Here is a 109,373-nt window from a genome sequence, read left to right as displayed (position 1 = left end):
GAAATCTTAGCCTTTGTGAAAGCATGGATGGATTTGGAGAGCATTATGCTAAGTGAAATAAGCCAGTCAGAGGAAGACAGGTATCATATGATTTCACTTATATGTGGAATCTAATGAACAAAATAAACTAACAAACAAAATAGAAACATTCATAGAGAACAGACTGACAGATGTCAGAGGAAAGGGGGTTGCAGGGCTGGGTGAAAAAGGTGAAGGGATTAAGTGAAACAGAAATAGAAACAAAAACAACTCATAGACACAGACAAGAGTATGGAGATTACCAGAAGGAAAGGGGGGACCAGGGGAGGGAAGAAAGGGTAAGGAGGGGAGATAAATGGTGATGAAAGGAGACTTGACTTGGGGTGGTGAACACATAATATAATATACAAATGATGCATTATAGAATCGTACACCTGAAACCTGTATAGTTGTATTAGCCAGTGTCACCCCAATAAATTCAATAAAAAAGAAAAATAATACTAACAAAAATCTTTTGAGCACTTAGCATGCGCCAGGAACTGTCCTGGGCTCTGGGGAATGTAATGAAGGGCCCAAAGCTATGGAATGGGAATGATGCAGAGTCACACCATAGCGTTAATGTAGGTGCAATTGCCAAGTGAAAGTAAGTGCTTTGGAGGAAAGAAACAAGGTTCTATGAGATTATGTAACAGAGGAACATTAAGAGTTTTTTGTAGTAACTAATTTATGTGGCATTCTTGTACAACTACAGCTTATACTTTTATAGCACTTTGCACTTTATAAATCATTTATCCATATTATTTCACTTCAAGTGCGAAACAGGGTATTTGTTATTATGATGTCCTCTTACAGACACAGAAGCTTGGAGACACTACAGACTCCCTGAATTCTTTTCCCAGTAAGTAGTAGAGACAGAATTTAAATGTAAGTCTGTAAAATTTCACCTCCCTCTCCCTTTTTGTTGGCAAAATTTTAAAAATATGAAATATTCAGAAAAGTATAGAATAATATAACTTGCCCCAGATTAAGAAGCAAACAACACAGCCCTGGCCCAGTAGCTCAGTTGGTTAGAGCATCGTCCTGATACACCATGGTTATGGGTTTGATCCCCAGTCAGGGCACATGAAAGAATCAACCAATGAATGCATAAATAAATGGAAGAACAAATCCGTGCATCTTTCTCTCCCTCCCTTCTTTTCTCTTTCCAAAAGTCAATGAATAAAAATTAAAAAACAACACATATATAGTTGAAGAGCCTGGTATATCCCTTCCCCATGGCATTTCCTCCTTTCCTTCTCAAAGGTCACCATTTTGCTGACTTTGTATTTATCAATCCTATGACCACTTTTATATTTTACATACTGTGTATATCCAGAAACAATATGTAGTTTTGCATGCTTTTAAACTTTATGTTAATGGTAATTGTAACTGTATTATTTTGCAACTTGTTTTTATGCTTAATATCTTTTTGAGATGCACTGTATTTATGTTTTTACATGTAGCTCTAACCCACTCATTTTAACTGTGGTATAACATTCCATTGTATGGTTATACCACAATTAATTTTTAATGATTATGTTGAGGAATACTTGAATCATTTTCTATTTATGTATTTATTTTATTACAAATAGTGCTTCAATGGATATTGTTATCTAAGCAACAGTCAGAGTTTCTCGAGCACTGTGACTCCAAACCTCTTTTTAAAAAAGTTAACTGGGATCTTCTCTGAGAAACACAGTGCTATCCAGTACACACACACACATTCATACACTAGAAAACAAATACATACGCTGCTCACACAGACATACACCATGCACTGCCATACTCTCTCTGTGTGTGTTCTTTGATATTTTCTATTCTATAGGATAGGAGTGTCTTTTGTTCTAATGAGGTGACTCTGGGCAGGTTCCCGGATGGCTCCTGGGTGGGGGGGCTGGTTGCCAGAAAGACCAAGCCATGATTAGAAGCTTGGAATTTTCAGCCTTATCCCCCACTTCTTCAGAAGAGAGAGGGCTGAAAATGGAGAGAATGATTGATCATGTCTATGTGAGGAAGTCTCCACAAAAATCCTAACAGTATGGCCTTTGGAGAGCGTCCAGGCTGGTGAGCCTGTGGAGGGGCTGGGAGAGCGACAAGCCTGGGAGGCCATGTAGGCTCCATTCTCCTTCCCGCATTCCTTGCCCTCCTCGTCCCTACTACGTGGGTGTTCAACTGTGTATCATATTTTTCAACAATAAACCAGTAAAGGTAAGTAAAATGTTTCTCAGTTCTGTGACCACTCTAGCAAACAAATTGAACCTGAGGAGGGGGTCATCAGAACCTTCAAACTCTACCTGGTTGGTCAGAAGCCCAGGTGGAAATCTGGGCTTTTGACTGGCACCTGAAGTGGGCTGAGAGCTGTCTTGTAAGACTGAACTCTTAACGCCCGTAATCTGACGCTATCGCACAGTAAATAGTGTCAGAATTAAGTTGAATTGTAAGACACTCAGCTGATGTTGCAAAAAAAATAAAAAATAAAAATTGTTTAGGGTCGGGGAAAGCCTCCACACATTCAGTGAAATGTTTTGTGTGAGTAGTAAAGGTGACTCACAGGAAGGAAAGATACAGGAGGGAAGAATTGAAGTTTTGCTTACATAGAAAGGAAAAAATGCTGAGTTTTTATTTAGGCAGAAGATGTGTTAATTTGCTCAAGCAATGAAAGCCCAACTGATATAACAGCTACAACTGGGGTCTCCACCTGGTTATGCTTACAGTAATGCACCATCGTTCTCCAAGATTCACCTGCCTTCTGCACAGGCCAAACAGGTGAGCTGAATGCAGATGTGGTGGAAATTACCACCACTGTATCTTTCAAGTCCTTGATGGTGAGTGGCACTGATCTCTGCAGACCCTCCAGGAATTGTGTATTGTTTTTGGTTTACCTAGGTAGAGGCAATTTGGGTGGCTCCCACCTGGCCTTTCCGACCACAGTAACACTGACTCCATAGGCTAGGGATCCAATGTGGGCATTCTGCCAGCTGCTTAGTATATTTATTTCAAGTATGCATTTGGAACTGGCCAAATAACCACAGAGTGGGTTTGGAGACTCTGCTGGGCCTACTGTGCAAAGGATCTGAGCTAAAACTCAATTGATTGCCTGGCCTCTGTAAGCCCCTAATCTGATTGGTGGACCACAGTGATGTGTTAGGTCTCTTCGAATTAGTGTCAGTTCAGAGCCAGTGTTAAGTTGTCCTGGCAAATCTGATTATTTATCTCCCCCCAATATACAGTTACCTTGGTAAAAAGCTGTAGGTCCCTTTGGAGAAGGCTGGGAGAAAGATTAATAGTATGGATTTTTTAGTGTACCTGGGTCCTTTCTTAAGGGGACCGGGCCTCTCTTTCATTCAAGGGTTCTGGTTCAAGTCTGGGAATTGATTGAGGGGCCGTGACTGTTTTTATGATTCAGGCCTGACATTTGTTCACTTGACCTAAAGTTTTTTGCTGGTACAAATTAAGCGAGAATTTAGTAACTTTTCAATTTCCTTTCTAAGAATACCCTGATCAACTAGCCAATGTCATTGGTCTGCGAGGGTCAGACTATTCTGATTGCTGCTTTGACTCTGCTCTCCATTTTGTCAACCGCACCCACCTTGCCTTTGATGTTTGAATCCTGCCACTTGGCGCTGCCACCCCAGGTTCTGATTATTGCCGTTGCATTTAAGTTTCCCAATTCAGCGGCTGCAGTTCCCACTGTAAGGTCTAGTTTACAAAGAAGAGCCATCAAGAGCTCTTCAAGGATGCTAGCCTCCCCCCCACAAAGATATTTCTCACAGTAGTGGTGAAAGATGTCTTCTGGACCCTCCCAGGGTGGGCGAATAGGTCTTAAATGACAAATCCACTCTAACATTTCAATTTCCCTAAGCCTTTGAATTCCTCCTTCTAGGTTGAACCAACAAAGATCAGGCAATATACCTGATAAGACCCCCTGCCTTCCCTTGAGGGAAGATGACTTTGCCTGAAATAATCCACTTGTTTAACTTTCTTGTTCTGCCGTTTCTGCCTGTAAAAGTCTTGAGTTTTGTGTAGCTCCTCAGAGCGCCTTTCTACTTGTTAGAAGGTATGCTGCCAATTCATGAATCATTCAATAAAGACAGACCTTTAAATTTATTTGGTTGAATTTTTGTTCTTTAACACACACTAATTGCAAGTCCAGATTGCTCTTCGTGCTTCTAAACAGCTGGCTATAAATCGGGTGCTCCCACGAACCCCATGTTGGATTTGATTAATTTGCTAGAGAGGCTCACAGAACTCAGAGAAACATTTACTTGCATTTATAGATTTATTTATGAAGTCTATCATAAAGGATACAGATGAACAGGCAGATGAAGAGATACATAGAGCAAGAGTCCTGAGCACAGAAGCTTCTGTCCTCATGGAACTCGAGGGAACCACCATCCTCAAATGTGGATATGTCCCAGAAACTCATCAACTCTCCTTGTTTAAGAGCTTTTTTTCTCCCTTACTAGATTACTGATTTATTATAAAAGATAACTTCCAAAGAGCTAGATGAAAGCCAGGTGTAGGGCAAGGTGAGTGAGAAGAGTTTGGAGCTTCCACGCCCCCTCTGAAGACACTCTAACATCACCTCCACATGTTCACCCACCTGGAAGCTCCTCTTCAAGAATTTTTTAGAGAGCTTTGGTTTAAAGGCCCATCCTCCTCCCCAAAAGTCAATGAGAGGGGCTGAAAATTTCAGTTCTCCAATCATTTAGTTTTTCAGGTGAACAACCCCATCCTGAGGCTATTTATCGGTCCTATCCTAAGTCACCTCATTAGCATAAAGATCAATAGGGTTCCCTTATGAATGACAAAAGACACTCTTTAAAAAATTATTTACTTATTTATCTTTTAGGGAGGGGGAGGGAGGAAGAAAGAGAGGGAGAGAAACATTGTTGTGAGAGAGAAACAGGGATTGGTTGTCTCTTGCATGCTGAGACTGAGGACCAAACCCACAACCCAGGCATGTGCCCCAACTGGGAATCAAACTGCCAACTGAGCTACACTTGGTCAGGGAAAGACAATCTTAATTCTAAGAGTTTTAGGGGGTTTTTTTAACCTGGAATTAAGGACAAAGACTATTTATATTTTCTTTTTTAAAAAGATTTTATTTATTTATTTTTAGAGAGAGGAGAAGGGAGGGAGAAAGAGAGGGAGAGAAACATTGATGTGCGAGAGACTCATACACCGCCAACTGGGGACCTGGCCTGCAACCCAGGCATGTGCCCTGACAGGGAATTGAACTGATGATCCTTCATTTTGTAAGCTGGTGCTCAATCCATTGAGCTGTACCAGCCAGGGCTACATTTCTTATACCACATCCCTCAACCCCCATTTATATCAGACCCCTGCTCTTCTTCAGGACCCACAGAGGACTGGCAGATAATGTAAAAAAGTGAAGTGGGTCCCGTTTTTCTTGTCATAATGATGTCTTCAACAGAAACATTTTTCATCATAATCTGGTAAGAATATTCTTTATTTCTATAAAGAAATAGGTTCTCTTCCAGTTTTCTAAATCCTGTGAACTTGTTTTACTTTTAGTTTCTCATTTTTGATAGATACAGGGCTATAAGCATAGTTCCCTCAACTTTTTCTCTAAGGAAAGTACCACACAGTCAGGGACGAATGACATCTGAGAGTTGTCCTCAGACTCAGGGACAGTACAGAGTGGCAGAGACTATAGAAAACTTTATAGAGTATGCCTCAACTGGAACTGCAGGTTAGGTATTCTGTTTTCTTCATAAGAAGCTAGAAATGTGGATTTATGTATGTGTGTATCCTGTTTTTTAATGTTGACAACTAATTAAAAATTAAAAAAATGCTGTATAGGCCAATACTATATAAGGCATACCAAACGTATTTGCTGGACAGGTTTGGTCATAGTCCATTAGTTTATAGCTTCTGCTTTGACACAGTTTTTCTCAGTGGCCTCATGCTTTCTGATGGCTTCACCTGTATAGCTGGAGGCTGAAGGTGGTTGTCCCAGCCTGACTCATACATGTCTGGCTCTCCCTGGGCAATGGCTGAGGTGAGTGTATCAGGAATCTATTTTCATGAGGAATCTCCTGGGAGAGAACTCCCACAATGGGAAGAAGAGACCTGGCATGACATGCTCAATTCAGGAACAGAATCTCAGGATCAGAGTTGATGTGAGATTCTCCCACACTAGTCTGTGACTTCAGTGAAGGAAGGACTGTGACTATTTTGTTTATACTGTAAATCCAGAGCTTAGCAGAACCTGGCAAATAGTAGCTACTCAATAAGCATTTATTGACTGACGGACTGAATTCTTATTACTTACTGCCCAGTGCATGCCACTCAAGTTTGTTTTTGCCTTGTCACAGTGGAAACTTGTAATCCACCGCCCCCCACCCCATTCTTTTGACATTGTTTCTGTAAGTGCTACCTCTGCCTAATAGGTAGCTTGTAGATAAACAACATGTTTATGTAAGACTCTTAGGAACTAACTGCTCAAAAGATCCAGACTCCAACCTTTAGGCATCCCAGCTCTGGGAGATTTGCTGACCTTCGACCATGGAGCCAGGTTGATGTGAGGCCAGGGTGACTAAACCCGGATGACATGCACTAGACCATCGCTTGCCTTATCGAAAAGGACTGTGCTCGTCTGCGCGTAGAGAACTTTGCAACCTCCTCCCTTGACCTCTTTGCCCTGTTCCCCCCCCTCCCTCCTTATAAACACCTCTGCCTGCACTGAGAGGTGGGGATGGGCTTTGTGACATGAGACCCCCATCTTCCAGTACCAGTTGCCAGCACCTGAAAATAAATCACTTTCCTTTACATCAGCTCCTGCCTCTCCACTATTGGCTTTCATAGTGGCAGGCAGATGGACCTGAGTTCTGTTACAGCCTCAGCCTGAATGAATCCATACCTAGATCCAGGAAGCTATATGTAAAAAAAAGGCAGAAATTACGTCACGGGAAACTCTGTAAGACACACTGCCTTGGTACTCCCTAAAAGGAATAACCAGAAAGACCGGAGGAAGTGTTTTATTCTCTTCATATTACTTTCCTCATTTTGAATTACTGTGCAACTTTAGCCTTTAGTGGACTTCCATGTAATGGCAGGAAGTTCCTTCCAAATGTTACTGTCCCCACAGTACAGTGAGGAAGTTGTCATGGAGCCAGAGATCCTGCGTAAGGAAGTAGAGGGCAAAAGCCAGAGAAATATTAATGGGACCCCATTTGTATCCACAGCTTGGGGAGCTATGGGTTATATTTGGGGTTGTGGCAGAGATTACTAGCTGCTCACCAAATCCTAATTTCCTCATTTTTCTGGGAGCATAGCCTGCAGTTAGGTGTGACTTTGTGGTTGAGTTCTAGCCAACAGAACATGAGTAGAAGTTATGTGGACCACACCCAGGCCTGGATCAAAACTATTAAAAAACAATTCCAGAAAGGTGATCCTTAAACACAGCATAACAACTATTTACATAGTGTTTACATTGTACTAGGTATTATAAGTAATTTAGAGATGATTTAAAGTATGTAGGAGGCAGTAAGTAGGTTATGTGCAATTACTATGGCATTTTATATAAGGGACTGGAGCACCTGTGGATTTTGTTATCTTCGAGAGGTCTGGGAACCAATGCTCTGTGGGTACTGAGGGACCACTGTACCTGCAACACGGGTGTTTGGGACTGGAATTGGAGGCTCAGAGATCGTTGGAGTTTTGAGGATACTAGTTCACTATGAAGAAACTGAAGTGGAAGATGTGCCCTGGGCTGATGTAGGGAGTTTGGCAGGATTTTCAAAAGGAAAGAAATTATGAATGCAGCTTATAGAGCTTTAGGAACAGGAGCAAGAAATGGGGCTTCCTATAAAGTGATCTTAAGCGGTTCTAACTCTGATGATAAATTTCAAAAAAAATCACAGCTCTTCCTAGAGAGCTACAAAGAGTGTGAAATGGTGCAAAGTGCGTATTTGAGATCAAGACCAGAATCTCAGCGCTGGTTGGTGTGGCTCAGTTGGTCGGAGTGTTGTCCAGTAAACCGAAAGGTCGCGGGTTCGATTCCTGGTGCAGACACCTATCTAGGTTGCGGATTTGGTCCCTGGTTGGAGTGCATATGAGAGACAATCCATTGATGTTTCTCTCCCTCTCCCTCTCTCCCTCCCTTCCCCTCTCTCTGAAATCAATAAGCATGTCCTCGGGTGAAGATTTAAAAACAAAACAAAACAAAATAGAGTTTCAAATCTGAGTGTTTCACTGGAGAGACAGGCTGAATGTTGGGTTGAGTAGTGGGGAAGCCTGCTCAGCTTCCTGTGGAAATCATGAAGCAATGGACATATTCTGAGGACGGGTGGACCTGGCTTAGAGATGCTGGCAGGACTCAGGAGTGTTTTTTTTAAGGTGGTCTCTCCTCCCACCCAAGTCTGGGTTAAGAATCCTTTTCGTGCACTCCTTTTATCATCGCACTTGTACTGCTGTTCGAGCTACCTGTTGCTGAATAATGAAATCATTCCAAAACTTACTGACTTAAAACAGCAATACTCACTTTTTAACTTTTTTATCTCTCGTGGTCTCGGGCATTCACTGGGCTCAGCTCTGCACTTCTCACTTGGGGAGGGTGTCACCCTGTTGCAGTCAGAGGGGGCTGGAGTCGTCTCGGAACCTTCCTCACTCACAGGCCTGCTGTTGAGGTTGCTGCTCATTGATAGCTGCAGCCTCAGCGAGCTCAGCCAGGACATTGACACGTAGCCTCTCCGGGTGGCCTGGGCTTCCCCACAGCATGGCAGCTGGGTTCTGAGAGTGACTGTGCCATGAGGACCGGGTGGGGTGCGGGATGGCCTTTTCTAACATAGCTTTGGAAGTCACGCAGTCGCTTTTGCTGCATTTTTGTTGTTGTTGTTGTTTTGTTGTTGCAGCCGTCACAAGCCCTCAGCCACATTCAGGGGGAGGGGACCTAAGAATGTCAAAGAATTTGAGGGCATGTTTAAAAACCACTACAACTACTGTCATAGGACTGTCACATAATTTTGTCTACCTCCCCTACGAGAAAGTAAGTTCCTTGTGGGTACTGGGGACTCTTATTTGTGTTTGGATCCCCAGCACATAGTAGGCATTCAACAGGTGTTTGTGAGATGAATGAATAAATTAGCATAGCAATATTGGAGGTTTCAATAAGCTCTCAGAGAAAAGATGTTTTCTTTGTGAGAAATAAAATATTTGGAGGAACTACCTTTCTAATCTAACTCTGAAGACAAAGGAGAGGCATTAAGTTTTAAAAAATGTAATTAGAGTCATCATTAAAGATTTGCTTTCATTTTATAGGACAGGTTAAGGATGATGAGAGAGGAGGGAGGGGAGAACTCTGAAGGCGGTCTGTCCGGATGAGATGTAATGAGGCGCTGACGTGGAGGAGTGGATTGGAAAGACACCCAAAGACAAGATCAGTCAGTCCCAGGGGACAAAGAAGAGGAAGAATGAAAGATAACTAAGCTTTTGTTTCTAAACTTCATTTTTAATGTTGGCACTATTACAGATGTCTCCACTTCCCCACCCTTTGTTCACCTCCACACGGCCCCCGCCCTCCTTCCCTTTGGCCATCACCACACTGTTGTCTATGTCCATGGGTTATGCATCTTGTGGCAGACCCTACCTGCGGAGTCCGCCGATTCACCTCGGATGAAATAACGAGTTGTTCCAGAGACCAAGTCCTGTCAAGGAAAGGGGAAGGCAATTCTCTCTAGTGGAGAATGCCTCGAGCCCTTCTCTGAAGTGGCTTTTCTTGAGAATGATATACAGCATATTTGTAAAGCTTATCAATCAATGCCTAAGGCTGTATTTACAGAAAACAGAGAGAGATCATAGGTAACAATTGAAGCAACACAGAGATTTGCCTCAGGTCAGGGTCTGTAAGACACGCTGCTGTCAGATGCTCATTAAAGTATGGCTCCTGGATTCAGGAATTCACTCCTTTTGTTTGGAGCTTAAACATCTGGTTTTTCCTTAACAGGGCAGCACAAAGCAGAACTAGCTTCAGTGTATATAATGTATTCTTTAGGCCAGATTTTCCATGGGAACTTCTGGTGTTAGCATTAGATCATGTCTGCCTCCCAGCATTCCCAGTTTTCTGCATGAGACTTAGAGGCCCTTTTTCAAGGCCTGGCTTGCGTGGGGCTACAATTCCCGAAACCAAACAAAGTGGTCCCCAACAGCATCTATGTTCTTTGGCTAATCTCTTCACCTTCTTTCATCTGGTGCACCTCAGCTCCCTTCCCTCTGACAGCTGCCAGTCTGTTCTATGTATCTATGCCTCTGGTTCTGTTTAGTTCATCAGTTTATTTTGTTCATTAGATCCCATATAAAAGTGAGATCGTATGGTATTGTCTTTCTCTCTCTGGCTTATTTCACTTAGCAGAATAATCTCCAGGTCCGTCCATGCTGTTGCGAAAGGTAAGAGTTCCTTCCCTTATATTGCTGTGTAGTATTCCATTATGTAAATATACCATAGCTCTTTTATCCATTCATCTACTGATGGGTATTTGGGCTGTTTCCAGATTGTGGCTATTGTAAATAATGCTGCTATGAACATTGGGGTGCTTATAGTCTTTCTGATGGATATTTTGGGATTCTTAGCTTTTGAACTTGGATGGTTGGGAAATGGTAGGGTAACTGACAGAAAAAGGGTAGGCAGAGTGAGACTACTGTTGAAATGCTAGCCATTCAAGTCCCATTTCAAATCTCAATTCGTCCATCTAGCCTTTCTGATTTCTCTTTAGCCAGATTGAGTATCTTTCTTGTTTTAACTCCCAAAACCTTTGTTATATTGTTATATTGCTTAACCTTCTCTGTTTCTTATGATGACTCTGACTGTGTCATTTTTGCATTTTGTGAAGCACCTAAAATAGTGCTTTATACTTTATAAGCCATAGTATATTTACATTTAATTGGGTAGTTTGGGGTGGGGAAAAGTAGTCCCCCGAATTGGCTTTACTTTGTTACTGTCTTTGTCCATTTGGGCTGCTATAACAAAATACCACAGACTAGGTAGCTGATAAACAACAGAAATATATTTCTCACAGTTCTAGACACTGGGAGTCTGAGATCAGGGTGTCAGCATGGTCATATGAAGGCTTTGTTTCTGGTCACAGAGTTCTAGTTGTATTCTCATGTGGCAGAAGGGTTCTGTGGGACTTAGAAGAGCAGTAATCCCATTCATGAGGACACCCCCCTCGTAACCTAATCACTTCCCAAGACCCTACCTTTTAACACATCACATTGGGTGTTAGGATTCTAACGTGAATTTGGGAAGGACACTAACATTTAGACTATAGTAGTTACTGCTCCTTTCTGACATTTACTTTTATTTTTCCCTACATTTCATGTTCTTCTGATATAGCCACACTCTTTTTCCTTATGATTTTTCTAAATCAAAAAAACTTGATCACTAAACTATCACTCTTTAGCTTTACTGAACAATAGATGAATTGGTGTTTTGGCAAGCTTTGTTTATATAGAGTCTTTGATTACAATCTAGGTATACAGTGTGTTGTAGGGGTGGGATTCCTCTCCTTCCTCCCAAATTTTTTTTTAGGATTACCTCCTGCAAGGAAATCTGAGTTCTGCATGTGCTACAGAGCACTAGCTTTCATTTGTGAGTGCATGGTTAAAGAAGGAGTGCTAAATTGGCAAATTCCATTCTATGTTTGGGGCCTAGGAGGAAATGGGAGAGTCTGAGCTTGAATTCATGTGGCTTGTTCACAGGTGTGAGAGTGCAAAATTCTCAAAAAATTACTGGCTGAGTTTCAAGGTAATTGGGACTCCTGGGGCCAGCAGTATTAGAAGACACAGAAGAGGAACAATGGCTGTTGTTGGGTGAAAAAACTGCCTTAGTTAGATTCCTGATCTCTTCCTCTAGCTACACGGCCACATTCCTGGCGGATTATATGCTTAATTGTCAAACCTAAAGGTAAAAGAAGAATATTAGAGGTACAACATTCCTACCATCTCTGAGAGATCTTTCCTGATGGAGAGAAAGCCATTATGTGACTCTCCTGGTCACTTTCCATTTTGTCATTCACTTTGCCCTAGGGAGGTGGGGTGGCTTATCTGACTGATAAATGAGAAAAATAACGAGACATGTCTCACTTGGTTTGGTCTTTCTTCTTTGTGGATGTGAGCTATCTACAGAAAGCATATATTCTCTTTTTGAGCAGGTCTCTCTTTGCCTAGTGTTGCCTGTACCTAGAAAGATAATTCTGTTTAATTCTGAGGTTCAGTTGACCACCACAAGCCTGTTTCCTCTTTATTGGCCTTTATTGCTATTAAAGGGAGTACTTTGATCTCTATTTGCTGCTTCTGTCTTATTTCTCAGTTTCTCTAGAGTTTGGAATGGGAAGAGAGATGCTGTTATTCAGTTGCCTCAGGGAACTAACATTGTGAATATGATGGTTATTTTCTAAAGTGTTCAACCATTCCATGTACATGTGTGTTAGTTACATTTAATAATAACACGTAAGGTTCTAACTTCTGCTTTCTGTATCAGCCTTGTCACATCAGCTGGGGTTCAGATGACCTTGAGGGTGACAATGAATACCATTATTTTTATGAATCCCCACAATACTGAGCTGATGATGCGACGTGATCCCTGCTCTTTCAAAGCTGTCACTTAAAATTGAACTTGAAGTCAGCAAATTCTCCTCCAACAAAAAGGGTTTATTTGGGGAAAAGAGAGAAAAAGGAGAGACTTGAAATTGAGAATATGCAGCCATGGCAAGTCATGTGCAAGTTCACCAGAACAAAGAAGAGGAGAATTTTTCATAGAGGGGGAAGGGAAGTTAGGACTGTTGTTACAAAGAGTTCTTCCTGCAGAATGTACGAGCTCCACCAAAGGCCCTCCAACTTCCAATCTTGGTTGAAGTCTCGGTTAATTCTTTTACACACTGTTAGAAGTTTTGGCTTGAATTCTTGCAGAACTGAGAAGGGAAGTAGGGCCCAGAGATGCCATTGCATGTGTGATTTGTTGTCTCCTTGAGCTTTAGAGAGACACATAAGATATTTCACTTGCATGGCAAAATTGAAGAAGAGAAGGCAAAACAGGCATGAGGGTAGAGAGTCATGAACTTTTCTTGCAACTATTGAATTCAGAAGTAAAAGGAGAAGGAATCCTGGATAATTTGGCAAGATGCTCTCTTTTTGTCGCCGTATACTGAATCATGCTCTGAAGCTCTTGAGTAGAATGATGCTGCTATTGCTACTGTTGGTATTTGGAGATGAGGCTATTGTTTATTCACTAAGGGCTTACAGAGCACCAGATATATGTTGAATGCTCAGTAGGCATCATCTCATTTAATCATGGTCACAACAGGCCCTGACAACGATAGCTGCGTCTGAGGTGGGTAATATTATTCCCATTTTACACATGATGAACCCGGAGCTCAGAGAGGTTAAGTAGCTTCTTAGGCCATGCTGCTAGAATTAGAAAATGACCTGGCTCATTGAGTCAATGAATCATTTCGCAGGTACTCAGCCATTGTTCCTACTTGTAAGCAACAGAAGCCAACCCCGGTGGATTTTAAAAGAAGGATTTATTAAAGGGATCCTGGATTGCTTTCGGAAATGCCAAGAGATGGAGAGCCAAGCATGGAAGCTTCACAGCAGGAACGACGGTCAGAATATGGCTGCTCTGCTGCTATTGCCTTTGCTGTGTCCTAGACACTTTGGCTTGAGATGTTTATTCAGTGGGGCTGGATGCTGGATGCTGCTTGCAAGCACCACCTCCTCCTCTATCTTGCTGCAGCCATCACTGTCCCCAGAGGGTCCATAGTCCCTGCTTCTTGGCATCACTCCCTCTGCATTCGAAGCCCAGCCAGATGTCTCTGATGAATGGAGAGTGAGTGCATGGGCTGCTCTGGAGCTGCTAGGGTGGCAAGGGACACATTTCCTGCACATACATCTTCTCTCCTGGGTGGCAGACTTTGTTCCCCAGACTCATGATGAGGAATCCCCAGATGTGGTAAAGATGTTCAAATGCTGGGCAGCCAAAGGAACGACAAATGATCATCTATCCGTCTGCTATATGAATGACACTGCTTGATGTGGTGGGAATGCAAAGGTGAATCAGACCCAGAACCTGTCCTTAGAGACCTGATCGGCTTATAATTCTTTTCCTTTTGATGTTTACATTTATGTGGCATCATAGTTTGTAAAGCCCTTTCACTCTCATTGTTTCATCAGATCCTTCCTGATAGCCACATAAGGTAGGCGGAACTGATACTATCTTTATAACTGAAGACATTAAGAAATTAGGTAATGCACCCAAGGTCTCCCCACTGGTGAGCGACAGAGATAGGACATGGACCTGTCCCCTGACTCCAGACCCAGTGCTTAGTCAACCGGAAGGAATGCACATACCCAAACACCATGCTTTGTGGATTCCAAGGCTCATGGTTTCCCCTCACATTTTAACTTTTGAAATTAGGATGCATCATACAAACAGTAGTATACCATAGTTTAATTGGCAGGTTTTTTATTCCTAGTGGCATGTAAAATAGTGGAGCATCTGCAAATGATGATGTTCTAGATTCACTGGAACTTCACCGGGATAGAAAGTGATAAGGGACATAAAGAAGAGCTGGGAGATCCCAGAAGGCTTTATGGAGATGCTGTACAGGCCCACCATCCCATAGTCCCTTATCTGCAATTCTAAATACCTGAAAACAAAGTTGGGTTTTTTTTCCCCCAAGTTTGGCACCAATACTCATTAGGCAGCAAAACCTGGCCTTGAACTGATGTGAAGTACTTTATTTATTTTTATTTTTTAAAAGTTTATTGACTTTGAGAGAGAAAGAGAGAGAAAGAGAGGGAGAGACATTGATTTGTTGTTCCACATATTTATGCGTTCATTGCTTGATTTTTGTATGTGTTCTGACTGGGGATCAAACCCACAACCTTGGTGCACTGGGATGGGGCTCTAATAAAATGAGCTACCTGGCCAGGGTTGATATGAAGTAATGTATTTACACATAGTTTATGAATATAATATAGAATTATAACTTTAATTATAATTTTATAATTATAATTATAATTTTAATTATTGTACTCACTGTGAAGATCAACCTGTGTAGCTGCAGAAATGTTAATGTTTGACAATGGTGTGTTATCACAGCTCCTCAAGGGAGGGAGAGGAAGAGAAGTTACCTAATATTAGATGCATGTACTGCACTGTCTTTCTAAAAATCTTAAGATTCTGAATTTTGAATATATTTGTACTCAGTGGTTATAGATAAGAAACTCTGGATTGTATCTGAACTGGGGCTTGATTGGTGAACAGAATTTAGATGTTTGGAGATATGGAGGGGATTTTAGGAAGAGGTAAAAGCATCATCCCTTACCAGCTTGGGTCTTTGTATGTCATTATGTCATTATCCAACCATTAAACATGCTTTAAAGGCGGAGAAGGCCTGCATTACTGATAACTACTTTCCCTTAATTCATGATGCATATACAACTGGAGGGCTGGACTTTCTGGGTTTGGCTCTCCCCCTACACCATTAATCCCCTCCTTTTCCCACAAATCAGCTGACTTTCCAGAAAACCCTAACACACCCCTTGGCTGAAAAAGAGCATTAGGCAATCGGTGAAATTCCCCATTCCCTGTTTCTCTCTCTGTAACCCTGGATAGAGGAATCTCAGGCCTGAGAGAAGTATGCAGTTCTTGTTTCAAAAGCAGAGGGAGCTCCAAGATCAAGGCTGAGTTACCTTTTCCCTATGCCATGGTCTCCCAGCCCCCTCTTGTTTAGATCAGGGAATTTCAGACATGCACACTGGAGTAGAGAATCATATGAACAGAACCAGACAGGGAGGCCGGCCGAGGTTCCTGCAGAGGGAGCGTCCAGGCCCCGTGCTTCTCTCCCTGGGAGCTGGCAGGGTCGCCCAGCATGCCCGCTGGCAAGAGAGGGGACTGACCCACTTGCTCCCATCAGCTTCTGAAGGTAAAACCTTAAAAACGAAGAGCAGAGCTTTGATGGAGGACAAAAGAAAGGCAGAAAACTTCACATATGAAGGTTTTGGGCAAAGATGGAGGGCTGGAGAGAGCAGAATAAAAGAAGGCAAACTATAGATAACCTGTTTCTCTTAGGATGACCTCATTTACCCTCACATCACCCCACTGCCTAGCACTGTTTTCAGGGTTTGCATTTGGCAAAACTTTTCTAGGAACTGTGGGAAGAGATCTTGTCTTTTTAGTAAAGGGGAAAAGAAAAAATCTGGAAAATTAATGTGTAAATTGAGAAAATACCTATTTTTTCCTTTTATGTTTCTTGTAATTCAGCTGCCCCTTTCCTCCCCTCCCATCTAACCCTGTCTCAGACCACTTCTCCCAAGGTCACTGCCTTACTCCAGTGAAAGAAGCTCTTGCTCCATCAGTGGTCATCGGGCGTATCAGTAGAAATGCACGCAATAATGAACGTAGTAAGGAGAGCTGGCTTGAAGTGATAGGGGGATAACTGTCAAAAGAGGAGGGAGAAAAATGTCCTAGGTGAATGGTCATGATAGAGAAAGGCTCCTGGAAATGTGAGTGTAAATGGGGATATTAGACTGTGGGGACAGGAGGGAGACTGACAGAGTGAGGGATCAGGGTGAGGGGGGGAACAGAGGAGGAAGAAAATTGGGAGAAAGTATTCATTCTTTTGGAGAAAAACTGGGATGAGGTTCAGAGAATCGATGGGAGAAGGATATGATTTTGTTTTAGTCTAGAAAATTAGTTGAAGTAGAACCAGGAAGGGTGTACGAAGATAGAAGATAATCATATGGTGGTGATTAGTGATATGGCTCTCTTTAACCTGTTTGTTATTCTTATGAATGTGACCCTGATCCCAGGTGACCCTCTACCATCAAAGCAGGTGCCTGTGTTTGTTAGACAAATACAGCTAGACCTGCTGCATCTTTAGCTCCAAAGTCCAGAGGTGCAGAGAGCCAGGTCCAAGAGCCGTGTGGCTCACCAGGGATGGACAGATTGCCAACGATGTGGTAAGTGATCACGAGTCTACAGGGATGTGCATGGATTCCATTTTCTTTATATTCTTAAGAAAACAGCTCAGATCTGAAGCATGGGTCTTGGTTTTATTTATGCCTTTTTGCTTTATTTCAACCTGAGTTTCTTCTCCACGTGCTGTTGGCCTCCCTGTGACAAAGCTGGAACTCTGCACTAATCTGCTGTATCTGTGTCACCCACCTCTTCATATGTCCTTTTTTTCCCCAGGTGCATTGTCCTGTTTTCCCTTTTGGCATGGGTTTATGCTGAGCCTACCATGTATGGGGAGATTCTGTCCCCTAACTATCCTCAGGCATACCCCAATGACATAGAGAAATCTTGGGATATAGAAGTTCCTGAAGGGTATGGGATCCATCTCTACTTCACCCATCTGGACATAGAGCTGTCAGAGAACTGCGCATATGACTCAGTGAAGGTATATTACAATAAGCACATACAGAATAGGGCTGGGTGGTCAAATGAGAAGGATGTAGGAGGGAGTGTCACAGGCATACAGTGAACTAGAGTCAAATAGTCCTAAGGTCGTATGGGTCCTTTCTCTCACTTCTGTATCAAAACATAACCCTTTCCTAGACTCTTTCTGATGCTTCTCTTAGGTAATGTCAGGAGGCCTTGAAGAAGGGAAAATCTGTGGACAGAGGACCAGTAAGAATCCCAGTTCCCCAGTCGTGGAAGAGTTCCAAGTCCCTAACAATAAACTCCAGGTGATCTTTAAGTCAGACTTCTCCAATGAAGAGCGTTTCACTGGGTTTGCTGCATATTATGTTGCTGTAGGTAAGGCCCATCCTTCTCTATTGACTCATTGATCCAGCTAAGAGATTAGACGCAGGATAGACATTGAGCAATACTGTGAATACAGATTGTGTTTGTAACTCTTATGAAGTATTGACTTGACTTGGTGCCGTTATGAAATTCTCTATGAGGTGCCGTTATGAAATTCAAAGACATGATCGTATCTTAGTGGTGATGATAGAATGTTAAGAATAGATAATAAACAGCAATTTATTGAGATCAATTATGAAGTGGGCACTGTATTAGGAATTTTATGTGTATTAATTTAATCTTCACCTCAACTCTTCAAGGCAGGTATTATTATCTTCATTTTAAGATAAGGAAAGTGAAGACTAAGAAAGTTAAATAACTTACCAAACTCACACATGGAATGTATGGTATTACAACCCATTTAATATATGGCAAACAAACCAAATTCTGTGTGCTTCTACACCTAAAATAAAGTTAGAACATCTCATAAAGCCAAGCTATAGATTTGACAGTAGTGCCGACATCATACAATGTAATTAATCTACTAATTGTTCATCCCTGCAGAAGACATATCAACATGTTTAGCTTTCAGAGTATTTTCTTTGGAGCTGAAATGCTCTGTTTGTGAGAAAGGTCAAAGGTTTCTGGCAGTGAGAGCTCCCTTATAGCTGTGCAATAGTAAGATAAAACTATGGAATCACATTTTAGGAGAGCAATATAGAATATACCATCTTGAAAGGAAGGTCTTCAAGCAACAGGCCTTCTTGCTTTTTCTTGCCCTTGTAGTTTTGGGTTTAACTTCACTCTTCCTTCAAGGTCTTTGTCCTTGACCTCAGTCTTTCTCTGCTTTTGTAGATATAAATGAGTGCACAGACTTTGCAGATGTCCCTTGTAGCCACTTCTGCAACAACTTCCTTGGTGGTTACTTCTGCTCCTGCCCTCCAGAGTACTTTCTCCATGATGATATGAAAAACTGTGGAGGTGAGTTTGGCACTGAGGAGGCTGCGTGGCCCCTGGGATTTGGAATGATTTGAGACTTCAATAAAGGCTTTATCTACCCTTTTGATTTTGATTAGCCTCAGCCTTGATTTGGCACCTATTCTTGATTAGATTATGTGAGGCGGAGCCCACAAGAGTGGAGGAATACAAGGTTACAGAGTCAAGTTAATTAATTGCAGAGGAGAGATAGCTGGTGTGAAGAGTCTGCCTGGAACTGTCCATAACTGTGAAATGCTCTGTCATAAGCAATGTGATAGAAACCCAATAGGCATTGGGTAGCTCTGCCCAAGTGGGTGTGTAATGCTGTACATGGGCTCCAGTCGGGTACTCTCAGTTCATAAGAAGTCATAGAATAGGACAGAAACTTCTTTGCTTGAGCCTATGTCTGATTCCCCCTTTCTCTTTTTCTCCCTTAGTCAATTGCAGTGGGGATGTATTCACTGAACTGATTGGGGAGATCACAAGTCCCAATTATCCCAGTCAATACCCAGAGAACTCAAGGTGTGAATATCAGATCCTGTTGGAGGAGGGTTTCCAAGTGGTGGTGACTGTGCGGAGAGAAGATTTTGATGTGGAACCAGCTGATTCAGAGGGCAACTGCGTTGACAGTTTAGTTGTGCGTGATGGGTGATTAATTTTCTTCCTAACTCACACCGGGGGATTTCTCCTTGAAGACAAATTATCTTTCTTTTTGCCCTTTCTTTTCTCCCCTCTTTTGTTTTATTTTATATTACTTCTCTATTTATTTACTTCTCTTTTATTCTTTTCATTTTACCTCTTTTACATCCTTCTTTCTTCTGATTTCATCATTTTGTGTCCTTTCAGTTTGCTACAAGAGACCAGCAATTTGGTCCTTACTGTGGAAATGGATTCCCTGGTCCACTAAATATTGAAACCCACAGTAATGCTCTTGATATCATCTTCCAAACAGACCAAACAGGGCAAAAAAAGGGCTGGAAACTTCGTTATCATGGAGATCGTAAGTAATCTAAAAGTTGTTCTTTGGTTGGTTGTAACAAAGTCCCTGGACAAGGTGAAATCAAAACAGGTAGGTAGTTGTGTGGAGGGTTATTCTGATTACTCCCCTTCCTCAACAAGATTCAAACCTGTTAGTGGTTACTTGAAATGCTCCGACATCTAGGAATACTTCAACTGGACCTATGAGTGCAGACAACTTGGGGGGTGGTTAGTTAGTAATGCCATATTATTTTAGACATTCCCATATTGGAATGTTAGGAATCAGGACTGAGAATGACTGAATGATTTTATGAAGTGTAAGAATGGTGTAAATAGAACAGAGATTATCTGAATATCTGGTTAATTTTTTTTTCCTGTCCTTCCCAAGCAATCCCTTGTCCTAAAGAAATCACTGCCAATTCTGTTTGGGAGCCTGAGAAGGAAAAATATGTATACAAAGATGTGGTGAAGATAACCTGTCAGGAAGGGTTCGAAGTTGTGCAGGTAGAGTACTGTGAGGGGCTTCTCCTTAATCCCTACCTGAGGATGAGCATACTGGAATTGTCCTATTGTTTATGAATGCTCTTGTTGGAGCAAGGTGTAACACCTTCTTCATCAAAAGAACAGCTCAGGATCCTTAGTCCTTCCTTGTGGGTTGGGGAACTCCTTGGCCAGCCTGGCATTCTCTCTGTGCCCATAGTCTTCTTGTGGAAGGGAAGCTGATATGCTGTGGCAAACTTTTCTTTTAGCCCCAACTCTTGGCACTTTGGGTCATTCTGCTAAGACATTTCCAAGGTTTGTGTGGTGAGGATTCTTCCTTGACCCATGGCCAGCGATTTTTTAAAAATTTTAATTCATTTTCTATTTTAATTCTCCATATACCTCCTTATAAATTAATGGTGACATCTATCATTCTCCAGGGAAGTACTGGCTCAACATACTTCTATTCTACTTGTCAAAACAATGGAAAGTGGAGTAATTCCAGACTGGTTTGTGAACGTATGTATCTCTTTAAACTGAGACTTTTTTTTTCCTCTCAAAGGGAATTGAAAGATCAAAGTTCAAATGTATGATTTGCTTTTAGGCTTGTGAGAGTGGGTTGGGCTTTTGAAGGGAAGCCAGTCATGGAGTCCCAGCCCTGATCTGGTCCCAGACCAGCTTGGCAGGTTTCTTTCTTTCTTTCTTTTTTTTTTAAAAAAGAGGCTATGGGATTGGTAGAGTTAATGGCACCTTATAGGTCTATTCCTGGTTTCTCTAGGGGCTTCCCTCAACCACTGAGAGCCAAGTTCCTCCCTGTAGCTTGAAAGGGGCTATCTTAATTGGCAGGAGCCAGTGGGTTGGGGGAACTGAGTGATGCCAATTGAAGAGCATGGCTACAGAGAGGCTGGTGGGGAGAATCATTCCAGGTGTGCTTATGGAGGTGGTGGTGAGGAAGGAGTGAGGGACATGGCTGGGAGGATGGGACTGGCCTAATGACCAATGACTTCTTGAAGAGAAGTGGCTACCCTGACCATCGCTCTCTTGCCTTCCTCTTGTAGCTGTGGACTGTGGCTCTCCTAACCCCATTCAAAATGGTAAAGTCAAAGAACCAGAAGATACTTCATTTGGTGCTGTCGTTCACTACACTTGTAATGAGCCATATTATTACCTGCAAGATGAAGAAAGTGGTAGGTTTTTTTGACAAGAGAAAAAGAGAAAGGGTGAGAACATTGGAGGGTAAATAGCACAGTCTTTCTGGGTTGGAGAGAGTATGGAGAGAAATGAAGGAGATAAGATGGATTCTGTTCATCCTCTTGGTTTATTCTAAAGATAGAGTTTTTGTATGAGGTAGGGTAGATTCCATAGAATCATTCATAGTGAATCATAGTGAATCAATAGTAAATCATAGTGAATCAATCAATCCCATTTCATTGCTTTTAATTTCATTTTAGTTAATTAATTTTCTTTCTCCTCTTGAAGCACTTTCCCAATGTCTACCATTACCCTTTTCCATCTGCTTTGGAGACTGTTCCTTTCCCTTCCTAGGCAGGCGAGAGGCCAGAGAAATTGTTTGGAAGATGTTCTCCAGATTCTTTTCTCATTATTTGATCTAATATCCTCCTAAATCTCAGAGGAGCTGAGGCTCTGAATGAAAGGGGGAGGGGTATAGAAGATAGAAGATGTGGTGGTGAATGTGTCCTGTGTTCCTTGTGCAATTTCAGGGGAGTATCACTGTGCTGCAAACGGGAGCTGGGTTAATGAGTTCCTGGGCACAGAGCTGCCAAAATGTGTTCCAGGTAATGAGGGCTCAGCCTTGGGTAGAAACCGTAGTCATGGGTGCAAGTAAGTGGGGGCACCTTCTGAAAGTAGCTGTAATCCTCTTGGGAAAAGACTTAACAATCTGGGCCTACCAGAGTCTAGCTTATTGAGGCGGAGACAATAAAGTAAATGAGGGGTTGTAGACAGATCTGAGTTGAGTAGAAGAAGGCTCTTGGGCAAACCCAAGATAATAATGATACTGATAGCAACAACAGTGTGATTGAGAGCTGCGGACTGCACTAATTAATTACATTTATTATTTCATTCAAGCCCTTGCAATAATCCTATGAGGTGGGTATTATTAGTCCCATTTTACAGATGAGTGAATTAAGTGCAAACTCATAAAGTTAGTAAGGAGCAGGGGTAGGCTTTGAATCCAGGTCTGGGTCCAAAGCCTGTTATGCTCAACTCAGAGTCCATTATGGCTGACTAGTGAGGGATTTAAGTAAGCCAACTTTATCTGAAATAAAATTTATTTTTAATTATACTGGGTGATGGCAAAGTGATCAAGCCTAGAACCAGTTAATGAGGAATGAAATGAAAGACGAGAACCCTCTCTCTACCCTGCTTCCATGGATCACTAAGAGAGACTCAGTTGTAGTTAGGACTTCAGTAAAGAAGGTGATAAACATTTGGTTTGGGCATCAGATGAAGGTAGAACGCTTGCCTCCCTCACTATCTGTATGAGGAAGGAGATTCCCAGCCAGATAGGCCCTAGCTTCTGAGCCTGGGGTGAAGTCTACACGGCCGTAAGTCAATCTGTCCACAGTATGAGCTGTAGTAGTTTGCATACTGCCTCAGTTTAACCAGCCTGTCCCGCAGCCTGCTTGTGAAACTGGCAACAATGGAATGTTTGGTCCTTTAGGTATGTTCAGAATGAGTCAGGCACTCAGATGGCTGACCAAAGACAGGGTTGATTATATGGTGCTAGAGAACTCTGAAGCCTGGCAGGTTTTTGAGTGGTTGGAGGACTTGCAGGAGACTAGCAATTTATTTCCTGCTCCCTGCCCACCTTGTTCTTGTTCCTTTCTAGTCTGTGGCATCCCCAGTAAGGAGTTCATGGGAAAACAGAGGATATTTGGAGGAATGGAAGCACATATTGAAAGTTTCCCCTGGCAAGTCTACTTTTTAAGCCCACGGGCTGGTGGGGCCCTCATTGATGAGAACTGGGTGCTGACAGCTGCCCATGTTGTGGAGAAAGAGAGGAACCCATCAATGTATGTTGGGGCCACCTCAGTGGTCCGTGAATACCTGAAAAATGCCCAGGCACTCACTGCTGAGCGTGTGATTCTTCATCCAGGTTGGGAATTCCTGGAGAACCCAGACACACGAAAGAATTTTGACAATGACATTGCATTGATACGGCTTACAGAACCAGTGAAAATGGGACCCAAGGTCTCCCTTATCTGCCTGCCAGGCAACTCTTCAAAATATGACCCCCCAGATGGAGAGATGGGACTGATCTCAGGCTGGGGTAGAACAGAGAGAAGAGATCATGTTCTAAAGCTCAGAGGGGCAAAGATACCCATTGCTCCTTTACAAAAGTGCCAGGAGGTGAAGCCAAAAAATCGGAATATGGATACAAAGAACTATGTTTTCACTGATAACATGATCTGTGCTGGAGGAGAGAGAGGTGTTGATAGCTGTGAAGGGGACAGCGGTGGAGCCCTTGCTATAAAGATCCCTGATGAAGAGAAAGACAAATACTATGTAGGTGGTTTGGTGTCCTGGGGCCCAGAATGTGGGACCTATGGGATCTACACACGAGTGAAGAACTACATTGACTGGATAATGAAGACTATGCAGGAAAACAGTACCCCAAGTATGGACTAATCCACACGTATTCCACCAGCCTCTCCAAGGGCTAGGACCAATCTATTCCTTTCTGTTCCTCACAATATTCTCATTATTTCACCATGACTGAGAGAAGACATAGAAGTATGATTTAAATACAACTTGGGTGTTGGGGTACATGGCTGGAGGCAGTGTTTGATGATGACGTTGTGTCGGCCATTCAGTGTGGTCTAAATCGGTGCATAACAATATGGGAAGGGCACTGCTGTCTTGCACTATTCCACGGGGAGTCTCCTCTCCTGATGATTGCCTGGTGTTACAGATCTGACTCTGCAATTTATTGGGGGGGGGCACACCCTTGATTTTTTTGTTTATCCTGTATCTGTTCAATGTTCCACTAACTTTATCATTCTTAATGTCTACTATTACTTGTAATAAAGCAGGTTTATAACCCAGTGCCGGCTGACTTATCTTATTCCACATCAAGAACTCAGCATGATAGGCAGAGAGTGTGATGACAGGGCCGCTGTATCACGGAAATTCAGGTGTTTAGCAGCCAATATATAGAAATGATTTCTAGCAGCTAATATTTAATTGTCATGCAAATGGGGAATTCAGCTTTTCTCTTCTCTTCCAATTAAAATTTAGTAGATACTGTGGATTAGCATGAACATCACCAACACAAAATACCGTATTTTTTTCAAAACTCATTAAACATACTTGAACCTCATTGAGCAGTCCATATAACAACAGTTAGAATTGGTTATTTAAGTATAAAAATTTGAGGTAAAAGTTGTTTCAATATGACCCTGAAAATTAATTTTCCTTTAGTATTCATTTGTATAATACAATATTATGGCTTAATAAAAAAGAAAAAGAAGCCCTGGCTGGGTAGCACAATTGTTTAGAACATTGTTCCCATTACACAGAGGTTTTGAGTTTGATCCTCGGTCAGGGCATGTACAAGAATCAACCAGTGAATGGGTGGAACAACAAACCTATGTTTCTTTCTCTCTCTAAATAAATTAATAAATAAAAATTAAAGAAAAAAGAAGAAGAAAAGAAATTAATCATGCTCTTATCTACTTTCCTGGCAGTTTTGGTCAATTGGTCTGTCAAGCAACAGTGTCATCTTTGGACTGAACTGTGCACCAAGGAATTATAGAAAAGTCCCCATTAGGTTAAACCCAAAGACTCTCCCTTCTATTTTTCTTAAGGGAATGGAAAAAAATCCAACAAAACTCCTCCTGCCCCCAAAATGACTAGTGATGAAAAATAACCACACAACAGAGACTTGTTTTGGTTTAAAAAAATATTCTCCCCTGAGGACATTTTTCATTGGCTATAGAGAGAGGAATGGAGGGAGGAAGGGAGAGAAACATCCATGTGAGAGAGAAACATCAATTGGTTGCCTCCCATATGTGCCTGGACTGGAGATCATAGGCTCCTGAACCAGGGATGGAAACTGCAACATAGGCATGTGCCCTGACCAGGAATCAAACATGCAACCTTTCAGGTACAGGACTATGGTCCATCCAACTGAGCCACACCAGCCAGGTGAGACTAGTATTTTTTTAAACTGAGGAGAAGAGAGCTGTCCTAGGGTGGCAGTTGTCCTAACAGGGTGTCTTATGAAAGCTATAGACTAAGAGTAAGAATTCTCAGGGACTCTGCTCTGTCTGATGTGGCATATGGCTTTCAGGAGAGCAGTTTTTACCAGAAGCCAAAAGGGGTGTATTTGGTGCCTATCAAAAAAGGACTTTGATTTTCGATAGACCAAAAGGACTAAATTCAACAGTTGACCTTAGACTGGAGGTTTGCACATGATGAAGTAATTAGGACTCAAACCAAATGGTCTGAAGAACCAGGGGGAATTACAATAGGGAAACTTTGGAAAGATTGTGTCAAGTCAACCAAGCGTCATAAAGCCATTTACATTGTTTCTTAACTGTATAACTTGAATGCCCTTCCCCCACATGCCTGTCGTTACATGTGCAATGGAATTGACATTGTACCCTGGACTACAGTGTTTTGGGTGGGTGGAGGGTGATTCCTGTAGAGAAAAAAAAGAATTGGAAAAATGTTAAGCTTAAGAAACATGCTCACAATGTAGAAATTTTCCTTTTTTTTATAACTTGATAATAGCATCTGAAGAGTAACAGAACAAAGAAGTCCACTCCAGCCAGAGAGAATCTTCAGTCTGTTTGGGTTCTGCTCTTGACAAATTCCCTCATTACAGCTGCATTGTACAGTGGGATGGTTGTGGTTTTTGCATGGTTAACTCCACCCCAAGATCAGTTGCCTGGGTGAGTGGCAGGGAGGGGTTCTAAATGAATCATCCTCAAAGACTTCAGAACTGGGAAGGACTCATCACCAAGGCCTAGAAAATCATTAGCTGTGGCTTAAAGCGTATCAATTACACTGCTTTGCAAGTCATTTGGGACTTAACTTTTTAAAGCAGGTGAATCGTCATATTTCTTCGGTCAGAAGAAAATGGACTGGTGGATCAGCTCCTCATGCCAGGGAGAAAAGAAGTTCCCAGGGGCAAAGGGAACTTGACAGGAAGGAGCCCAATTAAAAGTGGACTAGTCCAGAAGGGGCTAGAGGAATTGTGGGACTCTCTAAGGTTGCTTTTTAAGTTAAGTTAAATTAAATTAAATTAAATTAAAATAAAATTATTTTTAGAGCGAGGGGAAAAGAGAGAGAAAGAGAGGGAGAGATCAATGTGTGAGAGAAGCATCCCACAACCCAGGCATGTACCCTGCTTGGGAATTGAACAGGAGACCTTTCTGTTTGCCGGCTGGCACTCAATTCACTGAGTCACACCAGCCAGGGCTAAAGTTGCTTTTTGTTATTATTCCTAGAATCAGAAATATATTCTGTGGAAACGTGACTTTATACTTACTGCATATCTGTTCTCTTTTAAAATTAAAAATATGAGAAAACTATTTTTCAGCTTTTCAACTATTTTACACATTTCAAGAAGTATAATGCCTTCTTTGACCCTTTTAAAAGATTTTGTTTATTTTTAGAGAGGGGAAGAGAGGGAGATAGAAAGGAAGAGAAACATCAGTGTGTGGTTGCCTCTTGCACGCACCCCACTAGGGACCTGGCTTGCAACCCAGGCCTGTGCCCTGACTGGAAATCTAACCAGCAACCCTTTGGTTCATAGGCCAGTACTCAAACCACTGAACCACACCAGCCAGGGCTATTTTTCAGCTTTACTGAGCTGTAATTGGCAAATAAAGTTGTAAGATATTTACAGTATACACTGTGATGATTTGATATACATATGCATTATGAAAGAATTCTTTTCACCAGATTAATTAACATACCTATCACCCAACATATTAACCCATAAAAATTCTTTTCTGGGGGGAGAACATTCAAGTTCTACTCTCTTAGCAAATTTTAATTATACAATATAGTATTATCACCTATAGTCACTATGCTGTGTATTATATCTCCAGAACTTATTTATCATATAATGAAAAGTTGTTATCCTTTTACCAATCTCTCCCTGCTTCTCCTCCTCCCCACCCCTGCAACCACTTTCCTAGTTTCTGTTTTTATGAGTTTGGCTTTTTTTGAAAAAAAAAATTCCAAATGTATGTGATATTGTGCAGTATTTGCCTTTCTCTGACTAGCTTATTTCACTTAGCACAATGCCTTCCAGATTCATCCATGTTGTCACAAATGACAAGATTTCCTCCTTTTCTAAAGGCTGAACAATATTCCATATTGTGTGTGTGTGTATGATACTTTCTTTTTGAAAAAAAACTTTTAAAGATTTTATTTTTATTTTAATTAATTAATTAGTTAATTAATTAATTTTGTAAAGAAATGCTTTGTGAATAGTCAGAGGTCATTGTGGTTCTGGTGGCTTTATTGTTTTTCCAATCACTTCAGGTCTGTCAAAGTGTTTTGTTTTGTTTTGTTTTTAAAGATTTTATTTATTTATTTTTAGAGAGAGGGGAAAGGAGGGAGAAAGAGAGGGAGAGAAACATCAATGTGTGGTTGCGTCTTACATATTTCCTACTGGGGACCTGGCCTGCAACCCAGGCATGTGCCCTGACTGGGAATTGAACCAGCAATCCTTTGGTTCGCAGGCTGGCACTCAATCCACTGTGCCACACCAGCCAGGGCTATTTATTTATTTTTAAAGAGAGGGAAAGGGAAGGAGAAAGAGAGGGAGAGAAACATTAGTGTGCGAGAGGTACATTGGTTGGTTGCCTCTTGCATGCCAGCAAGTGGGACCTGGCCCACATCCCAGGCATATTTCCTGCCTGGGAATCGAACTGGTGGCCTTTTGACTTGCAGGTCAGCATTCAATCCACTGAGCCACACCAGCCAGGGTGATATGATACTTTCTTGATCCACTCGTCTGGAGATGGACACTTAGGTTGCATCCCTACCTTGGCTGTGGTGACTAATGCTGCAATGAACATGGGAGTTCACATAGCTCTTTGAGGTAGTGGTTTCCTTGCCTTTGGCTATATACCCAGAAGTGGGATATATAGTGGATCACAGAGTAAGTTCTAGTTTTAGTTTTCTGAGAAACCTCCATAATATTTTCCATAGTGGCTATACCAGTTCATGTTGCCAATAACAGTGTACAAGAGTTCCTTTTTCTCCACATCCTTGTCAGCATTTGTTATCATTTGTCTTTTTGATAATAGCCATTCTAACAGAGGTGAGGTAATATATCATTGGGTTTGAATTGTCATCTTCTTGATGATTAGTGATGCTGAGCACGTTTTTGTATACCTGTTGGCAATTTGTGTGTCTTCTTTTGAAAAAAAATGTCTGTTTAGGTTCTTTGTCCATTTTCAAATTGGGTTATTTCTTTTTTTCTATTGAGTTGTATGAGTTCCTCATATATTTTGGATATTAACTGCTTATCAGATATGTGGTTTGTAAACATTTTCTCTCATTTGGTATGCTGCCTTTTTATTTTGTTGATGGTTTCCTTTGCTGAGCAGAAGCTTTTTAGTTTGCTGTAGTCCCACATGTTTATTTTTGCTTTTGTTGCTTTTTGCTTTTGGCGTCAAATTAAAAGAAATACTGCCAAGACCAATGTAAGGAGCTTACGGCCTGTTTTCTTCTAGAAGTTTTATGGTTTCAGGTCTTATATTCAAGTCTTTAAGATTAAATACTTTTTTAAAGTTGATGTTTGTGTGTGGCCTAAGATAGGGTTTAGTTTAATTCTTTTGTATGCTGTAATCCAGTTTTTCCAACATCTTTCCCCATTGAAGAGGTTATCCTTTCCCCATTGTGTATTTTTGGCTCCTTTCCTGAAAATTAATTGACTGTAGAGGTGCAGGTTTATTTTTGGTCTCTCTGTTGTGTTTCATTGGTTTACATGTCTGTTTTTATGCAAATACCATATTGTTTTGATTACTATAGCTTTGTAATATAGTTTGAAATCAGGAAGTGTAATGCCTTCAGCTTTGTTCTTTTTCAAAATTGCTTGGTCTATTCAGGGTCTTCTTTGATTCTATACAAATTTTAGGATTTTTTTATATTTCTGTGAAACATCATTGTAAATTTGATTTGGGTATTATAGATATTTCAATAATATTAATTGTTTCAATCATGAGCATGGAATATTCTTCTATCAATGTGTCTTCTTCAGTTTCTCTCATGAATGCTTTATAGTTTTCAGTGTATTGATCTTTCACCTCCTTGGTTAAATTTATTCCTAAGTATTTTATTCTTTCTGATGCGTTTAAAATGAAATTTTTTCTTAACTTTTCTGATAGTTTGTTGTTATTGCATATAAACACAACTGATTTTTGTATATTGACTTTGTATCCTGAAACTTCACACAATTTTTAGATGGCATCTTTAGGGTTTTGTATGTATAATATCATGTAATCTGCATGATTTTACCAGCCAGGAGACAATTTTACTTCTTCTTTCCTGACATGGATGCTTTTTATTTCTTTTTTGTGTCTAATTTCTCTGGATTGGGACTTCTAGTACTACGTTGAATAAAATTGGTGAGAGTGGGCATCCTTGTCTTGCTCCTGATTTTAGTGGAAAAAGCTTCAGCTTTTCACTGTTTAGTATAACGTTAGATGTGGAGTTGTCATATATGACCTTTGCAATGTTGAGGTACGTTCCCTCTATACCCAGTTGGAGAGTTTTTATTATGAACAGATGTTGAATTTGTCATATGCTTTTCCTGCATCTATGAGATGATCATATGATTTTTATTCTTCATTGTGTTAATGTGGTGTATCGCATGAATTGATTTGTGGATACTGAACCATCCTTGCTTGCATCCCTGGAATAAATCCCACTAGATCAGGTGTATAATCCTTTTAATATACTGTTGCATATGGTTTGCTAATATTATACTGAGGACTTTTGCATCTATAGTCATCTGGCATATTGACCTGTAATTTTTTGTTGTTGTAGAGTTGTTGTCTGGCTTTGATACTAAGGTAATTCTGGCCTTTTAAAATGAGTTTGGAAGTGTTTCCTCTTCTATTTTTGGGAGAGTTTGAGAAGGATTGGCATTAATCTTCTTTAAATGTTTGATAGAATTCACCAGTGAAGACATCTGGTCCTGAACTTTGGTTTTCTGGGAGGTTTTTGATTACTGATTCAATGTCTTTGCAGTAATTGGTCTGTTTACATTTCCTATTTCTTCATGGTTCAGTTTTGGTAGGATGTATGTTTGTAGAAATTTATTTATTTTTAGGTTGTCCATTTTGTTGGCATATAATTATTCATGGCCTCTTATGATCCTTTGTATTTGTGTGGTATTAGTTGTAATGTTTCCTCATTCATTTATAATTTTATTTACTTGAGCCTTCTGTTTTTTTATTGTTAAGTGATTTATTGTTTCTTTTGTTAAGTTTTTTTCCCAAAAAACCAGGTCTTAGTTTCATTGATCTTTTCCATTGTGTTTTTAATCTTTATTTTATTTATTTCTGCTCTAATCTTTATTTCCTTCTTTTTACTAACTTTAGGCTTAGTTTATTCTTCCTTTGCTAGTTCCTTGAGGTGTAAAGTTAGGTTGTTTATTTGAGTTTTCTTGTCTCTTAATATGTGCATTCATCACTATAAGCTTCCCTCTTATTAGAACTTCTTTTGCTGAATCCCATAAATTTTGGTATGTTTCCATTTTCATTTGTCTCAAGACATTTTTTGATTTCTCTTATTTCTTCTTTGGTCTCATTGATTCTTCAAGAGGATGTTGTTTAACCTTCACATATTTGTGAATTTTCTAGTTATTTTTCTTATAATTGATTCTTAGTTTCATGCCATTTTGGTTGGAAAAGATACTTAATATGATTTCAATCTTCTTAAATTTATTAAGACTTGTTTTGTGACCTAACATGTGATCCATTGGAGAATGTTCCATGGGTGCTTGAGAAAAATGTGTATTCTTTTGCTTTTGGATGGACTGTTCTGTATGTGTCTGCTAAGGCTATCTGACTTAACATGTCACCAATGGCCAATGAATGTTTCTTTACTGATATTCTGTCTGGGTGATCTGTTGTTGAAAGTAGTGTAAAAAAATATTTAATCTTGATCAAATCCACAGACTTTGACAGTATTTTTTAAATAATGGTAAAAAATATCTTTTTCTTGGTCCTGGTCGGGTAGCTCAATTAGTTAGAGCGTTGTCCCAATATGCCAAGTTTGCAGGTTGCAGGTTCAATCACCAGTCAGGGCACTTATAAGAAGCAACCAGTGAGTGCATTAACGGATAGAACAACAAATTGATGTTTTTCTCTCTCGCCATTCCTCTCTCCCTCTCTAAAATAAATAAGTAAAAATTTAAAAAATCTTTTTATTTTGAAGTAAAGATTCACAGGAAGTTGCAAAGATAGTGCAGAGAAGGCCTGTGTACCCTTCACCAGTTTTCTATAGTGGTTACATCCTATGTAACTATAATATAATATGAAAACCAGAAAACTTATATTGGTACAATGTGCGTGTATAGTTTTGTGCCATTTTATCATATGTGGAGATTCACATAACTACTACTGCAACCAAGAGACAGAACTGTTTTTCACCAAAAAAATCTCTTCATTCTACCCCTTTACAGTAACACTTTTTTCTTTTTTCTTACAGTGTTAAAAAGACACTTTTCAAAGATCCAGACTTTCCTCACTTGTGCTAAGAGGTCACGGGAATTGGATTTTGGGTATACCACCTTCAGCCAGATAAAGGGGGCAACTAAAGAGATGAGGGACAGATGAAGTTGTGGCAACAGGAACCACAGCTGGAAGACCCAAAGTGGAGAGCAGAAATTTAAAGACAGTCCCTTAACGGGCCTTGTTTCCTTGGGGTGCAGATTCTGTTTTACAGATCTCTTGTTTCATTACAGGAGAACACAAAAAAACATAGAATGGCAGCAAACACTAGTAAGGCACTAGTTTTCATTTTAAGTACTGTGTTCTGTTTGATCTCCACATAGACTGGTTTCAATCTCTGTTTCCCTTTATGTTTAGTGTGGAAATGAATTATTTCTTTTTGTCTTTGATGTTTGGGACTGACTGAAATATTTTTGGCATAATATCCTCAGTTTTTTCTGGGTATCTATCTACTCATGGATAAATGGAAAATGTTTCTTGATCTCTCTTGGATAGGAAGCAAGAAGTGCCTAAGGTTTCCAACAGGGAAAAAAAGAAAGAAAATGAAAATTCACAGAAGCTGGGAACAAAAGCAAAAAGTCCTTGAGTACATAGTAGGGGATGGGGGCAGGGAACTCAGGACAAAGGAAAAACGAATCCTGAGATGATAGGTGGCCAGCGGTGCAAAGAATCCCGAAAGTAGAGAATTTGGTCTTAGGGAACCAAGCAGAGGTGGTAAGTGTGGAGAAGGGCTAAACTCAAGAGATGGACAGAGATACCCTGAGAGAGATTTTGGAAAACATGAATTGCCTAAGTTGGACCTAGGTTAACTCTACATTGCTCTGAGGGGTGACTGTGGGAAGTCACTACTTGTGACACAATTTTATGTAGAGTTTTTTTTTTCCTGGCAATTTATGAAGTTGTCTCAATTTGCCATAGGTGGCCCTGAGCCCCTCTTAACCTTCTTTCCTGGTTCTTGGCTGCTCATTTTCCTTTTGGCATCCTGAGCTGTCCTTTTGTCCTTTAGTGTAAATAGATATAAGTCAACTCATCAGGCTGACCTATATCTAAAGATTGAAGGGCTTTTGCTCCTTGTTAACATTTCAATCACCAGCCAGTTAAAAGGGAGGGGTTACTTGAGAATGAGGGACTTAAATTTATCCTGGGACCCAGGAAATAATACCATGTCTCTGTTCCTGTACTTTCAATGACAGTAGTAATTTTTGTTGCATTGTATCAGAGTGACTGAAGTTGTGTTGGGAGGAAAAGGGAGTAAAGAGTGTGTTTCCTCCCTGGCTGGGTGGCTCAGTTGGTTAAAATGTCGTCCTATGCACCAAAAGATTGCAGGTTCCATCCCTGGTCTGGGTACATACCTAGGTTGCAAGTTTGATCTCCAGTAGGAGTGCTTGTGGGAGGAAACCAATCATTGTTTTTCTCTCACATGGATGTTTCTCCCTCTCTCTCTCTCTGTCTTCCCCACTTCCCCTCTCTCTAAAATCAATAAACATCATTGGGTGAGGATAAAAAAAAGTGTGATTCTAAGATCACAGTCACAGGGAATGATCCCGCTCCCTGACTGCGGATGTTAAGGCGGTAAGGTACCAGAAGGACATCTCAGTATAGCTTACAATGTGCCTGGCACTGCATTAAGCCTGTTGCATGTATTATCTCATTTAACTCTTCAATATTTGTATGAGATTGTATGAGATTTGTATGAGATGCTATTATTACCCCCTTTTTACAGACAAAGAAACTGAGGCCCAGAGAGGTTGAGTAACTTGCCAAGGTAACGTGGGTAGAAAGTAGCCAGTTTGATTCCAGAACCAATTCCCTGAATTACTGCTCCCTACTGCAGCTCTCTCAGTTGGTGACTGTGTTTTTCCTCCATGGCTTCAGTTCCACTGGGACTGGCACTGTGTCACTGACTTCCTTGGTCCTCATTGGCATGTACAGACCATTCTCTCCTTTTTTTCTCAGCCCCTCAGTTTTGAAGCTCATGTCATCAGACTGTATCATCCACATCTACTCATTGCTGGGGTAATCGCCTGGAACCTGGGTCATTCCCTTCATTTCTCAATGATCTCGGTTCCTGATTCACTGTCATTTTAACATTCTTCCTGTCTTAATTTTGGGCAATTTCAATGTATAAATAGGTGATTTTTCTAAAAGTTTGGCCTTGTAGTTCTATAAATCTTCCATTTATCTCATCTTCCACTTTATCTCAGCCTCATACTCCCATGGTCATGCCTAGGTAGACCTTGTCATTACCAATAGCTACAACCCTTCCAATAACCTCAGTTGTACATACTTCATTCTTTTATTACTGCTTCCTGGTTTTCCAGGTTAAGTCCTTTAGGGCTGCACTTCCTATATTGCACAGTATCAGAATCCCTAATAAATCACCACTACGGCATATTTACTGTCAATCATTTCTTTCATATTTGATCTCCTCTTTATCCAGCTTAAATTCCATATAATAACTCTCTTGGATTCACCTTAGACTCTCTTACTCTTTTATGGTCTCAATATATTCACTTGACAAAATCAAACCTGCCTCCTCTATGCCTATGTTGGTGTAGACGATAGTGGGGGGAAAACACACACTGCAGGGTATTACACAGTTTTCATGCAAACTAACATGACTGTCTCACAAAAACGAGAAAAACCCTCTTACTTTTAATTCATGACCCCAAATCTCAAGTGGACAATTCATGTTCTCAGGAAGTCAAAATTTCCTCATTCATTCTTTCCCCCACTTTCCTTGATGACTATTTAATTCCTTCTTTTCTCTCCTTAAACCCTCAAAGCCTTCTCCACCCATGCTCTTAACTGATGACCTCATTTTCTATTTCACCAAAACAAATAGGAAGTTGAAGAGAACTTCTACATATTTCTACCACTACGCTTACTAAAATACCAGCATTTTATACTTAGCTTGCCTGCCTGGTACCAGGGATAATGTACCCAAATTTCCAACTGGATTCCATCTCTTTCACTTCAACCCACCACCATTATTTTTCTTCTCTGTCAGATAATTCCCATCAACAAATAACATGTTATTTTTCTAATCTTAAAAAATTTCTCTCTGACTCCAGTTTCTCCCACAGGTTTCCCTATTTCTTTTTTCTCTTTTGCAACAAATTTCTTCACATAACTGATACACTCTCTGTCTCCAGTTTCTCTTCTACTCTCTCCAACTCCGGCCTGGCCTTGCTCCCATCCTTCTACCAAACTGTGCTTTTCTTGATCACCAATGACTTTGACATCGCTTTGTCTAAGGAGAGATCCTCAGTCTTCATCTTGACTTACAAGCAACATTTGACACGATAATCAATTGACTCCTCCTTTACTTTGATTCAGTTTCTTTCTTTGGCTTCTGAAATTATAAACTCTCCAGGTTTCCCTCTTACGTAAGTGGCCGCTGCCTTAGTCCGCGCAGACTGCTATAATGAAACACCATAGACTGGGTGGCTTAAACAATAGACATGTGTTTCTCACAGTACAGGAAGATGAGAAGTCTAAGATCAAGGTGCTGGCAGATTTAACTCTATGTGGGATCCCTCTTCCTGACTTGTAGACAGCATCTCACTGTTGCTCACACAGTCTTTCCTTGGTGCATGTGTTTGGAGGGAGATCTTGCTCTTCCTATGAGGGCACTAATCTCATCATGAGGGCCCCGCCTTCTTGACCTCCTGTAAACCTAAATACTTCCTAAAGACCCCACCTCCTAATACTCTCCTGTTGGGAGTGTTAATTTGTGTATTGACATCCTACAAACATTCATTTCATAGGAGTCGCTATTTCTGAAACTCCTTTCTGATTTTTTTTCTATTTTTTTAGACTTAATACTGGCATGTGTCAGGGCATGGGCCTTGGTCCTTTTTTCTACTCAACTTCACTCCCTTGCAGCCTCATTTAAGTTTGTGGCTTTAAACATCCATTGATATACCTACTAACATCTCTGATATTTACATTTTTAGCTCAGATCCCTTCCCTCAACTCCAGGTTTATGCTTCAGACAACCTATTTAGCATTTCTCATTTGGTGTCTAACAGACATTTATTCAACTTTTTGAACACACAGAATATAGTTAAAACAATTGTTTTAGTGTCCCAGTCTGCTAATTCTTACATCTATGTCAGTTGGGTTTTGATGGATTTTCTACTCATTCTGGATTATATTTTCCTGTTTCTTTGTGTGCTTCATATTCTTTGATTGGCTACCAGAATTTGCAAATTGTATCTTCTTGGGTGCTGGATATTTTTGTAATTCTAGAAATATTCTTGAGTGTTGTTCTGGGACTCAGTTAAGTTACTTGGAAACAGTTTGGTCTTTTTGGGTCTTGTTTTGATTGTTTGACGGGACCGGAGCAGCATTTAATCTGGAGTGGATTATTCCCTCCCACGGAGGCAAGACTCTTCTGCATGCCCTTACCCAGTGTCCCATGAATTCTGAGGTTTTCTAGTCCGGCTGATAGGATCAGGCACTGCCCCAGCCCTGGTGATCGCTGGGGACTATTCACTCTAATCTCATGCAGCTTTTCCCCCTCACCCTTAAGGAATTTTCTCACACTTGGTGAATTCTTGTAGGACTCTTCTGCAGATCTCTGGAGTTCTTTAGGTGTGGCTTTCTCCTCTTTGATACTCAGTCTTGTGAGCCTTGGTGTCTCTGAACTTTTGGCTTTGTCTCCTCAACTCAGGGAGTCGACTGAGCCCTATTTGGGTTTCTCCTTTCACCACCTCAGTGTGGAAACCCTCTCAAGGCAGTAAGCTGGGGCCATGGTGGGTCTCAGTCTTTCAGGGACCATTGTCCTTTGTTACCTGAAGTCTCATGTCTTTGAAACTGTTGTGTCATGTATTTGCTGTATTTGTTTTTGCTGTTGTTTGTTTGTATCAGGAGGGAGGGTAAATCTGATCCTGATACTCCATGTTGGTCCTAATCTAATATGCATCTGAAACTCCTCATGACAAAATGGAACTTCTCATGTTTTTCATCAGATCTTCTCCTCTTGTAATCGTCTGTGTCTAGTTGACTTCTCTCTTTTTCTCGTCCCTCTCCCTGCAATATCTACTCCATCTGGAAATCTTTTGGCTCTTCCTTCAAATTTTATCTGTAATATGATCACTTTGCATCACCCACACTGCTATCACCTGGTCTGAGTTACCATTATTTCTTGCCTGGCTTTTCAAAATTGTCTCCTAATTGGTTCCCCTTATTTCCTTTTTCATGCATAGTTTTATTTTGATTCAGCAGCCAGAGTGAGCCTTTCATATTACTCTACACTGGCTGTCTTTGCAACTTCCTAATGGGTCAAGCATGTTCTTGCCTCAGGGCCTTTGCAATGGCTGTTCCTGCTTTCTGGAATGCTTTTTCCTTAGATCTCTGAATGCCTAAATCCCTCCAATTTTTGTTAAATGTCAACCTTCTCAATGAGGCTACTTCTTTAAAACATTTTTAAGTTAAAAATATTTTAATAGGTCTCCATCTATTTTTGAGTAAATAAAACATCTACGTGTCTCAAAAATCAAAAGATCAAAGAGTATATAGTGATAACTTTTCCCCTCACTCCTGCCCTCCCCCACAGACCACCCCCACTTCTTGTATATCCTTCCAGTGACATTTTACACAGAGAAGTGATGCATACCCACTCATCTTATACAAACGACAATATGTAATACACACTCTTCTATTTCTTATTTTTTTAATATTTATCTATCTTGGAGATAGACTGGCTACGTTGTATTCCATTATTTGGATATTCCATACTTCACTTGAAACTTTGGTATCAGACCTTTCAGAGTGCAGGATTCTAATACTTTGCTATTTTTTTTAAATTAAAAAAAGATTTTATTTATTTTCATGGAGAGGAGGAGGGAGGGAGAGAAACATCAATTAGTTGAGCCCTCCTTGGCCACAACGGGGGACCTGGCCTGCAACCCAGGCATGTGCCTTGACAGAGAATCAAACTGGTGACCTTTTGGTTCGCAGGCCGGTGCTTGTTCCACTGAGCCGCACCTGCCAGGGCTAATGTTTTGCTATTGTAGACAATGCTATGATGATGACTATCCTTGTACATACCTCATATGTGAGAATATCTGTGGGAAAAAATTCCTAGAAGTGGAATTGCTGGGACAAAAGCAAGTGCATTTGTAATTTTGATTACATGTTGTTAAATTGCCCTCTACTGAGTTTGTACTAATTTGCATTCCAAAAAGCATCTCATGAATGAGTGTTTTCTGTCTTCACCAACATAGTGTATTATCTTTGCCAATCTTATATATAGGTAAGGAGATGGTGCCTTAATTTCAATATTTTCCTTATGAGCCCCAAAGCAATTTGCATTTTCTTTTCTGTTAATTCATAGGGCATTGGTTTTCTGTCTATTCATAGGGCATTGGTTTTGTCTTTATTTTTCTACTCCAGGGGACTTGAAGGGTGAGAGGCACATGACGGGGGGGGGGGGGGGGGGGGTGGCGGGGGCGGGGGGGGCAGGGGAGCCGAGGAAGTGGGAGCAGGGAAGGCCAGAGCAGTCATTAGACTCTCCTGGTTCACCGGTGATGATCACAATAAAGACAAATGTCTTAGAATCTTTAATTTGCCAGGAACCTTAGACATAATAGAGTTAAGTTTTTAGTTTTAGCTTTTGTTTTTACCACCTCTATCTCCTCTACCCACTCCACTCCCACATCCATTGGGATCCTGGAGGCGCTTTAGTTCTGAAAACATTTCTAACCTTTAAAAAAACTGCAATCAACATATGCTCCTCAAACATATTGCATTCCACTTGTGCATGCTTTTGAGTAGAATATGTAAAAAGTTTTCCTGTCATTTCTACCAATGCAAATCCACAATCCTGAAACCTTAAGTGCTCTTAAAAACTGGAAGTGTTTCAATAAGGTTAGCACCAAAATTTATTCAGGGGCAAAACCTGACCTGAACCGATGGTTGCAGTTTAGAGTCTTTATCTCGTATACATGAATATTCCAATGTTTTTCAGAATAGTTATTTATCCCTTTTATTATAGGATACTGCCCTCAGCCCTGCTGGGGACATTCTATAATATAAACAGTATATTACATTTCTGAAATCTGTAAAATCTTGACTATTGAAACACATGTGGCCCTGAGGGATTGTGGACTTGCATTTGAACTTAAAAACTTGTCATTACTTGGGAAGGTTTTAATGCTGCACTGGCCTTCTTAAATTCAGGCCTGTGTGTGCTGATTCCTGTAAAGTTATTCAGGCAAGTCCAGAAGATTCAGTTGTGCAATACCATCGTGACAATGTTGTATTATAAACACTTATAATTCTTAGCCTGAATTTTGGGTCCTTCTCTGACCTTAAAATGTATCTTAAGGAACATAAATTTATTTAGAAATATTGTTAATGATTCAACTTGGAAACAAAAATTTCATACTACCCCTCTCTTAAGGGATATATAGAATTTGGAAGGCAAGCTGTTATAAAAGCTGTTATATTTGCAACTATGTATGTGGGAAAATTAGAATTTTCTTCATATTGTACCATCAAAACAAAACACAGAAATGAATAATCTACAACCTTAATTGTAAGTATGTGCATAAAGTTAATCATTCTCATTGCCTTCCTATGTAAATTTTAAATATGACCTTACTAGATATGTTTATATTGATTAAATACTGTGTTTATCTCATTTTACACACTGGAATTTCTCAAAATTTTATTTGGACAGTGCTTTATTCTATTACCCATTGGCATAAAAGTGGAAGAGGACAGCATGGGATGCGTCTTTTGCAATCCTTGGAGAAAAGAAAGGTGACCTTTGGGTTGTTTCAGATGGAGGATGTGGATGGGATTATAGAAAAGAGAATTTATTTCACGCAGTGTCTTTCTGCACCAATGATTTTAATATGGATTCTCAGTGGTTATCAATAACTAGTCAGATAATTTTTTTTTTACACACTGCTCTCTGGATTCTGCCTTAGTGAATTGGGGCTCAGCTCTCCTCCATCTCTTTCTTGATCCAGTCCACGTAGCTGAGTAATTTGGTGTAGAAGCCGTAACCTCGGCTACACCCAATGCCCCAGGACACTATGCCCGTGGCCACCCAGCGGTCATTCTTATCCCTCATTGCAAAGACCCCTCCACTATCCCCCTGACAGGCATCCTGCCTCATGGTTGGGTCCCCAGCACAGAACATGTTTTCAGAGAACACATCCTGACTCTTTTGACCCCGAAGCCAGTTCTTACATGCATTTCGGTCAGCTACAGGCAGGCGGACATATCTGAGATGGTCAGCAAGCTTGTCCTCTGTTATCCCAAAGCCACTGACATAGCCCATGCGGCCCTTCTCATAGAAGGTCTCGTTGTCAGGGAGGCAGATAGGGAGGAGGTTGGGGCCCAAGGTGACACTATTTTCCAGTTCCAGGAGGGCAATATCCCCCTCAAAATTGTGGGCTTTATCCTTCTGGTAGTCTGGGTGGACGCTGACCCTGCGGACAGGATGGTTTCCTAGTTTCTGGATATTCTCCACGTTTACATCGCCCAGGAACACGTCTATGGTGGCATTGGCTTGTGAGTTTTGATCCTTGGGGTAGAGGGTGTGGGCAGCTGTGAGGATCCAGCGGTCACCCAGCAGGGCTCCACCCCCTCGTCCATGGATGACGTTGAACGCCTGCCAGGGGAAGTTGCCCATTTCGGCATTTTTCCCTTTAATGATGCGTTGCTTCTCTACCACAGGGTTGGTGGGTTTCCCACACACTGGAGAGGAGAGACAGCGAAGGCAAGGACAAGTCAGTACCAGACCCACCCCTTTTCCCTTCTGTGGTCAGTCAGTCCCCCTTTCATCCCCTCTCATTGGCTCTGGGCCCTTTTCTCTTTCTCCTCCCATTCCAACAGCTCCATCTCTGGCCTATTGCCTGTTCTTGTTCAGTGTTGATTTCTTCCTGGTTTTTGTTGTTGTTGTCGTTGTTGCTGTTTCTATTCCTTGATTTCCTGTCTGCTCTGTGAAAATGCTGGAATGTCAGGACTGCATCCAGTTCTCTGCATCTCTCTCTCTCCCCCTTTCTCCTGGGACATCCTCTCTCTTTTTCCCTTACTACTCATGTCTATTTTCAACCTTAAGCTGGAGTGTCTCTCCCATTGCTTTGCTTCCATTCTTCATGCACGGTTTTTCTGGTGCCCTACAGGGTTGCAAAGGTCGCAAAGGATGGCTCTGGGCGTTTCCACTCACCTGGCAAACACCGAGGAATCTTCTCTCCTGTCTGTTCATTCTTCCAAATGCCCTGGGCTGTGCAGGTATACGTCCCTGAGGGGTGAAGGGGCTCTGATCAGGTGGGGAGGTGGTGGGCAGGGAAACCAGGTTGCAGAGGTCAGTGAGCACTGAGTGTGTTGGGCAGGGGAGAATCAAAACCAGCATGGACAAGGAGCAAGGGAAAGATTCAAATATATAAGGGTGGAGTATCAAAAGTGGAAAGATGGTTTATACATATATTTTTGTTTTAATGTTATGGGAAAATATTAGAATACTTAACTATAGGTTTGATGTGATCCCTATTTATGAAATACAAAGAAACTGGGGTGAGCATATCAAAATCTTACCAGTGACTTGGTATCTTGGTAGTGGGATTGTAGACAACTGTGGTAGCTACATTTCAGATTGCTGACAATGTGCCATGATTGTTGTTAAACACTTTATCTGCATGATCCCATTTAAGTGCCACAGTGACTCTTGCAGGTCTGCATTATTACTCTCATTTTAGAGATGAGGAAACTGAGCTTTAAAACTTTACACAAAGTCACATAACTTCTAAGTTCCAGAACCAAGATGCAAAGTAGGAGTTGCCTGACTTCAAAGCCCAGCCCTTGAATAATACCCATATATAAGATTTTTTGCTTTTTTGCCTATGTCAAACCAGACAGTATGTGATTTCTTTTATTTAAAGGAAACTTGAAAGATACCCAGAGATGAATTTGAGAGTCATTTAGTAAAATTAAATGCAGAATGTCGCACCATAGCAGCCTGAGGAGGTATGTGGGGAGAACGCTGGGGGAAGTCCCGCTGGTAGAGCGAGGTAATGGTGGTGAATGTGTGGCGCTGACAGTGTGATGGCGTTATGTTGTTGGTATTAGCGGTGTTGGTAGTGATGGTGGTACCGGTGGTAAGGCGCTGGTGGTAGTGGGGGTCGCGGCGGTGGGGTGGGGGTGCGGGCGGTGGCGGTGGCTGGGGCGACGTTGGTGAAGAGGGCGGTAAGGGCGGCGGCGGCGGCGAGAGCGATGGCGGTGCGAAGATGGCTCCTGTCTGTTCCTCCTTCCGAACGCCCTGGGCTGTGCAGCGGTGGTGATGGCGGTGGAGGGGGTGGTGTGTGTCGGGGTGATGGCGGGATGGTGTGAGGAGGGTGGTAAGGGCGGTGAGGGCTGAGATGATGGTGGTGGTGGTGAGAGGGAGCTGTTTATGAGATTCAAGTCTTTCTTCGTCACTCAGGTGCTTTCTCTTTCAAACCTTCTGGGCGCCTCTGGGCACTGGACTTTGGGTCCCCGAAGCCAGTGTTTTGGGCAGATACCTTAGTATATATTCCCTAGGGATTCTACTGAAAGAAATCTCAGAAGATGTCTCGAGAAGAGAGAAGGGGGGAAACTGCCACGCGCATGGGTCCCTACCTTGCTCAGACTCACTGCTACCATCTCTGGTCTTCATCTTGTAATACGGCTCATGGCAGTAGTACTGGATTCGGGCCTCGTAGGTGTTCTTTCCCTTTGTGGTGGTGTAATTGAAATTCCCATTACGCAGCTTTTGGGGCGGCCCACAGTCCTTGACTGGGAGAGAACACAGGGCCATATGAGAGCTGGCGATGATGGTTGGAACTTCAGTGGGAGGGATGTAAGTTGTCTACCCACAGACCAGGCTGAGAACCTTACAGAAATACGGTCAGTGTGGGGCACTTGTGATGGAGGGGAACTGGAGGGAGTAAAATTGAGTTCTGGGTAGAGACACTCAATCCTGCTGAGAGGAGGGCTGCCTGGCTCCTGGGATGAGCCATAGAATTCAAAGAACGAGTCAGGGGGAGGGTCTTTTGGGGAGAGGCTTACTTCCAGACCCCCGCCTTCCCTTCTCAGTGTAGGTCCCCAAGGCTGGGGAGGGGGGAGTGGGAGGTCCCGAGGGGCAGACACATCCTGAATTGTGACTTACTCTTGCACGTGGGCATGGCGCGATGCCATGTGCCATCATCCTGGCAGACAGCGGTGAAGGAGCGCAGCACCTCGGTCCCCTGTGTGAGCAGAGGTAGAGGTGCCCTCAGGACAAGGAGGCACTGCAGCTCCCTTCCTGCTGTTTCCCACACAGCGGGGAGTGCAAAGGCAGCTCCCGATCCTTCAGACCCCAGCACCCCTGTGGTTGCAGCTCTTTGTCCTTCTCCTAGCCAGTCCTCTCAGACCAGAGGTATATGTGGGTACTCTGAGTGGCACAGGGAAAAGACAGAGCCAGGGCTAATTGTCAGACCCAGGAAGCCTCTCTCTAGACTCTTGCCTGTTTCTGCTGAGGTCTAGTTAAACCCCACAATTTTACTTATTTATTCACTTTATTTTAATTTTTTTCTATTATACTTAATATTCAATATTATTTTATATTAGTTTCAGGTATATAGCATAGTGGTTAGACAATTATGTAATTTATAAAGTGATTCCCCTGATAATTCAAGAACCCATCTGGCACCATACATAGTTATTATAATATTATTGATCATATTCCCTATGTAGTATACACCACTGTGACTGTATTATGATTACCATGTTGTACTTCTTAATTCCTTTACCTTTTCCATCCAGCCCCCCAACACTTCTCCCCTCAATTTTAAAATAGTTTTGACCCCTGCGATTTTAAATTAAGAAAATAACAAGCCTCGTTGTGTGTTTTCTGCACTGAAACAGAAGACCCTTCCCTGTGGAGTTCCCTGCCAGGCTACACCTGCGTCGCTTCATCAGTCCTGGACTGCAGTTTTCTTAAGGGCTAGGGCCTTTCTGGAAGTACTAGTACAGCCCCGTCACTTTCCAGGGTGCCTGTAGTGCCGGTGTGTGCAAGTGGGCAGATAGCAGGGATGAGGCAGGAAAAGAGCGCCCTCGGAAATGAAAAGTGTTTGGATTATATAAGTGCATTCTATTAAGACCAACAAGCACCCTAGAGCATTAGCCCTGGGAAAGTTCACAAGAGAATGCGTGTGAGAACTAGGATGTCTGAGCGAAATATTAATAATGTGAGGTACTGTGTGACTTGCTTTAAATTCTGTGATGTGAATGATAAATGCCAAGGTAAGGGCGGGCATGGCATAGAAAAGGGAGGGTTGTAACCAGAGCAAAGATTATGTCCAGTTTTCTGGGCCCAGGAGACCCCGTCCTCACGATACAGCTGGAGGCACCCTGCAGTAAAGGGCAATTCATCTGGCTAACTTGGTGTGATGCAACAGTCAAATGGAAGCTCCACGAAGGCCGTGTGACGATGTGTGTTTCTTTTTACTGTCCTCCGGCATCTAGAACACTGCCTGATACTCAGTAAACAGTTGAAATATTTGTTGAATGAATTCATTACTACTTGAGGACATACCAAAAGTCTCCTGTCTGATTCAGATTAGGCATTCCACGTGGATCTATTGAACAAAGATCTATTGAACAAAGATGGGATGTCTAGTCCTGGGTCCTTGGCCAGGGGTAACTCCAATTGTACGGTTTTAAAGTAGTACTTTAATTTAACAGCTTATATGAGATGGGCCAGTGGATAACACCACATTTTTTCCTTGAGTCTGTAAAGGACAGGATGGTGGGACCAGGGTGAGACCACCAACATGCATAAAAGAGCCCTGGAGCAAGAGGGAGGAGATCTGGTCCAGGTCCCTGATGTACAAAATCATCGTGATGTCAAGTGCGTCACTCCTTGCACCCACTCCCGCTCCTGCCTTTTCAGTTCCTAATTCTACAATGAGTTTATTAGATTGGGTCAGTAGTTTGTGAACTTGGTTGTACATCAGAACCACCTGGGAAACCCTAAGTAACCGTGATGCTCAGTCTTATTTCCAGACCGATGGAATCAGTCTCTAGCAGGGGATGCAGACATTTGTATTTTTTAAACTCTGAGAGTTTCCAATGTGCAGTCAAGTTTGAGAACTGGTAGACCAGGTGACCCTTCTAGCTCTAATATCTAACATCTGATAGGTGATCCCACCTGGGGTTGAGCCTTAATCTGCTGTGGGCTTATCCAGCTGAATTGCTCCTGGAATGTTGGGCCAGTTCTCCCCCTTAGCCCTGGGCTCTTACCTCCACCAGCTGGTAGCCTTGTTTGCAGGTGGCAATGAAGTAGTCACGGAACTGGTACTGAGACTGCGGGTTCTGGATGATGGTGAACTCGTCTAGGGTTTTGGGCTGAGGACACTTGATGACTGTGCCGGAGACCAGAGGGCATGTTAATTTCAGAGCCACTTGCTTTCTTTCTCCCTACCTGATCCTGCCCCATTGATGGCCAGTGAGGGAGGTCCCCGGGCAACCTTACTTGAGGTGGTGTAGTGCAGCTTCCAGCCCCGGCTGTCCCCTGACTCATCTGTGAAGAACAGCAGATCTACAGAATTGCTGCTGGTGTCAAGGTTAGCGGGTCTTTGCTTCCCACAGAACTCTTTGAGGTGCTTTCCACTGGCATAGATCTGGTGGGGGAGGAGGAAGGGTCATCTCTCCAATGCAGATATTTTTCCACAGGGCGAGGGTAGGAGTGGTGGTAATCTTGCTTTGTGTATGTTTTCACTTGGAGGGGAAAAGGGATTCCCAGGACCCACTTCTAGTTGTGTAGGAGCTTGCCCAGCCCATGTGTGATATTGGGCACTCCTGTCCCAATTGGCCAGAGGATGAGAGGAACCAAGTGGGGATGGGTAAGAGCTGGAGGGGTCTCTCTGGGGGTGGGATGGCGATACCTGTAGCTGGTCATAGGGGCAGTGTACTTGCTGGTGGTCATCGATTTCAAAAGGCTCTAGGAACTTGAGGTGGATGGTGTAGCCCCGCTCTACCCGGATGCTGTAGTTGCAGCGCAGGTCAGGGGGGTAGGGCTGAGGGTACTCCAGGCTGGACACATAGCCTGATGGCTCTGTGTACAGCTCACTGCCGCACTCAACTGTGAAAGCAGAGTCGGGAGAGGGTCACCAGGAGATTCGCTGGCTGGCCCAGCAAGTCCTTGTTTAGCCTCTGCTTCCCTCCCACACCACCCAACCTCACCCTGGCAGGAATATCCATCCTTCTGAAGCTCATAGCCTGTACGGCAGGAACAGAAGTAGCCGCCGATGTAGTTGTGACAAAGATGTTGGCACCGGGGTTGGGGATTCTCCTCAACCGTGTTTCGCTGGGAAGCACATTCATCAAGGTCTGGAAGAGATTCCGGAAGGAAGGATTAAATTCCTGCCAGGGGACTTCTGTAGTGGTGCTGTCTCAGAGTGGCCCCGCCACCAGAGGCCACAAGACCAAGTCAGCTCCTGACCACCTGGACCTCCAGGCCTTTCTGATGCTTTCTGAGAGCTATCACTGGGGACAGTGTCCGGGTCAGCATGCCTCTTCTGGAAAAAATAAGGAAGGCCAGGCTTCCTGCTTTTATGGATTAAGATTTCCTTTTTCCAGTCCCCATTCAATATGACTGAGGCCACAAAAAGGGCACCTAGGGACCACTCACCCACAGCTTGGTAGTAGGCCAGAAAGCCCTTGTAGAACATGACGGTGCCATTCTCCTCATTGGAGAAGTCCGTGTGGAAGGTCAGCAGCATCTTGTTTCCTTCGGATATAAATTCCTGCTTTCCTGGGGGGTTGCCCAGTGGAGAACCCAGTTGCCCACAGAACCTCCCCAGGGTTTTCTTATCAGCAGAGATCTGGTGGAGGAAGGACAAGGAGCAGGAAGAAGGGCTGTTGAGACATGTGCCATGTGGAAAGTCAGTGGAGGCCCTCCCTCTCTTGTCCTGAAGAGTGAATCATGCCCCGCTTCTGCAATATCCTCCAGCTGGTCTCCACCTGCTGGGCTCTGGCTTTTGCAGACTTCCCCAGGTGGCTTTCATCTGTCTACCTGAGTCTCCCATTGGCTAACTCTTTTCATGTTCTCCTGTGCCCCTTCCCTGGTTATGTTCCTCCAGCATGTTTCAGCCTTCTCTTCTTTCTTACCGCCTTGTGTACCTGGAATCCTGAGCGTCTCTACACAGCCTTTATCTTCCCTTCATTCCTAGAGCCTGGACTGATCTGCCTTAAGTTCTATCTTGTTATTTCACCTCACCTTATTCAAACCATTCACACCAGCCATGTGTCTTGATACACATAGTTGAATGTGAGCCTCTGGGGCCCATCAGCATTGGCATTGGCAGGCATCGCCCAGCCTCCCTTATTTCTTTCTTTGTTAACCCATCCAAAGCAGATGTCCTTGCCCCAACCCCATTCCTCACCATCCTTGCCACCAAGACCCCTCCCTATAGCGCTGCAAACTTCTCAAATCCTCTGGATGAGAAAGATGTATCATTTTCATGTCATTCTCCTACAGCTTTCTGGGAATGGTGTTTATTGGATGTGTGTAAGTTCTACTTGGATCCTGGATCTAGAATCTCATTTGTATTGGATGTAGAAAGATGAGACTGGGAGGGTACCCTTGGTTATTAGAGAAGTGAGGGGACTGAGTCCAATGTCCTTGCTGAAGACTATGCCTGAGTTCCCACCACACACACTTCTCTTTCCCATGTCTCTGTGTTCCTGATGAACCAGGTAGTCATGGTGATATTCTCCATGGAAACAGGGAAACTGAGGCACAGCAATTTTTCAAAGACTCCCAGCGGGGAAACAGACAGGAAAGCCTTTTCTGATTCCTGTAGATGGTAAATTTCTTGAGAGTGGGGCCTGTACCTTCCCTCCTCTGTGTTTCTCCCCTCCAGTGCTCACTGAAGGCCTCCAGAACCTGCGGACACCATTCATGGCATCGCCCGCCTCCCAGAACTCCACTCGGCCATCGGCTCTTGCAGGGCTAGGGCTGTGTCCACGGATGGCAAGTGCTACCCATGGTGGTTAGAGCACAAGTCCTCAGGTTCCAGAGCCACCCAGCTCTCCCTCTGTCCTCCCAACCTGACCTCCTACCTTGACATAGTCATAGAAACAGCCTTCGGAAGGCTCCAGGTCAAACTGCCAGAAGATGAGCTTCACCCTGTATCCCGTGGGGACTGTGATCACGGTGGTTGTCTCGAAGTTGTTTGGATAAGGCTTGGGGTACAGAGGGGAAGTCACCTCCCCAAAGAGCTCTTGAGAGCTGAGGATGGAGCCTCCCACCTTGCAGAACAGGACTGACACTAGAAGGTATAAAAGCCACCTGCCGAAAAGAAAGAGTGTGTCTGGAAGGCTGTTTGGGCAGTGACTGGGATGGGGGATGGGTTGGCCATACTGCTGGGCATTTTCCTCTCTGCCCATTCTAGACCTCACAGATGTTCCAGGTGGGTGTGGGTGTGGGTGTGGGTGGGGCAGGGAGGCCGGTCTCTGTAGCTGCTGCCCTGAGTGCTCCTCCCCAGGGCACTGTCCTGTCCAGAGGTCATCGCACTGCCTTCACCTCTCTCCCCATCCTCTTCCTTTGCCCTGTCTTATCACTCCTCTCCCACTCCCGGAATAGGCTGGCTTGGGACCAATTAATTGAAGGTGAGGGTTTCCAGTCATGGTTCTCTGAAAGGGCTCCCAAAGGCTCAGCAAAGGCATCTGGGAGAAGCTGCCTATGGAAGATGGAGTGGCGCACAGAGGACACCCCTCCTGGACAGAGTGGGTCCCCCCATTTTGATGCTCCCCTGCTATAAGATGGAAGGAAAGGGGATGTGGCCATCACCTCATATGTCTAAGGTCTCCTGTGGTCCTCAGGAGGACAGACGGAGGGTATGTGTCTGAGTGTGTGTGCATGCGTGTGCACATTGGAATAGATAAGGGATATGGGGAGGGGAAGGCTGTTCTTGTCTCTCTGGATAAATTTGGGGGCATGGTTGCCTCCCATGCCCAGGGCTCCCTCCTCTGGTTTCTCCCTCCTTCCTTGGTCCCCATCAGCCTTACTCACATTTCTCAAGTCCTGTTTTGGGATCCTGGACTCTCCTGACAGCGTCTTCATCCACTCTGTGTAGAGGGAGAGAGCGGTCATGCAGAGGAGGGAAGGGGGAGGGAGTGACTGACTGTGGAGGGGGAGGGGGGCCTTTCCCGGAGGAATGTGGCAGGGAATGGACTATTTGCATAAACAAAACTGAAAAAAAAATCTGTTTCCAGTTTAATTTAGTTTTGCTTTTGAATTCCCCGATGGTGGTGCCACCTGCTGGCCTATATGGGGAAGGGTCAGTTTTTAGGGACAGGAAAGCCTTCTGCAGGAGGCGCAGACTTCTTTCCTAGATCTGATCTGCCTTCTCCCTTTCTTCAGGAACCTTCCTATGGGCTGCTCCCATGTTTGCAGGGTTCTCACCCAGAGGGCAATGGAAATCACAGCTGAGGGCACTCTCTTTTCTGGACTGTCCTTTTCCATTACTCCGGTTTGTCCGGCCCTTAGTCAACCAGCAGCCTTGGCCCAGGAGCAGCCAGGGTTTCAGTGCAGCAGGATGATGTGACAGGTAGAGGAGGGCAGTGCAGGTGTGGAAAGAGGAAAATGGAGTTCGGTTGCATTGGGACCCTGGCGTACTTCACTGAGGAACGCCACTTAGACATCAAACAGGGATTGCCATCTCAGGGTGACCCCACAGCTGCACTAGGGTTTGTTCTAAGACTCTTCCTCCCCCCTCAGTGAATTCATGCCTGCCAATGAACCTGGCTCTTAGAGAAGGAAGGGCAGCTGGGGAGGGTGTAGCGATATCCTCTTTTCCTAGGTATCTTGTCAAGAGTTTGAGCCCTAAGGTCACAATTGCCTAGGGCTAGGCAAAGGGTGTGGCTGTGGACCAAGAGTGACTCAAGAGAAAGCTAGATCCCTGGGGGGGGGGGGGGGGGGGGCGGGATGGGGCGGGGGAGAGCTCTTGTCTCTCCTGTCTGTCAGGACAGAGTGTCCTGTTTTAAGGGTTTGCTCCTTGTGGTAGCCTTTCTTCATCAACTCTCCAAGGCTCAAATGCCTTATGGCACTGTATTCCCCAGGGAGGCTCAGGCTGCAGAACAGGCCTCTGAGTTCTGAGGCTTTTGTAGTGTGTCCTGCTTGTTTCCCTCATCAGATTAATTCCTCCATCCCTGCACCCACCCACCCACCCACTCATTCATTATTAACGGGCGACCTATTTAATGTACCAGGCACTTTCCTAGGCAATGGCTTGCAAGAATTCATGAAGATGGGGCAGTTCCCCATTAGTCAGAGACCAAGTCATCACTGAATATAGGTAGAGAGAAGGCACGTGGAAGATGCAAGATTAACGCAGGTCTGGAGGTTTTCTGCGGCAGGCTTGTATGTTGGAGCTAAGGGATGACTCTTATTGGCAGGGCTGATCCATGACATGACCCATGGCCTTGTCAGGTTAAGAAAGACAAAAGATATGAAAGAAGCATAAGGACCAGAACAGGAGACAAGAAAGAGGGGGACTTTTGTGTAGCAAATTGCACGTGAACATCCTGGCCGCAGTGTGTGTATATGGGTTCATGATAGGGCAGGATGGCAGAGGTCACAGGGAAGGAGGAGGTGGTTCAAGAAAGTAAGTCTGCCCTGGCTGGTGTGGCTCAGTAGATTGAGCACCAGCCTGCGAACTGGAAGATCACCAGTTTGATTCCCAGTCATGGCACATAACTGGGTTGTGGGCTGGGTCCCCTGTTGAGGGCTTGAGAGGCAACCTAATGGATGTATCTCTCACATATGGATTTTTCTCTCCCTTTCTTTCTCCCTCCCTCCCTATCTCCCTAAAAATAAATAAAATCTTAAATAAAAAAGAAGGTAAGTCTTAGCCGAAGCTCTCCTATCCCATCTTACAGACTCTGAGTTCTGTCCTGGTGTTGTGCAACACGGCTGGGAAGTGACAAACATGGACCTTGTCAGTTCAGTCTCAGCCCAAACTCCACTCTGCCCAACCACTCAAAATAACATTTCCTTACACATTTGTCTTATACCCTTGACTTACACTAAGAATTGAAAGAAGGAACAGCTATATAAAGATTGTTCAGGCACTTGTTTTAAAACCAGTATTTGAAGATATTGTCTATTATATTGTTCATTCCTCTTAAGATTTGATTCTGGGGGAAAATTTTCTACCTAAAGGTAATGGTAGGTTTTCCTCTGTGGCTAAGCCTATAATTATATCTATACCAAGATATCTAAATATATGGTGTATATATATCTGGTATATATATTTATGGTATATATACACCATACATAAATATATATAAATATATAATATATAAATATGTTATATATATTTAGATATCTAGATATAGGTATATATTTTTTTGCCTTGGTAGGGAGAAACTCATATCATTTTTTTCAATAATAAAAATTAAAAAATAAAACTAATACATGCTCATTAAATAAAATTTAGCAAATAGAGAAGAACAAGGGAAAACAAAACAGCCAGAGTTATATCACTTAAAACAACCTCTGATGAATATTTTAAAGTATTTTTAATGGCCTTTTATACTATGTACAGTTTTATAAAATAGAAGTAACCACATATATGTACACCTTTGAATCCTATTTTTCAAAGATAAATTTATCCTTTAACCTTGATTTTCAGCACTAGCAAATTCATTCTCTTCTGTTTCATTCATTTTCTTGTCCTATTTGAACAAGTGTATTTTATTTGCACTTTTTACTCTAAATCACCTCATGTCCTCGTTAAAAATTAAAGAGCTGGTGTCTCAGGTGGAGCATGGCCTGGGGTGTCCCGTGGCACTGGGGGCGCCTGCAGGGACATCCAGCCCAGGACTGGGCTCAGGATGTGGTGCCTGCAGGTCATGGGGCCCCAGGAAAGTGTGAGCTAGGTGTCATCATCCTGACTACAGCTGGAACTCCCAGGGAGTGAGAGTCTGTAGGGATGTGGGGATTGGGAAGTGGACGTGGGCGATACAGCACGTCCAGAGGACCCCGAGAGGCGTCGAGGCGCACTGGAAAGCAAATGGCCTTTGCAGTCCTGGATCAGCTGTGGCGTCTGGGCAAGTCACTTTCTCTCTCTGAACTTCAGTTTCCTCATTTAAAATATGGGTTATAACACTTCCTTTGCAAACTTTGTGTGAGGAGTCAATGAAATAACATGTGTGGATTGCTCAGTATGTGGAAGATGTAACAAAAACCCAGTTATCACTGTAATTGCAGCTAGGAGTTGTGGTAGGTGGTGCAGCTGATAGTTTGAATCTTTGGAGGTCAACTATAGGGGCTTTAGAATGTTTCAGAGATGAAATGCAATTAAGACCACTTCTCCCATACGCCACTTGAACAGGGGGATGAGACGTTGGCTGTCTCTCAGGAGAGACAGATGAAGCTGTGTCAGCAGGTGATAAAGTTCAAAGTGAAGCTCAGCGAGATATACAGGGCTTTCCTGGGCATAGTGCACACTCACCGGAAGGTGGAGGGTGAGGAGGGGCTGGAGGAATGCCCTTCTTATCTAGGGTGGGGTCAGCCTCGAGCAGAGGAGTTCTCTCTCACACAGTGGTTCAAATACGGATTCCCTGGCTCCCTCCCTCCCCACCCGCAGGGCTCAGTCTTCACTTTCAACCCTCCTCTGCCTGGGTCTGGCAGTACTGGCGCCATTGCTCAGTGTGTGCAGGGTCAGCCCTCCCCACCCATCACTCCCTTGATCCAGCCCACATAGTTGAGCACTTTGGTATAGAAGCCATACCCTTTGCCACATCCAACGCCCCAGGATACAATGCCCGTGGCCACCCAGTGATGGGCACGATCATCCCATACTACATAGGCACCACCACTGTCCCCCTGGCAGACACTCTGCTGCCGTGTCTTATCCCCGGCACAGAACATGTTGTCAGAAAATACATCAGTCCTCTGTTTCTCTTGGAGCCAGGCCTCGCAGGCCTCCCTTGGGGCGACCAGCAGTCTTGAGTATTTCAACTCAGTAGTTAACCAGCCCTTCTCCACGCCAAACCCACTGACATAGCCCATCAGGCCATTGCGGTAGAGGGTCTCGCTCTCGGGCAGACAGACCGGGAGGAGGTGGGGGCCGAGGGGCACACTGTGCTGGAGTTCCAGGAGGGCAATGTCCCCGTTGAAGTTGTAGGACTCGTTCTGTCGGTAGTCCGGGTGCACAACCACGCGGCGCACAGGATGGTTTCCCAGTTTTATCATCTCATCTATGTTTGTGTGGCCCAGGAACACATCCACATGCCTCTTCTTCCCAAGAAAGACGCTGTCCTTGGGATAGATGGTGTGGGCGGCAGTGAGGATCCATCTGTCGCCTAGCAGAGCCCCACCTCCACGGCCATAGATACTGGTGAAGGCTTGCCATGGGAAGTTACCCAACTTAGCTTTGGAAGAACCTTGGGCCTCCTGGTTCTGGGTGATGGGAGTGATTGGCCTTCCACAGACTGAAAGAGAGGAGAGGTAAGAGTGCGAAATCAGCATGCATCAAGCCACATTTATTAGAGGTCTTCTCCTGTGAAATGTTCTTCCTCCTGCCCCCTTAGCCATTTTAAGCCACTTTTTTAGACTCTGGGTGGGACCACTGTGAGCAAACTCATGCAGCAAACAGAATTGGCCTTCAGTGTCTCTTGATTCTCCTTTCTGCCATTTCTTCATTTTTAACATCTCCCAATACTACTTGTCCTCCAACCCCCCACAAAGCACTACTTCAGGCTTCTCCTAGAGCTTTCTGTGGATCAGGAGTAAAATTTGAGAAATTTATTCAGATTGGGTTAGAAAGGCAATGCTTTGACTCAAAAAATGGGTTTCAAAAAATGGGACTTGAATCTTCACATACTGCTGATGGGAATTTAAAACGGTGCAACCATTATGGAAAACAGTTTGGCGACCCCTTAAAAAGTCACACATACTCGTAGAGTTACGATGGAACCCAACACTGGCAATTCCCTTCCTAGGTACCTACCCAAGGGAGCTGAAAACATGTTCAAATAAAAACTTGTATCTGAATGCTCATGGCAGCATTGTCCATAAAAGGCAAAAAGTGGAAACAACCCAAATGTCCATCGACTAATGAATGGATAAACAAAATGTGGTGTATCCACACAGTGGAATTTGCTTTGGTCATGAAAAGAATGAAGTACTGACACAGGGTAAAATGTGGATGAACCTTGAAGGCATTATGCTAAATGAAAGCAGTCAGACACAAAAGGCCACATATTGAATGATTCCATTGATATGAAATGTTCAGAATAGGGAAATCCATAGAGACAGAAAGCAGATTAGTGGTTGCTGGAGGATGAAGGAGGGGAGAGTTGGAGGTACTGGGTTTATTTTGGGGATGATGGGAATGTTTTAGAATTAGTGGTAATGGTTGCACAACATTGTAAATACCCTAAAAACTACTAAATTGTACACTATAAAATGGTGATTTTGATCTCAGTAAAAAAACTAAAAAAAAACCCCACACCCCAAAACAAAAAAGGGAGGGACTTTCTGGCCCTGGAGCATCGAGGTAGGGAGATATTTGGAGGACCGAGTGCCTGCCTGTGTATCCTTAAAGCATACTGTACCAGGAAAGGCTTTTCTCTTATTTCTACTCTGCCCCTCTGTCTCCTTCCCCATCTGATTAACTTCCTTCATGCTTTTACTTTCTCAGTTATATCTTGATCTTTGAAGAATAAGGGGCAAGCTCTTTGCCTTTCTGTGTCTGGGCCTTCTTGGTTCCCCTATTCTTCCTCCCCTTCGGCCTCTATCTCCTCTTTCTGCTCTAAGGCTTTCCCTTAATCCCTGTATCCTCTGGTTCCACAGGCCCCACGTACAGCTGAGTCCTGTCTGGAAAGTGGCCACAGTTACAGCACTGGCAGGTCACTACTCACCGGGCACACAGTGAGGAACCTCCTCCCTGTCCTGTGTCTCTTTCCTAGGGCCTTGGGCTGTGCAGGTGAGTGTCCCTGTGTGAAATGAGGTGAGGCAAAGAAACAGGCTCAGAATTGGGACGTGGGGCTAAAAAAGTAGGTGCCACAGTCCTCTTGGTGGGAGTAAGGCAGGTAGAAGCTGGCTCCCCAGCAAGTGGGGACTCACCTGCTGGCACCGCCTGATAATAGGGCTCCTGGCAGTGGTTCTGGGTCTTGGAGGAGTTGCCTCCAGGTGTGTGTGTGGCCTCGGAGTCCCCGCTAACCTGGCTGATGGGCTGACTGTAGTTCATACCTATAGGAAAAAAAGTGGTCATTAGCACCTAGAACAGAATTGCGAATGGGCAACCCAGGGACTGATTCTGGCCCATGGGCATATTTAGTTTGAACTGCAGTCTTTTTTTTTTTTTTTTTAACATTTGAACTATTTTTCACTGATCAGATTGTCAATGCTAAGTGTTTGAAAATAACTGTGATAAGTAGGATATGGGGAAACAGGCATTTTCAGACATGATGAGTGGGAGTGTAAATTAGCAAAGCCTCTCTGGAGGGAAATTTAGCAACATCAAAATTAAAATTGTAATTATTTTCACCCAGCATTTTCATTTCTAAGGATTCACCCTCATATACGTGCTCTAAGATGTATATGCAAGCTATCCATAGCAGTACTGTTTGTGGCAGCGAAGTATCTATCAGCGGAGGACTAATTAAATATATTATGACATCAGTCAAAGAAATACTATATAGTCACTAAAAAGAACTAGGATATGCTAGCCACATGTATATGGAATGATCGTTAAGATATATTGTTGAGTGAAAAATGTGAAATTTAAAACATTGTGAATATTATGCAAACTGTTTGAATGGCATAGACTGTCTTTGGAAGAAAACCTAGAAAATGGAGGACAGAGCTGTTTCTGGACAAGGTGGTCACGGACTAAGAGCCAGAGGCAAGAGGAAGACTTACTTTTTACCATATTTTTTTTTGAAATTTTTATCATGTGCATATATTATCTTTCAAAAGAAAAATTCTGGGTTACCATTTGAAAATCTGAAATTTCACTTAAAATCTGTATTTTTGGCTTCTCATGAAAAATGAAGTGATCTGCAAACCCTGGGCCAGTAACTCAGCATGGCAACAATCGCTGGAGCTGAGCATTGGCTGCTCCTTAACTGGGCAGCTCACCAGCAGGGGCCCGGAGGGGGCGGGGAAGGGCTGGGCCCTGGCGTCGTCCCTGAGCCCCCAGCCTCAACAATCACGCAAGCTTCCGCTTGTTGCTTCAAGATACCAGGGGCCATGGCTATGGGCAGAGAGTTCACCCCCAGGATGGACACTCACTCACGGCTTGGTAGAGGATCAGGAATCCCTTGTGGAGGCCAGCTGCCCTGTCCTCAAAGGAGGCAGGTACACGGAAAGTCAGCTGCACATGGTTCCCTGAGGACACAAACTCCCTCTGACCTTGGGGGCTCCCCAGTGGAGGGCACTGCTGGTCACAGAATAGGCTTGGATCCATCCCACTGGCTGTGATCTGAAAGGGGAGGAAAGTAGGGCAGGCAGGTGTGGGGTGAATCTGCACCACAGGTGGTCCCAGCAGCACTCGTGGGCATGGACTCCACTCCCATCTGACAGGTCTGTACACCTCTGGGGCCAGGAAGCTGTACCCTGTGGAACCTTGCTCAAGTAGCTTCTTGTTCATTATTGACTCCCAAGTTTTTTCCAGATATGACCAGACACCTTGCATATTTCTTTAGCCTGTTATAATTACCTCATGAAGCCCACCATATCTTCTTTCAAGAGGCTCCTTGGGAATAGAGTCAATAACCTCATAATAACTCTGTTTAGTGACAGGTGGCTGCTAGACTTATTGTGGTGATCACCTCGTAAGCTATATAAATATTGACTCAGTATGTTGTATACCTGAAACCAATATAAATACCAATTATAATTAAAAGTAAGTCAATAAAAAGAACTTCCTTGGGAACCCCAGGGCTCCCTGAATAGTCCACTGGATTGTAAGTTCTAAGGAAGCAGGAAATATATTTATTTTGCTGACCACTGAATCCTAGATGCTCAACATGGTGCCTATAGCACCACAGCTTTGAGTGGATGAAAAAACAGACCTAAGTCCCTCCCTTCTGGCTTCCTCCAACCCCATCCCCTTCTACTTCTCTGAGTAACTTCCTGTGGGCCAACATCTGTGATGCAATAAGACCCTCTGCAAAGACTGACCTGGTATTTCTGGTCTTTCCTGTTCTCGTTTTTGGAGTGTCCCTCCTCCAACTGAACTGTAAATAAAACCTCACAAAGTGTGGGAATCTAAGGACACAAATGTACACAGTACCGATACACTGCCTATTGTTGCTTAACTTACATGTTCTTTAAGCAGGTTGTCTCTGTTTCAAACCCCTTTTGACTGCCTCGCCCCTGCTCAGATTCCTTGCTGTGGGTTCTCCAACCCAGGAATGACACCTCTCGGAAGCAGTTCCCCTGGCTTATGCTTCATGCTTAATCTCTATTTGGGACACCGGCTCCCTGCTCAGCTCATGTCGTTTATTTATTTATTTATTTATTTATTCCATTTAATTTCTGATTTTCATATTGACCCACCTCCTAGGTTCTTGCTAGTTCTTCATCCCCTCATTCTCCCATAGTCTCAAATTCCTTTAATCGGCTGTTCAGCCTTTCTCACTGTGATCACATTAACTGGGTCAAAGTTGACATGAAGAAAATTTCTCCATCACCCCACATGCCTTGCTTGGACATGTCCTACTACTGTTCTTTTCGTCAGAACATCAACTAATTTAAGCCCCATATTTAAGGGGCCTTCCTCTTGGGGAAGAAACCTCTTTGTTCTGTGAAGCTGTCCTTTATTGATCTACTTGGTTGTCCCAGCTTTTTCTTTTTTTACCTTCCTCATGAGTTGTTGGCTAAACAGAATCACTTAGGAGTCTAACTACCAAAGTAGAATGAACACATGACCATGAGTCTTAAGACCCATGTTAAATTCCAGACTTTGCTTTTAACTCCCTGTGTGACGTGGGCAGTTAATTAACCAGCCCAGATCTTAGTTTCCCCTCCTGTAAAATGGCCTGTGATGCCTCGTGCAGTCAGGACAGCACATCCTAAGTCTAGTATGCGCATGAAGAGCAGTGGTAAAGATGACACTAAGCACCTGCTCACTCAAAGTTCATTCTGTTGTGTGTCCCACACATATGGCAAGCTTGGGTTTTGTTCATTCTTTCATTTATTTCTTCCACAAACAGTTATTATGTTCTATGTGTAAGACACTATGCGAGGTGCTGGGGATGCAGCCATGAATGACAGGGTTCTGCTCCTGAACACATAGTCAGTTGAGGTTACTGACAAGTAAACCATGAACTAGACTACAGTGTGTTGAATTCTGCATTTCAGGTGTGCGTGTGTAACTTGCTCTGGCAGCAGAGAGGAGGAAAGAATGCTATTCCTGAGCTTGAACTTCCTCAATGACAAGGGAAGAGTCAGGCTGGGCTTAAAACTTTCCATGACTAAGAAGAACAGGGCTCATGGTAGGTGCTCAACCAATACAGGCTGAATTGAATAAAGTATGGTGTTGGCTTCTGTTTAAATCTGCAGCAATAAACACATGCATTTATCTCCTCTCCCACCTCAAATCCCACTACTATGACAGCAAAGGGATAAAATGATATACACGATCAAGGACGAAACAGTGAGAGGAGATGACAGCAGTTGAGAGATGTCAATAACATCTTGGAATGTGGAATGGAGATGGAAAAGGGGCAACTAAGGATCTGACTCTGCAGAGGTGGAAGCCAACATAAAGCAAGCAGATTCTTATCACGGAAATCAGGATAACCAGGAACCCCTGAGGATGCGGATGAGTGGGGCCGGGGGTAGGGGCTAATAGAAGGCTATGTAGGGAGACCTCAGAATTCTAGACCCTTTTGCCCACCCTGTGCATCCAGGCAACTCCCTCTGGCAGGAGACCTGAGTGTGAGCCAGAGACCCTGGACTTGGGATTCCCTGGGACACTTGACAAGAGGGAGTGAGACCAGTACTGAAAACAGGGGGATTAGGTAAAAGTCTACATGTCAGACAGTGAGATGCCTCTGCTCGTTTACCAGAAAGCAGGCAACTCATTCTGGAGACCAGAGGATTCCCTTCTGAAGTGGCTGTCGCCCAAGAACACACTTCTGAGGACTGGCATTTGGGCAGGCCCCACAGCACATCTAATTCACCTTGCTGATAGCCCTATTTTCAAACTTGTCATTTCACAAATTTTAGCTGTCTTCACAGAGCATCCGATATCATTCTAGTACTTCCTTTTTAAATATAAAGGAAGGGCCAAGGATTATCAGACATTGTAGGAGAGTCTCTGACAGGAAAAGCAGGGACAAAACAAATGAAGAGTAAAAAAAGAACTCACCAAAGTAGAGATAATACGGGGAACAGAAACAACATTTAAAAATAATCCCATTACAGTGAAAAGAGTACAGTCTATGAAATAAGAACAATATTCTGTGAAAGGGCACATTTAGAAAATGAGTCTTTAGTCATAAAAAAAATGTCAACAGAAAAAAACCATTAAAGTGAGTATTTAAAATGAGGAAATCTGGCTGGTGTGGCTCAGTGGATTGAGCACCGTCTGTGAACTGAAGGATTGCTGGTTCAATTCCCAGACAGGGCACATACCTAGATTGCCAGCCAGGTCCTCAGCAGAGGGTGCGTGAGAGGCAACCGCACATTGATGTTTCTCTCCCTTTCTTTCTCCCTCCTTTCCCCTCTGTCTAAAAATAAATAAATAAAATCTTATAAAATAAAATGAGGAAATCTCTCAGAAAGTGGAACAAAAAGACAACAGAATGAATAATAAAACTAGAGAATCGGTCCAGAACATACAACAGCTAAATTATAGGAGTTCCATAAAGAAAAAATAAACAGAGTAGGTGCCTGGAAATAATTTTAAAAATAATATAAGAACATTTTTAGAATTGAAGGACTAGATTAAAAGAGTCTCTAGATTAAAAGAATGCTGTACAATGAGTAAAAAGCAAACCACATCAAGGCACATCATAATGAAAGTTCAGAATACTGGTAATAAAAAAAATATTCCAAGAACTCTAGAGAGAAAAAACTAAGGACTAGAAATCATACTGCTATCAGACTTAACAACATCAGAGCAAGAAGATAATGTCATCAAAATTCTGAGAGAAAATGACTTCCAACCTAGAACGCAAGCTGGATAAACAATCCTTCAGCTGTGAGGGTAGAATGAAGGCATTTAGGGTTATGTAAAATCCTCTAAAACTGACTCCCACATACCTTCCCTGGAGGAGAAAGTGCTCCTCTAACAGTGAGGGAGTAAACCAAGAAAGAGAATGACGTTGGGGTTCAGTTTTAACACAGGACAGGTAAAGGGAATCCCCAGCACGATGGAGAAGGGAACTCCCAGAGAGTGTGAAGGCTCAGACAGCAAAGAGTTCAGACTGAAGAATAAATCATCAAGGCATCTTTAGGTGAAATGCCACCCGTGAAAAGGAGGACTCAGATTGAGATTTGTCCTTGAATGTGTTGAGAGATTTACTCTGTTGGCTAAGAGTCTGAGGACATTAATTACACAGAACTAAGCAAACCAAAGAGTTGAACAAAACAAACAAAAAAACTCCAAAGAACTTCATGTAATTATTGACTCCTGGGAAACAAAAGGTTGGAGGAAAAAAAGAAACTATAATTACTGTCTATCACGTGCTCAGATGTGAATATTTTAAAGTCATAGTACTGTAAATAGTGACTACAAATTTAATTAAGAATGATAGTATAGGTAACCTGGGAGGCTGGGTGAGGGGAAGTGTAAGCAAGATGGTCTGAGATAAAGCTAGTCCTATCTTCTATAGTTGAAAGTTAAAGGATAATATGTAAAACAAAACAACAACAATAAAAACCAAACACATACACACACAAACAAAACCAGAACAAGCATGTCATTGGTACATATGAAACTAAATGCCAGATGAAACAGCTACATGAACTGTGACTAACTGCCCCAGAGAGTAGAATGGGGTGAGGAGTAAAGCTGGAGACAGCTGTTTTTCATCATAAGCCTTATAGTCCTCTGATTTGAAAACAAGCAAACAGTGCATCTATTATTTTGATATAAATAAGATTTAAACCAAATAATAACATCGAGTACTGTTTTTAAAGTGTCCTTATTCTGAATAATGCCCTTATAAGAACTTTAAGGTAAACGTAGTCACCAAATCTTTTGTTATTGTTCATGCCCAGTTTCCTGCCTTGACAGAGCAGGCACCCGGCAAATGCTTGATGATATGTTTTTAATAACTGATATGTGAGTCCTTGCTCTTTATTCCAGGGATTGGCAGCATTTGTGTGTCCTTTTGGGACCAAGATGGTGGCATGGCCAGGGACAGGGCTGCTGGTGGAGGCTGTGCACTTGGGCAGACCCTCGCCTCTCTGGGAGCCAGCCTGTGCCCCTGACCTGGCTGGGCTCTTCATCCACCCTCCGAGATTCAGGGCCCTGCCACCTCCCACTGCCCCTGGGCTCCAGGCCAGGAGGCTCCCTCCCCAGAGTCCCTCCAGGACCCCAGCTCACTGTGACAGAATCCTGCTCACAGTCTGGGGACAGCTCCAGGTCGAAGTCCTGGAGCACGAGCTTCACAGCAAAGCCCTCCGGAGCCTCGATGACAGTGGTCCTCTCTTGGCCTTTGAGGTATGGCTCTGGGAACCCAGGGAACCTCAGCTGCTGGGGTAGATGCTGGGCCAAGAGCACGGCGCCGTGTGTGGGGCAAGCCTGGAGGACTCCCCAGAGGAGCAGCCACCACCTGTGTGTGGGTGAGGGCAAGATGAGTCCACACAGCCATGGCCTGAGGCCTGTGGAGTCCTGAGGAGTCAGGGCAGGCAATGCTAAGGGACTGAGAGACCTGGCAAAGGTGTTAGCAGCTGTGGCCTCAGCCCTGGAGGCCGGATACCTCTGCCAGCTCCCTCGTTGTCCCTCCCTGGCCCAATTCCTTCAGCCTCCTAGTCAGCCTGAGCACCACGGTGAGTTTTCCACCATTGCTTATCTTCCTGGACAGTCTCATACAAAGTGGGGTCTACTTTCTGCTTCCGACCCCACCCTGGGATCTGAGGGAGACATGGCAGTGCAAGGGAGGGACAGCTAAGTATGTTAGTTTCCTGGTTCAGAGCATTGTGCCTGACCACCGCCCAGGAAGGCTGCTGGGAGCTAAGGGCAACTTCTAATTCCCCTCTGCTTTAAGTGGCTCTGAGTGTGTGTGTGTGTGTGTGTGTGTGTGTGTGTGTGTGAGAGAGAGAGAGAGAGAGAGAGAGAGAGAGAGAGAGAATGGGGTATACATGCTCCCCTGGGTCCCACCTTTCCCTCTCCCCACCCTTTTCCTCTCCTCCAGACCTCTCTAAGGGCACACTCACATCTTGCCTGGGCAGCTTGTGGAGTGGGGGCTTCCCCAGAAATAATTCTCTGGCTCTGAGGCCAGGCATCTGGAATGGGACGTCTGGGATCTCGCAGAGGACTTGGCCCAGGCCAGGGGAACAGGAGGTGGGGCTGGAGAGGGCCCTGAGGGGAAGGTGGAGCATTACTGGAAATGAGTTGAGTAATTCTCCCGTTCCTTTTTTCTAATTCTCTGGGTTGAGCGCCACCTACTGTCTGACTTGAGAAAAGCTCAGATACCACAAAGTAAGGAAAAACTCCAAAACCAGCTGGCCCTCAAGACCAGGGGTTGGGAGGGCATTGACTTTTGACATTTTTTTGTACTGTTTACAAAATAGTAAATAGTAGGGGTGGCTCCTCGTGAGTTATGGCTGTTGACTTTAATTGACTATACCTCTCCCTTTCTGACCTTTCCACTCATTTATGTTACCTGCCTGCCTCTTGTTGAAATAGAAGTCTGTGACCACTGAACTTGAGTTCTCCCCCCACGCTCCCTCCTGACCAAGCATGGCTGGGGCCCTCACTTGGGTAGTCTTCTGCATCCTGCTCACAACCCCTAGCATGTGCTTGTCCAGTAGGGTCAGGTTGGCACAGGGCTTGGGTCAGGCCCAGACTCCTGCATCTTCAGGCAGATACCAGGGCCATGGCTGGGCACAGAGGCCGCTCTTCCCAGGAGATACATTCACCCTGGCCTGTTCGGGGGCTAGGAAGTTCTTGTGGAGGCTGGTGGTTCTGACCTCAAAGGAGGCAGGCATGTGGAAGGTCAGCAGCAGCCTGTTCCCCAAGAACACAAACTCCCTCTGATCAGGAGGTGCCCACTGGGGAGCCCTGTTGCTTACAGAATCAGCTCAGAGCAGCGCCCTGCCCCTCCAAGGGCTGCGATCTGAAAGGGAGGGGAAGAGTGGGAAGGCAGGCAGGTAAGGAGTGACTGTGCACCACTGGTGGTCTGGGGGTCATGTCCTGGGAGTGGACTCTAGCCTCGTCTAGAAGTTTCACACACCTTCGCGGGTCAGAGCCGTAACTCAAGGTGGCTTTGCCAAATAGTTTTACTTACCCTTTCTCTCCCCATTCTTTTGGCTACAAAGGCTGCCACACGCTAAGAATGGCTCCTCACTCACTCTAGTGCTCTTGGTCCGCAATTCTTTCTGGAGGCTTCCTGGGAACCCTTAGCAGCACCTGCAAATGATCTTCTAGGCCCAGGCTCACTATCGCCGATGGTTAAGAAGGTGCCTAGCCCATGTACACAGTCATGAAATGTGTGTGGTGAGTCTTGAAAGTATGGGTCAAAAGTCTTTTAGCTGGCTTTTTCCCTTCTTCCCCCTAACGCTAACCCTCTAATCCTCCTTCATCCAGCTCCGCTGTCACTTTAAGTACTTTTCTGCTCCCACTCTTGGAACCTGACTTCTCCTTCTTCCCCCTTGTCTGCGGAATACGCCTCCTTGCCCCCAACAAACCCAGCAAAACATGTATGGTTGTAACACAACTCTCTAATAACAGAATGAGAAAAGTTTAAAGATATAAAATATACTAAAAAATGGTATACTTCTGTATATTTTGTGATCCTATAATAATAATCAGCAGCTCCTTTCCGGCTCTCTCTGGGTCATTCCCAATGACCAGGCTCCTTCCCAAATGCCATTGTTCTGGGGTCCTCTCTTTCCTAGAGCCTCGTTCTTCTGTCCTTAGTCCAAGGGACAGCTTGGGGGGCAAATCTCTGTCACCCCATCCCATGAAGTAATCTCTACTCAGGGTGTATGCATGCTGCTCAGGTCCCTGGTGGTATATATGTTCTCTTCCTTCTTGTTACTCTGCTTTTTAAAAAATCCTCATCCAAAGATATGTTTATTGTTTTTAGAGAGAGAAAAAGGGGTGAGAGGAGAGAGAGAGAGAGAGAGAGGGAGGAACATTGAGATAAGAGAGAAACATCAATTTGTTGTCTTCTGTATGCACCCTCACTGTGGATTGAACCCACAACCCAGGTATGTGCCCTGACTGGGAGTTAAACACACAACCCGCTGGCCCATGAGATGGTGTTCCAACCAACTGAACCACCTAGCCACGGCTTGTTACTCTGCTTTTATTTGTCCCTCAGTTGCTTTGCTTTCCTCCCTTTCTCTTTGCTTTTGTGCTCTCTTTTCATCCTCCTCCTAATCCAAATTTCAGCGCTGACAGCTTCCTCTCCTTTGAGCATTTTATTGCTCCATCTTCCTGGGGAGCCTCTGACTCAAGAAGGCAGTTTCCTATTGAGCTTAGGGGTTTTTATTGTCTTTCAAGTAACAGGGCCCAGTGGAGAGGAGGACCCCAAACATCATGAGCAGAGCCTATGCCTTCCTTATGATCACCCCAGGGAAGGGGTGCTACGAGCCATAGACAAATCCCAAATCCTGAATTACCCAAACTCAGGGTTTTACTGCTTCTATTTCCTTTCCTTTTTCTTTTTTTTTAAATTTATTTTTCAATTACAGTTGACCTACAACATTTTATTAGTTTCAGGTACACAACATAGTCATTAGATATTTATATATTTATATACCTTACAAAGTGATCTCCCCAATAAGTCTAGTATCCATTGGCACCATACACAGTGATTACAATATTGTTATAATCATTGTGATATACACTGTACATTCCCTATGCTATATTTTACACCCTCTTGACTGTTTTTGTAACTGGGAATTTGTACTTCTTAATCCCTCTTGCCTTTTTTGCCCGTTCCTTCACCCCCTGAACCCCCATCTGGCAATCATTAGGTTGTTCTGTTTCTCTCTTTTCTTTTCCAGCTCTTCCCGCAAGGCTGGTTCTTATCTTTCCTAGTAGATCACAGAGCAGGGATTCCTTCTGTTAGTTAAATAATTGCAGGCTTTTAAACTTTTTGAAAAAAAAAAATCAAACAGAATAATGGAATTTTATCTCGATGCTTGAAAGGGGAAAAAGAGAGCCCCCAAGGTATTCTTCTGGTCTAACAGACAGACAACAATCTCACAAGTGTTCATACTTTCTGGAAAGTAAACAGTTAATTAAAAAATTTTATGAGTAAAAAGTTATCAACGGCCAACCAGACTTGCAGACTTTTATGTTTTATAGACTACATTGCACTGGTCACACAGCAATTATCTCTGGAGTCTGAATGTCTTTAAAGATTCCTTTGTATAAATTACACTCCAAAGATGATAGAAATATAACATGGAACAGAATTATATATTTCCACACCAGTGAGATTGAATGTTTTTGATTCACCACTTTATTAGAATCAACTGTATGAGCAGAATCATGTCTGATTTTCTGCAATGCTAGGCTAGGCTAAGAGGGAGTGCATTCTGTTCTCATGTTGCTCAGATTTATTTTGCTAGCATTTGTGAGGCTTGCTTTTTAAAACCAAGTACCAGAATTTCATTATATGGGATTTAGCAGGCAGGTCTGAGATGCTTAAAGTGTACAAAAGAAAAGAGAAAGGTAACAAATGTAATATGGGACACATTCTGTGTTTCATATACAATTGGGAGTCAGGTCCCCTCACTCCAGGGCGAGCGAGAGGGCTTGGCCCAGGCAAAGCATCGGGGCTGTGGCTGGGGAAGTTTCCAGGAGCAGGAGGGGCTGAAAGTTACTGGAAATACAGTCATTATCAACATGACCTTAAAAAAGCCCCTCTAGAGTAGATACCACTTGTGGTCTGGCATAGAGATGACCAAAATGTTGTAGCTAGTTTTTACCCTAATTGAGGCTTGATATTTCTAAGACTGGGAAGACCTCTTGCCCACCACCAACCAGACTTGACTTGAAGGAGAAGCTGAAGAAAGTTCTCTGGGGACCATGCCAACTGCCTACTTAATGAAAAATTCTCTCTCTCAAAGCCTCCATTTCCATTTCATTTTGCTCCTGCTTCTCTCTATCTCTGCCCTTCCTTTCTAGGGTGGGTGCTCTGGGGAGAAGAGTGATGGCCATGTGGAGGCACAAGGATCCGAGGTGAGAGAAAGGAAGACTTTGGTGAAGGTAGTAGAATTCACCTCTGTGGACTCCTCCTCAGTTCCTGGTCTGCACTGTTCCACCTTGCCCTGAGTTGGAAACGTGGAGGTACAGCCAATGTCTGAGGTCTTGCCTTCTCATAGATGTCAGAGCATGTAAGGTGGCTGACTGTGGACTGCTTGGTCCATGGTCCTTAGAAGTCCAAGTTGGGCCACTTCTTGCCAATTGAGGGAGGAGGCAAATGAAACCCCAGGAAGGGAAGCCTTCTACTCATGCCTGCAAGTGAAAAGGCAGGACCTGCTGGAACAGCCCATGAACGAGAGGGCCTATAACATGAGCCACAGGGATCTGTCCTAGAAGGAAGGAAGCTGAAGCAGCCGCTAGATCATAAGGGTTTGGGTCCCCATGTTATATTCTTTATTTCTCTGATCATGTTTCACTATAGATACTCCTTCAACGTTCAGCCATCAAACCACCTAGCAGCCCTGGCAATACTGGTGACTTGCATTTATTGCCACCCACCCTGACTCACTTTATTTGAATCACTCATTACTGATTCACTTTATTGTTGTCATGTCCCTGAATGACTCCGATAGGTTTTATAAGATCATTAGTGCCTTACCCACTAGGGTAATACTGCTCCCTCTCTTTGCTGCTTTGGTGGACTAACTTTACCTAGTCTTCTAGAACACTCTTTAGAATCATCCATTGGGAGAGCATATATCTCAGTTTGGTTGAAATAGTCCCAGTCTACACTGGCTGTCCTAATTATTTATATGCCCCCTTTCCCTTTCAAAGGTATCCTGGTTTGGACAAGCTATACAGTCATCCTAGAGAATGGTGCTCTGCAGCCACTTCAGTAGGGTGACTGTGCTGTCAGAGACCTCCCGTGCCATTAGCTCCACTCACGATCACCAGCTGTTGTGACCACTACCCCAGCCTGAGCCCTGGTTACCTGGAACACTGTGCAGCAGCTCAGTGCCCAGTGCCTCGGCCGCCATGCTGCCACCAGCAATACAATGATACTCCCTGGGAATCACTTGTAGGAGATGCGCTTGCCACCATCTCTCTGTTTCTTCCCTCTCCACCCAACCCAGAGCCTCCTTCCTTCTTCATTACTTAAAAAAAGTCACCTCAATATATTTGAGTCTGAAAGGCAAGGGTGGGATAGGCTTGTCCCAAAGTTCTGAGGTCTGTCCTCCAGCCATAAGAACTCGGCAAGAGAAAGAGGCTGGGGGACATCCCCAAAGGAACTGTCTTAAGTCTCCCCACACTCCCATGCCCCAGCTTGGCTGGAAGAGGAGGCAGGGAACAGTCCTCAAAGTAGAAAACAAGAAGGCTTGTGGAGGAGATTTGCAGTGTGCTTGGAGTGGGGAAAACAGATGAAATGGAATGGTATTGTGCCTCATTCTGTCTGTTGGCGGCAGTATTGCTGGCTCCATTAAAAAATAAATCTGTCATCAGCATGAACTCCATTTCCCCCCTTTATTCTCCCAAGCCTAAGGAGCACTTACCATTCAGACCCTGAGACATGCACATGTATATATATATTCATTCAATTGACAAAAATTTCTTGAATGACTACTATGTGCCATGTGTTCTAGGTATAGAATGTATGGAAATCCTTACATTCCATTTGGGCTTATATTCTAGATATACACACACATGCACACACACACGCATGCATACACACACACAGACATACACTTCTCATAGAAGAATCTGTTGATTTCTCCATTTTGCATGTAGTAATATGGCTCCTCACAAATGCAGCAAGTTACAGACCCAAACAGGTTACCTTCTGGATCTCTGTTTTCTCCAGGCTAAGTTTCAGGAGAGCCACAGTCCCTGGCTGTGAGGGGATGACAAGAGAGTGACGGCCAGGAGAAACGCAGTTTCCTAGGTACGGTCTTGGGATGACATCTACCCTGTGTGCCCTACATCAACCCCAGCAGCGCCTGGGGAAAATCTTCCATATGCATCTTTCGAGCAGCAGGCCCATCTGGCTGGGCTTCTCCCCTCCTCTGAGAACATGGAAGCGTTCCCCCTCATCTAACTCTCAGGATCATCGGGAGCATCTGCAAAGGCAGAGACCCATGTGGAGACCAATGGTACCAATCCAAGACCCATGTGGTGGAAAGAAACCTGCTAAGACTCCCATCAGGGCTGGGGACCCATCCCTAGTCTCCCTTCAGAGCATCATTCCCTGTTCTCTGGCAGTCTGATGGGCAGGGTTGTGCTCTGCTCCTGAGCTTGTACTCCAGGACTCGTGGGGAGTACCTGGGCTAGCCCATCTTTCTTGGAAAAGAAAGCTCCTCTCTCTGGAGAAGAGGAAGAGAAAGGCCTTAAAAAAAAAAAAAAAACAACCCTCCAGGGCAAGAAGGGACAACTGTTCTGATTTGTATGGGACTGAGGGCTTTTGGGAGATGTGAGGAAGATCTGGGTGACCCAGAACGGTTGGTCACCATAAATGGACAAGGGTTAAAGTGCTGGGTAGAGGCCCAGTGTGAAAGAGGGCAGGGAGCCAAGAGGGTGAAGTGACAGTGACTGTACCTATAGCCGGTGTCTGGAGCAGCCCATGGCCTGGATGTCATCCCTGCTTTCAGGAATCTAACACTTTGAATATGAGGGCCTGTCCTGGTCCCATCCAGGCGGTGTAGCTGCAACGAATGCTAGGATCGGGGAGAAGGCCTCCAGGGACTTGGGGCTGGGAAGGAGCCTGTTGGTTTGTGTGCAGCTGATCACTGCAGGCCCGTGAGGGGCTGGGCTGGGGAGTCGTACCCCTACCTTGCTTTCAGAACCACTTCTCTTGCTCTGGGGCCTCTGCCTTAGCTGGCAGGAAGCCAGAAGTGGCTGTTGCTCTGCAGTGTGCAGCTTTGGGCAGGAGAAGAAGAAGTAGCTGCCCAAGTAATTATGGCTGAGATGCAGGCACCAGGGCTCTTCAGGGCTGACACTGCTTGGGATGGTACCCTGTCCACATCTGGGAGCGGGGAGAGGGGAGAACAAGGAGTTGGTGATTGGGCTCTGGAGCCTCAGGGAGGGGAGCCGGTCTGAGGGAGAGCTTGCATTCTTTTCTTAATTTTATCATCACGAAAGGCATTTGCTCAGCTTGATCTCTCTGGAGGCACAGGTTGGTCCTGGGACAGGTTGTGGGGGCTATAGGACTGAGCCTGCACCACCTCCCTGAGCTCCAAGCTCTACATGTGGCTGTTCTCTCGTTGTGGGATGCCTGGATCACAGTCAGGTTGTAAGCCACTTGACTGTCTCAGATATTTCTACCCTTGTTCCCTGAACAATGAGTACATGGGGCAGACTCTGGGCAGACTCCAGTCAGCCTAGCTAAAACTAAAAGAATGTAACTTTAATGTGTGCTATTGCTCATCTCAAGACAGTTTTGCAGTTTGAGGTAAGCCAAGTTGAAAAAAGGCAGTACTCTTTGGAAGAATATCACAGAATCCATGGTCTTTTAAAAATCCTCACCTGAGTATATGTTTATTGATTTTAGGGGAAGGGGGAGAGAGAGACAGAGAATACGCCCTGACTAGGGGTAGAACCTACAACCTAGGCATGTATCCTGACTGGGGATCGAAATCACAACCTTTCTTGGTGTATGCGATGATGCTCCAACCAACTGAGCAACCTGGCCAGGGCCAGAATCCATAGTCTTTATAACTTATCAATCATCACATCTAGGATACAATCCAAAATTACTCCAAAAATAAAGAAACAAAAACACAAACCATGTTCAAGAGAAAAGACAACAGTGCCCATCCCCTAAGATGACCCGGATGTTGGATTCAGTACCAAAGAAATTTAGCACACAAAGATACAAAGAAAACATGCTCATATTAAAGAAAAACAAACAGGAACATAAGCACAGAAATAGGAACTCTAAAAAAGAACCAAATGTAAATTCTAGGATGAAAAGATGCAATATATGGAATTAAAAATAACATCACTGGAGGGACTTAATAGAAGAATGGAGATTGCAGAAGAAAGAGTCAGTGACCTTGAAAGTAGATAAACAGAAATTATTCAATCTGAAAAAGAGAGGAAGAAAATGTTTTTAATGAGCAGAAACTGAGGGACCTATGGGACAATATAAAAGAAAAAACTCTAATAGGTGACTTCTTGGGTCCCAGAAGGAGAGAAGAGAAAGAGGCAAAAAAAAAAAAAAAAAAAAAAACCACATTTGAAGAAATAATGAATGGAAAATTCCCAGCTTTTGGAAATGGCATGTATAGGTTCAAGGAGCTCAGCAAACTCGAAACAGAATTGAAAATAAACAAAAAAAAGCACACGAGGCCCATAAGAGTCACATTGCTGGAAACCAAAGATAAAAAGCAAATCTTGAAGGCATCCAGAGAAAAGGAACACACCACAAACACAGAGCAACATTTTCAATGTCACTGCTTTCTCATCAAAAACGACACAGAGCAGAAGGCAGTAGAACAACATCTTTAAATGTTGGGGGAAAAAAAATCAACGCAGAGTTGTTTTTCCAGTGAAAATATTCTTCAAGAATGAAGATGAAATAAAATCATCTTCAGAAAAAAAGAAACCTTAGGGAATTTGTCATCAGTAGATCTGCATTATGAGAGCTGTTCAAGTTCTTCAGGCCAAAGGCAAAGGAATCCAGATGGAAGAACACAGCGGCTGGATGGGCAAAGAGACATGGTAAATTTGTAGGTAAATATAAAATATATATATTAATGTCTTAAAAATACACATGCCTGTTTAAAGAAAAAAATTATAGGATTGCAGGGTTTATAACATGTAGATGTGACATACATGGAAATCGTAGCATAAAGGATGAGGATACTCATACAGCTACCAAGTTTCTTCATCCAACTATAAGTCTAAAAGGATTCAGACGTAAAGGGTGCAGTTTTCTCCTGGGTGGTGGTTTTCTATCTGTGGTCTGGGGAGCTCTGGGTGTCTCTGAGATCCTTCCAGGGGGTTATGATGTCAAAATTATTTTCATAACTATACTAAGATATTATTTGCTGGTTTTTCCCTCTTTGTCACATGAGCATACCAGGGAGTGACCAGAGGCCACATGAGGTGTGACGACATTGTCCCTTCACAACTAATGGAATGTGTGCTTACGTATCCTTATGTTTTAAAATTTTTCTCAGTGAATATGAATAAATATTCACTGAGAAAATTTTTTATACAGTGAATATGAATAAATACAACCTACATAGACAAAACTTCTTCAGGGTTCTCAGTGATTTTTAAGGGTATAAAGTTTGAGAACAACTGCCCTAGAGTGACCGCTAAAAAAGAAACATTTTAATAAAGAAAGGCAAAGAGGCATGGCTAAAAGCAACAGATAAATTAAAATGGAATTCTGATCTCTAAACTGGTTTAATATGGTGAACTTGTTTGACCTATTAGGAATCGTCCTGGTTTGTCTGAGACTGAGGGGCTTCCTGCAACACGGGACTTCCAAACCCGCAACAGGTTGAGTCCCAGGCAAACTGGGAGAGCTGGTTATTTCTAATCCTTCACGTCTATTTTGCTCTCTTTCCCCTTAGCTAATATGAGCCAGTAAAGAGCCAAGTCCACATCTGCTCTATGTATGGGCCCCCAAATATAGGTTGAGAGGATTGAATAAAGGAAATAAAGGAAACGAGCTACAAGATTCTAAGTACACTATGTTCACAAAAATAGAAAACATGAGAAGAGTCTAAAATAATTGACTTATTAGAGGGCTGTGGGGTGATTTAAAAAAATGTTTCCCTGTTTAGTGAAATTTCTGTATAATGTTGTTAAATCACTTTAATAATTATAAAATATATGTATTTGAAATTATAATTGTGACCAGATGGCTCTTCTAAGGCAGACTAGGTTAAAAGGATGAAGTCATGGATCCTGAAGATGATGCTTAGACTTGGCTTCAGTGGCATCTTTAACTCATGTGATTAAAGAAGAACTTTTTGCCCTTGGCTATAAGCTTAGGCCAGGCAGGATCCTGCCAACCCTGGAGAGCCTGTCTCTGAAGACACCTGATGTCGTGCTGTCTCAGTTCATTCCCTCCATTGAATTTTGTTTCTCATTAACTGCAAAGGGGCAAAGGGCAGAAGCAGGGAGAGGGGGAGTCTTCAAAGTTGTGAGTTGGGTGCAGGGGAGGAGGGAGAGAAAGCAGAGGGAGTAGGTAGGCCTGAGTGTAGGAAGTGCATAAACATATTTTCAGAATTTGGATTTTTATTTTTGCTTTTATTTTTGCAATTTCTGCTGGTGCAGCCACTAGTTGTCCTGTTCGGAGAAGAGCCCAATGAGGGTGGGGGTTGTAGACCAGGGAGGTTTCCTGCAGCCTTTATTTTGATCTTAAAGAGGAAGGAAAGGGGATACCTGCCTGTCTTCGAACATCACCCTTTAGACTTCTAGGAGGGCAGACACTGAGATGTGGGCTCCTGGTACTGGGTGCTCAGATAGTGTCTGGGCTTAGGGTTCGCATGGAAGAGCCTATGATACTGAGTTTAGAGTCCTACCATTTTGTGGCTGGTCAGGCTTTTACTGCCATAAGTCACTGATTACTCTTTTTTTTTTTTTTTTGCTAGCTTGGCAAAAATTCAGGCTATGATGCTAGGATGAGGGTCATTTGTAATGAAATTCAAGATTGAGAATATGTGTTTGTTATCTGTTGTGTCACAAATCACACGCTTAGCATTTTAAAACAACAAATGTATTATCTTACACATTATCTGAGGAAATCAGAAGGGCATAGACGAGTGGTTTTGGCTCAGAGCCTCTCACAAGGCTTCATTCAAGGTGCTGGCCAGGGCGGCAGCCATCTGAAGGTTTGCCCCGGGCTGGAGGGTCTGCATCTGAGATGCGTCACTCCTGTGGTTGTGAGCAGGAGGCCTCCGTTCCTTGACACATGGCCCTCTTCATAGGACACTTGACTCTCTGCATCGTATGGCAGCTGGTTTTCCCCAGAGTAATCTAAGATGGAGCAAGGCTGAGCCCCAACTATCTTTTTAAAAACGTTTTAAGTGTATAATACAATATTTTAGCTATAGGCATAACACTGTACAGAAAATCCAAAATACATTTTATAACCCAGCCTTGGAGGTGACATAGTATCACTTCTACCATATTCAGTTCTTCACACAGACCAACCCCGATTCACTGAGGGAGGGGAAGGACGGCACGGATGGGCGTGCCAGGAAGCAGGGGTCACTGGGGCCATCTGGGAGGCTGGCTGTCTCAGAAGCAGATGTGTTATTTTAGTACAGTAAATGCAGGATGTTATTTTTTGCTAGGGATGCTGTATTTCAGATGCATTAACCCGAAGCCACAGTGCCCTTGGTGAGCCTGGCCTTCTCCTCCCCATCTTAAGATCTGAAGGGCCCCTTCACCCATCTCCGTCGAGAGGCAGGGCTGTGGAGAGGGAAGAATGACCCACAGGAGACAAAACACAAGAGGAGCAGGGCTTTGGGAGAATAGGAAAGGGTTAAAAAGGACCAAGAAGCTATTGAAAAGGAGAGGGGATGGACCCGAAGGAGAAGCACCAGACAGAATGCCTTTTCCAACCTGGGGCTTTGGGTGGATTTTCAAGCCCGAGTCCAGCCCTTCAGTAAAGGACTCTAAACATACTGCGAATGTGCCTTGCTTGCTAATAGCAAGGCAGTTCCACTGTATTCTCCTCTATCCCTTCCTTCTACAGGAGGAGTTTATGGGTGAGGCTGCGTTTGGACCTCAGATAATCAGCTTGTGTATTAGTCTCTGTTCTTGTTCCCTTTGTTTCCACAAGACTATAATAAATCCTTATTCAAACAATGCACCCTTGTCCCGTCTGTGCTACTCAGAAAGAAAGGGGTGGTGGGGAAAGGGGGTGGTGATTGGCAGTGTTGGTGAGGGGAGCCACCTGGAGGAGGAGTGAGTGCTTTGGGACCTAGCAGCCCCTTCTCATCTTGGGGCTCTCTCTTCATTAGGAACCTCACAGGATAAGCTCTAGTTACATTCAACAAGACAGTAGTTTCCTTACAGCTGGGCCAAGAGGGAGCCAGGGTTTTCTGATAATAGCGGGGAAGGAGAGTAGAAGGACTAGAAGGCAAGAGAGTAGATCATTTATAGACATCAAGGCAGAATGGACCAGTCCTGTGAGGAAACAAAGTCACGCAGAGTAAAATAATTTGCCCAAGATGACAGTGACTCTTCATTCAGTGCTTTTAGCTCTGCTCTGTCTGCTTGCCTGAGTCAAGGAATAAGGAATACCCACGGCTATTGTCATATGCATGAAGCAGAGAGAGAGAGAGAGAGGGAGAGAGAGAGAGAGGAAGGTGCTGGCTCGCAGCAGTCTTCTAGAACAGCGGATGGAAAGGCCACACCGACAATACACGCACCTCTCCCCACATACTGTATGTAGAAGAGATGTGTGCAACACAGACTTATGAGGGTCATGCACCTTTGTGTGAAAGGAAAACTGTGCAGTTGATGCTCAAGTCAATCCTCTGCCTTCTGGCTCGTGTCTCATGTAGGGAGAGCTGGTGAGGTCCAAACTAAAGCACGAATGGAAGAATCACTGGGGCTTGGTTAGGGTAGAAAGGTGACAGGAGATATGCTGCAGGGGAGCAGGGGCAGGAGGGTGGAGGACTCTCAGGCAAGAGCAAACCATGAGGAAAAAACCCCAGGGCAGGGGAGAGGGTGCTGGCATCCATAGGGAAGATGGGTAAGGAGCCAGGGGGAGTGGAGGAAAAATGTCTGCACCTGCAGCTGGTGACTGGAGGAGTGTGGGGCCTGGACCCAGCCTCGGCCGTGGGGGCCCAGCCCCTTGATTTGTGTAGCTTCAGTGTGTACTGTGGCTGAGGAGTCCAAGAGGGACTCTGGTGGCTTTGGAGGCTGATGGCTTTGTGTAGAGCTGACTCCGCAGTGGCCCTGAGTCTGGGCAGCTGCCTTGCCATCAGCTTCCCTCTCTCATGGGTGGGAAGGCAAGAGTGGCTGTTGCTCTGCAGCTTGTAGCCTCGCTGGCAGGAGTAAGAGTGACCCTCAACGTGGTGACGCAGGGACCCTGCAGGGTGACACATTTGTCCTCCTGGGGGTAAGGGGGTTACGGGATACATGGAGAGATTCTGGTTCTGAAGGCTTGCGGGAGGCAACAGCTGCCTTCTATCCCCATCACCCCTCAGATGTTTTATCTGCCTGGCCAACCAAGGTGAGGGCTCTACCATCTTTCAATCTTTGGTACCAGTCACTTACACTTTGGTATAAATATAAGCCACTGTGTGACCTCAGGGGCATCGGCAGTGATGCCTTATCCTTAACTGTAGAATAGAAGGCTTTGCTTCCAGTTAAGGGAATTTCAATCATCAAGTTAAGAGGTAGGAGATAATGAAAGTAATAATAGTTAACCTTTGTCAATGCTTACTCTATTCCAGGTAACATGCTGAGTGATTTTGCCTGGAACCTTTACAAAATTCCTAGGAGGAAGGAAGTATCCTTGGTACTGCCTTGTATGACCAGCACATGTAGCTTGTTTACTTTAGGTCAGCGGCTTGTGTCTTCTCAAACTGCTAGTTAGAAATGGCTCTTTGACACGGGAGCCTGCTCACCTGACCATTATGTAATTCTCCCTCGCAATTATGGGTGCCATTTTGGGTTCATCTAGGGTCTCTGAGCCAAGTGGTTTATCCATGAACCCAGTGGTCTGGCTATGCTGCTGACCTCCAGCTTGGGCACTACCCACTGGGGACAGAACTGAAGGTGCTAGGGCTCCCCCTCTTCCTAGTGGCCAGAACAAAAGTGGGGGGAGGGGGACTTGAGGCTTGGGACTAGGTGGGTAGGTGGAGGCAGGAGTCTCACTCCCAGGTAGATGGTGGGCCAGGAAGTCCTTGAGAGAACAGAGGTCTCCTTGTTCTTGCTGGAAGGGTGAATGTGGAAGGTCAGCTCCATCTCCTGGCCCTGGAAACTAAATGGCTTCGGGTGACAGTTCATATTCAGTGTGGAGAACAGGGGCCCGTAGAGCCAGCCCAGAGCCCTTCTGTGGACTGAGATTCAAGCAAGCAGGAGGGAGAGCCTGATGGGTGCTGGTTCTGGCCCTTGGCCAGGCAGGGCCATTGCTTGCACCTCTGGCTTCAGAGGCCATGGCTACCATCTTTGCTTATTTCTTTCCGCCCTCCATGCAAACCCAGGTCGGCTACACCAGAGACCTGCACAGAACCTATTGATTTGTCCATTGGGCTCCCTTGCCCTTTTACCTCCTGCTGTACCTGTGCACTCTTGCTGATCCTCTCTTGTCCATAATCATGACACAGCCCTGGGGTGGCTCCACCTCAGTGCTCAGGGACTCTGATGGCATGATGTCATGATTGAGAGGACTATGGTGGCGGGAAGTTGGGAGAGATGTCCCAGAGAGCTGAGTATGGGTATTGGAGGTGGTCCTTAGGCTAGGCAGGACCAGTGAGCTCCAGAGGAGGAAGAACAGCCTGTAGAAGGTCGGGGGGTGGGGGTGGGAGGGGCCAGGCCATAGTCAGGGGCAGCCCCCATGCTCATCTTCATCCTCAGCCATGTCAGGGACTTCTGCCTCTTACTGACCTTTTGGTCTTTAAGCCTAGAGCAGGTGGAGTTCTTGCCTCTTAGGAAGGGGATAACATTTGGGTGGGGAAAGGGGTCAATGTGGACAGGCCTGTGTTCTTTCTTGGGATCCTAGTATTTGCAGTGGCCTCAAAGTGTCCCCAGGATCAGGCTCCTGGCTGGGATGGTCTTTGTATTTTAGGGTTGAGGGATTTCCTGCACATGGGCTGATGGGAGAGGGGGACAACTGGTGAGGAGTACATGGCTACACTGCTCCTCCTGCCTCCTCTTGGGCCCTCTCCCAGAATGTGAAGCCTGAGTCCTTAGGCAGCATGTGGTTCTCTGCTTCAGAGGACACACACCTGCTCCAGTCTTCCTGTCCACTGTTGGCCAGTTTCTTCTGAGCAGAGGTATCTGGATTGACCCAAAGGATCATTTGGCACTCAGGCTACAAGGTTGTTGGTGTCTGGGTGGAGTGGGAGTGGGAGTGGGAGTGGGATAGGGGCCTGGCATGAGGCTGGCTTCGATGGGTGCAGTTATTTCATCTCACATGGAAATAGACATCTTGGATTTCTGATCATTTCCCTGGGATCGAAGACTGATTAAAAAGAAAAAAAATCAGAGTCAGTCCTGGTATCTACAGCTTTGTGTTCTCCTGAAGTGCGGGGTGAGACCCACCTTGGGATCCATCCATCCATCTATGGCTGTTGGCTCTTCCCTTTTCTTTACTCACATGTTGGTGCCCCTGGTGACCATCTTTTCTATCTGAGGATGAATGGAACAGGCTGATTTGAATGAGAGTAGGAGTCCTGTCAGGGTGAGTATGTAGGTTGGGAATTCGTGTGTGTGAGAGTGAGTGTCTGTGTGTGGGTCTAGTGGGGAATGGAGTATCCAAGAAAGTGGTGGAGGAGGGAGGACAACTTGGTGGATCTCTGGCTCCCACTGCAGTGAGAAGCGCCCCCTACTGCTCATAGGGGAAACAGCAGCCAGAGCCCTTCACTGTCTCAGTGTGCCCAGGCGCTCACCCTTTTGTAGATGTCTCGGAAGCTGCTCAGTCCTCCCCTGGTTGCTTGTGTTCCTTCAAGCCTCTGACTCCTGGAGGGGTGGGGTTGAGTGGACGATGTGGACCTTCAGTGTGGACGCTTGTGTCACAGGAGCTTTGGGGCACTGAGGCTGCTTTTACTTGGGCCTATCAGTCACCATGGAGGCCTTCAAGCTTCTGGGTCAGGGTCCTGGCAAGACTCCAGCGAGGGGCACTGAACTGGCATGAAGAGCACAGAGAACAGTCCTGTGGGGAGAGGCCTGGGCATGCACCGTGAACTCAGAGCGGCTGGGACAATGTGTTGACCTGGTGACTAAGGCAATGGGTGAAAATACTTGGAGCATCGTCCTTCAGCTTCTCTCTACCTTGGAAAGGGACAAGGTAGGGCCCAGGAGCCCTCAGAGGTTCTGATGGGCAGCTTGTCGGAGAGGTTGGCTCTGCACTCTCCACTCTGCTGAGGTCATCTGCAGAGAGGCTGGGCAAGGGATAAGCTATTTGGTTCCACTCAGTTCTGCTCTTGTTCTTTTCCAAATACATTGCAGGGTACATGGTAGGGTCAGTGTTGCAAGCCTAGTACTTCTTGGCCAGAGCCCCAGTGACTGTCCTGAATGTGTAGAGGGCCTAGTCTTTGCAGGAAGAGGGGGCAGAAGTGTTCAGCTAATGAACACAGGCCAAGGACTTTCCAACAATCCCGCCCCCCAACCCCAGCCAGGCTCTGTCCCCACACCACACTGAGTCCTCTTCACTCTGACTCTTGCTCCAAAGTACTTTTATTCTGAAAGAACCAAGGCCACTGGAAGTAGGGAGGTGCCAGAAGTTAGAGCTGGCCCTGAACTTGAATAGGCCCTATCTTTCTGGCTCTGAACTTGAATAGGACAGTGATTCTAGGACCTTAAGGGAGGGGCCTTGCTGTTCTCAGTTCTCCCCCTTATTCTCTGTCTCCAGTCTAGCTGGATTTTAAGTAGAGGGTCTCTAGAGCCAGGTCTTTTGGTCTTTTTCCTACTGTTGCCTTCACATCCCCATGTTCCTTATCTTTCTAGCCCTTGGCCTTATATCTTCTATCTGCTTCCCTTTTCAGTCTTTTCTGGCCTTCTTGCTGCCTGCCCTTCTCAAAGCAGACATGGAAGCCAGGTCACTACTTAGAAGCTCCCCCAGTACTGTACGAAGCGTGTTATCCAGTCCCCTCCTTCTTCCCCAACATGTAGGATGAAAGTATAAGAGCCATAATGCAATCAGATGTTGGTAAACTGAACTCTCTGCAGGTAGGGCTGTGCCTTGGGCATTTTTCCATTGAGCATATGATGCCTTCTTCCAAAACAAGGACAAGGAAATGAACAAAAAGACTACCATTAGCTCCTGTTTAAATTCTTGAACCCCAGGCACAGTTTTCCAAAAGGTCCACCAGGATAGTTTTCACTAACCGCCAAATGCTCAAAGCTTAGTTCTTTCTTAGATGGAAAAATAAGAGGCCAGATGAACTAAAGACAGTTGAGATTGGTTATTCTCAAGAGCCTTTTCCCCTTTGCCTGTTTCTTTCATACAGGAGGCCAGACCTTGAACTGGATATCAGGTCACTATCGGGCAGTGTGAGAAAGAAATGACTTTGGCCTTGGGGGCTGCAAGTTATAGATTAACATGGGGGGGGGGTGACAAGGGACTCAGAGGGAGGGAAAGTGGCCTGAGAAAGGGACTGATGACCTGGGACAATCTGGGCTTAAAGGGGCACAAGCAAGAGGAGTCTGGGGACCGGTGCTGTCTGGAGCAGCCCTCGGCTCCTCTCCGGCTACTTGACCTTCCTGAAGACCTGCTCGCACACTGCATCCCTTGCAGTCAGTTCCTGGGGATAAAGTAGGAATGATGAGGGGAAAGAACTTGCCAGCTGGAGCTACTTTCTCAGGATCCTTGACCTCTATTTAATCTTTCAGGATAAATCAGCTAGAGCATTTGATAAATAAGGAATTGTATCATTGTTCCAGACCTCAACTTTTCACTCCAGAGGAAGGAAGGTAGCTGGGTCAGGGAATGGGAAATGGTGCAGCCTCCATCTCTCCAGTTATGATTTATGGACATTCAGTTGACTTGTAGCCAGGGCCCATCTTGGCCACTCTATTTTACCTTCTCTCTGCTCTTCCCAGTGCTCTTGTTTCCCTTCCTTGGTTGCTATCTTTGGAAAGGGGGCAGGAGTTGAAGTAGTAGACCTATCTGATTTGTGCAAAGGAATGAATCCTAGCTGGGGGGCCCTCTCCCAGACATACTCCTTTGGGTCCCCTTTCCCAGACCTCACCCAGCTTACCAGGTACAACTTCTCTCCTTCCAGCCAGTGCTTCCAGCCTCGGTTAGGCACCTCCCCTTTCTGCACACAGACCAGCTGCTCCTCCTCCCAGGTTACTATGGTCTATAGGCAGGGCAGGAATAAAGGAAGACTGAAGGGCAGTCCCACTCACCCTGGCTGGGCTGCCCCCTTTCCCACCACGGCAGATACTGTCTTGCTCCAGCCCTTTCATTCTGAGTGAGAAAGTTGCTCTGATTTAGGATTTCCATCCCCCACTCCTAAGAGCCACTGAGGAGGGGGCACAGTTTGTCTATAGTGGGACAGAGATGGAGCAGAATAACCAGGATGAAATTGGGGAGTGGGTGATGAAGAATGGGGACTTTGTCCTCTGGATCCTTCTGGTTGACCTTGGAGGGGATTTGGGAAAGAAAAAAGATAAGCTGGGAGTCCCACCAAGGAATCTCTTCTTTTTTCTCAGTTTCAAGAACAGCTGAAGTGTCTCTGAGAAGGAAGGATCAAGCCCCCTGAGTCAGAGCTGGTTGAGCCTGGGCATTCCAATCAACATTTATTGAGCCTTCCATAAGATAGACTCTGCTAAACAAGGAGCTCAAAATCTTGATCAGGTAGAGCAGCAAATGGGTATCTGTGATACTAGACAAGCCTGTTGGGGATGTGTGTGAGGAAAAAAGAGCAGAATCTTCAAGGAAGTGAGGAGTTAATTAGTTTGGAGTTGATGGGAAATTTTTAGCAAGGAAAGTAACAGTAGAGAGGCAAGAAAAGAAGGCAAATAGTTCTCAGAGGCTCTAACCTAGTGTGCACATGGGAAGGAACCTCGTGGGCCATGTGAGGCCTATGGACCTTACCTGGAGTATAGTAGATGGTCATTGAAAGGGTTCAAGTAAGAGAATGACATGGACACTTTTTCGTGTTAGATAGGACCTTGTGGCTACAGTATGCAGAGGGGTTTAGAGAAGAGTTAAGACCGAGGACTAATTTTGGGCACCAGGTGAGAACTGAGGGCCTGAATTAGGATGGTGATAGTGAGAAAAGCTAGGAAGGAACAGAGGAGAGCCATGTGGAACAGCAGTGTTCAGTGGAAATGTGATGGGTCTTAAATGCAAGTCTTATATATAATTGAAACAGTTCTAGTAGCTATATTAGAAAAATAAGGAGCAACAGGTAAAATTAATTTTAATAATATATTTTATTTAACCTAAATTATGCAAAATATTATAATTTTAGCATGTACTCTATAAAAATTTCTGAGATATTTTACTTTCTCTTTTGTATTGTCTTAAAAATCCACTGTATATTTTACACTTGTAGTGTGCCTTAATTTGGACTAGTAACATTTAAAGTGTTTAATAGCTGTATATGGCTAGTAGCTAATGTATGGGAAAGTGTAGAAAAGTTATAAAGACTCCTTGATCAATTCGATGTGGTGGATACATTCATGTTGTGTGTGTGTGTTCAGAGTCCAGAAGTAACGGGTCATGAGATATTCACCGTTACTCCCAGCTCTTTTGTCCTGCTAGTTATTGCCATTAGTAGAGACAGGAAATACAAAAGCAGGAATAGGTTGGGGTAGGAAGATAATGACTTTGGGTTTCACCTTGGGTCATGCAGATGTAAACATTTTGCAGACAGTTAAAAACTTTACCCTGGAGCTCAGGAGGTAGGTCTGGCTGGAGAATACACATCAATGGCAGCCTGTAGTTGGTAGCTGCAAGCATGGGTGTAGATAACTGGGCCCATGGATGGTGTCCAGACAAGAGAGAGAAAGTCAAGCATAAAATACTGAGGAAAAACCCAGTTTAAGAAACTATTAGGGGACCTAGGGTCTGAAAAGGAGACCAAAAGGAACATGCAAGAAGCAGAAAGAAATGCAGCAGAGTGGATTTATAGAGGCTAAGGGGAAAAAGACTCTTTGGTGATGGATAGGGTCAAAGGCTAGAGGGTAAGCAAATGTTTGCTCATTTGCTTGAGGTGACCTGCTCTTTTTGTCCTTTGGGCTGGTGATAAGAGCTGGGCAGGCAGAGAGTGGGAGTGGAGAGCACCGGGAGTCTGTTATCCTGGGGACTCCACAGCCTGCCTTGGTGGTCATTTCCCCTGCTGTGGCTGGGTGAAGTCACAAAGATACCCATTTGCTGATCAGATATAGCAGCAAATGGCTATCTATGATACCAGGAAAGGCTGTTGAGGATGGGAGTGAGAAAGGAAGAGCAGAATCTTCAAGAAAGTGAGGAGTTAATTAGATTGAAGCTGATGGGAAATTTTTAGCAAGGAAAGTAACAGTAGAGAGGCAAGAAAAGAGGGCAAATAGTTCTCAGAGGCTCTAACCTAGTGTGCACATGGGCAGGACCCTCGTGGGCCATGTGAAGCCTATGAACCTTATCTGGAGTGTAGTAGATGGTCATTGAAAGGGTTCAAGTAAGGGAATGACATGGTCACTTTTACATGTTAGGTAGGTCCTTGTGGCTACAGTATGCAGAGGGGTTTAGAGAAGGGTTAAGACCGAGGACTAATTTTGGGCACCAGGTGAGAACTGAGGGCCTGAATTAGGATGGTGATAGTGAGAAAAGCTAGGAAGGAAAAGAAGGAAGATTGCTTTGCCCTGGATTGTTAAGAGGCACCTACCTGCTTATCCACATCCCCTCCCCCAAGCCTGAGGAAAGGTACCTGGCATTTTCGTCCATCCACCATCCTTAGGTCCTCTTCAAACTCAACTCCCACCTGGAATTCTATAACATAGTTGCGAAAGGTGCTGAGGGTCTTCACTGTTATGTGGTTGCCTTGATGGTCAATCTCTTTGTCGGGCTTGAGCAGCCGTGCTATCTTCCGCAGAGCCACGTTGATGTCTGTGGGGGTTATCTTTTAGTCAGGGTCCTCTCAGCCAGCCAGCCAGGGGTACCCCCACCTGCAGCAGCACCTCGGGGCCGTGAGCTTTCCCTCAGCTGGGTTTGGGCCGTGGATTTACTCCTTCCCAGCAATGTCCCGGGCTAGAGATGGATCCCAAGACAGGTGCCAGCTGCTGAGCCTTTCCACATGGTCCAACCCCGGCATTTCCCCTTCTCAGTGGGATGGAGAGGCAGGAAGGGAGAGGGAAAAGGGGAGAAAAAGGGGTCTGGGAATAGTGAGGCCGTTACTTAGGGCTTGCAGGTAATCCTCTATGTTCTTCTGCGAGACAAAGCAATAGTAGCCGGTGAGGTTGGGAGGCATTGTCCAAGCTGGCCAAGATGGAAATCAAGGTGTCAGGAGGATAGAGAAGACAGGATGAGGAGGGAGGGGAGTTGTCTGGCAGGTGGGGCTGAGAGACTCCAGGCTGGCCTCCACACAGAGAGACAGGCTTGTGTAAAGGTCTACGACCAGGGTTTTTATAGAGCTGGGGCCCTGTTGCAATAAGAGCTCCTACCAGACTTCCTCCCTCCCCTCATTATGAGTTTGGGCTGGTGTCTGCTGCCTGAGGGAGGGGCAGGGACTTGGCAAGGTTGTGCTTGACCTTGGCTTTTCCTGAGGAAGGAACCTGGGGCAGGATCTAGGGCTGTCAGTCATCCAAGACTTGAGCTTTTCCAAAGGTCAGTTTGGCTCCCAGCCCATTTCTGGAAAGCCTGGGAACCATACCAGAGCCCTGGGGAGGTGCTGCCCCCTGGGAGGAGCTCCTCTTGCTGTGTGGAGTGTGGGCTCTTCTGGGCTCACCCAGGGATGAGTTCTAGCAATATCCTGAGATCCTGGGACTGAGTAAGGGATCCTGAAAAGTATGAAGGTAGAAGGTGGGGGAAGAAGAAGGACAGCCAGCTGGCCAAGAGCCAAAGTGAAGAAATCCTATAGCACTGCCTCCTGCAACTCCTCCAGACAGCTTCCCTGAGCTGCACTCCAGACTCAGGCCTGTAAGGCCGTTCTGAAGGAGGTGGAGAAACTTCCCTTCCCAAGAGCAGAGGGGGCTGTCAGCAGCCTAAGGAGGTGTTGAGTTCCAAGGCCAGAGCCGAAGGTGAGGGAGGAGTTTGGTTGGCTATCCCTGGAGAATTTTACATTCTTTGGCTGGGGAGCCAGGGGTTTCCTTCTCCCCAGCCCCCAGCCCTTGGACAACCAACGCTTAACAGTATTCCCACGGTGGGAGGAGGTGTGCCTAAATTATTGTGTGCCCCGCCCCCAGTTCCCCCACTTCTCAAACATACCAACTTCTCTGGTTCCAGAATCAACTGGGTTGATTCATCATGGTTTAAGGTGGGAAATTCGGGAAGAGGGCGGCAGGGAGGGTAGGCAATGGGAAAAATTACACCTGGTGGTGAACTGCCCCGACAGGTGTGTGAACGCGCCTGGCACAAATATTTCACTTTTCCTCCAGTCCCACCGTCCTGCTGACCATCCCTTGGTTTCCTCAGAGAGACCTGGTTGAGGCTGGAAACTGAAAGGCTAGGATCTCTCGGGTTCAGACTGTGGTTTTTACTTCACGGTTCCCAGGAGGCACGCAGCAGGGACTTGCTGATGGAATGGGCTGTGTAAAGAGGTTAATGCAGAGTTGGGGGGTGGGGTGACGTGGAGACTGTTCCTCCTCGCCTCCCTCAGGTCTCCGTTGACGTCTCCCTTCCCCACCCCGGGTTTTCAGCTTCTCGATTCTCCCCATGTCCGTCTTCCCACCCCCTCCACGGCTTTCCAGCTTCCTCTCCAGCCCCCGCAGTTTCCTTGCTCCCGCAAATTGCAATCCCGGGAAAGAGCCATAACGCATTCTCCCGCCCCAGCTCCCCCGCCCATTGGTTTTCTCCCCCCCTGCAGCACCTGGCCCTCCCAGTCAACCGATTGGCCTGTGGCCCCATCAATCTTCGTCTGGCTGTGCTTACGTCATCCTGCAGTAGAGGGGATGGGGTGGGCAAGAGAGAGAGAGAGAGAGGGGGAGAGAGGTAGAGAGAGAGCGAGAGCGAGAGAGCTAGGACGCGGGGCTGGAGAGCGAACGAGAAGCCACTGCAAGTCCCCCACCTCAACCACCCAGGTTGGGGTCTGCCCAGGTCTGCTCTATGGAGTAGTGTGGGTGGCAGGCTCCTGTCTGTCTCTGCCCTGCTGCCCGCTTTCTTCCCTCCCCTCCCTGCATCCCTCCCCCAAGGTGCACTAAGGGGCTGGAGGCTCCCAGGGGGGAGTAATCGCCTGGCCCTGCCCTGCCCTACACCGCACCATACCATGACCCTCCTGCTGCTGCCCCTCTTGCTGGCCTCCCTACTTCCCTTCAGCTCCTGTAACAAAGGTGAGTGAGGTGGGAGGTGGGGGCACTAAGAGAGGGGTATCAGGCAAAACGATGTGGGGTAGGGGTGGGCAGGGGCCACTGAGGTTCTCTGGCACATGACAGGTGTTGGTTCTTCCCACCATCCCCCTTCCCATCCATTTTCTCAGACCTGCCCCTTCTCCCTTCCTTCGCAGCCCCTTTGCCACATCCTCCGGTCTGGCCCATCTCTACCCATGTGCTTCTGCTTCCATTTGGTCTCTATTCCCAGTCTGGGGTTTCTCTCTCCCCCTCTCCCAGTTCCTCCCTGTAGAAGATATCTCAGGTCTCGGAAGGACTTGCCCTGAGGGGCGAGAAGCGTCTCTGGGAGGTTCTCCATTTTCACTGAGGTGTGCCTGCCCTAAGAGTGTGTGGCAGATCCATCTGGTTCATCTCCATCCCGTCCTGGGGAGAAACTCTTCCCTGCAGCTCAGCAATTCGGAGCACGTATGTTTTGGCGTGTTCCTCTGCATCCATACCCTTATGCCTGCATGCAGCTGGGCTGTGGGTTACCAGAGCTGCCCTCTCTGGCAGACAGCAGATAAATTCAGCTGGGCGAGGCTGACAGAGGGGCCAAGAGGGAGGGAGGGAGGGAGGGTGGGGGAAGAGGGCTCAGGTAGGAGGAGAAAGGCAGGAGAGGGCAGAAGTGGGTCTGTGGGGGGAGCCACAAGAGTGGTGAGAGGGAAAGCTGCGAGGGAGAAGGGAGATGAGGTGTGGGAGGGGGGTAAGAAGGGGCTGGAGAAGGGTAAAAGTGGAGGCACGAAAAGAGAGAGGAATCAAAGGGAAATCAGGAAGAATGGGTGGGGAAAACGGGAAGGGGAGAGTCAAGGAAGGAAAAGACAGGGAGCCCAGGAGTGAGTGAGAGGAGATGGACAGAAGGAGAGTCGGAGGCTAAGGGGAGAGGAGCAGGGTCGGGGCGAGGGCTGGAGAGGGTGTCCCGCGCCGGCCTTGCTGGGAGCCTCCCCTCCATCCTCAATCTCTGACCTCAGCCTGGCTTTTTAGCCTCTTCCTGCCACTTCCTCTGCTGCCTTCTGAGCACCATCTTGTGGCTTTCTCCTCTGCCACGAGAGAATGGGGTGGTGGTGGTCATTGGCAAGAAAAGGGCAAACTTTCAGATAACAGGCTTTTTGGGGGTGGAGTTGGGGGGAAAAGTGGAAATCAGGGTTTCCTGCTCACTGTGACATTCTGGGGATGAGTTTTCTTTGGTGACGTCCTTTTGGGTGGTGTCTTCCTCTGTCCATGTCCATCAGTGGATGGGTCATCATGAATGTGCTGTGGGAGCCTGGGGGTTGTCATGACAGGATTATATAGAACAGGCAGTGGGGGCTGTGGTTGGGAGGTGATGTAGGAAGGGAAGGGAACATGCTGTGCCTTCCCATAGCCCCTTATCAGGCTAGTGGGAGATTGGGGCTGGCCGGGGGCACAGGGGAGCTAAGTCTGCTAGGAGATGGGGCGGTCTGGAGGCTGAGTCAGCCCCTTATCTATCCAGAATGGGCTGGTGGTTGAAGGGAAGTAGGATGGGGTAGGTAAGAGTTGGGACTAAGTTATGAGTCTGTATAAAAAGTGGGGTTCAGGGAGCGTGGGGTTTGGTGGATTTGGCGGGGGGACATTGAGGTGTTGGTTACGAGTGTGTCTCTTGACTGTGGGGGTGAGAAGCACGGAGGAGATTTGTCGTGTTTCTAGGCCAGCTTGATAATCCCTTAGGATGTCGGCTCTGCTGGGTCCAGTTATTTGACATCGATTCCTCTGCTCTCTCCCTGCCCCTCTGTGTCCCCCTCCCTCTGTCCTATATATTTTCTCTTCTCTCTTTCCTCCTCTTCTGTCTACTCGGGGAGAATGGCCTTAGGTTGGGACTTGGCCGGGAGAAGTGCAGGGTAAAGGAATCAGGATTGAAATGGGGTGGTTGAGGTGGTGGTAGTGGAGAGGATAAACAGTCAAAATCTCAGGAAACTTCTAGATCTTCTTTTCCTAATCTCAACACTTCCCTTACCCTATCCCTTCCTTTTCCCCGGGCCTCCGGATGGCCCACCACTGTTTCCTGAATCCTAAATCTCCACTCTCCAGCACTTGAGGTCTCTAAAGAAAGTTCTCCGCCCTCCGACCATGTTTCCCAGGGGAGATGGGAAACCCCTCTCTCCAGGGCAGGCTGTTGCCATGGAACTTTCTATCTTGCCATGGAAGAGGGCTGTGACCTCCCTCTGAACCTCTGACTCCTTTAATAGCTGATTTCTTGTCCTCACTTTTTTTCACTGCAGGTGCTTCTGCAGAGTGTGAAAAGGGTGGTGATACTGGAGTGTGAGTTTGTCTAAGTCAATGAGGCTTGTGTGGGAGTGGAGGGCCAACTCACAGGTTTTTCCTTTCCTCTCCCTGGGGCATCAGCCAACAAGCACAAGCCATGGATTGAGGCAGAATACCAGGGCATCGTCATGGAGAACGATAACACGGTCCTGCTGAACCCCCCACTCTTTGCCTTGGACAAGGATGCCCCCCTGCGCTATGCAGGTGATTGGGGTTGGTGGATGGAAAGGCGGGTAGGACAGAGAAAAGGGGTTGGGAAGGCAGAGAGTAGGGGAGGAGAGGGGACGTCCTGGAAGGGAGAGCAATAAGGAAGTGAGGACGAGGCCCTGGAAAGTGGAAGATAAAGTAGGCTCAGGGAGCCGAAAGGGCTACACTGAAGCTGGTGGTTGAATAAAGATAGCCAGAGAGAAGGACATGGGCAGACAGGGGTTAAACGCATCCAGATTTTGCCAGATCTCAGACCTGGTACCTTTGAGAGGTTGTTTCTCAGGAAAAACTAGTGCTGGAGTTGTATGCTTGATAATTATTGCTTCCATGTGCACAAATAAGGGACAGGAGTTTGGGAGGTGAGGTGAAGTGGGAACCCATGACAGAGAGGCTGAGGCTGGAAGGAGATGCTGGAGACGGTGCAGGAGCCTCATCCTTCTCTACCGCCTCGGCCAGGTGAGATCTGTGGCTTCCGGCTCCACGGGTCTGGGGTGCCCTTTGAGGCTGTGATTCTGGACAAAGCAACAGGAGAAGGACTGATTCGGGCCAAGGAGCCAGTGGACTGTGAGGCCCAGAAGGAGCATACCTTCACCATCCAGGCCTATGACTGTGGCGAGGGCCCTGATGGAGCCAACACCAAGAAGTCCCACAAGTGAGGAAGCCCTTGGCCTCTGCCCCCTGCTGCAGGGCCTCCTCCCTCCTTCCAAGCCCCTCAGCAGCCTCTATCTGTGCATTCACTGGATAGCTATTCCTCTTCTCTCTGTTTACAGGGTTTAGGGACAGGAGACAGACAGAAATATATGGTAGAGCTTAGTGGTCTCTAATTCTGGCTCTGCCTCTTATAGCCTTGGGCAACACACTCAGCGTTTCTGGATCTGCTTTTCTTTATCTGTAAAATGGGGATAATGATGACACCTACTTCTTGAGGTTGCTGTGAAGGTGAAAGGAGATGGTTTGTGTGGAAAGCATGCACCACAGTGCCTGACAGATGGTAAAGGGCTCCATACATGGGAGTGATGATGAGGAGGAGAACAAGGAGGAAGGGGAGGAGCACACTCAGCATGGGGATGGGCATCAGGAACAGGCTGAGGGTCAGCCTCAGGGACATACTGCCCCCGTCCTGCTCTGATTCCCTGTCTGGATTTCTGCCTCTCCTGAGTCTCTGGTATGGGGCTAGCTGACTTGTCCTCTCCCCCCATCCCGCTCTGTCACGTGCAGGGCAACCGTGCATGTGCGGGTCAATGATGTGAACGAGTTTGCCCCTGTGTTTGTGGAGCGGCTGTACCGAGCTGCAGTGACAGAGGGGAAGCTGTATGACCGCATCCTGCGGGTGGAAGCCATTGATGGTGACTGCTCCCCCCAGTACAGCCAGATCTGCTACTACGAGATCCTGACGCCCAACACACCCTTCCTCATCGACAATGATGGTAAGTCCAGCCCCTGCCCACCTTGTGTGCCCACATCCCTCAGGACACCGCAGGGCTGAGCTGTCCACTTCTCTGCCCTTCACATTCTTGTTCCACACCTCTTTCCCAGATGTGAAGCCTTTTTTTCCCAGATACCTTCTTTCCAGCTTCCTGCTGCCTAATCAGCTCAAGAGCGCACCCCTCCCCCCTTTTCCGTAGGCTTTCGCTAGTGCTCCTGACCTTCTCTGTCCTCCCTCACCCCCACCCCAGGGAACATTGAGAACACAGAGAAGCTGCAGTACAGTGGTGAGAAACTCTACAAGTTTACAGTGACAGCTTATGACTGTGGGAAGAAGCGGGCGGCAGATGACGCCCAGGTGGAGATCCAGGTGAAGCCCACCTGTAAACCCAGCTGGCAAGGTGAGGAGCCCTGCGTTGCTACTCATCTACTGACAGTCTTGGAGCCGTGGCTAGGAGTCAGGGGAGGGATATTTGGGTGCAGGCTTGCAACTGTCTACCCTGGATGGCCATTTTTGGGGGAGCCCGAGACTGTGGAATGGCAAGGGCAGAATAGACAGGGAGGAGGAGCTACCTTAGTTTTCTGTTTCGCCACTGCCCTCTCCGTCTCACCCATGCAGGCTGGAACAAAAGAATTGAATATGCACCAGGGGCTGGGAGCTTGGCTTTGTTCCCTGGTATCCGCCTGGAGACCTGTGATGAACCTCTCTGGAATATTCAGGCCACCATAGAGCTGCAGACCAGCCATGTGGCCAAGGGCTGCGACCGAGACAACTACTCGGAGCGGGCACTGCGGAAACTCTGCGGTAGGTGTGCACCCCTTAGCCCCTGGACCTGTCCCTTCCCACCCAGCCTTTACATGACCCTTCTCTGCCTCTTTCTTAAGAATCTGCCTTATATCTTCTTTTGCTCATCTAGAGGTGTATATATTCACAGGGTTGTGGCATGTAGTTAGCTCTTGTGGCCTAAAAAGATAAATATATTACTGGCAAAGATGCATAATTATAGCACAAGACAGTCACCAGATATATTGTGGGACAATGTTAGGGAAAGATGAAGAGTTGAGAATACCTGGGGGGAGGTATTCCTAAAAGGGAGGTCCATCCCTCCCTCTCTGTCTTTGAAAGGCCAGAAGAGGTGGTGAGATGAACTGCAGGTGATTTTTTCTCATCACTCTCTCCCTGCTGCCTTGCACTTCCCCATCTGCCGTCACTCAGCTCTGACACATGTGCCTTCTGGGGGTTCTGCAGGTGCTGCCACTGGGGAGGTGGATCTGTTGCCCATGCCTGGCCCCAATGCCAACTGGACAGCGGGACTCTCAGTGCACTACAGCCAGGACAGCAGCCTTATCTACTGGTTCAATGGCACTCAAGCTGTGCAGGTGCCCGTGGGTGGCACAGCTGGGCTGGGCTCTGGGCCCCAGGACAGCCTCAGTGACCACTTTACCTTGTCCTTCTGGATGAAGCATGGTGTAACTCCCAACAAGGGCAAGAAGGAAGAGGAAACCATCGTGTGTAACACTGTGCAGAATGGTGAGCCTTCCTCAGGACACTGGTCTGAGAGTGGGAGAGAGTGGCTTCATGTCCTGCCTCTATTCCTGTCCAGGCGACGGCTGCGGATGGGTCACTTCCTCTCTCTTCACTTGTAAGATGGCAGTGCTAGGTTTGGTACTCCCTGAAATTCTATGATTTGCTCCCAACGTAAGTTGAGATCCCACATCAGTCAGAGTGCAGAGGGACTGCTCGCTGCCACTCTCACTTGCAGTTGCCCAGTCCCCCTGCATCCTATCCGTGGACTCCTCCCCGAATCTGCCCCCATGAAAGCCTTTCCATTGTGATGGGAAAGCCTGGGTCTGCTCCATTCTTTCTCTTCCACTCCATCTCATTTTCGTCTTAAAAAGGCTAGTTGACTCCATCACTAAGTATGCAATGACACATCCTTCTAGGGGTGGGGGGAGTAGGAGGAGGTCTTGGCTTGATCTCTTTCATTCCTGCCACTTCTCTGAGGTCATTGCTCTTCATCTGAATAAGATTGTTACCCGTGATGTTTCTATTAACGGAAGGACCAATAATGATCTGGGTGGGGGCAGGCTGGCTGGTGCCACGCTCAGCCAATCAGAGTGCCAGAGAAGCTCTAGTTATCAGCTGAACTGGAGTGTGTGAGTGAATGAGGGGAGAAGACTAGTGAATGCAGGAGTGAGAGCCTCTACGTGAGGGTAAAGAGAACCCTGGCATCCGCTCCCTCCTGGCGCTTTGAACCTGTTCTTGCCCCTGTGTTTGACCCCCATCCCCATCTTCTTCCCTCAGAGGACGGCTTCTCTCACTACTCACTGACGGTCCATGGCTGCAGAATTGCCTTCCTCTACTGGCCTCTGCTTGAGAGTGCCCGCCCAGTCAAATTCCTCTGGAAGCTGGAGCAGGTGAGGCCAATGCCAGAAAGATGGGCGCATGTAACTTACTTGCAGGAAGGAGGGTCCTAGGGCAGGGTTAGGAAGTTTTGGGGTTGCCCTCTGCCCCCTCTTTCATTCTCCACATTCCGTTCCTCACCATTATACCCCCAAGTTCTCTTGTTCTCTATTTCCAAGGCTTGTCTCCTACAAAAAGCACTCCTGGATTAAAAGGTAATATGGAACAAGTTACTACTAACACCATACCCAACCTGCCATCTTACCCCACTCCTTGTTTTATTTCATCTCTTTCTGATCTAGAACCTTAACAGTACATATCTCTGACTCTCAAGCGGTTAGCATGTTGTAATTGAGAAAATAAGTGATTCTCAGGTACACAGATTGGGTTTGAGTCCTGCCAGGGGAATTTACTAGCCATGAAAACGTGGTTAATATGTCTAAACTTCAGTTAATTTACCTATTAAATGGGGGATAATAAGAATTCTATATTCCAGAGTTGTAGAATTAATTGATATAATCTTTATACAGTCGTCCTACTTAACGATGGGGATGTTCTGAGAAATGCGTTGTTAGGCAATTTTGTCATTGTGTGAGCATCACAGAGCGCACTCACAGAAACCTAGATGGTATAGCCTACTAAACACCTAGGCTATATGGGATAGCCTATTGCTCCCAGGCTACAAGCCTGTACAGCATGTTACCGTGCAAAACTACACAAAGTGAAATCAAGCACTAGAGAAAACGATGCAATCAAGACACATGGTACACACGAGAGGTATGAGGCTGTTGCTGACGTAACAGTTCTTACTTTTTTATAGAAAACATTTTTTTTTAATAGTTAGAAAGAGTGCATTCTGAAATAATGATAAAAAGTATAGTAAATACATAAATCAGTAACATTGTCATTTATTAACAGTATCTAGTATTACGTGCTGTATGTAATGGTATGTACTATCTCATATATGACTGGTGGTGCAGTGGGTTTGTTTATACCAGCACCGCCACAAACATGTGAGTAATATGTTGCACTATGACATTTTGACAGCTACGATGTTGCTAGGTGACAGGAATTTTTTGGGTCCATTTAGTCTTATGGAACCATTATCGTTTATATGGTAGGTTGTTGACTGAAATGTCGTTATTCTGCACATGACTGTAAGCTGAAAAGGACTGTATACATGTTAATTCTCATTGTTATTATCCATGATTATGTGGGATAAATAAAAATGGACCAAAAAAAAGTAAAATCCTCTCTTGAGCCAGCAGTTGCATTCTCCAAGCTAACCACAAGGACTAGTGGGGCCTAATGGGATTCCATCTCCTGTTTTTCCTGCAAGCCCTGGTGGAATGGCTGATTAAGCAAATGGCTGAAAAAAGGCAGGAAGTGGAAGAGAAAGGGAAATGAAGGGTCTAGAAAATCCACAAACTGGATAATTGAGGGCTGTCTACAAAAGCTTCTGCTTTTTGTGGCACTCTTTTAAAGAGATAGTCTGCCATTTGCTACTTCTTGATTTTCCCCCTTGTTGCTAATATTGGTAACATTACTCCCTCTATTTTTCTTTTACTCACTCTTATTTACTCAACAAATATTTATTAAATATCAGTTACATCCCTGTCATTCCGGTAAGTCCTGGAGCGACAATAGAGTATGAGAAAGAACAAAATCTTCACCTTTATTAAGCTTGCATTTTAGTTGGAGATAGATTTTTAGAAAATAGGCAGACATATAAAAATGATAAGTTGTGATAAAGGCTCTGAAAGAACAAGTAAGGCACTGAGGTAGAGAATAGGGGAAGGCAAAGGCTGGGGAACTCACCTTATATTGGATGTTCAGAGAAGGCCTGACTGAGGTGAAATGTAAGCTTGGTCCTATAGGATTGGAAATAGCTGTGAGGAGAGGGTGTTCTAGGCAGAGGGGAAAGCAAATGCAAAGGCCCTGAAGTAGGAAAGAGCTTAGCATGTTCCAAGCATCAATTAATTCACAAAATTGTGTGTTACTTCTCATAGAAATGCTTATAGTTTTAAAGATTTACCTGAAGAGTGAAATGTTAGGTCGTAGGTGAGTTACCTGATAGATTTTGTGCAAGGATGTTATTCCTAGAGTTGGGTAGGCAACAATTTGCTAGTAAGCCCTGATGGTAGAACTAGGCATATGAGGGACTATCCCTTGATTCCCAGGAGATGGGGCAGTGCCTTGTTCGTTCCCTGAAGATGATGTAACTGAGGAATTCTTGCCTCTACCCTACTACTCCCCTAGGTCTGTGACGATGAGTGGCACCACTATGCTTTGAACCTGGAGTTCCCCACAGTCACACTCTATGCTGATGGCATCTCCTTTGACCCTGCCCTCATCCACGACAATGGTCTCATCCACCCACCCCGAAGGGAACCTGCTCTCATGATCGGGGCCTGCTGGACTGGTAAGTCCCGGAGCTTCTCAGTAAAGATGCTAAAGGCTGGAGTTTCCTGTGGCTTAGGACTCGTGAAGGAGCAGGGGCAGCCTGACTTCACGTGTCTCCCTGCAGGTGGGCAGGGAGACTCAGAAAGATCTCCGTTGGACACCACAGCCCCTTGTTATCTCCCACCTATTAAACTGGCCACTGCCTGTGACTGGGAAGAATTTCCTTCTCAGGCATCGCCAGAATCTTTCTGTCACTTCAACCAGTTTCCACTTCATTCCATCACAGTGACGATGATTTCCACAGCCCTTCCCACTGTTGGAGGCCAGTAACCCTTCAGAGAGTCATCAATCTTCCAACTCTTAAGCTACTTCTTTCATTTTCTTTTCCTTCTGGAAATGTTTTCCTTCTGGAAGTCTTAGCGGGGCCCCTGTGTTCCTTCAGCAGTATATTTAGGGGTTTGTCTACACCAGAGGCCTGAGAGATTGAGGCATGTTAAAAGAAGGGTTGGGACTCACCTGAGAGGTTGCAAGTCCTAAAAGGGCAGGTCAGAGCAGGGAAGAGCTCTTCTTCCTCTCTGTCAATCTGTTCCCACAACCTTGAGCTCACTGCCTCTTTTTTTCTCCAGAGGAGAAGAACAAGGAGAAGGAAAAAGGAGGAGACAACAGTACGGACACCACACAAGGTATTCTGTGTGGAAGAACTGGAGACTAGAGAGTTCTCCCCTTAACTCTCTGTTCTGTGCTCCCTTTCCCACACAAAGCCTGTCCAGCCTTGTTATTTTCTGCTTCCCGTGCCACCAGGGGGCAGAGCCTCCGAGAACTGCCTGTGACTGCCAGCAGGGCAGGGTTTCCTTGATGAGTTAAGGCCAGACGGAGCTTGGCTGGGTGTCCCTTACTGTCTACAGAATGAAGTGAAGGAGTTCTCCTGCTGGGATGCAGGAGGCAGGAGTCAGTCACACAGCAGGGAGGATCTGGGCAGCTGTGAAGCTCACACACATTCACCCTGGTCCCCTTGCATGCCACTGAAGATGCCCTCTCTTTCAGCCTCCTCCTTCTTGCTGTTTTCTCCCTTGGTCTTGCTTTCCCTTTTCCCTTTCTCCCTGTCCTGGAAGCTTTCCTCATTTCTGCTGCTTCTAGCATTCACTCTTCTTTTCCATTGGTTTATTCTGTCTTCTCTCTGCCTTCTCCGATCTCCCATTTAGCCTCACTTCTCTCTTTCTTCTTTCCTTCTTTTAGTTTCCCCGTTTCTCTTTTTCATTTCTTTCTCAAGCCTTCTGTTCTTTCTCTGTTGCCCTTTCTCTCAGCCCCTTCCCTTGTTCATTTCCTAGTTTCTTCTCACCTCCTATCTGCCCCTGTGTTCCTGCCCTAGGAGACCCCTTGCAGATCCACCACTACTTCCACGGCTACCTGGCTGGTTTCAGCGTACGCTCAGGCCGCCTGGAGAGCCGCGAGGTCATCGAGTGCCTCTATGCATGTCGGGAGGGGCTGGACTATAGGGATTTCGAGAGCCTGGGCAAAGGCATGAAGGTATAGCCCCTTCCTCCAGATCTCTCTCTCCGGGCATGCCCCCTGTCCCCTGCCCTTGTCCCACTCCTCTACCTCTGCTCCCTTCCTCTCCTGCCTCGTGGGCCTGCTCTCAGCTGTGTCTGTGTCTGGGGCCCAGGTCCACGTGAACCCCTCGCAGTCCCTGCTCACCCTGGAGGGGGATGATGTGGAGACCTTCAACCATGCCCTGCAGCATGTGGCTTACATGAACACTCTGCGCTTTGCCACGCCTGGCGTCAGGCCCCTGCGCCTCACCACTGCCGTCAAGTGAGTGTGGGGTGGGGCGGGCAAATCCTAGAGCAGAGCCAGGCTGTCAGAACCCTTTGGCTGTCACAGTGCCACCTTAGGCTAGGCACGCCCCCCTCACTTAATGCATGAGGAGACTGGGTCCCAGAGAGGACACTTGACCTGCTCAGTTGACATAGCTTGGTAGACTGATTTCTCAACAACTGATTCATTACTCTTTTCACTGAGCCACACTTCCAGAATTTGGGGGTCTTAATCTTCTCTATATGCCTCTATGCTGATACATAAAGTGGTACAAAGAAGGTACTGGATTGGGAGCCGGGAGAACTGACGTTAATTCTGACTCAATACTAATTACCTGGAAGACGTTGGGCAAATAGCTCTAGCTGCTTTACCTATTTTAATCTCGATTCATCAAGTCCCTGCAAGGTCAAATAGGATGATCTAAGTCTGGGAGTTGGCAACCTATGGCCCTGGGCCCAAATCTGGCCTGCTGCCTGTTTTTGTAAATAAAGTTTTATTAGAACACAGCCATGCCTGTTGTTTTGCATATTGTTTATGGCTGCTTTTCCACTGTGATGACAGGGATGAGTAGATGGGATGGAGACGGTATGGCCAAAAAGCTGAAAATATTTACTGTCTGGCCCTTCACAGAAAAAAATTGCTGACCTTTGAGTTCTAAGTGAATGATTTTGAATTGTTTAAAAGAAAAATTATACATTACTTCAAGGTTTAGGTATATTTGGTGTTTAAAAATACAGATTAATTGAGAGGTAATGAAAACTTAATAGCTACGGACATAGAGTCTATTACTAGCTTTTTTGAATTGAGCAAAGGCTATAAAGCAGGGATAACAATGGAATCTAACTCATGGAATTGTTATGATAACTAAATGCGGAATTGTTATGATAACAAAATGATATAATCCAGATCAAATGCCTGGCAGAATGCCTATTCCGCAAATGTTGGCTTTTATTATAAAGGAATTTTCACCCCTTATTATGGTGTATGAGGCAGTTTTTAGGAGATATTGCCATCTAGTGGGTGGATTACAGAATGCTGGAGTCAGAATTCTTGAGTAAGCATTCCCTTCTCTGTTGCTCTGCCTCAGTTTCTCCACAAGCTGTATGAAGATAAATACCTCTGAGTTGTCCCGATCCTGAGATGAGTTGGTTTTGCAAAGAGAGGACTCTGAGCCCTAGACAGTGACTGGGTGTGAGGGCCAGGCCTCACAATCAGAGCGTGGAAGGCGGGACAGGGGCTTTTGGGAACTGGGATGCTGGTCCATGGTGTGGTCATGGTGTGGAGCTGAAGGCCCTAGGTAAATGAAGTCATGTGGATGCAGATCAGAGCTGAGGATGTGTCCTATCATGTTTTAGTCAGAACTCTAGTTGTTAGAGGGCTGTCATTAGTTAAGAAGGGCTTAATCCCCCTCAGCCTGCCAAAGACCAAGTCAGGAGGGAGGGCTCTGTCTTTTAGCTTAGGGTGGAGCTCTGCAAGGGTCATCTACAGCGGGGAGGAGGTGATGCCCTCTTTGTGAATGGGCCCATCTGAGTCCCTCCTACCTCCGTTATGTCCAGGGAAGAGGCTTCTACAAGCGCTGGGCACTGACTTTGGTCCTTTAGTACAGGAAAAGGGCCTTGTTGTTTACTTTCTTGCTTTCTGAGGTTAAAAAAGAGAGGACCCTCATTTCCCCATTTCTAGGGCTTCCATGTGATTGGGCAGTGCTACCCTAATGCTCTCTTGAGGTTGTGGGAGAAAATATAGAGGTTGTGTGTGCTTGTGCATGTGTGAGTGAGTGAGACAGGGAGAGAGATACCTACCAGCACCTCCCTTTCTCTGATGCATAGCCTTGTCCTAATCCATGTGGCTTCCCTAACTTCCAGTGTTTAGTTCTTGGGCCTCTGTCCATATAAAGCCAGCTTTATGCAACTATTCAGTCATTAAGGAATTCCCTAAGGTTTTTTTTTTTTAATTTTTAAAAGATTTTGTTTGTTTATTTTTAGAAAGAGGAGAAAGGAGGGAGAAAGAGAGGAAGAGAAACATCAATGTGTGGCTGCCTCTCAAGCACCCCCCCAGTGAGGACCTGGTCCACAACCCAGGCATGTAGTCTGACTGGGAATCGAACAAGTGACCCTTTGGGTCACAGACTGGCACTCAGTCCACTGAGCCACACCAGCCAGCGCAGCGTTTTTTAAAAAAATCTTTCTTGCCCATTTACTTGTGGTATTAACACATCTTTTCTCTAGCTTTGTTCTTTTCCCGTAGATCTTGAATTTCTACCAGCTTGCTATAACCTCTACTTAGAAGTTCTTTCAGTACCTCAAAACAAACAAACAAACAAAAACAAAAAAAAAAGGAGCTAATGCTGAAATAATGAACCTCAATGCCCAGACTAGCCCCTTCCACCTGAGTTCTCTGTTTCTGTAATGATGCCTCCATCCTTGCAGTCACCCCAGCTTGAAACTTTTGAGTCATCTTGGGTTCCTCCCTGTCCTGTTCCTCCATGTCCCGTCCATTGCCAGGTCACCCAGACCCCTCCTCTATCCTGGCTCTCTGGAATCTGTCTTTTCTTTTTCCATTTCTGCTGTTATGACTCCAGCGCAGGCTCTTATTCCCTTTCACTTGGCCTATTGCAGTAGCCTCCTAACTAGTTGACTCATCTCTAGTGTCCTAACTTTGGTTGACTGTCTGCTCTGAGGCAAGAGTAGTGATCTTAAATTAGAATTTTAGGAATTTTCTTTTCCTGATGAAGAAGACATTCATGGCTTTGTTTTGCCCACTGCACAAAAATTGCACTCGAAACCCTCAACCATCTGGCCCTGCCTTATGTTTCTCTACCCCACTGAGTATGTTCTTCACCTTCTGTGAAGTGAAGTCCTCCTTCCTTGAAAGGCTAGCTCACTTGCTACTTTTCTTTTCTTTTTTTTTTTTCTTTTGATTTTGAGAGTACATTTATTAAGGCTGGGGATAGTGAAACAAGGAAAGGCTTAGGATAGAAGCAAGATTATGGAACATAACCCTAAGATTATGGGCTGCTCTGGTTTACTGGAAAGTCAGAGAAGAGAGTTCTTGGAGACAGGTTCAAGGGGTTAGCCCGGGGTGAGATGCTGCCCATTGCTCCTCTGATTGCAAGTCTCAGGGGGTCCCCTGGAGTTTAGGAGATGCACACCTGTCGGGGAAGAAGAGAGGGAATAAATGTGCAGACGAGCTCCCAAGAGGGAGAGCATGCGCTGCTGCTTTTCTTGATTGTTCCTACCCTCCCTTGCTGAATGCCCTGTTCCCACCATAACCAGGAAAAGTCTCTCCCTCTCTGAATTCTCATGGGGTTTTGTTCCTCTTACATGAGGGTGACCATGCCTGCCCTTGTTTTAAGGTTTTTGCTCTGTATTTAATCTCTCAACCACACCATTGGTGCCTTTGGGTTGTGGCCAGCCTCCCGTTCCTCTTTGTGGCCCTTTGGGTTGCTCATCAAAGTGGGAATGTCCATTGGAGCCTGTGCTGCCAGGGTCAGGTGGGGCTGTTTTCCAAGAGGCTTTGATCCAAGCCCCTCCACATGACCATGCAGATTGTCCTAGGCCCCACTCCTAGCGACACAGGAGCTCAGTGAGCCATGGGCATTGGTCATTTCAGAGACCCTGAGCTCATCATGTCTGCTGAGGCTACCCTTCTCTCTTCTGGCTCCAGCAATCAAACTGGGCATACTCAGGCACTCTAATAATGGTCTTCTCAGCAAAATCAGTTCAGTTAGCACAAGCGTGTGGACCATGTGCCCTACCCCCGAATTAGCAGCTCCCTTATGAAGGCTGTGTGTTCAAGGGGACACTTCTTTGTGAATAAATCTGGTTGGTGCAGTCCCAAATGGTAGCTGCTGTTCAGTGGAAAGATCACAGACTTAGAATGAGAAGAATGGGTTTAAACCTTGACTAGGACACATATTTCTTATGAAACCAAAAATGCTTCACCTAAAAGCTTTGCTTTTTTCCCCCTGTTCTACAGCACTGAAATAAAATGAAATGAAGTAATGTGGGTAAAATGCTTCATAAACCAGCAAGTGCTGTGAGAATTATTGTCAATGAACATAGGGTGTGGTTAGAGGGGATCCTGGGAGTGTGTTCCTGAGCTGCTGTGCTGTTGGTTGTTTCAGCCTGGTTGAGTTTTTTGCGGAGTTTGTATTGGCACCAAGATCAGTGAGGCTTCATGGGAAGGTGGATGCAGGTCCAGGACAGTCAGATTAGTTCACCTACCAAAGAGTGTTATTCTGATATTAAAAGGGAATGAGTGGAAGATTCACCAAGAAGGAGGGCATCTTTTGATAGGTCCCCACCCCCTTTTTTTGTTGGATATTTTGAGGTACCTATCTGTCAGATACTGTACTATTGAATAAATACACTTAAAAAACCCTCCTGGATAAAGAACTATATATGTATGTATATACATTTTTTAAGCTCAGCCTGTAAAAGGCAGTTTGATAGATGTCCCATAATCTTAGGTTAGAGCATTGAGGATGTGGTCACCGCCTTAGGTCAGGTTTGCCTGACCTCTGTCCCTGTTCTTTCCTGCAGTGGCGCCCTCCCAGGAGATGGGATCTCCCCCTCCAGCTTTGCCCAGGGGGTGTGGTGGTGCAGGGACCCTATCGCCCTTTTCCTCTCCCACCCTCTATGTAGAGGTGGAGGCCCAGAGGGATGAAACAGAATATAGATTATAAGGGAGGGCATTTGGGGGTCACAAGCTGCCCATGTCTTCTATAGGTGCTTCAGTGAAGAATCCTGCGTCTCCATCCCTGAAGTGGAAGGCTACGTGGTGGTCCTCCAGCCTGATGCTCCCCAAATCCTGTTGAGTGGCACTGCTCACTTTGCCCGCCCAGCCGTGGACTTCGAGGGATCTGAGGGGGTCGCTTTGTTCCCAGATCTTCAAATCACTTGCTCCATTTCTCACCAGGTGGAAGCCAAAAAGGATGAGAGTTGGCAGGGCACAGGTAAGGATGACCCCAGGGAATGAGATCATCCAGAGAAGGGGTCTCTGTGTGGAACCAAAGTGAAGGAGGAAAAACTGGGGGTGGATGTGAGTGCTTGACTTCCTCCTGCATTTGCTTGACTAGAACCACTTACCATCAGGCTGAAGAGCCAGGGGGAGGTCCATGGGTGCACAGCAATTGTTGGGTAATGGCGTTCTTGAGAGTGATGCTGATTGCTCCCAGGGAATGACCCTGGAGGGGTAGGAAGAGCCGCCACGAGGTGGGTCTTCAGCTCTGACCCAGATCCTGGCTCTCTCCAATCCAGTGACAGACACACGCATGTCAGACGAGATCGTGCATAACCTGGATGGCTGTGAGATTTCTCTGGTGGGGGATGACCTGGACCCGGAGCGGGAAAGCCTGCTCTTAGACATGGCATCCTTGCAACAGCGAGGCCTGGAGCTCACCAATACGTCAGCCTACCTCACCATTGCTGGTCAGTGTGGCCCGAGAGCCTGCCTTCGTTTTCTCTGTGTGCTTCTCCCCATGATCAAGGACCAGGAAATCCAGAGGGCCCTGCTTCCAGACCCAGGAATGTGGCTGTGTGATATTTTGTGCTTTCCCAGCCTGGAAGATCTGTTGGCTTCCAGATTGCCCCTAGAGGAAATGTGCTGGGGGTTAGTCTCCAAATGGTCCTTTCTCTCTTCTTTCTCTACGGCCTGGCTCACCTCCACTCCTCCTTTGCCTGAGCCTTCTCAGACTAGCTTCCTGATCCTCTAGCTGTTTGATAGCAGCCATCCTGTCCGTCTTCCATCTAACTAATCTCACGTACACAGGATAGCTTTCAGTTAGGAGGTCATCTAACTAGCGGTAATGCATTGGGAACTTCCAAAGGAAGCCTGCTCTTCTCCAAAGGACTCTCCACAAGTGAGAATGAGAGCTGATGGACCTAATCAGTTCTCTCGTATTTCCATTCTTTTCAAGAGCTTCCCTGACGACTTCTGTATTTCCTCCTCTCTCTGTTTCTCTCCTGCCTGCCCGCTCCCTCATGTGGGCAGTCTCCTGATTTCCTTCCATCCATCCCTACTCAGAAGCCCCAGAGCTGTTAGAGAAGGGCAGAGCAGGAAACGCAGCCTATTCCAGCCAGTCAGAGCCAGACGGGGGACGGAAGGGAGCATCTCATCCTCTGAGAGCTTGAGTGCCACCCCTATTGAAGGGTGGGGCTCACCCATTCTAGGCTGGTGGGAGAGAGAGTCCTGCCCTGGGCCCTTTTGCTGGCCCCTGCACTGAGGTGCTTCCTCGTCTCCCAGGGGTGGAGAGCATCACTGTGTATGAAGAGATCCTGAGGCAGGCGCGATATCGGCTGCGCCACGGAGCTGCCCTCTACGCCAGAAAGTTCCGGCTTTCCTGCTCAGAAATGAATGGTCGTTACTCCAGCAATGAATTCATTGTGGAGGTACCACGAGGGTTCCTTTCTTTCCTTCCACAGCTACCCCCTACTGGTGAGGAACCAGGGTGGAGTGGACTGGGACCCACAGGTGGTGGGGATGGGACTTATAGCAGGGAGGACTCCTGGACACGGTAGTGGGTGGGAAGCCGCAGCGGGGCGAGGGGTGGGGGAGGCAGTGGTGGGAGACAGCTTGAGAGAGGTGGAGCCGGACCTGGGGGGGAGTGCGTGCCCACCAAGCCCTCCTTCTCCAGGTCAACGTCCTGCACAGCATGAACCGGGTTGCTCACCCCAGCCATGTGCTCAGCTCCCAGCAGTTCCTGCACCGTGGTCACCAGCCACCTCCTGAGATGGCTGGACACAGCTTGGCCAGCTCCCACCGAAACTCCAGTACGTAAGGCTGTGTGGGGCGGGTGGGTGGCAGGGTACTGGGCTGGGCACAGGCATCCTCCCCCTCCATCCTTGGGAGGGGGAACAGGGTGGTGCAGTGGGTTCTGTTCCCTTGTGATACCTGATGGCTGTGTTCCAGTCCCTTTATCCCCCCGGATCATTAACTTGCCCTTGTGAAGAACAGGAGCCTTGTGTCATTGCAGGGGCACCTATGCTGCGAATCATAAGGGCAGTGTGGGGTTTAGGCAAAGCCTTTGTTATCCCTTCCGCCCTCCCACACAATATCAAATTAGCCCCGGCCCTTATCGAGTATTTATTAAGCACCTATTATGTACTAGCACTGTCTGTCCTAAAGTACTATTAGGAGTATAAAAGAATTATAGGATAGCTATAGTCCCTGTCCTCAAGGCAAAAGGTGGTGCTATTACACATGTAATTATGGGCTATTTACAAAGTCGTAAGACTATTTCTAAAACAAAATACGCACATATGCAAATACCCAGATGGAGTGCTGCCCTTCAAAGGGGTCTGGTTTCCTGGTCACGGTCCTTCACCAGCGATGCAGCCTTTTAATTCCCGCTTTAAAAGTTGCTTAATTGTAAGAAAGCTAGAAATGACAAGCATAAAATAGAAAAAACAGCTATAATTCTATCACAGAAAACCATTTTTCATATAATATATTATGTGTCTGTTCTTTTTCTATACCTATCTTTTTCTTTTTACAAAGTTGGGATCCAGTTATTTTGTAACCTGAGTTTTACACCAAATATTATAAAATTCGTCTTCTCCCACATTATTAACAACTGCGAAATCAAAATCATTCTGACGTTGCTCAAAATGGTTTATAGAATCCCTTTTCAGATTGCTTTCAAAGCCAACTTATGAACTGCATTTATTTTATTTTAGTTTTTTGGACACGCCTTGCTGGGGGCCCAGTTCAGTATTACCCAACTTCAGCACCCACTTCTGTCAGAGTTGGAGCTGGATGTCATTCTACACTTTTAAACATTAAACCCACTCTCAAAGGGCACAGATTTGTCACTTTTGAAAAATGTGAAAAGGTGTGTCACAGGCTCCAAAAGCAGTTCTTTAAGGAGTTTCAAGGATACTTTCTTGGAAGAAGCATGTGGCTACCACACACTGCCCTGAAAGCACAGCCCGCGTTTCAACAACGGAATAATGAGAGCAGCGAACACATCAGTGTGCGCCAGGCTCCATGCTCGTGGGCTTTTACACGTGTTAACTCATTTAGTCATTACAAACAACAAATCGATTAAGTACTGGAATTATTTCCTTTAAAGACAGGGAAGTGAAAGCCCAGAGAGGTTAAGTACCTGATCTAAGATCCCACAGCTAGAAAACGATAGAGCCAGAATTCAAATCCAGGCAGCGGAATTCCAGAGCCCGTACACTAACCATTGCTTCAAATACCCTCCCCATTTATGTTTGATGCTTTAGGAAACTACTGTTAGCCTCAATACTTTATAGTTGCACCCAATTTCGGGGAGTTCTGTGGGCTTCCCAGGGCTTCTTACTCAGTCTGGCTTCGTCTGTTTAGTCAGTGGCCTCTACCACATTATCCTTTGTGTTTCCTTTTCCCTGGAACTGGCTCTCTTTCTTCAGCAGAAGACTTTTTGTGTTTTACTGTGACTCACTGTGGCAGAGCAGATGGATATAGCTAGGGGTGAGGAGGGAGCACAAGGCATAACCAAGTTCAAAAGGTTCCAAGAAGCTTCATTTGATTTTTTTAGTTGGTAGAGACATATAAGTGAACTAAACCTGTTTTTGTTAAATAGACGCTTGCACCAACCCTCTTTTTTCTTATGATTCCTTAGCCCTTTCTCCAGTTCTTTCCCTGGGAACTAGCCCACTCAACCTTCTTTGGGTTGGACAATAGGTCCTTCTACACAGATTAGGCTCAAGGCAGATTCCCTTTGACACTGCTGTTGGGCCTGTTGAGATTTTCAGTGTTTGTTTTCTCTGGAAGGAGGTCCCAGGGGAAGGAGTCCCCATTGTAACTGCCCTAGAGCTTTCTCCCCTCACCCTTATCTGCCCATCTGCCTCGGGGTGCTCCAGGGTGTGTAGACATTGCCCTAGTTCCTGTTCTGTGCTGATGTCCAGGCCAACCAAGCTTGCTCTGAGATCTAACTGAGAGCAGCAGCCTGCCTTTGCGTTTTCCCTTATTTTGGCCTGAGTATTGTGCAGAGCTCATAGTTCACCTGGGGTCATTGGTGCTTGGCATCTCCCGAGCTTACCAGGAGATCCGCTCCATAAAACCTGGTCCATCTGCCTCCTCAAAGCAGTCCTTCCCCTACCCCTCCCAACCCCAAGGGTGGCATTACAGAACTGTGGCTTTGCAATTTAATTCCTCTAGCCATGCAGAAGTGTAAAAGATACCACTGCCTCCAATGGGACAGGAGGTGGATTTCTCTGAAGCTCCTAAGAACATCAGAAAGCAGAGATCAGTGTGAAGTGGGGCAGTCGGGGAATGTTTTGTGGCACATGTGGAGTCTGAACTTGGACCTTGAAGGATAGAGGGGATTTTGTGTGGCCATGAGAGAGAATGAGAATTTGAAAATTGGAGGTGGGTGGTTGGTTTAGGGTGATATAGTAGGAGAGAATAAAGTTGTCTGAGAAGGGTGAGACAAAATGGTGAAGACAGTATTTATTTAGCCTTCTCTTTCCCCTTCTTTCCCTCCTTCCCTCCATCCCTCCCTTTCTCCCTCCCTTCCTTTCTGACACCTCCTAGTGCTGGCAATCAACTTGTAATTTCCATCAATTTATAATTTCCTTTGCCAGGCTGGGGCCTCAGAGGGACAAATGCATTTGATTAAGGCACAAACCGGAAACTTTGACGTACCATTGTGCCCTAGAGCACGTTCCCCTGCTGTGGTCTCCCCTCTGAGGGAAGGTCTCCCCCCCTTCCTAGAGCCTGGGCTTAGCTACCAGGGTCCTCTCCTGGGACTCCCCCCTCCCCCCACCCTGATCTTACTCATTGACTTGGAGACTTGGGAGGTTCTATTGTCTGCAGATGGGCAGAAAGGTCATCTCTGTGCCCCTCTTCCCTTCTCCCCTATCCCCAGGCAGTTGAGCAATATGGATCCAGTCAGACCCACCTCTGCCCTGCTAGGCAGAGTCAGCTCTAGCTCGGGAGTGGCCCCAAGTGGGCTATGGGTCAAGTCAGGACGGGGACCAACTTGGCAGAGAGACACCAGGGCGGCCTCAGGGAGGTGTGAGGCTAGTGTGCCTCCTGAGGCAGGGCGTTCTCCACACGCCAGGTTGGCCCAGGAGCGCGTGGTAGTGTGCGTGTGGTGGCTGCCTGCGGGAGGGGACTGCAGCAGGATGCATGGGGCTCCCGTGCTCTGTGCTTCTGGGCGCTCTGCTCTGTCTCTTGACGTGTGTTAGAGGTGATGGGTGCATTCAGGACAGTATCTATAGCTTGGAACGTAATGTGCGTGTATGAGGTGTATGGGTAATAGTCCCTCAGCAACAGAACTGCCCACGGTCTGGGCCTGACGGAGCCTCTGTGGTCGGGTGAGCTGCTGTGAGCAAAAACAGCGGGCAGGGGTGTGCGCCATGTGGGGTGTAGTGACCCAGCTGCTTGTGAGGGCCCTGGGTCTGGGCATGTGTGTGTGGGGTCTCTACCTGCATCTGCTGTCCCTGGGGCTGTGGGCTCTCCTGTTTTGCCTGCTTCTGCTTCTCCGAGGGCTGTTTCTGTGTGTGTGGGAGGGGGGAAGAGCTGCGCTCACGGCTGCTCGCTCTGTGGCCCTCGCAACCCATGTCGGTGGTGTTTACATCTTCCTTCGAGGGGTTGGCTGGCTTGCCCAGCTGGCAGGGAGCTGGGTGACTCTGCACCTATTGCTCCTCTCTGCCTTGCTGGAGACCCTCAGGCGTATCCCTTTGATCCTGCTGTGTGAGCAGGCTGCCAGGTGGCTGGTGCAGGCAGCTACATGGGCCAGCAGAGGCCTGGCTTGGGTGCAGGGTGGGGCGACCTTTGTCCAGTTCTGTGCCCAAACACTCTTCTTGGGCATGTACCTGTGCATGCACATCTGCTTTTCCGCCTTGAGCTCTAGGGTCCATGTGAGAGTCCACATGCCCTTCAGTGTCTCACTGCCCTTCAGGACCCATGCCCCACTGGACCTCAAAGTGAGGCTGCAGGGCCAGAGGCATGACAGGGCCATGGGGAAGGGGGCTATACCTCAGAGGGAGGAGCAGAAGCCCCCGTGGTTCAGGAGCCCCAAGTCCATAAGGAGAAGGAAGGCGGCACCAAGCAGGAGTAGGCTCAGTCTAGGTGGGTAAGCGAACGAGCTGTTCCTTGTCCCTCCAACCTGTCCCCCCGACCTGTCCCCAGCCTTAGACATTCTCTTCTCCCACACTATTAAGTCTATGTGGTTGCCTCTCTTCTTACCCCACTGGGCCCTGGGCACCTCATTGCTAGGCCAGAGGGTCCCAAGAGGATGACCTGGGCAGGTTGCAAACCTTTCCCTCTGCCCGTGGAGAATAGGGGTGCTTCTGACAGCATTGGGCTTGGAGCCCGATTCTTCCTCTGCCCTTGCCCCCGTTTTTGCACACTTTCCTCCCTCTGTCTCTCTGTTCCTTTGGCCGTAGCAGCAGCCACTCTGCTGCCTGCTTCTAGCCTGCCTTCTGGTCCTCCCCAGCTCTATTTTTCTTCCAGCTTCTACAGGGTAGTCCCCTCTTTGGGCCATCGTAGATCCTATCCTCTCTTACTAAGAGGCACCCTCTGGCCGGGGCCCCCCGCCTGCTCCCTGTGCTGAGTCCACTCAGGCGGGCCTGGCCGCGGGCTCCTCATTGCACGCTCTCCCCGCAGTGGTCCCCAGTGCAGCGACTCTCATCATTGTGGTATGCGTGGGCTTCCTGGTGCTCATGGTCATCCTGGGCCTGGTGAGAATCCACTCCCTTCACCGCCGGGTCTCAGGAGCCGGCGGCCCCCCGGGGGCCTCCAGTGACCCCAAGGACCCGGACCTCTTCTGGGATGACTCCGCTCTCACCATTATTGTGAACCCCATGGAGGTGAGTGGCTTTGGGAGGTGGGGAGGTATAAAGGGTCAAGATTCGGCTGGAACATACACACTGAAGACTCCTAAGAATAGCCAGGCCCTGGGGAAAAAGCTCTGGGCAGAGCTTGTGAGCAGAAAGGAGAAAGGTTTGGGCAGAGCTCGTGAGCAGGAAGGAGAAAGGTTTGGAGAGGGAGGAGGTGGGGTGGGGATGGGGATGGGGAGACTGAGGGAGTGTGGCCCCAAGGGAGGGGCTCTGAGGTGTGCGAGGCCGCTGAGCCCCTCTCCTGTCCACCCTTGCCTTCTCCAGTCCTACCAGAATCGGCAAGCCTGTGGGGTGGGGCCTGCCGGTGGCCAGCAGGAAGATGAGGACAGCAGTGACTCAGAGGCAGCTGACTCGCCCAGCAGCGATGAGAGACGCATCATTGAGACCCCCCCACACCGCTACTAAAGCCTACACCCCTCCCCAAACAGAGAAAGAATTCTGCCCTGGTGAGGCAGAGACACCCCCAGAAAAGAGAGAAGGACATTCTGAGAGAAGAGGGACCAAGAGGGAGAGAGCTTGAGTCATCCTTTAATTTCAAAACCCAGTGGGTCCCATTGGAGTCTGCCCTCGTCAGTCCCCAGCCCGCCTCCCTCCCATGCCTCTGGGCTCCTATTCTCCCAGTGTGGATGACGCTGGCTGCCTTTTCTGCCTCTCAGGGCAGCCTTCTCCTAGCTCACCTGTGTCTCTGTCTCTCCCCCCACCAACCAGGCTCTCTATGGGTTGGGGGGAGGCGAGGGGGTGTCAGTAGCAATGGCAGCAGCCAAGGATGGGATTGAAGGAACCCCCTGCCTTTCCCTACTCTCCTCTCCGTGAGGCCTTCCTCCCCCAGCTCCCTCCGACAGGGCCTTCCTGCTTCTCTGATGATCTCCCGCCTCTCCATCTCACTCTGGGGATCCCTGCTCCTTCCCCATGCCCCCTTTCCTTCCTTTGTTGTCCTCTTTCCCCTCCTGTCCCGGCCTGAGGTCCTGCAGCCCCTGCCCCTTCCTACATGACTTGGTCATGGTTAGGTTGTGGGGGGTGGGAGTGGGAGTAGGGGCCCCGGTGTATTATATATAATGTATATTTTTTCATGTTGTCGTGAGCACAGCCCCTGTGTTCCATGTGCAGCTCACAGCCTTGTGTGTGCGTGTGGCATCGTCATGTCCTGGGGTGGGGGTAGGGGATTGGTGTGGTGAGGGAGGGGACACACCTGAGGGTTTTCAAATAAAACAACCAGAAAAAAGCTCCATGCGCCGCCTCCTGCCTGCCTGATCCTGTGTGTGGGGTGCGGGCCCTTGGGTCTCAGGGCCTACTTGGGTCTTTTGAGCGGGGCTGAGGCGACGGGGCAGGGCTGGCTGTCCTGAGTGCCATCACTAGGATGCCAGGCCGCAGGGAAGTCGGTCAGGGTCAGGTAGCTCCCACCGCCTTCGTCCCCTCGCACTCTCTGGAAAAGCGGGTAATGCAGGGCATGCCCCAGAGGCCTGGGCTCTGCGGGGTCACTGTCAGCCCCTCCGTCTCTTGGAACGTTCCATCTGGAGCACATGGGCTCTTAGCCTGGGAGTCCAGGAGGTGAGGGCAGGCGGCCGTGCTGTTTGTAACAAGAGAGGACGGACTCTGAGA

The 109,373-nt window shown here is 45.9% G+C and overlaps 5 protein-coding genes and 1 long non-coding RNA gene across 7 annotated transcripts; 2 read left to right on the top strand and 4 right to left on the bottom strand.

Moving 5' to 3' along the window:
* The first annotated feature begins 15,807 nt into the window (after positions 1–15,807).
* C1S (complement C1s) lies at positions 15,808–24,316 on the top strand. Its single transcript, XM_054591471.1, has 12 exons — positions 15,808–15,968; positions 16,855–17,004; positions 17,237–17,444; positions 17,626–17,803; positions 18,647–18,772; positions 19,207–19,406; positions 19,616–19,769; positions 20,136–20,251; positions 20,668–20,746; positions 21,286–21,414; positions 21,949–22,023; positions 23,079–24,316. Exons 2-12 carry the CDS (start codon positions 16,982–16,984, stop codon positions 23,876–23,878), a joined length of 2,088 nt encoding a protein of 695 aa, XP_054447446.1. The 5' UTR covers positions 15,808–15,968; positions 16,855–16,981; the 3' UTR covers positions 23,879–24,316.
* A 15,313-nt stretch (positions 24,317–39,629) lies between these two features.
* On the bottom strand, positions 39,630–49,110 carry C1R (complement C1r). Its single transcript, XM_054591470.1, has 11 exons — positions 48,989–49,110; positions 48,037–48,265; positions 46,604–46,796; positions 46,156–46,302; positions 45,858–46,054; positions 45,446–45,593; positions 45,214–45,335; positions 43,100–43,178; positions 42,571–42,726; positions 41,144–41,218; positions 39,630–40,671 (listed from the first exon to the last, which is right to left on the bottom strand). Coding segments are annotated over exons 1-11 (2,112 nt in total). The 5' UTR covers positions 48,991–49,110; the 3' UTR covers positions 39,630–39,907.
* A 2,397-nt stretch (positions 49,111–51,507) lies between these two features.
* Positions 51,508–67,306, bottom strand: C1RL (complement C1r subcomponent like). The gene is made up of 7 exons (XM_054590840.1): positions 67,261–67,306; positions 62,324–62,468; positions 61,491–61,719; positions 56,222–56,411; positions 55,052–55,177; positions 54,847–54,921; positions 51,508–53,415 (listed from the first exon to the last, which is right to left on the bottom strand). Exons 1-7 carry the CDS (start codon positions 67,304–67,306, stop codon positions 52,643–52,645), a joined length of 1,584 nt encoding a protein of 527 aa, XP_054446815.1. The 3' UTR covers positions 51,508–52,642.
* Positions 67,307–76,771: 9,465 nt separating this feature from the next.
* Positions 76,772–78,117, bottom strand: LOC129084770 (uncharacterized). Its single transcript, XR_008530627.1, has 3 exons — positions 77,852–78,117; positions 77,505–77,591; positions 76,772–77,424 (listed from the first exon to the last, which is right to left on the bottom strand). It is a non-coding gene; the product is annotated as an uncharacterized LOC129084770 (long non-coding RNA).
* Positions 78,118–78,629: 512 nt separating this feature from the next.
* Positions 78,630–83,502, bottom strand: RBP5 (retinol binding protein 5). The gene is made up of 4 exons (XM_054591469.1): positions 83,287–83,502; positions 82,820–82,998; positions 80,162–80,263; positions 78,630–79,705 (listed from the first exon to the last, which is right to left on the bottom strand). The coding sequence occupies exons 1-4, from the start codon at positions 83,357–83,359 to the stop codon at positions 79,652–79,654; spliced, it is 408 nt and encodes a 135-aa protein (XP_054447444.1). The 5' UTR covers positions 83,360–83,502; the 3' UTR covers positions 78,630–79,651.
* On the top strand, positions 79,691–108,977 carry CLSTN3 (calsyntenin 3). 2 transcript variants are annotated; one of them, XM_054591468.1, is made up of 18 exons: positions 79,691–79,874; positions 87,771–87,893; positions 88,353–88,548; positions 89,115–89,323; positions 89,573–89,722; positions 89,941–90,126; positions 90,571–90,852; positions 91,627–91,739; positions 93,985–94,147; positions 94,755–94,811; positions 95,498–95,655; positions 95,792–95,940; positions 100,671–100,897; positions 101,202–101,372; positions 102,187–102,332; positions 102,578–102,713; positions 107,542–107,744; positions 108,039–108,976. In XM_054591468.1, the coding sequence occupies exons 2-18, from the start codon at positions 87,818–87,820 to the stop codon at positions 108,177–108,179; spliced, it is 2,763 nt and encodes a 920-aa protein (XP_054447443.1). In that variant the 5' UTR covers positions 79,691–79,874; positions 87,771–87,817; the 3' UTR covers positions 108,180–108,976. The 2 variants fall into 2 exon arrangements, with proteins under 2 accessions (XP_054447443.1, XP_054447442.1); XM_054591467.1 differs by lacking the exon at positions 79,691–79,874 and adding an exon at positions 85,031–85,376 and having other exon boundaries at positions 108,039–108,977.
* Positions 108,978–109,373: the final 396 nt, after the last annotated feature.

The sequence above is a fragment of the Pteronotus mesoamericanus genome, unplaced genomic scaffold (assembly GCF_021234165.1).
Source record: "Pteronotus mesoamericanus isolate MK-2021 breed Mesoamerican mustached bat unplaced genomic scaffold, CSHL_Meso_final scaffold_21, whole genome shotgun sequence".
Taxonomy (NCBI): domain Eukaryota; kingdom Metazoa; phylum Chordata; class Mammalia; order Chiroptera; family Mormoopidae; genus Pteronotus; species Pteronotus mesoamericanus.
This window is presented reverse-complemented; position numbering and strand designations above follow the sequence as displayed.

Excerpts from the sequence above, each read along its gene's own strand:
- C1S (XM_054591471.1), top strand. The coding sequence starts at position 16,982 with ATGGACAGATTGCCAACGATGTG. Across the intron at positions 17,005-17,236 it reads GACAGATTGCCAACGATGTG|GTGCATTGTCCTGTTTTCCC; the intron begins GTAAGTGATCAC and ends TTTTTTCCCCAG. Across the intron at positions 19,407-19,615 it reads ACTGCGTTGACAGTTTAGTT|TTTGCTACAAGAGACCAGCA; the intron begins GTGCGTGATGGG and ends GTGTCCTTTCAG.
- C1R (XM_054591470.1), bottom strand. Across the intron at positions 45,336-45,445 it reads GCTGCACTACACCACCTCAA|TCATCAAGTGTCCTCAGCCC; the intron begins GTAAGGTTGCCC and ends TCTCCGGCACAG. Across the intron at positions 42,727-43,099 it reads CGCCATGCCCACGTGCAAGA|TCAAGGACTGTGGGCCGCCC; the intron begins GTAAGTCACAAT and ends GTTCTCTCCCAG.
- C1RL (XM_054590840.1), bottom strand. The coding sequence starts at position 67,306 with ATGGCGGCCGAGGCACTGGGCACTGAGCTGCTGCACAGTGTTCCAG. Across the intron at positions 61,720-62,323 it reads ACAAGCTGCCCAGGCAAGAT|GTGGTGGCTGCTCCTCTGGG; the intron begins GTGAGTGTGCCC and ends ACCCACACACAG. Across the intron at positions 55,178-56,221 it reads GATCCTCTACCAAGCCGTGA|GTATGAACTACAGTCAGCCC; the intron begins GTGAGTGTCCAT and ends TTTTTCCTATAG.
- RBP5 (XM_054591469.1), bottom strand. The coding sequence starts at position 83,359 with ATGCCTCCCAACCTCACCGGCTACTATTGCTTTGTCTCGCAGAAGAAC. Across the intron at positions 82,999-83,286 it reads GGATTACCTGCAAGCCCTAA|ACATCAACGTGGCTCTGCGG; the intron begins GTAACGGCCTCA and ends TAACCCCCACAG. Across the intron at positions 80,264-82,819 it reads TGGATGGACGAAAATGCCAG|ACCATAGTAACCTGGGAGGA; the intron begins GTACCTTTCCTC and ends CCCTGCCTATAG.
- CLSTN3 (XM_054591467.1), top strand. The coding sequence starts at position 85,313 with ATGACCCTCCTGCTGCTGCCCCTCTTGCTGGCCTCCCTACTTCCCTTC. Across the intron at positions 85,377-87,770 it reads CTTCAGCTCCTGTAACAAAG|CCAACAAGCACAAGCCATGG; the intron begins GTGAGTGAGGTG and ends CTGGGGCATCAG. Across the intron at positions 91,740-93,984 it reads TCCTCTGGAAGCTGGAGCAG|GTCTGTGACGATGAGTGGCA; the intron begins GTGAGGCCAATG and ends CTACTCCCCTAG.